The sequence below is a fragment of the Brassica napus genome, chromosome C3 (assembly GCF_020379485.1).
Source record: "Brassica napus cultivar Da-Ae chromosome C3, Da-Ae, whole genome shotgun sequence".
In the NCBI taxonomy this organism is placed as follows: Eukaryota; Viridiplantae; Streptophyta; class Magnoliopsida; order Brassicales; family Brassicaceae; genus Brassica; species Brassica napus.
In genome coordinates, this window is record NC_063446.1 from 10,451,834 (window position 1) to 10,573,017 (window position 121,184).

The 121,184-nt window shown below is 35.4% G+C and overlaps 21 protein-coding genes, 1 long non-coding RNA gene, 1 other non-coding gene and 2 pseudogenes across 30 annotated transcripts in view; 15 read left to right on the forward strand and 10 right to left on the reverse strand.

Moving 5' to 3' along the window:
- The window catches only part of LOC106388015, a 5,814-nt gene extending 4,998 nt beyond the window's left edge, over positions 1 to 816 (reverse strand). Inside the window, exon 1 of the mRNA XM_048752461.1 lies at positions 1 to 816. This exon is cut by the window's left edge and continues 3,541 nt beyond it. The gene's annotated coding sequence lies outside the window, so the exon portion shown is untranslated.
- A 3,149-nt stretch (positions 817 to 3,965) lies between these two features.
- On the forward strand, positions 3,966 to 4,708 carry LOC106386479 (protein RALF-like 17). Its single transcript, XM_013826320.3, has one exon. It carries the CDS (start codon positions 4,273 to 4,275, stop codon positions 4,501 to 4,503), a length of 231 nt encoding a protein of 76 aa, XP_013681774.1. The 5' UTR covers positions 3,966 to 4,272; the 3' UTR covers positions 4,504 to 4,708.
- Positions 4,709 to 9,469: 4,761 nt separating this feature from the next.
- On the forward strand, positions 9,470 to 11,993 carry BNAC03G18390D. Its single transcript, XM_048752462.1, has 6 exons — positions 9,470 to 9,703; positions 9,794 to 9,923; positions 10,001 to 10,149; positions 10,235 to 10,529; positions 11,184 to 11,344; positions 11,520 to 11,993. The coding sequence occupies exons 1-6, from the start codon at positions 9,679 to 9,681 to the stop codon at positions 11,675 to 11,677; spliced, it is 918 nt and encodes a 305-aa protein (XP_048608419.1). The 5' UTR covers positions 9,470 to 9,678; the 3' UTR covers positions 11,678 to 11,993.
- Positions 11,994 to 13,419: 1,426 nt separating this feature from the next.
- On the forward strand, positions 13,420 to 16,715 carry LOC106388021 (probable serine/threonine-protein kinase DDB_G0280111). The gene is made up of 6 exons (XM_013827988.3): positions 13,420 to 13,673; positions 14,070 to 14,565; positions 14,968 to 15,133; positions 15,215 to 15,265; positions 15,344 to 16,123; positions 16,197 to 16,715. Exons 2-6 carry the CDS (start codon positions 14,099 to 14,101, stop codon positions 16,554 to 16,556), a joined length of 1,824 nt encoding a protein of 607 aa, XP_013683442.1. The 5' UTR covers positions 13,420 to 13,673; positions 14,070 to 14,098; the 3' UTR covers positions 16,557 to 16,715.
- A 2,668-nt stretch (positions 16,716 to 19,383) lies between these two features.
- Positions 19,384 to 22,898, forward strand: LOC106388022 (probable inorganic phosphate transporter 1-5). The gene is made up of 3 exons (XM_013827989.3): positions 19,384 to 19,788; positions 20,020 to 20,492; positions 21,950 to 22,898. The coding sequence occupies exons 1-3, from the start codon at positions 19,485 to 19,487 to the stop codon at positions 22,811 to 22,813; spliced, it is 1,641 nt and encodes a 546-aa protein (XP_013683443.1). The 5' UTR covers positions 19,384 to 19,484; the 3' UTR covers positions 22,814 to 22,898.
- A 3,969-nt stretch (positions 22,899 to 26,867) lies between these two features.
- Positions 26,868 to 29,967, reverse strand: LOC106383877 (transcription elongation factor TFIIS-like). Its single transcript, XM_048752464.1, has one exon. The coding sequence runs from the start codon at positions 28,214 to 28,216 to the stop codon at positions 27,698 to 27,700; it is 519 nt and encodes a 172-aa protein (XP_048608421.1). The 5' UTR covers positions 28,217 to 29,967; the 3' UTR covers positions 26,868 to 27,697.
- Positions 29,968 to 33,702: 3,735 nt separating this feature from the next.
- LOC106385375 (receptor like protein 27-like) lies at positions 33,703 to 37,483 on the forward strand. The gene has a single exon (XM_013825302.3). The coding sequence runs from the start codon at positions 33,909 to 33,911 to the stop codon at positions 36,261 to 36,263; it is 2,355 nt and encodes a 784-aa protein (XP_013680756.1). The 5' UTR covers positions 33,703 to 33,908; the 3' UTR covers positions 36,264 to 37,483.
- LOC106388023 (vesicle-associated membrane protein 722) lies at positions 37,322 to 39,244 on the reverse strand. The gene is made up of 5 exons (XM_013827990.3): positions 38,895 to 39,244; positions 38,218 to 38,359; positions 37,998 to 38,118; positions 37,796 to 37,858; positions 37,322 to 37,704 (listed from the first exon to the last, which is right to left on the reverse strand). The coding sequence occupies exons 1-5, from the start codon at positions 39,085 to 39,087 to the stop codon at positions 37,555 to 37,557; spliced, it is 669 nt and encodes a 222-aa protein (XP_013683444.1). The 5' UTR covers positions 39,088 to 39,244; the 3' UTR covers positions 37,322 to 37,554.
- A 3,334-nt stretch (positions 39,245 to 42,578) lies between these two features.
- Positions 42,579 to 42,663, reverse strand: TRNAM-CAU. Its single transcript is given in 2 exon segments — positions 42,579 to 42,614; positions 42,626 to 42,663. It is a non-coding gene; the product is annotated as a tRNA-Met (tRNA).
- A 223-nt stretch (positions 42,664 to 42,886) lies between these two features.
- Positions 42,887 to 46,292, reverse strand: LOC106388024 (3-ketoacyl-CoA thiolase 2, peroxisomal). Its single transcript, XM_013827992.3, has 14 exons — positions 46,031 to 46,292; positions 45,620 to 45,696; positions 45,429 to 45,513; positions 45,224 to 45,350; positions 45,045 to 45,143; positions 44,900 to 44,967; positions 44,704 to 44,811; positions 44,551 to 44,628; positions 44,326 to 44,458; positions 44,134 to 44,230; positions 43,891 to 44,014; positions 43,687 to 43,795; positions 43,350 to 43,433; positions 42,887 to 43,269 (listed from the first exon to the last, which is right to left on the reverse strand). Exons 1-14 carry the CDS (start codon positions 46,118 to 46,120, stop codon positions 43,160 to 43,162), a joined length of 1,389 nt encoding a protein of 462 aa, XP_013683446.1. The 5' UTR covers positions 46,121 to 46,292; the 3' UTR covers positions 42,887 to 43,159.
- Positions 46,293 to 48,835: 2,543 nt separating this feature from the next.
- On the forward strand, positions 48,836 to 52,260 carry LOC106386695 (exopolygalacturonase). The gene is made up of 2 exons (XM_013826505.3): positions 48,836 to 51,380; positions 51,768 to 52,260. The coding sequence occupies exons 1-2, from the start codon at positions 50,647 to 50,649 to the stop codon at positions 52,255 to 52,257; spliced, it is 1,224 nt and encodes a 407-aa protein (XP_013681959.1). The 5' UTR covers positions 48,836 to 50,646; the 3' UTR covers positions 52,258 to 52,260.
- Positions 52,261 to 52,858: 598 nt separating this feature from the next.
- Positions 52,859 to 54,085, forward strand: LOC106388146 (putative F-box protein At4g22180). The gene has a single exon (XM_013828151.3). The coding sequence runs from the start codon at positions 52,874 to 52,876 to the stop codon at positions 53,954 to 53,956; it is 1,083 nt and encodes a 360-aa protein (XP_013683605.1). The 5' UTR covers positions 52,859 to 52,873; the 3' UTR covers positions 53,957 to 54,085.
- A 2,670-nt stretch (positions 54,086 to 56,755) lies between these two features.
- On the forward strand, positions 56,756 to 58,195 carry LOC106388025 (putative F-box protein At2g33200). The gene has a single exon (XM_022699001.2). It carries the CDS (start codon positions 56,797 to 56,799, stop codon positions 57,883 to 57,885), a length of 1,089 nt encoding a protein of 362 aa, XP_022554722.1. The 5' UTR covers positions 56,756 to 56,796; the 3' UTR covers positions 57,886 to 58,195.
- Positions 58,196 to 58,428: 233 nt separating this feature from the next.
- LOC106385376 lies at positions 58,429 to 62,453 on the forward strand (annotated as a pseudogene).
- Positions 62,454 to 64,342: 1,889 nt separating this feature from the next.
- LOC106388026 (chaperonin CPN60, mitochondrial-like) lies at positions 64,343 to 67,865 on the reverse strand. The gene is made up of 16 exons (XM_013827995.3): positions 67,691 to 67,865; positions 67,570 to 67,594; positions 67,357 to 67,488; positions 66,972 to 67,131; positions 66,606 to 66,877; positions 66,424 to 66,528; positions 66,249 to 66,335; positions 66,058 to 66,147; positions 65,899 to 65,979; positions 65,747 to 65,815; positions 65,585 to 65,662; positions 65,407 to 65,502; positions 65,135 to 65,338; positions 64,956 to 65,061; positions 64,802 to 64,880; positions 64,343 to 64,718 (listed from the first exon to the last, which is right to left on the reverse strand). The coding sequence occupies exons 1-16, from the start codon at positions 67,726 to 67,728 to the stop codon at positions 64,586 to 64,588; spliced, it is 1,755 nt and encodes a 584-aa protein (XP_013683449.1). The 5' UTR covers positions 67,729 to 67,865; the 3' UTR covers positions 64,343 to 64,585.
- Positions 67,866 to 71,751: 3,886 nt separating this feature from the next.
- LOC106385377 lies at positions 71,752 to 72,926 on the forward strand (annotated as a pseudogene).
- Positions 72,927 to 73,194: 268 nt separating this feature from the next.
- Positions 73,195 to 83,554, reverse strand: LOC106388027 (myosin-10-like). Of its 2 annotated transcripts, XM_048752465.1 has the most exons (41): positions 82,896 to 83,554; positions 82,707 to 82,817; positions 82,458 to 82,601; positions 82,219 to 82,364; positions 81,972 to 82,128; positions 81,839 to 81,897; positions 81,585 to 81,744; positions 81,197 to 81,346; positions 80,991 to 81,127; positions 80,771 to 80,917; positions 80,579 to 80,680; positions 80,243 to 80,300; positions 80,048 to 80,149; positions 79,896 to 79,933; positions 79,683 to 79,809; positions 79,421 to 79,591; positions 79,213 to 79,344; positions 79,015 to 79,124; positions 78,838 to 78,898; positions 78,526 to 78,703; positions 78,033 to 78,445; positions 77,828 to 77,926; positions 77,530 to 77,742; positions 77,297 to 77,440; positions 77,070 to 77,219; positions 76,854 to 76,976; positions 76,565 to 76,767; positions 76,308 to 76,422; positions 76,193 to 76,213; positions 76,040 to 76,117; positions 75,780 to 75,950; positions 75,541 to 75,693; positions 75,251 to 75,427; positions 74,647 to 74,922; positions 74,497 to 74,567; positions 74,319 to 74,415; positions 74,195 to 74,251; positions 74,034 to 74,090; positions 73,852 to 73,932; positions 73,676 to 73,752; positions 73,195 to 73,580 (listed from the first exon to the last, which is right to left on the reverse strand). In XM_048752465.1, exons 1-41 carry the CDS (start codon positions 82,896 to 82,898, stop codon positions 73,466 to 73,468), a joined length of 5,184 nt encoding a protein of 1,727 aa, XP_048608422.1. In that variant the 5' UTR covers positions 82,899 to 83,554; the 3' UTR covers positions 73,195 to 73,465. The 2 variants fall into 2 exon arrangements, with proteins under 2 accessions (XP_048608422.1, XP_048608423.1); XM_048752466.1 differs by lacking the exons at positions 80,991 to 81,127; positions 81,197 to 81,346; positions 81,585 to 81,744; ... (4 more) ...; positions 82,707 to 82,817; positions 82,896 to 83,554 and having other exon boundaries at positions 80,568 to 80,680; positions 80,771 to 80,785.
- A 22-nt stretch (positions 83,555 to 83,576) lies between these two features.
- LOC106388028 (haloacid dehalogenase-like hydrolase domain-containing protein At2g33255) lies at positions 83,577 to 85,340 on the forward strand. Its single transcript, XM_013827997.3, has 5 exons — positions 83,577 to 83,966; positions 84,281 to 84,323; positions 84,452 to 84,512; positions 84,672 to 84,806; positions 84,994 to 85,340. The coding sequence occupies exons 1-5, from the start codon at positions 83,627 to 83,629 to the stop codon at positions 85,156 to 85,158; spliced, it is 744 nt and encodes a 247-aa protein (XP_013683451.1). The 5' UTR covers positions 83,577 to 83,626; the 3' UTR covers positions 85,159 to 85,340.
- Positions 85,341 to 85,402: 62 nt separating this feature from the next.
- Positions 85,403 to 87,164, reverse strand: LOC106388029 (auxin-responsive protein IAA13). The gene is made up of 4 exons (XM_013827998.3): positions 86,765 to 87,164; positions 86,013 to 86,420; positions 85,867 to 85,928; positions 85,403 to 85,790 (listed from the first exon to the last, which is right to left on the reverse strand). The coding sequence occupies exons 1-4, from the start codon at positions 86,983 to 86,985 to the stop codon at positions 85,741 to 85,743; spliced, it is 741 nt and encodes a 246-aa protein (XP_013683452.1). The 5' UTR covers positions 86,986 to 87,164; the 3' UTR covers positions 85,403 to 85,740.
- A 6,708-nt stretch (positions 87,165 to 93,872) lies between these two features.
- LOC106388033 lies at positions 93,873 to 97,452 on the reverse strand. 3 transcript variants are annotated; one of them, XR_007321227.1, is made up of 8 exons: positions 95,768 to 97,452; positions 95,572 to 95,661; positions 95,419 to 95,491; positions 95,282 to 95,336; positions 94,934 to 95,020; positions 94,670 to 94,807; positions 94,461 to 94,531; positions 93,873 to 94,378 (listed from the first exon to the last, which is right to left on the reverse strand). It is a non-coding gene; the product is annotated as an uncharacterized LOC106388033 (long non-coding RNA). The 3 variants fall into 3 exon arrangements; XR_001277776.3 differs by having other exon boundaries at positions 93,873 to 94,531; positions 94,934 to 95,074; XR_007321226.1 differs by having other exon boundaries at positions 93,875 to 94,531.
- A 236-nt stretch (positions 97,453 to 97,688) lies between these two features.
- LOC106388031 lies at positions 97,689 to 100,537 on the forward strand. Its single transcript, XM_013827999.3, has 3 exons — positions 97,689 to 98,032; positions 98,535 to 99,995; positions 100,069 to 100,537. The coding sequence occupies exons 2-3, from the start codon at positions 98,604 to 98,606 to the stop codon at positions 100,240 to 100,242; spliced, it is 1,566 nt and encodes a 521-aa protein (XP_013683453.2). The 5' UTR covers positions 97,689 to 98,032; positions 98,535 to 98,603; the 3' UTR covers positions 100,243 to 100,537.
- A 139-nt stretch (positions 100,538 to 100,676) lies between these two features.
- On the reverse strand, positions 100,677 to 102,607 carry LOC106388032 (probable peroxygenase 3). Its single transcript, XM_013828000.3, has 6 exons — positions 102,346 to 102,607; positions 102,103 to 102,252; positions 101,903 to 101,988; positions 101,405 to 101,499; positions 101,177 to 101,302; positions 100,677 to 101,059 (listed from the first exon to the last, which is right to left on the reverse strand). Exons 1-6 carry the CDS (start codon positions 102,446 to 102,448, stop codon positions 100,900 to 100,902), a joined length of 720 nt encoding a protein of 239 aa, XP_013683454.1. The 5' UTR covers positions 102,449 to 102,607; the 3' UTR covers positions 100,677 to 100,899.
- Positions 102,608 to 105,496: 2,889 nt separating this feature from the next.
- LOC106388034 lies at positions 105,497 to 107,073 on the forward strand. Of its 4 annotated transcripts, none has more exons than XM_022699003.2 (4): positions 105,497 to 105,655; positions 105,812 to 106,163; positions 106,698 to 106,751; positions 106,835 to 107,073. In XM_022699003.2, the coding sequence occupies exons 2-4, from the start codon at positions 105,925 to 105,927 to the stop codon at positions 106,848 to 106,850; spliced, it is 309 nt and encodes a 102-aa protein (XP_022554724.2). In that variant the 5' UTR covers positions 105,497 to 105,655; positions 105,812 to 105,924; the 3' UTR covers positions 106,851 to 107,073. The 4 variants fall into 4 exon arrangements, with proteins under 4 accessions (XP_022554724.2, XP_013683458.2, XP_013683456.2 ...); XM_013828002.3 differs by having other exon boundaries at positions 105,527 to 105,655; positions 105,735 to 106,163; XM_013828004.3 differs by having other exon boundaries at positions 106,698 to 107,073.
- A 4,531-nt stretch (positions 107,074 to 111,604) lies between these two features.
- LOC106388035 (heterogeneous nuclear ribonucleoprotein 1) lies at positions 111,605 to 113,617 on the forward strand. 2 transcript variants are annotated; one of them, XM_013828006.3, is made up of 3 exons: positions 111,605 to 111,771; positions 111,810 to 112,033; positions 112,341 to 113,617. In XM_013828006.3, the coding sequence occupies exons 2-3, from the start codon at positions 111,812 to 111,814 to the stop codon at positions 113,337 to 113,339; spliced, it is 1,221 nt and encodes a 406-aa protein (XP_013683460.2). In that variant the 5' UTR covers positions 111,605 to 111,771; positions 111,810 to 111,811; the 3' UTR covers positions 113,340 to 113,617. The 2 variants fall into 2 exon arrangements, with proteins under 2 accessions (XP_013683460.2, XP_013683459.2); XM_013828005.3 differs by having other exon boundaries at positions 111,629 to 112,033.
- An 851-nt stretch (positions 113,618 to 114,468) lies between these two features.
- LOC106387084 (protein unc-13 homolog) lies at positions 114,469 to 119,616 on the forward strand. The gene is made up of 6 exons (XM_013826893.3): positions 114,469 to 115,665; positions 115,748 to 116,418; positions 116,504 to 116,705; positions 117,080 to 117,535; positions 117,618 to 117,804; positions 118,440 to 119,616. The coding sequence occupies exons 1-6, from the start codon at positions 115,045 to 115,047 to the stop codon at positions 119,408 to 119,410; spliced, it is 3,108 nt and encodes a 1,035-aa protein (XP_013682347.2). The 5' UTR covers positions 114,469 to 115,044; the 3' UTR covers positions 119,411 to 119,616.
- The last annotated feature ends 1,568 nt before the right edge of the window (positions 119,617 to 121,184 follow it).

Sequence of the window (121,184 nt, forward strand, 5' to 3'; positions counted from 1 at the left end):
TTCAAAGGCATAGTTCATGTGAACAAAATAATAATTTAAATCAAAATAATGAAAAAATATTACATTTATTGTCACTTAATGTTTCACTTCATACAACTATTTTACTAAATAAAAAATTCTTTCTATTTTTCTTATTTTTGCCAAATATATAGAAAGAGTTTTCTTTTTAATTTATTTGCAGAATTAGTTAAGTATGGATATTCAGATACTGATTGAGGTACAAGTTGTTTCTTTCGGGATTAATTTTTTTGGATTTTGAAATTAGGCGTCACTTGGATATTATAAATTTATGTATGAGGTTTGAGTTGGGTCCTTTCGGGTCTGGATGATTTTGATTCTGATGTGTAGAAATATAAAAATATCTAAATAACCAATGTATCTGAAAGAGGTTCGTATATTTGTACCAAAAATAATCTTATTACCCGATTCAGTCCAAATCTTTTGAATACAATTAGTTATACGACGACACATCTTAAATATATAGCACTAATTATAAAATAACGAATAAAAATTTATAAAACCGTAAAAATTAACACCCGCACGGGCGTGCAGATCAATCTCTAGTGCATCCTTATAATTCGAGTTTGTCAACGTAAATCCCTTATATATTAATCGAGAAACATTACAATATTTTTTTGTAGCCACGGGTCACCATGAAAATGAAATTCAGAATTTTTAGAAAAAATAGGTTGATCCATCTTAACATATATTATAATTTTTATTAAACAAACTATCAAATTTATAAATAGCGTACAAAAGAATATTCTCGCACTTTCCTTAAATAAAAGCTACAGAATTACCTAATATGATTAACGTATATATGACAATTAATGATTCTGAATAATAAATATTTGATAACAATTTTTGTATCTTACCTCTTTTTTAAGTTTATACTATTAAAAAATATTAAACAATCACATTAACCATATAATAAAAAAATAGATTTTTTATTATATGTTATATTTTGAATTTTTAAAACGACTATAAATTACTAAAAATGCTGTCTCACTTTAAAATTTTGTGATCAAAGGTTTAATTGTTTTTGTAATAACAAGATACAAATTGTTTTGTAATAACATGATACGGAATTACCTAATATGATTAACGTATATATGAAAATTAATGATTATGAGTAATAAATATTTGATAACAATTTTTGTATCTTTCCTCTTTTTTAAAAAAAGTTTATATTATTAAAATATATTGAACAATCACATTAATCATATAATAAAAAATTAGATTTTTTCTTATATGTTATATTTTGAAATTTTAAAACGACTATAAATTACTAAAAATGTTAAATGTCTCACACTAAAATTTTGTGATCAATGGTTTAAATTTTTTAATAGACATTCATATTATATATTAATATATTTTAAAATTAAACTATATAACATATAAATATACATAAACATGTTAAATTTTAAATTTGTATTCAAAAAGTATTGAAATCTTAATATTTTAATTTTGAAATTCGCATTGAAAAACCCGCACATTAGAAATTTTATGTTTATCAAATGAGTACGAATTTGCAATAATAAATATTTATACTAAAATATACTATATATATATTCATGTCTTTGAAATTTAGTATATATATTATAAAATAAATAAAATGACTGTTTTGATTTATTTACCAAAATGTATTGTAAATAACGAAATGTATTATTTTGATTTATGTGTTTATTTTAATTTAATTGTATACATGCACAAATAAATTATAATATATAAAAATTATTTTTTTATATAACATTCATTCCGCGCAATTGCGCGGATCTTAACCTAGTACTTAAGTTATTTAGATAGTTTAACTAGTTTTGTCAGATTTTTGGATTAATTTATATATTTCAAAACTTTTTGATTAATTATTAATAGTTTTCAGATATTTAAATTGATATAATCTGAACCGACCTGATTTATCTAAAAAAAAGTAAAATAAATAGATTTATGAGCATAGTACTAAAAATATGATCTAAGCGAGCTTATGAGAGCATGATTATCTCTAGAAACTCATAAAGTTTCTTAAGTATACTTTAATGACTATTTAACTATTAAATTTTAGCTAAGGACCTTAGTTAAGAATCAACTAATTTTCTTGCTCCAATGGGAGTTTCTTAATTTAGGTTTCTTAAAAAAAAAAAGGTTGGCACATACAAAAACATTGGCACATACAACTGATCCAACAGAAAGACTTTGCATCAATAAATAAGTACTTTCAATTCCAAAAGCATAGAAACAAATGATACAATTGACAATGAACTTTGAAGGAAAGCTATGTCAAATGCCTGCAATACACGGATAAAAACTTACTTAAGCTGAGAGTACAAATAGAAAATAATAAGGAAAGAGCATCAAATCCCCTCTCAGAACAGCCTACGATAAAATACTGAATACTATTATTGGTTTAAAGATTTATATATCAAGCAGTCATCAGGCAAACTAAAGACTTGTATCTCAAATCCAGTCAATTCATGGAAAGGATTAAAGCATATGGTCTGAAGTATCTATCCTTACCCCAACTAAATGCAAAAGAGAAAGAGAAGGATCAAAGGCAATGTTTGACTTATCCTTCTGGTTTTGAAAAAAATTCCTAGGAAAACATACAAAGTATCTTGTTGAAGCCACAAAGCAGAATGTATCATACATTCATTCCTTAGAAACCCGGTACCCCGACTAACGGAATCCATGAGACCAGGCAAGGAATGAGAAATTAGACAAACTAAACAAAAAAAAGCAAGGTTCTGAGAAGGCCTACAAGAAGCGCTAATCAGACCAAATATCCTAAAGAGGTGCCAATAATTTGAAAGAAATATCTTCAATTACACATCAAGCTTCCCACAAAATCAATTCAAAACCATTGCACGGCTCTCATCTACATCTATAACAATCGGATCAAATCCATCTCCCAATTCCCAAAATCAGAAATCGAAATTGCAATTCCTATCCAATCTCTAACAAAGACCTCGGGGAAGCTAAAATCTGACTACCATCCCAGTCACATCAAAAAGTAGAAACTCAAGAGTCAAAGCCGTATAAACAATCTTAAAAACGAAATCGAAATCGATTCACACTGTTTTGGAGATCAACACGAACCTGAGGCGAAGCGTGATGAAACGAGGCGAATCGTGACGAAATGAGGCGGCGCCGCTCTTCCTCCAAGACGGAGCTCCAACACCATCAACGTTTCTCCTCGACGGAGAACACGAGAGAAGATGAGAGAAGAGGAGAGGAAGAAAAGAAAAGAAAGAAGAAAAAAACAAAAACCCTAGAAGCTGACACTTGTTATAAGAAACTCTTCTATGATCGGTAACAAAAACTATTAACTAAGGATCGATTATAAGCTTTTAATTTTGTTTCCATTTAATTAATTGCCTTATTTTCTTTAAAAACTTATCTAAGAAACTGCGATGATGATGGTCTGAGGGCGTACAACGTCTGGCATTTGGGTCATCCGGTGAGTATTTAATTGGTTCTTATCGAATTCAATTTTTTGGATAAAGTTTTGGGTCCATAGATATTTATGGGACTGATTCGGGTCCATATATAAACACATGTAAATACCCAAGAAATATTCTAGTTGCATTTGGTTTGTTTTTTCATATTATACCTGAAATGTGCTAAATTTGTCATGTAAAACAACTGAAATAAATTAAGAATAACTGACGTGAAACTCCAAATTTGAAATTTTAAAGTTCTATATTATTTAAAAATGTCACTAAAGTAAAGTAAACAGATTAAAATTGATTACAACTAAATTATAAACAAAAAGATAAATAAAAGCATATTCATGTCTTGGCCACTCAGAATTTTGAGTTTTTATCAGAACTCAGTTTTCTTGGTAGAAGAACTTTGAAAACACATATATATATATGATATGGTTTATCAGTTTGGTTATGGTTTGGATTTTCGGGTCATGGTAAAATGCGTAAGACTAATTTAACGACTTAACTTTACATTATGATACTTTTTATATTAAATAATGTAAGTTTGAATATTCACATCCAAACTGAAGAAATTCATTTTCTAGGGAAATGACTTTATGGACGAAAAAATAAGTTTCAAAAACTGCAATTCTGCAACAGTTAGTTAGCCTTAAGACCAGCGCAAAGGAAATGCTTTATCCCATTAATAGTAAATTCCATTTCTTATATAAGCATACTTGTAAGTGAAAAACATAACAAAGCAACACAATAAAGGAAGAACCAAAGCTTTTAAAGCAGCTCGGTTAATCTATATTGTAATTTGTTTTAGACAAGAGAAAGTGTCTGATCCATGGCTGCATCCAAAGAGTTTATCATATGTTTCATCTTAACACTTCTGTTGTGCACTTTCTTCATGAGAGTCGAGTCTAGTGCTGCAGACATCAGAGGAGGATGTGGCAGCGGTGACGGTAGTTTTCGGGAAGATAATGAGCGGTGTGTAGAGAAGGTCAAAGATGACGACGACGATGACGACGTGGATGATGTTTTCAAAGTGATTAAAAAGCTGAGGATATATGCTTGATCATGGTTCATCTTTTAATTAATTATATATAGGGCTATATATATTCATACATTTTGTTCGTTTTATTTTTATTTTCTGAAGTTTGTTTCTCGTTTCTTTGTTCTTGTGATTGACTCTTTTTTATTTGTGTTAATTAGTTTAACTTATGTTTCATTTTCCCAATTAAGAGAAAAATTGTGATATGAAAAACGTACTTTGTTTTTAACACTAGTCAAATCTTCAATACATTATCATATAGTCTATAATATCTACTACATATAATGATTCACTATTTGCAAATATGAGATATGATTAACAATTTTACGGATAACTATTCCATGATGGAGTTCTCCCTTTAACACTCAAATCGAGGGACGGTTATGCATATATAACATCTTCAGTGAACTATGGTTGTTATGGGATTAACTTTGGAAACTCGCACGAGTGTCTTGGAGAATACTTACAAGAAAATAAGCAAGACGCATATGAATTTTTGCAGTATTAAGAAAAATGATTGGATGATTATAAAATAAAGGATCTCACTTATATTTATACTAATAAAGTTGAACTTTCATCTCTTCTCGTGAAACCATTTCTATCACATAAGTTTATAATTTTTTGACACTTAAGCATAATTTATTTATGAATAGTCATTAAAATACAAGATAATGAATGGAATTAATACAAAAAATGATTTATTATTTTAGATAATTTCGATACATACAATACTAATCAAAACGTGAGACTATAATATGAATATTATCATGACCATATACAGTAGACTGCTGAAGTAACTTCAGAACCTAATTGATCGTACAGCCTTCTCACTTTTAGTGTTAAACACATCCACTTTTTTTAATTAATCTATACTAGACTTTAGCCCACACGTCCGCACAGATTTTTTCTTTCAAATTGCTACATCGACATTTAATATTATTTAACATGTTTTTTATATTTAAAGTGTTGTCTTGTTGATATAGTATTGCATTTTGATAAACAAATAAAAGTGATATATTACATAAATTATTTTATATTTGATCCATATAGTTTGCATGAATAATATATATTGTATTTGCTTGTATATATAACCATTTAGAGTGATATTAATATTTTTCTGAAACCAAACACTTTTTGAAAAAAGGTTAAGATGATATTTTTACAAATGAATAAGTCAAATATTTTAATGCAAAATTACTAACTTTCATTTTTTGTATTTTAATTTTTTAAATTTTTAAAACTAAAGCCATGTTATATATTAATATTATTCAATAGTCTATAGTCTAAGCATTGAAAAAATAAAAATTATTTTTAAAAAATGAATATGCCTAATGTTTTAACTTGAAATTACTAACTTTCATTTTTTTCTGTATTCTCATATTTCAAATATAGTTGGGTAACTCCACAGTAATAATTTTAAAACTAAGGTTATGTTATATATAAATATTATTGGATACTTTATAGTCTAAGCATTATAATATTTTTTTTAAAAAAATCAGTTTGGTTCAATATATATAATATATTTAAAGAGGGCCAATATATTTTAATGATGGACAATTCTCTCAAATAGACATATTTTAAGTTTGTCACAAAAATAACTCTCAAAGAAGAAAATAACCAAAATATGTTTTAGTAAAGAGGCAAAAGACTCTTATACTTTAGATCTAAAATATAATTAAAAAAATTATAGATTCGAATTATATTTTTTCAAATTCAAACTTTTTATTAAAAAAAAATTCAAAATCATATTCACAATTAATATATACTAAAACGGATGTTTTTAAATTGTATATATTTCATGTTACACATTTAATCCAGTCTAATGATGTTCTTGTCAATTACATTGGTATAGTTATTTGGTAGTGAATTTTTAATGTTAATTATTGTAAAGTGGTTGTGTAATTATTATAAAATAGATAGTAAAAATTTTGGCACGTGATGTTAGACTTTTGATTTACTAATATATAAAAATCAACTTATGAAGAGTTTGAGAATGTGATGCACGAAAGATGAAATACATTTTTATTGGTTTGAAAGATACAAATGGAATTATTGGGTAAGCAAATCTTATTGAGCTTGTTCTTCACTCTTGTAACATGACGCGAAAGCTTAATTATAATTAGTGAAAGTGTAGATTAAATGTCAGTGGCATTTGATGGTAATTATTTAAGAAAAATCAGGATTAATTACCAAATGTACTTCAGTTTTAATAGTTTAGATAATTGATAAAAATGCATTCTTTATAATTCAAAATTTAGTATTCATAATATAAAACCTTAATGAATTATTAATCAAATCAACTGACCAAGATTTTTTCTTTATTTACGGTTTGATTGATTGACGCGGTTGCAGTTGTGGAAGTTTACAGATGTGGGTGACTGTGGTTTCTACCGTTATTAAGTGATTTGTACGACTGGTACAACGGTTAGAAATTGGTAGATTTACGGAATATTTATGACTGGTTGATTATGAAATGTTGTATCGGTTTAATAATAAATTGCCAATATTAACACAGCATGACATTATAAAATATCAAAAACATAATATTATGATAAAATATAATTATTAATAAATTATTTTATTTATTTATTTAGTTTAGACGAAAGTTATAATTTCAATAAAATTTATTTTGAAGATTTATATTATAACTTTTCAAAGAATATTTTGTTTCATTTATATATGTATATTTATATATATATATATATATATATTAATCTTTAAAAAATATAGTGAATATTCTTGGTTCAAAGTTTTGATAAAATAAATTATGATAATGTTAGTGAATTTAAATTAAATATATAAAAAATTATATGTTTTATTTAATTTAGAATTTAATTTTAAATTTTTAAATATTTTTTAAAATATTTTTTATTTATTTATTCACCCGTAATTTTCCGCAACTGCAAACACTAGATAGAATCAGTTTTTAGTTTAAAAAAATTCAGAGCAATTTGAATCAGTTTATAGCGTTTTTGTGATTGTTAACGTCAACAATAGCTATTATCCGTAAAAGTTGTGTTTACGGGGTGGGAAAGGAAAACAAATCAAATCGTTAGTGTATTAGAAAATACCAAAAAACAATTGTAGGTATATAATTTGGTCATTTCTTTTCTCACGTGAGACATTTCTTTAGGTTAACTACCACAAGAAAAATGTCGGGATTTTCTCCAGAGCCGGCTTAGGGCATGGGGCATGGGGGCATGAGCCCCAAGGCCCAAACATTTTTTTTTAACAAAAATAGTATAAAAGAGGGACCTAACTTTTAAAAAAATAATTAGGGATTGAGGTCCAAAATTTTTAAATTATCCATATACACATGTAACAAAAAAACCTAAATTTTTTTTTTCCCCAAAAAAACCCACTAATATCTTGACCAGGCCCTGATTCTCTCTACGCATATATCTCACCAACTGGAAAATTGACCGCCACAAGATGTTCGATTCTCGATGATAGCGTTGGAATAAATAGTGTTTGTGGAATTAAACATCAAAAATGTAGGGTAGTTGTGAGCGGAGGATAATAATTCAATTCTTGATATAATTGATTTTAGATATGATCGAATCTACTTCTTCGAATCCTTTTTGTTGATTTTGAAAAATAGCAATGGAAAAGTATCCTATACATAATAATTCTTCGAATCCTTTTTGTTGATTTTGAAAAATAGCAATGGAAAAGTATCCTATACATAATATTTTTTTTTTGTCATCAACCCATTTAATCTAAGATCAAGTGGTGGTTAGACTAGCCGATTCTCTGAAGAGCACTTCCGTTTGGACGAATCTGATTTATATGGCAAAAAAATAACCTTTAATCCTTGTTTTTTTTGCTAGCGCGTCTGTCTGACTATTTCTACTCTGAGGAATATAAAACAGATTCATATCTCTGAAATCTTCGTGTAATCTCTAGAACACTTCGGCCATTCTTCTGGATTTGTAGTCATGTCCACTAAGTCTTCGCAGTCCGTTTCGAACTCTCATACATGAGGTTATCCAGAGTAAATTTTCATGCAGTGATCTCTCATGTTGCTTTAAAAAAGGTGCGATGTCTCTTAATTAGAAAGAAAGGAATAAATAATGTTCTTAATGTTATCAAATTCCTGGGACTGCAAATTCGTGTCACGTCCAAAACAGGCCGGTGCTATTCTGGCCTTGACACGACCCTAGACATGTTAAGTTGATCTGTATCCAGCCAAAAATTTGTGATATAAAGCATTGGGCTAATAGTAATGTTTGTGGCATATTAAAATTACATTTATTATTAACGTCAACAGCCTATCAGATGTGGTGAGTCAATCAAAATTTTCAAATAGTCTTGTTTATATCAAGCATATAAATCCAAACAGACATGAAAATATAAAATGCACATTTTTCTAGTAGAGTTGATTATTCTAAACTTTTTATTATATATTACCTCATACATGTTATTTCTTAATTGTATTATAGAAATTAAGTACAAAAATAAAATATATTTTACATAAATTTATTCTGTTAAGGCGCATATCTCAATTTAGTTAACATATTGAAATGTCGATCTATCACTTTTTGATAAAGCGAAAATATCAATGCAAACAATTCTATACTCTGATGTGATGTCTCGTTGAACTCACATATATGCCAAATGAATATATTCAAAAGTCACCAAATTATTGCACATATTAATTCGACCAAAAATTTTAACTGAAAATCATAAAATGAAATTAGTAAAAACATGTATAAAACTAGATTTTTTTCATTTTTTTAAGGAAATAAACAAAACATAGAGTCAAGATTTGAATTTCTTTATTAATATAAAACAATAATATCACTTAAAGTTCTTTTAAAAATATCATCTCATTTTTTCCTTGTTGCCAAAATTATTGAACATTCGATAAAGGAGTGTTAATTTATTTATAAACTAGAGAATGTTTTCTATTTTTTCCAATGTAAATTTTTAACCTTTTCCCAAAAGTTTAATATGTGGACACAAAATATAAGATGCTTGCGGAGCGAATGTTAATCGGAAAGTTGATATCCAGATGAAGCATGACGGATCACAATTATCCGCTCTGAGCCCACCTCTTTTGAAGCCCCGTTCGTCTAGAAATTTGCCTATATATGCAGGTATACATAGACCTCCTTCTCACTGCAATAAGAACTACCTATCAACGAGTTTTTTTTTGAGAACGAGAGCTGCAGTGTTTCAGACGACCACTATCTTGAAATGGGTCAAACTTTGTCACTTGAAGGTTCGTTTTACTTGTAGGCATGCCCATAGATATAAGTTTAACTTATTTATGTCGACCACATGTTTGCTTATCTGCATATATTCTATCTAGACACCATTAGAGCAGAGGCAAAGAGCCACAACAACGTTCACTTAATGTTGGTTGATGGAATGTCTAAGCTAATGACTCGACAAGTTGAGAATTGTGTGTCATCGGATTTCTATGTTGGTGGTCTAAAATGGTGAGTCATACAATATCTCTTGACCAGCACGGTTATAGCAAATTAGTTTAACCTAATTAGTATGCGTGTTAACACAGGAACATCGTTATCTTGCAACAGCAGGACTGCCTGTACTTTGTTCTGGCTATCACGGACAGCAAGTGTATCGGTTCTAATTGGAAAGTCAATTGCAACGTCACACTTACCATATACTCTGCCACTTCTTCATTCCTTAACCACAACCGCTGTATATCTATCTTAACTTTTCACAAGTAATAGTTATTGATGATTTCTATTTTATTTTCATATATGTTACGATGTTATATTATCAGGGACTTGGTTTTGTTTCGACGCAAACAATACTACATTATTGGTAAGCATCCCAGTCAAGAACATGCAGGACTTTACTGTGAACGACAAATCGGTTTTCTCAGCCGAGATCACAAACGTCATCCCGCAATCCCTCGACGTTGGGTGGACCCCTCGAACCATGGGGACAGCAGAAAGCATTAAACTAATGGAGGTGGAGAGGAACAAGTCTAAATTCACTTGGAAGATTACTCACTTTTCCACCTTCGTTGGTGAACATCATTCCTCGTACCAGTTCACGGTTGGACCACGCAAATGGTATTTGCTCCATCTGCTTCAATTTATAATAGGTTTTTGGTTGCATAACACAGGGAAGTAAAATTTAACCGACTCATTTTTCTATACTTTACAACTAGTGTTTCATACATACAAACAATACAATATTGTAGTCTGTAGGGATAATATATGTCTAGAAAATGAAAGAACGTTTTATCTTCTGTCATTATATTTGTCGTTCCCGAAAGCCTAGGCAAAAAATAACTTAAAATGACTTGGTTTGCCCTTGTATTCTAAGGTATCGTAATAAAATGAGTTATAGTTAATTAATTCATAGAAAAGGGTAGAATGGATATTGTGTTAGCTTCCTAAATATGTGTGAAAAGTTATAAAACGTCATTTAAAACAGAACAGATGGAGTATAGTTTTTTGATGATTTCACACATTAAGAAAATGTGTAAGACTTTATTATTTGCGATTATTATTTTTTTAAAGCTTTAAACCAATAAGAGCCGATAAACTTAATTATAATTTTTTGAAATTTTGAATTTTAAATATTAATTAATAAATTTTTATAAAGATCTAAAAGTTCATAGAAAACATGAAAGAAAAACTATATGTGTGAAATATTTTTTTCTAAAACTTATATATTTACAAAAGAAAGGGAATGTATGTTTTGTTTTCCGTTTTAATCAGGTACCTACGGATGTATCCAAAAGGAACCTCAGAGGGGAAAGGAAATTCATTGTCTTTGTATTTGCATGCGTCCGATTACGTGACTGGTCCAAATACAAAAACATTGGCCGTCTTTAAACTGCGAGTGTTGGACCAACTCAAACGCAATCACCATGAAATAGGTATTAAAGCATGATTAGTGGGGTTTCTGTGCTATTAATAATGCTCTAATAGGCCTTTCGTCGGGAAAAAAATCTCTAATATATCCTTAATTTCAAATTTTGTTCGCTTTAATAATTTTTTTCATTATATATATAAGCCGTTTGCTAACGTTTAATCTCTACTTGTTTGATAAAGGCCAGCAGTTCTGGTTTGGCACTGATGGACAAAAGGGAGAACCCAAGTTTTTGGCGCTGGAGGAACTGCACAAGGCTTCAAACGGATATTTGGTGAACGATCAGATATATATCGGTGTTGAGTTTTTCTATATCTCCGCTACTCAGAATATGATCTGATTGTTATCAATGGATTCAACCCGGATTCAATTAAGGCCACAACAATAAATATCTCCTGGAGAGAAACTTATCTACCTATTATTCGTGACAAAAAAAAAATCTACCACTATTATACTAATTTGCATATCATGGTGTGTTTAGATTTGCAAAAATAAAAAGATCAAATCGGTTGCTTGCACTGTCTGGCATGATAACATTCAACCGAATCTGATGCTATGTATTATATATGTATTATTCTCATGAGGAGAAAGCTGCTTAGTGTGTGCGCGCTTATGTACCTTTCTTCTGTAATATTTATGTATGTGTGTGTATCTAATGTGTGCCTGCTCACAAACCTAGCATTTAAATCATGATTAATCTGGGGTTCTTAAACTGAGATTCTTATAATTTTTAACCAAAAGAATTAAGAATCGGTTATTAAAATCATTATTTAAGAACCGGTTCTTAGTTTTTTAGTTAAAAGTTAAGAAACAATTTCTTAACTTCTGCTAAAAATTCTATCCTAAGAACTCCGGGTTAATTATGCTGTTAAATCTTGGATGATTTTTTTCTGTCTGAAAGTTTAAATTTTATCGGTTCTCAAAAAAAAGAGTTCAATTTTAATCTTTTTTTTTTTGAAAGATGCTTTCTAATTTTTTATCTTGTTCCACTAAAAAACAGTGACCTCATCACATTGTATACTCGTTTTCAGTAACATTTTTTTCTATTATATGATCTTATTCAACATTTTCGGAGAGACAGCCAAATAAGTTTGTGATAGCCACAAAATTTCAGTGGCTTTAGCAAATATTCTTACCAGTGTACAACGGTTATTTCCATATGCCATCAGTCGACTTTAGGATTTATGTTATTTCACCTTATCTGAAGCTTAGCTTATTACTCATTACCCAAAGTTGCAACACGTTTTCCACATCAAGGCGGCCTTTAGATTCATAAGCATTCTATTAAAGGTCTTTGAAACAAACTTTCCCATGGTGTTGTCTATTGATGATCCCAATCAAAAATCATCTTCTTGTCCAAGACTCGGACATTGCTTAACTTGGATATTGTTTCAACAACTGTTAAAAAACTATTCGAAATTTTCCATTTTTTGTCAGGATGATTTAACGTTACAAGGAAGTTTTTACAGGTCCAATGTATACTTGTATAAATAGAACTATAGAAGGTGGTTGGCATGGTGAATATAAACAACAAAAAATCTATACGTTCTACATTTTTCTGAAATAAAATACAAAAAGTAGAATTTTCTTTTTGTATTTGGAAATAATTAAAGATCTTTTTGACCTTTGATCCACAACTTTTTAAGGTCAAGTCAAGAAATTTTTTTTTTACTAAACAAAGAGTGAAGAAGAAATTTTGATAGTAGCCTAGTAGGTATAACATACATATCCACAAAGCACATTCATCTTTCTCCAACTATAGTACCTAGAATTCGAATTAGAAAACCGATAGCAATGAAACAACATCGTTTCAACATGTTGACCTAACCAAACTTTGAGTACTTTTTATATGTAATGATAAGAACGTGGCTAGAATTGGAACAAAACAACAAGTGCATATCATCCCAGCATCTATCAGCAATAATCATCTAAATATAACTCATATCAAGCAGATAACATTAAGAAAATACTAACTTTTACACGTATACACGTATACATACATTAAAAATTAAAATACAAATAAAGTGCTTAAAATATGAGTACAATCAATCAAGAAATATATATATATATATATATATGAAAATATATAAAAAAATGGGTAATGGGATGGTCACGTCCACGTTCGGGTTTCCCTGATTTACCGCTTTCATCTCTCTCTCTCTCTCTCTCTCTCTCTCTCTCTCTCTCTCTCTCTAAATTGCCTTTGTAAAGTTTCCTCCTTTCTACGCAAAAACGAACGCAGATCTTAATGCAGCTACAGTGATTTCGATCTTTTGAGTAAAATATAAGCTCTTGGTGATTGGATTGTTTCGATCAGCATCTGGGTTTCCTCAAAGGTACAAACTTTATCCTCTGTCCGGATTGGATTCTCTGTTTACGGGGCGAGATCTCGGATTCTCGATCACCCGGAAAGCTTCAGATTCTGTTTCATCGGACCGGTTAATCGTGTTCTTCTGATTCAGTATAGTTTCAGTCAGAATCTGATTCAAAGGGTTACACTTGTGAAGTAGGTTTTGAGCTTTACATAGGATTCGTTGTTTGATGATTCCTCATAGTTTTGAAAGCTCATGAGGTTTTGTATTGATCTGGTTAGGGATTCACCTTATAGCTCTGTAACATTGAGCAAATAGTACTACTTTCTACTTTGATTGGTTTCTTATCTGAGAAACTGTTTTTTAGCATATTGGGTTTCTTGATCTATGCCTCATGTATATTTTTTTATGTTTGTGCAGCCATTTTTATTACTTCCACTGATCCAACCATGTGGAAGTTCAAACCATTTGCTCAGAAAGAACCTTCGGGTCTCGAAGGCCGGTATCTCGAGATAGGAAGCCTCAAAGTCCACGTAAGGAACCTCATCGCGGAAGGAGGCTTCTCCAGCGTTTACTTAGCTCAAGACACGAACCACGCGTCGAAGCAGTACGCTTTGAAGCACATCATATGCCACGACGAGGAGTCGCTCGAGCTCGTGATGAAAGAGATCTCTGTCCTGAAATCTCTCAAGGGGCATCCGAACGTGGTCGCGCTGTACGCGCACGGTATCTTAGATATGGGGAGGAACAAGAAGGAAGCTCTTTTGGCTATGGAGTATTGTGGGAAGTCTCTTGTGGAAGTGATTGAGAACAGAGGCGCTGGTTACTTTGAAGAGAAACAGGCTCTTTCGATTTTCAGAGATGTGTGTAATGCTGTCTTTGCGATGCATTGTCAGTCCCCACGCATTGCTCACAGGTAACACACTCGCAGATTTTCACTAGTTATCTTTTGTTCTTTCCATCAGCTAGAGATATTATTATATCCAATATTCAAGAAATTGATAAGCTGGTAACTAGGTCCTCAACTAGAGGACTAGCTACTTGGCTGATTATTTTACATTTATGTAAAGCATTTTAGTTTTGTAAATTTAATTATAAAATTAATTTGATGAATTATGAAGATTAGATATATATAAAACAAAAGAAATTAGACTAATTTGTGGATTTGTACTAACATTATTACTTTATTTAACAAATTTAGATCGTTTTAAATCGATTTAGAATGGTTTAAACCGGTTGGAGTAGAATAAATCGGGTTTTAAGAAAATCGTTTTGGTTAAGAACCATATTTATATCAGTGTTACTATTGTTGTCTCAGAGACTTGAAGGCTGAGAATCTTCTGTTAAGCTCAGATGGACTGTGGAAACTATGCGATTTCGGAAGCGTTTCAACAAATCACAAAGTATTCGAAAGAGCAGAAGAGATGGGCATTGAAGAAGATAACATTAGGAAACACACAACACCAGCATATAGAGCTCCTGAGGTTTGAGACTAGATAATACTTTTTAAACAGATGATAAGGAGCAATGTTTTGATTCTCATGTGGTCTTTATTTGGCAAATAGATGTGGGATCTCTTTAGAAGGGAGATTATAAGTGAGAAGGTCGATATATGGGTATGATCATTTTGAAAACGCTTCTCCTGATATAGATTAACCAATGAGGTCGAGACACTAAAGTTTGCAATGTTTCAGGCTCTTGGATGTCTTTTGTTTCGGATATGCTATTTCAAGAGTGCGTTTGATGGAGAATCAAAGCTGCAGGTTCTAAACGGGAACTATCGTATACCTGAATCTCCCAAGTACAGCTCCCCTGTTACGGATCTCATCAGAGACATGCTTCAAGGCTCACCTGATGAACGACCAGATGTTACACAGATTTGGTTTCGTGTCAACGAGCAGCTTCCTGCTAATCTACAGAAGTCATTACCTGATCAACCACCTGAAATGCAATCTACTGACGTTTCACCAAAACCAGCAAGCAAATCTTCTCCGGCACCTCGTAGAAGTCCACCACCGCCACCATCATCGTCTGGAGAACCAGCTAGTGGAGGCCCTCTCGGTGCCTTTTGGGCCACTCAGCATGCTCAAACCTCTGTTGTATCAGAAGACAACAAGCCTAGTCCTGCTGCTGCTGCCACTAACAGGACAAGAGTGTCGAAGGACGATGCGTTTAACTCGTTTGTTGCTGACTTTGATACGGCGAAGCTCGATAACGGTAATAAACCTGCAAAAGAAGAGGCGTTGGAGGCTGAGATAGAGAGGTTAAAGGATGAATTGAAGCAAACAAAGTCAGAGAAGGCTGAGATCACTGCTAAGTTTGAAAAGCTTTCTGCTATCTGCAGATCGCAGAGGCAAGAGTTGCAGGATCTCAAGCAAACACTTGCCTCTAAATCTGCGTCAGCCTCACCAAGCAGAGACTTGTCACATAACCAAACATCTCCAGGGATGCGTTCCGTGTCTTCAACTCCATCGGTAATTACCTAATCTAAGCGTATTGCATCAGTTTTTTTCACATGTTATGATTGTATTGTTCTTGTTGAAACAGAGAGACAGGGTTGAAGGAAGTGTTTGGGATCTTCAGCAAACAGACAGATCTGATTGGTCAACAGGAAGCTCGGATCCAAACTCATGGCAACCTTTTAGTGATGAACCAAAACCTGTGTTGGAAACTCCATCAAAGTCTGTGAGAACCAAAAGCAAACCAGCTTCGTCAGCTCCTGCTCCAGCAAGCCAAGGTTTTGAGCCATGGGGGTTCGAGACAGAGTCCTTCAGAGCTGCTGCAACGTCTTCAGCGTCTGCAACACCAAAATCTGTAAGTTCTGGCAACAGTTCACAGAGATTTGGGAACACAAAGATGAGAGATAACCAGAAAGCTGCTCAACCTGCTGGATGGGCTGGCTTCTAAAAAGCTTTCACTCTATCTCAATGCTTATTGCTATTCCTCGTATTACAGAATCTTGAATCTTTTTGTAGATGAATGACCATCCTCTGTTTTTGTGTTGCTCTCTATATATATCCACTGTTTCTGTAGATTGTTTAAAATTTACAGATTTGTTTTTTTTTTTTGGCGGAATGTATAACGTATTTCTGAAAATGATCAAACGATTGATCATATTACCTTACTGGAAAAAAAAATATATTTAAGATCGACACAGCGTTTGTAATGTTTAATGGTGTGTATTAAATTACGAGGGAATTCTAGTCTGCATCATAATGCTGTGTTTTGATTTGTAATTTGATATGCAAAATAGACGTTGTATTATGTAAATGATTGACACAAGGACTAAGCAACAAAGAGACACAGTGACATGTTTGCCAAAGCCTTTGCCTGCGGATATGCGTTCCAAGGATTTAAAGGTTGGGACTTTTATGTTTGCAGTTGATTAAGAAATATCATAAGGTCCCTTAGAGGTAAGAACGATTTTAAATTTGGACTCATATTTGATATATAATAATCATTGCAAGAACGATTTTATCTTTGAGTTTTCTTGAAACACTACTCCTTGACGATTCATGATTCATTTATTCTATTAATGATTTTCTCGAGACTTTCTGATATTCTATATGGGTTAATTTAGCTTCATATGAATTCGTGTTCATAGTTTTTGTTTTTATAACTTTGAGCATGTTTATATAAAATGGGGGTAGTATCAAAGTAATTTTCTTATTTTTTTTATATTTAGAACAATATATACAATTGATTACCGTTATAGTTATGATTTAAAAATGTTCTTAAAATTAAAGCATATCTCAGGTGGGTTTAATTAAATAAGTATATATATTAACTTCTTCAGTTAATATATATATACCATCTTTATATTTACTAATACATAAACAGATGGACACTGATATGGGAGTTGTTAATTTGATGAATGAACAAACCATTCGAATAAACAATATATACATAATACACTAACACTACATAGTTAAGTTTATATTACAAAAAAGGAAGAAGGTGTTTTGACATGATCTTTATTTTGTTGTATTAAAAAATCTTCAATTATGTTGGTTCAACTATACAATTGAATTGTTTTTAAAAGATCAAATAGAAAAAAATATATATATATATGGAATAGAAACAATTGTAGGTTAAACTTCGTTTTTATATAAAACAAAAAAATTAATTTCGTGGGCCAATAGCACAAGTTGCGTAGTCAACGCAACAAAAGTACTCTACGCATTCCAACAAAACTACTAGTATCTTCCAAACTCAGTTCTGTCTTGTTTTGATCATCTGCTTCCAAGATTAATGGTTCTTTACGCATTCACAAGTCGATAAATGATGTTGGTATTCTTTTCGTATTTGTTACTCAAAAAATTCATTTGGTAATTCGGATTCTAAAGGAGTTTTCATTTGGTAATTCGGATTCTAAAGGAGTGTAGAGAATAAAAGAGTCTAAACACCTTGGTAAACGTGTCTAAACACCTGTGTAACGCTGCTTATATTTTTAGCGTCTTTGCTATGTGAATAAGATGTAGCATGGTAGGGGTAAAAGAGAATCTTTGTGGTATGAACGGAGACGTCTGAGTTTCTTCCTACCACACGGCAATGAGAAGAAAATAAAACTTCCCCTAGTAAACATTTTACTTGTGACACAAAATTGTCGGAAAGTTTGACTTCAAGCTACATACGTGTGCTCGACTAAATCCAACTTTTTAAAATAAATTTTTCAAGTCTTGAAAATTTTCACAATATTTAAATAGAAAGATGTTAAGACAGCTTAAAGAACACTAGCTTGAAGAGCATACCCCTTTTATTATAATCCATTCTTTTGGATGGGATCAAAACTGGATTTGATTTTATGACTGATCTGCATCAATCATCATCATATAATATCAATAATAATGATAAATAAACACATCCAAGTTAAGAAAACAGCAATTCAACCTTTGAATTATAGCAAATTTGATGGAAACTTGGTAATTATATCATCTTCGATAGTATACAAAAATTATCTCTATATTTCACTCTAAAATGGGATAATTCTATTATAGAGTTGAATTTGTTCTAATATTTCACTCCATAATAGAGTTATTCTATTATAAAGCAGAATATAGAGATAATTTTTGTGTGCCATTGGAGTTTGCATGATGTTTGAAATTTAGTCACTTATCTTGTTCCAAATCCATAGAGGCCGAGACTGATCATACATAATTAATTAAAGAAAAAAATAATTCTCTCGTTTTCCCAGACCTATAAAATAATAAATTCAAATGTAGAAGGAAAGTTAGTGAAGCAATTGACCTCATAAAGTGAAATCGTATTTATGGAGTTTCACGTTAATGTAATGACTACAAAAGCAAAATCAATTTATAGTTTTGTCAGGTATATTCTTGTAAATTCTTCAAAATGTTTCTTGTAAATTCTTCAAAATGTTCCTTCGTTCCTTGTATTTTTAGACTTATAAATACCAAACGCCTCCCAGATTTCTCGCTATTTCCATTTCAGCGTGTTTCTTGTAAGGTTTCATCCTCTCTCCATATGCATGCATGTGTGCAGTATATTTTATTTATATACTTTGGTATTCTTCTTAACTATGAAACAATCAACTATTGCTTAACTTGGAGTGAAACGATTAGATTAAGAATAAAAACAGAAACAAGCTTAATTAAGTAGATTGATTCCTCACGTTTGAAATGGGTAGCTTAATTTCTTGACCTCACACGTACTTATCCTGACTTTTTCAACCTTTGACAAATCGCTTATAAACTGCATTTATGTTTGCATAGATAACTGCACTTATTACACATGCCTATGTTTCAGAATATATAGACTATATAGTAGTGTGTGTTACATTTATCTCTCAGGTCAGTAAACAACAGAGAAAAAAAAATGGCGAGGAAAGGGAAAGAAGTCTTGAACGCTTTAGATGCGGCCAAAACGCAGATGTACCATTTCACAGCGATTGTAATCGCAGGTATGGGCTTTTTTACTGATGCTTACGATCTCTTTAGCATCTCTCTCGTCACAAAGCTCCTTGGCCGTATATACTACCATGTTGATGGCTCCAAAAAGCCTGGAACACTCCCTCCAAACGTTGCTTCCGCTGTTAATGGCGTTGCCTTTTGTGGTACCCTCGCTGGCCAGCTCTTCTTTGGCTGGCTTGGAGACAAGCTTGGCCGCAAGAAAGTTTACGGTAAGCTTTGTTAATTATTTATTAGCTTCTTGGCGTTGGAAAATAGTTAATAGCTTCATATCAAATCGATAAAGCATACATATGAATTTACTTATTCGAAAAGACGAAAGTTTCATGTCCTAATGAAAATCTTTTAATTATGACTTCTTTTTTTTATCAATTCTTGAAATACATAAGGTATTACTCTTTTATGACTTCTTTTGTATCAATTATATATTGAAATATTCTTAGGTATTACTTTGATGGTCATGGTACTATGTTCACTTGGGTCCGGTCTATCATTTGGTCACTCATCTAACGGAGTGATGGCCACACTCTGTTTCTTCCGGTTCTGGCTCGGTTTCGGCATAGGCGGCGACTACCCTCTCTCGGCCACCATCATGTCCGAATACGCCAACAAGAAGACACGTGGCGCATTCATAGCCGCCGTTTTTGCCATGCAAGGCTTCGGAATCTTGGCCGGAGGGATCGTGTCTCTCATCGTCTCGAGTGCGTTTGACCACGCGTTCGATGCGCCGACCTATGAGGTTGATCCGGTGGGGTCAACTGTACCGCAGGCAGATTACGTGTGGCGTATTGTGCTCATGTTTGGAGCTATCCCGGCGTTGCTAACTTATTATTGGCGGATGAAGATGCCGGAAACCGCGAGGTTTACAGCTCTTGTTGCTCGGAATACTAAACAAGCTGCCGCCGATATGTGTAAGGTATTTTCTAAACTAATCATACTAGTAAAAATGTAGAGGGGGGGGGTTATTGGTTTAAGAATTTTTAAAGAATTATAAAATTTTAAAAATCTATGGTTATTGATTTATGGATTTTCAAAGTCTTTCCAAGGTCAATTGTTATTGGTTTAAAGATTTTTAAATTCTTATTCAAAAAATTTAGTTTTTATTGATTTTGCTATTCTATTAAATTCTATGGTTATTGGGAACTAAGTTCTTTATATTTTTACTCATAAGCTAGACTTTGAAAATAGCATGTTTACTCATAAGATTTCTGAAATATGTCTACTAATAAAAACATTCTCACATTTTATGATATATTTTTCTTGTTTGACATGTGATTTTCAGAAGATCTCTTTGTCCGTAAGTTTCGTAGTTGCTGTGTTCTAACATAATTTTTCGTTTGTATGAGTGGTGTATCAAAAAAAAAATGTCAATGAAAACAAGACTGTTAAAAATATGTCATGTAGTATGAAGATAAAAAAATGATTATTTTCACAACATAACTAAGAACAAACCATGCATAACACAAATAACCAATACCATAAAATGCATTTGTCTATGTAAACACACCAAACGATAATATAATAGTGTCTCATCGAAATTTATTGTTGAAAATTTTTACAACTTTTTTTGTACCTTAGAAGAAAAAACTTTTTGAAAAACTATATTGTGCAAATTCTTAATAATCAATAATAATCTATAGAAATCAATACAAAATATTTGATAGAAATTAGGAAACATTTGTGAAATCTACTAAACTTTTAAAAATCTGTCAATTTCTAAAATCACTCAACTCTTTCCAAATTCTGGTTCCAATAACCCCCCTAAACGTTTATCAGATTTTCTATTTATGTATTTGAACCTTAAGAATCTTATCTAAGGAAAGGTTATAACTTAACTATTGATTAACAAAAGAAAATGTAAAAATAGAGAGAGTTCAAATTAGGTGTCTTACTAGTGACTATCAAAAGAGAAAAAAAAAATGAATGAATTGAATAAAGAAAATTCTAGAAATATATGTGAACTTTTTTTTTGTCAACAAATATGTGAACTTTTTTATGATCAACCTTTTTATAGTAACCAATGACCTATAAAAAATGAATGAGTTTTAAATTTCAGAAAAATAAATAAAGATAACTATAAAAAGTATTAAATATTATTGAATTAATAATTTTGAATTATTTAATAAAAATGACTTTCATATTTTTTCGGTTTATGAAGAAAAAACTTGTTCTATATTTTTTTGTATAATAGTTAATTTAGAAAAATGAAAAAAAATGAGGAAAAGAATTATTTGTTTTCTAAATGATGTATATTGACAACATCATATTTCTGATTTTTTTCATCATATATATTAATATTACCCATTGAGTGATGTCTTTTTGTAATAAATGTAAAATAGGAAAATTAAGAACTTCATGTTATTTACAAAACAGGTACTTCGAGTTGATCTAATAGCAGAAGAAGACCCACAGTCAAACCTGTCATCATCAAACCCAAACTCCTTCGGCTTATTCTCCAAAGAATTCGCTCGCCGTCACGGCCTCCACCTCGTCGGCACAGCCACCACCTGGTTCCTCCTCGACATCGCCTATTACAGCAGCAACCTCTTCCAAAAAGACATCTACAGCGCCATCGGATGGATCCCCGCCGCCGAGACAATGAACGCGATCCACGAAGTCTACACCGTCTCCAGAGCTCAAACACTCATCGCTCTCTGCGGCACCGTACCTGGCTACTGGTTCACCGTCGCGCTCATTGACTACCTCGGCCGCTTCTTCATACAGCTGATGGGTTTCATCTTCATGACCGTCTTCATGTTCGCGCTCGCTATACCGTATGATCATTGGAAACATAGAGACAACCGGATTGGTTTCTTGATTATGTACTCGTTGACGATGTTCTTTGCCAACTTTGGTCCTAACGCGACGACGTTTGTTGTTCCGGCGGAGATTTTTCCGGCGAGGCTTAGGTCGACTTGTCATGGGATATCGGCGGCGAGTGGGAAAGCAGGAGCTATAGTTGGAGCTTTTGGGTTTCTTTACGCGGCGCAGAGTACTGATCCGAAGAAGACTGACGCTGGTTATCCGCCGGGGATCGGAGTTAGGAACTCGTTGTTGATGCTCGGTGGTGTTAATTTCTTGGGGATTGTTTTCACTTTGTTGGTTCCGGAGTCGAAAGGGAAGTCTTTGGAAGAGCTTTCAAGAGAGGATGAGGAGCAGATTGGTGGCGGAGGCAGAGGAGGTGATGCGACAGAGATGATGGATGTAGCGAATTCCGGTAGAACAGTCCCAGTTTGATTTTGGGTTTTTCCGATTTTGTCCTAACCGTTGGTTGTAATTACTCGATATATAAGAATGAATAAAGGTGTCTTCTCTCCGTCTCCATCAATGTATCTCATATAACAGGTTTTACTTTTGTCTGGAAAAATAATTGAAAACAGATTCTTGAACCCATAGGTCTGTTGAGTGTTTATGATACTGATTGCAAGAACATCAACTACTTGTTGTCTTTTGGCCAAATTTAGGAGCTGGAATCACTAGAACTTTCAAATTGAACCTAGAACACATACTAACTCTTGAGGTTCTTGATCGTTCCTTGGCCATTAGCTACCCATCCAACACAACTACATAGCCATAGGAAGAAGCAGAAATGTCGAACTGGAAATGAGTGGTCCTTGAGTGTTTCTTGGAGGATTAGCAATATGTCAAAGGCACTGATTCAAACAAGCCATAGTGTCTTGTCAGTTGTCAAGATGATTGGTTCATATAAATTAAGAAACCGTTTGTATCTTTGTGGTTTTATGTTTGATCTTTTATTGTATCTTTATCCCATATTTTGTTATGTTTCTCTATCATGCATAAGATTTAATGTTCATACACATCTCTGTTTTATTCTCCCCAACTTCTGGAGGAATCAAATCTAAATATATACGAACATGAATATCCATTCAATAATCTCAAAAGATATCCTCTCAGATAAAAATGAAAACTTTCTCACATTGATTTACAACTAAAAAAATCCAATTTCATTAATACGCATAAACAGATAACAACACAACACAAACATTGATTGTGAAATCAAATTCTTTACGGTTAGCTTTTGAGTAATTGAATTTTTTTTTTTTTTAACAAACAAGCATTTCATTTCAAACTAGAGTCGTGTTAGAGATGAGGAGAGGCAGTAGTGGTTTGAGCCGTCTGGTTAGGATCTTCGCAATGATCTTATAGTGTGTGTTACACAAGGCAATCAGACGATAGTCAGCCACTGTTTTCGGTCCCGTAATCTTCGGTATAAGCCTGATATGAGTCTCGTTCTATTGAGGGTGCAAACGGTTCAAGGTAAAGAACTCCCGAACGTCCGTAATTACATCAGTCCCAACTATATGCCAGTAGGCCTGATAGAAAGTGGCTGAGAATCCATCCGGTCCCGGGGCCTTGCCTCCATTGATCGATTTCACCGCGTCCCTAATCTCCGAATCACTCGGTATAGAGATCAACATCTCATTCATTTCTGGCGTGACTTTCTTTACCAGAAGACCCTGTATCTGGGCAAATGAGTCATTACCATTCGTCGTAAATATCTGAGTGAAGTACTCAGCTATTACTCGGGCAATTTGTTGTTCCTCATACACTACCCCCCCCCCCCCTTGCAAGTCTTCAATAACCGGGATTGCAATGATAGTTCTTCTAGTTCTGGTTGCAGCGTGGAAAAACCCCGTGTTGCGATCACCCTTTTTAAGCCATTGTATTCTACTCCTTTGTTGCCAGAATTGTTCCTCAGCTAAGTAGGCTTGGCGGAGCTCAGCATTGAGGTTTTCAATCAGCAAGGTATCAGGAACTGGGTTAGATAAAGCTCTCTCAAGCTCATCCTGATTTCGCTTGATGACCAAGTTACTTTGCTTCTGCTTTTCTTTAGCCCAAAGAATGATGCCTCTTCTACACTTGTTGAGTTTCATAATGATTGAATCCAGCGGAGAGGAGTTCCAAGCCTTGTCTACGACGTCTGTCACTTCTTCTTGTTCCGTTAGAGCTCTATTGAACCGGAACATACTCTTCCTCTTCGGTTTATCAGCATTGAAGTATGTCATTAAGGGCCTGTGATCTGAGCCCTCGAATCTCAAATATCGGCTTCTACCCATAGGGAAAGCCTCAGCCCAAACACAGTTGGTCATAGATCGGTCCAATCGAGATCGGATAAAGTGTGTGCGACGACTTCCTCTCCACGATAATTGCTCCCCTGAGTGTTTAAGATCCCATAGTCCGTTATAGGCAACGAATGATCGAAAAGCCGCAAAGGATCCCTCAGGTCTAACCGGGCCTCCCATCTTTTCAGCATTACTGAGAATGTCGTTGAAGTCCCCCGTCAACAGCCATGGTTCGTCTCGCCCCTGTCCCACGGTGCTTAATTTTTGCCAGTAAGAGGCCCTGTTTTCCGCTGCCGGCGCTCCGTACACAAAGGAGACATATGAGACAGATCCTTGATAAACAATTCTCGCATCAATAAGATTGGGAGAGGATTCGAGAATTGTTATATCGGTATCATCATTCCAAAAGAGAGATAGGCCGCCACTTAATCCTATCGGTGGTACCGAGAAATAATGTGAAAAACGCAGAGCTTGCAGCTTCTTATTGATAAACACATCGTCATTTTTTGTTTCCATAAGAAACATTACATTAGGAGCCATATGCTTATGGATCTCCTTGATTCGCCGGATTGTCTGGACACTCCCAAGTCCTTGACAATTCCAGCTAAGAATGGCTAAGGAAGAGGATTTTGATGGGGCCGAAAATCCACCCCACCTCTAGTACTTCCCGGTATGAACACCGTAATCGGCTGGCCACTCTTTTTCCGTTGCTTGCTCGATCCCACCTTATTGCAAAGTAACTCATTATCCTTATCAACATTCAGCTTTCTCCTTGTTGTGGTGGAAGGATGATCAGCCGTTGACTTCTTTTTAGTAATTCCCAGTCGAGGGCTTCTCAGTACGCGTTTTCTGGTGGAGCTAATAACTCTGCGCTTGCTTGCTACTTTGCTCTGTGTAGCTACCGGTATAACACCTCTTCTACTTCTAGTTTCCGCACCCGAAGTCCCTAAGCGGAGGGATGCAGGGACTCTTTCGGCTCCTGTGATTGGCTCAACTGCCTGTTCCTCCTCCATATTGACTTCTTCCTCACCCATGTATTCTCCTATCTGGAGTCTTCCAGATTCAAAGCTAGGGGCTCTTCGTCCAGATAGCTCTTTTGCCGGTTCTGATGCCGAGAGGCGTTCTAGAGCTGACTTATGATCCTTCGAACCTGAGTTCGAGTTTGCCTTGGTTTTGGATGAGTCTCCTAACCGGTCTTTAATAGTTCTAGTAGGGGTGATTTCGACTTCCGCAATTTGTGGAACTGTTTTAGTAGTATGAGGTGGTAAGGTGGTCCTAAGATCAGCTCCCTCTGCTTGCTGGTGAGGGGTCGAGGACGCAGAACTAGGTCTATTCCTTTCTACCACCCTGTACTGGAGAGTTGAGGCCTTACTTCTACTATATTCAGAGATTGGTCGTGCTGTTCGTGATAGAATAGATTGATCCCTCCCATGATCATCACGTCGAAAGTGGCTACTTCTTTCATCACCTCCGACTCTTCCCGCTTGAGCATAGCTGTCTTCAGTGTATCTAGAGAAAGAACGAGCTTCATCGGGTCTTCTGTACCCTCGTCTGTCATCGTGACATTTCTTTTCTGCTTCAATCCTTTGGAGCGCAATACGCTGCGTAATTCCAAGAGCTCTCTCCTTCGGTGGCAGAGCATTATAGGGTCTATAAGGGCAAGTACCCTCTTCATGGAGTAGAGAGAAACAAGTAAAGCAATGTTTCTCAATCTTGATGTATTCCAGCTCCACTTCAGTAATCTCAGATGTTGGTAATTCAATTTTCAGTTTCATAATCAAAGGCTCGAGGCCATTCACCTCCACCCAGATCTTTGCTTCTTTGACGTCCTTTATGGTATAATCACCTAGTTCCTTTCCAATGGGATGAATGGTAACTTCAGACCAAAAGTGCAAGGGGATTCGATGGATCCTGACATTGAAGGAATTTTTTGATGGAAAGTTATCAGCCACAGTTGGCTCCCACCGTTGGAGCAGTAGCATCCATCGCTTGTAGTGATAGGGACCTTTCTCAAGGACTTGTAGTAAATCATATTCCGATTCAAATTTGAATTGAAACTTGTCAAGGCCCAGAACTCTCCCGACAATTCTACCTTCCAGGTTCCAAACTTGAGCCATAAAATCGATTACAGCTCTGATAGGCTTTTGCATCTGGGGATTTGTCAGCCTTCCAATGACCGTCAGTCGGTTGGCCTCAATGAGGTCTTCGTTGTCATTTATCGGTATGCGCACCGGAGGACGTTTAGCTGGGAGCTCAGGGGGAGCCTGCCCTTTTCCTTTCTCAGCTCGACTGTATCTTCAATCCATACTCAGAGGGGTATGGTTTGTTGCTTGAAAACAGGGGTTTCTTTCCAGTGTTTCCAAAATAGGGTTTGTACGAGGTTATGGCAACCTACCAACCGTATTGTAGCTTATTTAAGTATCTCACCGCTTAGAATCGTTGGTAATCAATGCTCGGATAGTAAATGTTGTTGAGCGTTATGAGTAGTGGGGTAAGAGAGAGGTTATTACAACCAAAGTAACGATGTTCTTCTAGCAGAATAACTCCATAGAACCGAGATCTACTTTCAGAAGTAGACAGAGAAACGACTTGCAAGGCGAGTGAGAGATCGACGACGGCTCAGGGGTGTTGCACCTGGCTGACCCTCCGACGGCGTTGGGGGCTGAACCCGGTGGAGTTCCGGTCAGAAACTCTGTTTGCGTAGAGAAGCTGGCTTTGGACCGATGGGTATTACTACAATCAGAAACTTTTTTGAAAAATACAGGGAATTACAGAGGATAAAAGGCTGAGATATGAGGAAACACGTGGGGTAAAGGGGGGGAAACAACTAAAGTCAACCGGTTAAACTTTTCTAAAAACTCGTGCTTGGGAGAGATTTTTGTGTTGTGTTTTTCATCTTTTCGTGACCAGGGTTTGAGTAATTGAAATATAAAGTGGTAAATTTGCCAAGAAGAATAAAACAACCGACGTTGCTGTCAAAATCACAAAGCCTACTAGCTTCCTTGGTGTTTTTTGTCCTTGAGTTATAGAGGGCATCTTAGTGTTGTTGATCTCTGATGCTCTGACTCCAATGTTGTAAAAGAGCCGATGCGGAATTGCAGATTTTGCGATCTTTGTGCCTTGTGAGATGCCCAAGCCTCTCCATGATCCTCCTCGTCTCAGGAGCTGTTGCGCTTATGGGCGAACCGATGAGCAAAGAGAGAGTATCCACACAGATTGACGTCTCTGCTTTGGCGGCGAGAAGTCCTTTCGTGTCGGCCACGTCAGCGGATTTCTTGGCTATTTCGAACAGCTCCAAAGTATCCTTATCGTTCTTCTTCACGGCTGGAACAGCTTTAGGGTTTCCAGAAACTTCCGGAATCGACTGCTTCTTCTTCGTCACCTCTATTGGCTTTGTTGAAACAGACTTGCAAGGCTTCTTCAGTTTTTTCTTAATCACAGATTTAGGGTTTTGAGAAAGTTTCATTGGTGGAGCCGATTGCTTCTTCGCCTGGACAGGCCTCGCTTCAGCCCCAGCCTTCTGTGTTGCAGTCGCAATTTTCTTCATCGTCATCATGGTGTTGTTTCTTTACTTTGTTGATTTGTGGAAGAGATTGAATTTGGAAAAAAGAGAGAGACAAGTGTATCTAGGGTTTCACTCCCGAAATCAAGTATGGAAATAGAGAGAGATGGAATAATGAATCATATTATATAGAGCGTCGAAAAACAAAAAATAAAAGGAAAACATGAGATAACTTGGACCCCAAGTGTCCAGTATCATACATAATTTCCTTTTTTTCTTCGATGGAGGGTGAATGCGTCAGGTCAATATTTCAACGTTAACAATTTACATTAGTTAGTTATTGACTGTATATTCTGTCTCTGTCAAAATATATATCATGAGGTAATGTTTTAATTTTGTGATGCTGTTTTCATGTAACTTGAAGGACTGTAAAAAATAAATTCGTCTAACCATTAGAGCATGATTATCAATAGGACTTAATTGGTGGTCCATAGAGTTTTTTATTGTTATTTATAGATTAGGACATTGTTAAGGACTTTTAATGAAAATGGTGATTATTGGTGGGATTTTTTGTTGGTCCTTAGGTTAATTTTTGTTTTAAAATAACTAGTAACATATATAAGATTAAACATATTACCATTTTAAGTTGAATAACTAATAAGAAAAACAAATTCATTCATTTAATAGAAAATTACAAATATTTTATTACATTACATTAAAAAAAAAGACGACTGCATGTAGCTATAATCCAATCTCATGTCCTGAAAATAATAAAAAGCTTAGAACACAAACAAAAATATATTTTTTCACAAGCTTAGAACACAAGACAAAAATATATTTTTTCACAAGCTTAGAACACAAGACAGAAACTGATACGAGTCTTACGAAATGGAAATTATCATTATATCAAACATAGAACATATCACACAAGAGACAAACCTTTTTTTTTAAACACAAACTTACTTTCATTAAAAACTCAATCTTTTTCCATACAACAAAAAGAGGGAATCATCCATCTTCTTTGTCCATAAGCATAAAATGCAACAAATAAATAAGCTAAACGAGATAAGTCTTCAACCGAAGAGGACAGCGAATTCGAGACGATGCTTGAATGCGCCGGGGAAGCTTTCACGACAAAGTCGGACAGCTTAGAGATAGTCACAAGTGACGTTGAGAGACAGTTCTCACCAACAAGAAAAACCGAAGTAGTCTCGATTCCACCTTCAGGTCCCGTACAGACCGCTCCACAAGGTAACAAACCGGTGAGTAAACTGAAACTAAAGCTCGAAAAAGAATCCGATAAATTTGTTCCATTCATAGAAAAGAGATATGGTAGTGAAATACTCTTCGCAATAGAGGGAGAGATGGAAGTTGTGCGCAGATAACATGACCTTACTAGTTTTTGATGGCTCAGAGCTGGACGCCGGAGTGGATTCCCACCTACATTGGACACCAGATTCACAAACAAATGGCTCAAAGCTAGACGCCGGAGTGGATTCCCACCTACATCGGACATCAGATTCACAAACAGATGAAGACATGGTTGTAAGGTTGTCAAGGACGGTATAAGTTTGCCAAAAAAACTCGGATCTGGTCGGAGGATGCTACGGATCTGGTGCTGGAACTGGGGGGAAGCAAAACCCGAGAAGATTTTGGACTCAGATTTTCCTTGTTGAAGAAAGGGAGAGCACAAGTGATGAACATGATGCTCCATGGCAGATTGAAGAGCTTGGACAAAGCCTTCCGTGTGACTTGTTCGTCGGCGGTAACACATGGGTTCAACGGAGATTACCCCCCATAAACAAAGCACAACAGCGGTGGGAGAGTCCTCCCGACTCATTGCTGGTGAACAGAACAAACTATACGGAAGAGACACCAAGAGGACGAGAACGGAGAACCAGATCGATGGTCCTCGTCGCGTGCTTCGTCGGGATCTCCTTCTTTCACAGAACATGAAGAGAAACAAAGCAGAGCAAAAACAAAGCAGTAGCGTGAAGAGCAGAGAGCAGAGAAGAGATGGTGGCCAGCGCCGGCGATAAAGAGCCTCACCGGCGCCGGAGATCGTGAATCGCAAGGTCTCCTCGATGTTCGTGTCTGAGAGAGCGGCTGGAGATGGTTTTCTTACAAGAGACAAACCTAGAACTTGTAAAACTAGAACCTAGACGATGACAAAAGCAACATTTTGAAACATATTGCAGAAGATAGAGAATTAGAACTTGTAAAACTAGAACAGACCAACAGCTTGTTCTTAACAGTTTCTTCACTCAAACTTAGTGGATCCTAATGGATCATTAAATTTAGTCAAAAGTTATTACTAAACTACAACTACAAAGATATCAGCTCTAGTTTAATGGATCATTTTTTTTTTTTGACATCTGTTTAATGGATCATTAAATTTTAGTATGAAAGCTATCACCTCTAGTAATAAACTACAACTACAAAACCTATAAGCTACAAATGGAACTACAATCCAAGCAGACAACACAATTTCGTTAAACTAACTTCAAAACCGAAATACAAACAAGGCAATCTCGTTCCAAAACAGTTACGTTCAAATCCTTATCAATATTAAATTTTTTTTAACTTCAATTAATTTTTTAGAAGCTCTCAGGTCTCTTTCAAAACGTTTACAGTGTGATCAAAAGCTAGAAGAGTAACAAATAAGTTTTGTTACTTCAATACACATTTAAAAGCTATCAACTTTCCTTCAAAAAAACCAAAAACAACTACTACAAAGCTTTCACCTCTACTTCAATACAAATCTTAAACATATCAAGTTTCCTAACAAGGAAACAATATCAAAGAAACCATCAACGATCATCATCATCATTCAATAAAGAAACAAAATTTAATCTACCTAACATTTCATCACAACAAAGATTCACACGAAACTAACATGCGAGGAAACAATCGAGAAACTGAACTTAATCAACCGAACATATCATCACAAAAGCGAATCTACGAAACCCGACACAGAGAAACTACATCGAGAAAATGAATCTAATCTACCGAACAAATCATCACAACAAAGAATCATCGAACCCAACATCCGGAGGAACTAGATAGACAACGACAGAGGAACACATACCTTTTTGATTGAAAGCGGCGGAGAATGAGGTTGGAGACAGACTCGGGTTTGACTCATGCGGGATTCGTGAGGGATTCAGGAGAGATGAGAGGAGAGATTCGGGAGAGATGAGAGGAGAGATTCAGGAGAGATTCGGGAGAGATGAGAGGAGATATTCGGGAGAGATGAATGATGAAATCGCCACATGCGTCGCCGTCGAGAGAGAATGGGAAGACGGTGAGTTCGATTTGGGAAACGAAAGTTGGGTTTCCCCGAAACCGACGTCTCCGCTTCATCTCCACTCGACAGGTGGCAAGGAAGGACGACATAAGATCGACCTTAGTTAAGACCCGTCCCGGAAAATTAAACCCATTTTCGATTTATTTTTCGGCCCAAAATCCATAAGGACCCAAGTAACGGACCCCGATAATCATGGCCTTACTATTGTGGTTGTGAGTGCTCTTACCACATGTCATCGTAGTCCTGATTTTTTAAATGTATCTTCGTACGTATTTCTAAATTCCAGCACCCTTTTATGTATATATGAATGAATTAATTATATTGTTTTACTAATTTGTCTTTCTTATTTTGAAATGAGAAATGTAAACATATTTTTGGAATCTTTCAAATATAAAAAGGATTCATTTAAAAGTTTCATAGGCTATTCATATAAGCAAACTAAATAACTAATTCAACCAGTCAATTTGCTAGAAAGTAATATATGAAGTCCTTATAAATACCTATGTTACATGGAATCGGAAGCGGATACGTGGAAGCGAAAGCGTTACGAAGCACGGAAGCGAGTTTTTAAAAATATTTAGGAAGCGGGTACGTGTTAGAAGCATATTTCATATATATATATGCTATTAAAAACCATAATAAAATTATATTAAATATAAACATTTTTCATAGTGAAAATTTAGTTAATTATGCATATATGATAACTCGAAAATAAAAATAAGTATGTATAATTACAAAGTAACATATAACAATATATATCTAAGTTATATGACATATATATGGCTTTTAGACTGAAAAAGAAAACAGAGCACATCAATTAATCGATTAAACTCAGCACCAGAGACCACTTAAGACAACACACAACCACTATAAGCTGATTTTTACAAAAAAAAAAATCAAACGATTGACCCACAGCAATTAAATAGTTGAATAATACAAACAAAACAAACAAGTGAACAAAAAGAAAAGCATAGTTAGATTACTATAAAGAAAACCGAGGAATATGAATTATCTTTTCTTGGAAGTTTACTGTAACGAGACTTTTTAGTTATCCGCTATTACATTTCTTTGTTTCAAAAAATGAATTTGGGTTTTATGTTTATAGAATGGACTAAGTTGGGCAACAAAACAAATTTGTGCTTTGTAAGCTGTGTTAATGATACGAACACAGTAAGCTATTGATGTTACAATAACATCATCTTCCCCGAACATCATCTTCTCTAACGCTTCCAATTTACACCACCGATGCTTCCACTTTAGAATCATATGCTTCCATTACGCTTCCAAACTCTTCAATTCTGGAATCGCGATTCCAAGACGATTCCGTGCGATTCCGAGCGGTTCCGCTCCCGACTCCGCTTCCGCTCCCGACTCCGCTTCCGGAGCGAGAAACGCACAACCATGTACGCTTCCATGCAACACAGATAAATACTCCAAATATTCAAATGAGCACCCTAAATAAATATCTAAAATCCAAATGAATACTTAAAATATTCAATTTCATGTATATTTTTGGTATTTCATTTCATATTAATCAAATTTTATATGTTATATAATATTATTTTTGTAGATTTTTAGATATATTTTACGTACTTAACAAGTACTTTAAGTAAAAATACTTGAACAAATCTGAAAAATCTGAGAAAATTAAGATCGGATACAAATACCCTAACCAAACCTAATAAACCTAATAAGAGTGGATTCAAAATTGAATCCGATCTAAAATTTAGAAATATTCTATCTGAAAATCTGAATCGAATTTGACCCAAAATTTAAAAATATAGCTACTTGGAAATCTGAACCGAACCTTAACTTGTAATCCTAACACTAAGGCTACAGAAATTTGACCTAGTGTTCTTCAATCAATAAACAACAAATTTATACCCTTGAATTTTTTAAAACCATCCACTATTAAACGTAATAGTAGAGGGGAATTCAGTGAGAAGACGTAATTTTATGAGATATTACACAAAATTTAATTGCTTTTCTTATCCTATGTTGATTTTTCCAAGCAAATGTTTGTTTTCCTCTTGACATGGATGACGAGGATGGGACTATATGAAGACTACAACAATGCTCATTGCGTCACCAACTTTGACATTTGAAAAATGTCTTTTCTCGAATCTAATCAAAATTATTGCCTTGAATTTATTTATTTTTTCCAAGAAAAGACCAAGTCTTTCTCTAAAACAGATTAATGCCATTTCCCTCGCTATTACGCTACTGAGTGTGAACGTGTTTGTGAATCGAACACAAATTATACAGTTAGGTATTAATTTCACTTCTTTGATCTGGTTGGATCTTAGACATACTTTTCTCCAATCCATTCCCCACTAAATAGACTTTAGTAGGCTCCAAGTCTTTGCTGATCAATGATATATAGACTCATCTTCTTTCTCTCTTTTTTTAACAAATCAGTATATCTTCTTGAAAGTTTTCATGATAACAATGTCATATTTGTGTTTACACTTTCTCTTGGTACTCTTACTTTCAAGCGTCTTAATGATAAATGGTGGACTTGCTGGTTGTCATCACCACCAGATTCAATCACTTCTTCTGTTCAAGAACGAGTTTGATTCTCGCAGTTGCAACCGCAGAGACTACTTTAACGGAGTCCAGTGCGATAACACGACAGGCGCAGTCACAAAGTTACATATCCCAAGCGGTTGTCTCACTGGTATACTCAAGCCAAATAGTAGTCTCTTTGGATTTAACCATCTTCGTTATCTTAATCTCTCTCACAACAACTTCACGTCTTCATCACTCCCTTCAGAATTCAGTAATCTCAACAGATTAGAGGTTTTGTCTCTTTCCTCTAATGGCTTCACTGGTAAAGTTCCTTCCTCTATTAGTAACCTAAGCCTGCTTTCCTCTTTAGATATTTCCCAAAACGAGCTCACCGGTAGTTTTCCACTTGTACATAATCTCACCAAGCTTTCTATTTTAAACATTTCCCATAATCACATCTCTGGAAACATCCCTTCTTCTCTACTCATGATGCCTTTCTTGTCAATAGTTGATTTGACTGGGAACCATCTCACCGGTTCTATTGACATTCCAAACTCCTCCTTTTCATCTAAGCTAGAGAGCCTACGCCTTGGAGATAACGAATTTGATGCACAAATCCTAGAGCCTATCTCAAAGTATACCACCCTCAAAGATCTTGATCTTTTTTACCTAAACACAAGCTACCCAATTGACCTAAGGATCTTCTCCTCTCTCAAGTTATTGACAAATCTTCGTTTATCCGGAAACCAATTATTACCAGCCAGTTTAAGCTCACGTTCAAACATCCCACTGAACTTGGAGAACCTGGCCTTGTCGGGCTGTGGCATCAGTCAGTTCCCAAACGCCTTGAAGCGCCTTCAATCCTTGGAGCTTTTAGACATTTCCAACAATCAGATCAAAGGGAAAGTCCCTGAGTGGTTATGGAACCTTCCTCGTCTGCGAACAGTCAGTCTTGCCAGTAACTATTTGACAAGTTTTGAAGGTAGGGGAGATGTTTTAGAGAATTCGTCAGTGAAGATTTTAGATTTGGCTTTAAACCATTTCACTGGACCATTACCTAACCCACCACTCTCTATCAACCTTTTATCTGCATGGAACAATACTTTCACAGGAAACATACCTCTTGAAATATGCAACCGAAACTCTCTTACTGTTCTTGATCTATCCTACAACAACTTAACCGGTGCAATTCCTCAATGTTTGAGTAACTTCCGAGACTCTCTCACTGTAGTGAATCTTCGGAAGAATAACTTGGAAGGAAGTATTCCGGATATGTTCCATGATGGTGCCTCGCTGCGGACACTTGATGTTGGCTATAATCAACTAACCGGGAAGCTTCCAAGATCTCTTATGAATTGCTCCTCGCTCAAGTTTGTAAGTTTGGACCACAACAAGATTAAAGACACATTTCCTTTCTGGCTCAAGGCTTTGCCTGATTTGCAAGCCCTTACCCTCCGTTCAAACAAGTTCTATGGTCCTATATCTACTCCCGTTAAAGGTCCTCTCGCGTTTCCCAAGCTGCGCATACTTGAAATCTCAGATAACAACTTTACCGGAAGTTTGCCACCAAATTTCTTTGTGAATTGGAAGGCATCATCGCTCCAAATGGATGAAGGTGGGAGAATCTATATGGGAGACTACAACAATCCTTACTATAGCTATGAAGATACATTAGATTTGCAATACAAAGGTTTATTCATGGAGCAAGGGAAGGTCCTTACTTCCTATGCGACCATCGATTTTTCTGGGAACAAACTCGAAGGACAGATTCCTGAATCTGTTGGACTCTTGAAGGCATTGATTGCACTCAACCTCTCAAACAACCTATTCACAGGTCATATTCCACTGTCTTTGGAAAATGTTTCAGAGCTTGAGTCACTTGATCTTTCAAACAACCGACTCTCAGGGACAATTCCTGAAGGACTTGGGAGCCTCTCGTTTTTGGCGTACATAAGCGTGGCTCATAACCAACTCAAGGGTGAAATACCACAAGGAACACAGATTATTGGGCAACCTAAATCTTCTTTTGAAGACAATGCAGGGCTTTGTGGTCTTCCTCTCGAAAAAACCTGCTTTGGCACTAGTGCACCTCCAATACAAACTCATAAGCAAGAAGATGAAGATGAAGAAGAAGGAGAACAAGTTTTGAACTGGAAAGGAGTGGCGGCTGGATATGGGCTTGGAGTATTGCTTGGATTGGCAATAGCACAAGTCATTGTTAACATACAAGCGTTAGGATCATTTCGATTTTTGCTTTTAATCTCTCAATGCCTATCAAATTGTTGATATGGTAATGAAGATGTCCCTCTATGGTTTTTCTTGTATCTTTTTCCAATAATGTAAGAAAAGGGTGATTACTAGGTTAATTATGTTATATTAGCTTTGAGTGTTGTTTTGAATGGCAATTCACACAAGTCAGAGTGGTTCATCATTTGTTCATAAATCCATTAGGAAAGATTTTTATTTTGCATTCAAAGTCAATATATGTTTTTGTCATCAAGTTTCATATATCAAAAGTCAAAACAGACATAAAACGCCAAAATATCAACCCCGAGCTGATAAACTCAGTAGATTTGATTTGTTTTCATGCCCCTTAGGATATTTTTGTATCGGGTTGGATTCGGATATTTTTAGTTCGGGTTAGGTTATTTCGGTGTCGAATATCAGTTAAAGCTAATATACTACCAAACCTAAGAACTTGCCTCAAGAGAAACTAGACTTAAACCAAAACGAAACCAAAGCTATAACGAAGCAATATCGTGACGTACTGAAACCATTTTCAACGAGGTAACTGAAGTTATGACCATCACCATAGTTATAGGTGAGCTTGTTGTTTGAGGAAGGAAGCTTTTGAAGATACTGCGCAGCGATGGATGTGAAGTTGCCTTTCAAATCGGATTACTGTGCCTCGAGCCACGAAGCTGTAGATCAATGACTATTGTTTTGCGCCATTCTTTTGTAAGAAAAAAAAGAGGCAATTTATTAACGCTGAAAGCCTGAAACGCGTAGAGAATCGAGGACTAAGTTGCATTTGATTTAGTCCTTGAAATTTCTCGTCTGACTTATTCCTCAACAACATTGATTTGTTAGTCGATTTTCATGACATATAATTTCTTCTCCAGCTTTTTCCCCATCTTAGACTCTGGAGGTGAAGCCAGAAGGAGAATTTTGAATTTAAGGTCTTTTTGGGTGGACACATGAATCCATTACAATAACGAAAAGTTCTGTTTTTTTTTTGGTGGGGGGGGGTCGTTTGGTTTCTTCAGCAAGAAATTGAACCATATTCTCTGATAACCCTGATTTTTGGAAAATAGATTTTTTAGAAAATAATAAGGTCGGCGTAATGGTTCGCAAGAATCAGTGTTGATACCACCAATAATAGCAAATGCTGGCAAAATGTCGAACATTCATACATATATATGGCCTATACAAAACCAATTTCAAAGAAGTACAATCTAAGCAGAGAGAGAAACATAGCATGAGAATTTAGAAACCACAAAAAAGAGCGAAAGCAGCACAACGAAGTGAATGAGGGATGTTCCCCGAAAGTCACGAGGAGGAAGAAATGTTCCCAGACTTATTTGCCACAGTTGAATCCACCGCAGACTGAGAGAACGATGATGAGGATCAAGGCAATGACGATTGCAAGAACAATGAGTTTTATCTTCATGTTCTGAAACCACATCTTTCTTCTCATCTGTGTTCCTTGTGTTCTGAAATCTTGCGCCTGTTAACACAGTTTTAAGTTACAATTAAAAACTTCGTAAACCCAAGACAAAAGAGAGAGAAACTCAAAAGCATATATATTTTGAGCTAACCTGTGAGCGAAGGTTTTCAGTTTTGTCCACCAAAAGTTCAATTTTCTCACCACGGTCAAGAACCTGCGAATAAATGTGAAATGATTTAAACGCAGTTCTGAGTCTTTACAACCGATAAATTATACAGTCTCCTCTATTAGAAGCAGGTGTTTTTTTTTTTTTTTTAAATTTAAAAAGAGAGGGTCACAACTCAGAATAGAACCTTTTCAATGTTTTCCATCATGACACCTTTAACTTCAGACACCTGAGCTTTCACCTTAGCAAGCTTGCTAATCTCATCAGGATGATCCATGCAGTACTGCATGTGCTCTTTCAGTTTCGACCTTCAGAGAGTAGCCAAAAAGGGAATCAGTCGACAATATATCAACGATAACTAAAAATTTTCAGCAGCAATCAAAGAGATGTATTATTATTATAAGTACCCAAACTCTTTATTCAAGCTGTTAGCTTGAGCAGTAGCAGCCTTTCCACCACCGTATCTCTTGTTGAAATCCTCCTTAACTCGTTCCAAAAAAGCCATGGGAATCTGCCTCCCAGCAGAATCAACTGCAACAACGCAATAAGCTGCACAACGAGAACAAAAAAAAAAAGGTTTAAACTTTAAGACCATATCGATAGTTAAAGCAGAAGATAAACAAGAGTAGCGTTTGCAATTAGTCGCAACAATAAATCACCAAATTTTTAAGCGTTTGAATTTAATATTTTATATGATAAACATGACCAGATTTTGGAACCAAAAACAATTTAGAACAAAAATTATTTCTTAACAATAAGGGATTAATGACAATGTTTCATTTCCCTATTCTATCGACCGGCTCGTATAAACATAACAATGACAAATTTGCATTTATTTATTTCTTAATCGCTATTATTAAAAATGAACAGTAGCAGCGATTAAGGGCTGTTCCAAACAAACAGGGACTAAGCAAATCAGAGAAACCAGTAAAGAAAGCAGAATCAGAGATCGGGAACAAGCCTTGTTCTTTCATTAAAAGATTCATCAAACCTATCACACTGATCAGATCTAAACACCAACCAAACCTAACACATAAAAAAAACAAAGATCATCATCAATACATCAAGCGATCTCGTGACGTACTGAATCCGTTTTCGACGAGGTAATTGAAGGTATGCCCATCGCAGTTGTAGGTAAACTTGTTGTTCGAGGAAGGAAGCTTTTGGAGGCACTGTGCGGCGATTGATGTGAAGTTGCCTTTGAAATCGGTGAACTCCACGAGGATTACTGTGCCCCGAGCCACGAAACTGTAGATCAACGACGATTGCTGCGACATTTTCTTCTATGAAAAACGACGCGGAGCGAGATGGTTTTACCGATCGAATCGGAGATTTAAAACGGCGCAGAGGAAGGCAGAGATCTAGAGAAGACTAAACTCTGAAACGCGTACAGAATCGAAGAGGCGAGCGTAAGTAACATCTGACGTTTAATTGAAAAGAAGGAAAATAAATTAGAACACCTGAGGTTGAGGGACTAAACAAGCAAATTCAGAAACTTATGGTTAACTTTGTGTAAATCAAAACCTTGAAAAGAAGGACTAAAATAACAAATTTTTGGAAATTGTTTTTATGATATTCAACTTGTGCGTCCTCATTAAAGTTGGTGTTGTTCGTATTTGATGCTTTCAACTTTTCAACTTAGTTGAAATTTAAATATGTTTGAAAAATATCTTAAATTACTTTCAAACATATTTGCAGCTGTTTATCCTTTTTGTTTGGTTCAAAACTCTTCTTTTTTTTTTTTAAGGCTGGTTCAAAACTTTCAAACATATTTGGGTAAACTTCAACGTAGTTAAAATACAAGTGTTTATCCTCCTTTTTGTTTGGTTCAAAAAACAAGCACCAAACTCTTTTTTTTGGTAATCCAAGCACCGAACTTTTTACCAGTGGGTACGTTAGTAATTTTGAAAGTTTTGGTATCTATCTATATATATATATATATATATATATATATATATATATATATATAAATATGTTTGATTCTCTTCTATGCTGTCATCTAGGATGTCACGTCAGAAAATCATGCGTTCTGAAGTTGACACATATTCAGATAAGTAAAACTCTGCGTTTCATTTAATCGAGTTATGTTTCGTTTGTTCACATGTTAATGGGCTTCTAAACATTTAATTGGTCCAACGGAGAGAGGTTGTCTTCCCCGATGGCGTGACCAAAAATTAAGGATCGTGTCCTCTTCGATCTACCCCAGCTATAGAGGAGATATGATGAATTGAGTGAATCAAATCGACGTGAAAAGCCTCTGTGCCAATTGCAATCTTCTGAAACGTTACGTAACAACCTTCATAAATGCTTCCATGATTTCTCATACATTGTATCTCGCTTTATCCTTTTTTTTTCCTAGCAATGAATCTCCACCTATAAAAAGGTAAAGCTTCATCTCTTAAAAATCATCCTCACAAATCCAATAGCATTATCGATATTTTCTCATTATAATAGTTAACTCCTCTGTTCGACTTGCTGATCGGAATTATGGGTTGTTCTTCCACCTCAGAGGTGAGGTTGCTCAGTTTCTGGGAAATTGACATGCTTTTTATTGATTCTAAGATATTTTGTTTTTAAAACATATCTTAGTATTGAAATAATTTGTCTTTACGAAGACGGTTGTATAATCTCAAAAAAAAAATTGAAAAATTGTATCCTAATGAGGGACTCTTTGATAACAACAAAATGTCTTTACGAAGTAAAAAATAGAAGGACATACATATCCCTCAGTTATGTCATCGATATGGTAAATGTGCTGAAGGAACCATGACAGAGGAAGATGTTGTCTTGAGAGAAAGTTCAAACAAAAAATATGGCATGAAAAAGTATAAAAGTTTCTCGTTTCCTAAATCTGAGGAACATGTCCTCATGAACCAAAGTGGGCATCAGAAGAGTTAAAAGTTTTTTTCTGGTTTCTTAATCCGAGATGTGCTATTTGTTTTGGTTTTTGGAACTGTAGAATGCTATATCTTATGTGGAGGGGAAAAAATAAATACTATGGAACTAAAGTAACTATAAATGTGTGGGAGCCAAAGATACAGCAGCAGTACGAGTTCACCTTCTCGCATATATGGCTTCTCAGTGACTTATTCAGAAAGAATCTTAACAGCATAGAAGCTGGTTGGCAGGTACACTCAGTTAACTTTTAGGGAGCGTGAATTTGATTTTCATTATCTTTTATGTATAATGATTTGTGTGTTTTATTACAGATTAGCCGAATTTATATGGTGACAAACTGACAACAATACAAAAGCTCTTTACTTACTGGACCGTAGGTTCTTTAGAAAAAAAAATATGTTAATGTTTTTAAAAATTTGAAGCTTCTTAAAATAAATATAGTATTATTTTTATAAACTTTATATTTCTACTATGTCAAATTGAAATAGAAATAATAAGAATATTTCTATTATTACATTTTCTTAATTATTTTTGTTAATATTGTATTATTTAACGATAGAGAATAATGAAAGTTGTTGTGATTTTAATTCAGATCAAAAATGTTTATTAACAATAACAATATGATCTCAGAATTATTTCCATTATTTTTTGTTTATAATATTATTTTCAATGCATAATAATTTTAAATGTTTCATAAGTTAATATAAATTCATGTAAAATAATTTTTATAATAACTTCTCGCCCGTAGGGCGGACCGATCCTAGTTTATAGAAATTTATGTGCGTATTTGAATTATTTCCAGTAATTTAGATAGAATAATATGGATGTTTAAAGGCTTATGAGGGGAAAATGGGATTTTAAATCCCCAACTATTTGAAATCGGCACTTTTAATACTCAACTATCTCTTGCCCAAATTTAATCCTAGAGTTATTGTTGATTGCGCAAAATTAGACATTAAAAAGTCAAACGTTAATTATTACATGAATTACGATTAGAAATGGGATTGGTTTGGCTTTTTAAAACCCATAAATTCTTAAAATCAACTATGTAAGATAATAGAGAAGATTTTCGAAAAGAAAAAAAAAGTTCCGGTGAGAATATAAAACTTTCGACACTGAAAATGGAGAACACAATTCCTTTCTTTAACAATAATATTCGCTTGTTCTCTTTTAGAATGCATCGATTTATGGGTTTATGAAAGCCAAACCGATTTTTTTTATTGTAATTCATGTTTCTGTTTAATAAATAATGTTTGACTTTTTCAAGTCCGATTTTACGCGCAGTCAACAATAAATTCATGATTAAATCTTAACAAGTGATAGTTGAGTATTAAAAGTACTGATTTCAAATAGTTGGAGATTTAATAGCCCATTTTTCCGGCTTATGAGAGTAAGTTTTTCTTTTGTCAACGATTGTAACTTAAGTTTACGAGAGCAAATTTATATGAATTATTTTTCTAAAATGTTTTAGTCACTCTACATGCACCCATGTCCGCACCTATCTATTCAAGTATTATCCTGAGTTATACTTGCATGTTTATTAAATTGTTTCTGTCAACGTTTTCATGTTTATTAGAATACATGACCTTTTACATCCTGTACCCTAATATTCTTCTTTTTTTTTTGTCAAGCACCCTAAACTTCTAATAAGTGATTTTCGTGTACAATATTAGCGTAAAATGGGTGTTTTTAGTTTTTTTTATTATTTTGGCTGGATTGGATTTAGATGGATGACCCGACATGAAACCAAACAACAAAACGTATAGTTTCAGTAGCTGGTCGAGGACTCGAGGGGAATGGACCAACTCGTTAATAATCAGTACGTAAGGTAATCAAGATTGGATTTTTGGAAAGGAAAAAAAAAAATTAATGGGGTGAGAGAGGCTCGAACTCTCGACCTCCGGATCACTCAGTAGCTATGAGACCGACGCGCTAGCCAACTGCGCCACCACCCCAATTGTTATTCGATATCATTCTTTTACTTGTATTATAGTTCTGAAAGGAGAAGGAAGTAACTAGCTTCTGTAACTATCAGACGACATCGAAGGTCAAAACAGACTTTAGCTGAACATTTTTTTTCAAAAAAAGCTGAACATTTCACACATATCCATTGAAATCTAAAGAAGTTGCTGGCAGCTGAAATTTCAATAATATCCTTATATCCAGATGCAACTGAAATTCGAGAAGAACAATATTATCCATTCATATAAGATTCCATCGACTAGAAGATTCCCCGTCAAATAAAAAAAAAGGATATACTAAAAACACCACCCGGTCAAGAAGAATACAAGACTCGAGCAAACATTGATTGTAATGCTTTATTCAAATAACTATAATAAACTGAAGAAAAAAGAAAAGGATCAGTATCTCTCCAAGACGAGAATAGAGTGCTGAGATGTAATATTTGAAGAATTGAAATGTGTGTTTGATGCTTGTACACATCAGTTATCTTTAACGAGCGTCCTTCGACAAAAAGCCTTGCGCTTCAACTTTCCTTGCATTGCGAAGTTCATCAACTCCATCTCCTCTCTCAAACACAGCCGCTGCACCCATCCCCGTCCCTGCCACATTTTTCCCAATCAACAATAACATTTTCAGACACCAATTTAGAGATCGTATGAGTAATGAGAGAGATGCATACCAATGCACATCGACACTACCCCAAAACGGCAGTCTTTTCCACGGCGTTTCATCTCGTGCAACAAAGTAGCAACGCAACGTGCTCCTATGAGACATTTAAACATGCATTAGTTGATCTTGGTCACTTAGCTATAGTTCTACTGAACCTTGCGTAGGACTAAATGTAGCAAACTTGAGGAAATGTGAGTTGGTTAGAGAGGAGACTGTGAAGGCAAACTTATAAGGATGCATCAGTAGATTGTTCTGGTTGAGAGCTTAGATGAGCTCATTAACCAAGTCTCTTTGGCTTGTTGAATTGAAATGAGAATACTAAATTTCATAGCTTTGTCCTTATATACCTGTAGCGCCCAAAGGATGTCCTATGGCCATTGCGCCACCGTTGACATTGATTTTCTCTGCGTCAAGTCCCAATTTGTTACGGCAATAAACAAACTGAGATGCAAATGCCTGAAACACACAAGGATTTACACAGACGATTATCATCAGAAGGTTTTTGGAAAAAGTATGTGGTAAGAAGATCCTGAGAGTGCTTGCTTATTTACCTCGTTGATCTCAAACAAGTCGATGTCATCTAGCTCTAAACCAGCTGCCTTAACTGCAGCTGGAATGGCAACTGCTGGACCGACACCCATGATTGCTGGATCAACACCAACTGCAGCAAATGTCCTGCAATTTTCCAACAATAGAAGAAAAAATTATGATCTCTTATCTGTGTAAATAGACAGACATCACCAATATGTGCCGACTTGTACGATTATAGGTTTTTTTTAGAAATTATCACCCACCTGAATACACCAAGAACGGGAAGTCCTTTTCGCGTAGCAACACTTCTCCTCATGAGGAGAACCGCCCCTGCACCATCACTTACTTGGCTGGAGTTTCCTGTTTGAGATAAGAGCAAACGAAGCAATGGATTCAAAAGTGCGATTAAAAAAAACTGTTTTCTCTACAATGAGATTCGTTTTGGGGAAAAGTACCAGCGGTTGTTGTGCCATCCTTCTTAAACACTGGCTTCAGCTTCCCGAGAGTAGCAAGGGTGGTGCTTGCTCGGATCCCATCATCAACAGAAACTGTAATGGGTGTCTCATCCCCTGTCTTTGGGTCAACAAGCTGAAACACAAAACACAATGAAGTTCAGTAAGTAAGGCACCAGTAGAAGTCTTAAATGTTAACAGTTGTTGAATAAAGGATCTGGAAAATACCTTGGTTTTAACTGGAATGATCTCATCCTTGAACTTACCAGCAGCAGTAGCAGCAGCTGCCTTCCTGTGCGAGTCAACCTAGCAATATGACTCGATAGCTTAGCATTCGGAGATCAAAATTAATGGGTTTATCTAAAAGTTCAGTGGCCTTACAGCAGCCTGATCTTGCTCCTGCCTTGAGACACCAAAGCGGTGTGCTACATTTTCGGAAGTAACACCCATAGGGAGAAGACAATTCTGTGCTTGCTCAAACTTCTTCACCTGCAATACCACAATACGTTTTATAGTGACCTATAAACTAAACAGAGCCAGTTGAGAATCCATAGAAGAGAGGACAAAGAGACAGTACCGCTGGGTTGACTGACCCTTCCCATGCCATTGGGTTGGTAGTCATGGACTCCAATCCAGCCCCAATACCTGAATCCAACACCATCGTCAGCTATACGAGAAGAAAGACATCAGTTAATGTAATCAAAGAGAGGTTAGTCTCTAACCAATATCATAAAATCCAGCTTTGATGGCAGCGGCAACGTCAGCAACAGCCTGAAGCCCAGAGGAGCACTGTCTATTCACGGTCCTCACCGCCACGGTTTCTGCACCAAAGGACATAACAACATGAGCACACAGCAAACAGACACAAAGATTCGCATCGCTGTATATATTAAAAACATACCAGGGAAACCAGCATAGAAAGCAGACATCCTGCATTCGCTGGCTCTCTGAGAACCAGGTGCCAAAACAGTACCAACAACAATGTCACCAACTTCACTTGGGTCTAGATTTGTCTTCTCTATCAAAGCCTGCACCAAGAAGATAATACCATAAACAAAAAGAAGTGGGAAGTAAATGAATAAATAAAAAAGAGATAGCAGACAGACCCTCAAAACAGGTGCAAGAAGATCATCAGGGTAAGTATCCTTGAAGTTGCCACGTTTGGACTTGCAAAGTGCAGTCCTATGTGCCCTGCAATGGATCAAAATGGGGTGAGTTTCATCACAATAAGCATACAGAGTGATTCTTGACAAAACAAAGACCAAAAAGAGCAAAAGCATAAAGGAATGGACTTTACGCGACAATGACAACATCATCTCCATAGAGAGAGGTCCTTTGATAAGCAGCACTGTCCCCAGCCAAGCAAGCAGAAGCCTGATACGTTGGAAAGATACACGTTAAAGCAATGATTCGAGGATAAGTACTAGTCGAGATAAGCTTTGACTTTTTCGTAAAAGAGATGAATGAAAATGGTGAAAATAAAGCACATCATCACAACACTGATGATTCAACCCAATCGAACAAAGAACCAAACAAAGAAAACGAAGATATCTCTATCTATCTATCTCAATCAAATAAACCAAAACACAACCCAAGTCTTCAACGAAATTAAAATCCAAAATTCAGTAAAAGTAATCAAGATCGAGAACAATCCGGAAAACGAGAAGCCTAGAGATCGAGATGATCCAGAGAGAGGGAGAAAGCTTACAGAGAGAGAGCCCTCGAAACTGTGGGAGGAAGAAGAAGAAGGACGGAGATGTTCAAGAAGAACTCTTTGTCTCTCGATAGCTTTCTCCATTTTTATCCCGATTCAAACTCGGATCTGTTTTTCAGGGAAAGGATTATTTGTTTGTAAACTACACGAAACTACACAGTCGTCGGGTTTGATCCATTTATAAGCAACGATAGATAGCTCACCGCTTTGGCCGTTATTAAATCTAAATTAAGAAAATCAAATAATCATTTAATATATATTTATTTTCTTAATGTGGCGCATAATCAGATTTGTGCTCAAGTTCTTATAGTATAGTTTATTTCAAAATCAAACAGTTTAGTCTTTGTCCTTAAGGTTTAATCTAAATCTACCAGTGACCTAACGATATGTCTGGTTGGTTGGTTGGTTTAGTATGTCGAATAAGAAAAAAAGATTTGATGATCAAGTGAGAAAAAGACAATAAGATGAAGAAGATTGCGCTGTGACGTGTGCCCCCCGCCCGTTTGGGGCCTTGAATTGCGTGCCGTGTATTCATTTTTCATCTTCTGGATATCACTCGTTTTAAATTTTATACGATGACCCCCAACCTTTTCGGCATACTTTATCTACGCCTCGAACTTCTTATGGAGTAGTATGCTCCCTTTTTCCTTATTAGTGTTATCACCGATGAAAACAAAACACCTCAGATTTCGATAACTAGTAGTATTAGACAAGTATCTGAATGTTGAATTTTTTACTCTATGAGACACTTTTCGTCTTATTATGTATTACACTTTTAGACACTTTTAGACACCGATGAAAACAAAACACCTCCACTGGCTAGACACATTATGCCTATCGAATGTCTTTCATACCCCCAATTTTGACCAGACCAAACTAACCTAACCAGAGACGACTAACCATGATTATATTCTCTCTTCTCTACTCTCTACTCTCTCCTCTCTCATCTCTCTTCTCTCCTTCAAAACGCAGATCCACTTTCTATTTCACAAATTCTCAACCCTAATTTCATATCTCTCTCCAATTCTGATTTCAAATCTCAAATCTACTTTTACTTTTCCAAATCCCCTAATTCTAATTTCAAACTCTCTCCTTCTTCCTAACTCAACATTTTTCTGGAAAATTTTGTTTTTCTCTCTGTTTTTTTTACTTTCTCAATAATAATATCACAAACCTCAGAAATTCATAGGTCTTTCTCTCGGTAATTTTTAAGAGCTTGTTTCTTTGACCAAACCAACTCTACCTCCCAATCTATCTCTGAGCTCGATCCCTTGCGCTCACTACGACATAGAAACGTCAAGTTAGCACCAGGTTTGTCTTTAATCCTCAATGTTTTCCTTTGATTTTGATTTGTAGAAGATGAGTTGATGACGACATCTTTTTGGTACCATAAGACACAAAGTTTTGGTATGAAAACTATTTCATAATTGCTTGTTCTGTGTCAGTGAAAAGGAGATGTGGAGGAGCAAGGGGAAGAATAAGACAAGAAAGTTGTGTTTGAATGTGTGACGACGGCACCTCTCTACTTCAGCGGAGGACGACTGAACCTGTGCGACGACAAACGAAGAGTAGGGCTGGAATCGGAGAAGTTCATGTAGCTGATGATGTCAACGAGTTTGATCTGCTGCTAGTTGGTGATTTGGGTCATGCTAGAGAGTGAGAGCAACAATGGTGAATTTTCAGGTTTTTTAATTGTGGTCCCTCACGTTTTGGTTATTCACGCTTTCACCCAATATTTTTAAAATGTACAAAACATTTTCTTGATTTAGATGAGATAAACACATCCACATCCGCACCTCACATTTTGGTCTGAGTCATTGTCTCCAGACCTTTGGTTTCTCTTTCAAGTAATGAAAACACTTTTGTCTACAAATTTTTATCTACATATGTCGTCCACATCCACATATTTAGTTCATGTCCATGTCGACATATTTTTTTGTAAACGTTGATATATATACATATATGATATATATAAAATGATGTCAAAAACAGAAAATTATATATAAAAATTATTGTAATAGTATATTTATTTTATAACTCTTAAAAAATTGAAATAAAATCAATTGAAAACATTAGGTGGTATAAACAATAATAAAATAAATAACCAATCATTTCTTTTTTTAAAAAGATCTCATCCACTAACACAGACATTAAAATACAATTGAAAACATTAGATGTGTCCATGTCCACATTTTTTTTATATACACGATTATTTTTTGTTGATATGATTTTTTCATATTTAGATTGCAAAAATATACTAAATATAAAATTGAAATGTTGATACTGGAGCTACAAGGTAAAAAAATTTGTTTCGTTTAAAAAAGTAAGCAAAAACCGTAAAAATAAAACAATCTTGCTTTTTTTATAGCTTTTTTTTCTTGAGAATGAAATCTTTTAAAATTGCATCGTTGTTTCAGTGACCAGGAAATATGAACAATCTTGGTGAGATATATTCATGGCTAAAACACTCACATTACAATTACTACTTGGTAAAAATTATAATTTGGTAAAAATTTATACAAATTAACATAAATAAGATTTTGTTTCCAAAAAATTAGATTTATAAGTTTCATATTTATTAATTTCTTTTTACTTAAAAAAATATATTTATAGTTTACAAAAAAAAATTACACTACTATATTAAAAAAAATTATGGGACCCCTCCAGCAATAGGCCCTGTGGGTGGGTGCATTGCTGGCCCCTAGTTTTCAGCCGACCCTGGGGTAAACCCATCTAATTTTAGTCTGCCTCTGGTTTCATTACGGCTTTACGTCATGCTTTTAATTCTTCATGGTGTTGATTTTAAAAAGAAAAAAAAAAGAAGGAAGTCGGAGAAGAAATATGTGGTCTCATACTACAAAGAGGGCTACGTATGATTGATGACACTACGTGAACTATGAGCATGGATCTTTGATGGTCCGTTCATATTCGCATGTGTAGCTTTCGGGAGCGTATTAAGAGATCTCGGTGATTACGACATCGCTTAAAATATATTTCCATGTAACTATTAGCATTAATTTATATGTTAGATTTTCCATTCTTTTATGTAAAAAAAATTGCTAGACAAGTTGTATATTTGTATAAATAAGTCTATTGGCTAAGTTAATAAGATAAAAGAAACTATTATACGTCTTAGATTTCTTTTCTCCGACGCTGTGATCAGCGGCGGTGTCAAAGAAATACAGCTAGGACAGAAACAAATTCTTTGGTGTTCTAATTAAAAGTAGTCGCAACGGACAATCGGAGGCATGAAAACGGGGTTGCCGCTGCCGCTGAAATTTTCAGCGTCGTATTTGCTGGGTTGAAGTTGACGTTGCGGCTGAATAAATAGATCCGTGTTGCTTTGTTTGTACAGCATCTGCCGCCAATCCGGCGTTTATAAAACGAACAGCACTAACATGTCAACAACCCAGACACCTATTGGGCTTTCTTGTACCCATCTACTAAGCTGATTGCTTCACTAACACTGGACTTGGGCCTCCTCATGTTTTTGAAACATTGCTAAATTTCACTATAAGTAGATAATTTCTATTTGTATGCTTTTGCCACATTTAAAAATTGGGGGTGATTGGTAGTTGTTGTAGATGCTGTCCATAGCCCTATTTATTTCTATAGCACCAAATTCAGAGCAATCAAACTTTAGCTTTTTTTTTTGAAACCACAGCTCTTAAAATAACCTACAGCTGTACAAATGCTCTGCAGAGCTAAATATCCAAAGCAATTTTTTAGTGCTTTCCATAAAATTCTACGGTAATAAAATGTAAAGCCACAGCAAAAAGTCTACAGCAAAAATTTTAAAGTTACAGCCATTACCAATCAGACCCATAAACGCACCAAATTAAGTAAAAAACGGTCATATCAATTTAGTTTTCCATTTTATTTTAATCATTTCCTTATTACACCCCGTTATAATGAAAGTTATATCAATAGCTGATCATTTCCTTATTACATCAAATCATATCTACTAAAAAAGGTTTAGCTTAGTGATTATATAGATTTGTATTTCTTTTTGGCAACTCGAATTATGTTAGATAAGAAAATCCTTCAGAAGATAAAGGCATCTCGTATTGGACATATACAACACCCAGTTTAGGGTAAACATATACTTATCTTAATGTGATATTTAAATTGAATAATTCATACATATAAGCTCCATTACTATGTAACATAAAATAGTATACACATATTTTAACACTCCCACACACACAAATCATATATATCCATACATCCATATTCCAGCTCGTGTTTCTTTTCCATCTCTTTGGGTCTTTTTTTTACCGGAGATGTGTAGTATGCTAACCTAAGAAATGTAACAACATTTTTGCTTTTGTTAATAGAATTTAACTTTTATCAATAAAAAGTGAAAAAAGGGTAGAATCGACATTGAGTTACAAATCACACAAAAATATTAATTACATCTTGATAATATTCTAACACTAATTATTTTCCATATGTATGGTAGTAATCGATTGTGTTTCCCTTATATGTTCATTAGACTTTCAATGTCATAAATATTCTTATCTTGTTACCCTATAAATAAAGAAGCTCAAACGCTTGGCTTTGCCTCATCTAAACCAAAAGTTGAAAAAAAAGAAGTGAAATCGATCGAGATGGCGTCTAGGTTTCTGATCTTGTGTGTCTCGTCTCTCTTCTTATTCTCCCTCGCCGTCTCAAGTGCCCCCATTAATGAATATTACAAAGGAGATAAGGTCTTCGACGTCAGAAACTACGGTGCTAGTGGCGACGGCAAAAGAGATAACGCCATAGCGATCACAAAGGCCTGGAACGAGGCTTGTCAATGGAGTGGTGGAAGCTCAACGGTCTATATACCTCTCGGAACATTCTATCTCAGTCAAATAACTCTCTCTGGTCCTTGTAAAAGTTATATCACTTTTATAATCAGCGGAACCTTGTCGGCTCCAAGGGATCCTAACCTCATCAAACAAGAAGAATGGATCGAGTTCCGGTACGTAGACAATCTCACCGTTACGGGAGGAGGGTTACTTGATGGTCAAGGATCTTACTCATGGTCCCTCAATGATTGCGACAAAAACCCTAAGTGTCGTACACTAGCTATCAACATAGGGTTTGCGTTCGTTAGATACTCGAGGATCAACGGTCTGAGATCTATCAACAGCAAAATGGGTCACTTCAACTTATTCTCGGTCGAGGATTTTAACATTACAGGCGTGACCATCACGGCTCCTGGAGATAGCCCTAATACCGACGGTATCAAGATTGGTAAATCCAAGGATATGCATATTTACAACGTCACCATAGCAACCGGTGACGACTGCATCGCAATACTTGACGGAATTACCAACTTGGATATCTCTAATGTCAGGTATATTAATTCGCCTTAATTATAGTTTAGACTCAAATTTGACTAGCGGAAATATAGCAAACTTCTTAACAAAATCTATGTAAAGTTACATATACCATAAGATATATGAGAATATTCTGATTGTTTTTTTGGTTAATCAATAAGTTCTTTTTTAGTTGTTTCGGTCTACAATGTTTCTATGTGAATTCAATATATAGTTTAAGCTAAAATTGATTAGCTTAAATTTAGCAAACCTTTTAACAAAAAAATATTAAAAGTTGTGTTACGTCAACCATAGGATATATTATATTCTTCGATTTTACCTTTCTTTTTGGTTAACCATGAAATTATTTTTATTTTCTTTTGTCTATGTGGATTCAATTTACTGATCTTATGATATATTCCTAGGTGCGGACCAGGGCACGGGATTAGTGTCGGAAGCCTTGGCCGGTATAAAGATGAGAAGAACGTCGAGGGCTTGACCGTGAGAAACTCGGTTTTCAACGGTACAACCGACGGTTTACGGATCAAAACATATGCTAGGTCTGTCTCGGAAATTTCGGTCTCGAACTTCGTGTACGACAATATCCAAATGCTCAATGTCGGAAATCCTATCGTCATCGATCAACAGTATTGTCCTCATGGACAATGCGATAGTCCTGGAAAGTATAATTCTCATGTTCAGATCAGAAACGTGAAGTACAACAAAATCTGGGGAACTTCGACGAGCCAAGCGGCTTTGAACATGCAGTGTAGTAAAACGTTTCCTTGTCAAGACGTTGAGCTGTCAAATATCAACTTGATGTACAATGGGAGGGATGGCTTGGCGACGGCTTTGTGTGAGAACGTTGGTGGTTCGGTTCGTGGCACGATTGTGCCTTCTGGTTGTCGGATTTGATGATTCAAGATTAAGCATCTGTTTGTTTTGGATATTTTTAGTAAGATCATAGGACTAGTGTTTTAGTTGGTTGTCCTCGATGCAATAATGAAGCTAAGATACAACCTAATAAAACATCCAAATATATTTATAAATTTGGGATGTGAAAGGTGTCTGCAGTTTCTTGTATCATTCTAGAATAAGGAAAAAAGAGCTGGTCTAATTTTGATCTTGACCGACCTTTTTTCATATATAGACTTTTTTTTTTTATATTTTCTATATTATTATTATTTTAATATTACAAAAATCTTTTAATTATTTGTCTATTATTAATTTATTATCATCATTCGTCTACTACAAAATTCCAAAACAAACAGATGCATCGTTTTCCTAGACGAATGATTAAGGAATTTTGTGTAGACGAAAGATTATTTGACAACGATGCAACTTTCAAAATTATTTATTACTAGAATAAGTAATACTAATACACACGGATGAGAGGATTACGATACACTTAACATAGTTTGACTAGGAATAAAACTTTTCCTATTCCTAGTTGGAAAAGGAAGTTTAATTAAAATTTAAAACCATTACATAAACCTTTACAACTCGTCTGAGGTAAAAGTCTCAAATCTCAATGTCGAACAATGTCAAGTGGTCGGAGCTTAACGCTGACGTTCTCCAATCAATCCTTGAACGTTTGAGCATCATTAATTATCTAAAAGCTCGATCCGTTTGCAAGAATTGGCACGTAGTTTGCAAACAAATTTCTTCAATACAAGACAAGTTTCCATGGATAATAATCTTCCCTCGTAGAAGACCAAAGAGCTCTACATGTCAAGTGTTCAATCCCCAAGATGGTAAACTTTACACACTGAGAAACCTTGGCAATGACTTCTCCACACACCAGTGTATAGCAACTTCTGGAAGCTGGCTTTTAATGTTAGACCTACGATCAAATCTATACGTTTTGAATGTTTTCACACGTGAGAGAATCGATCTACCACCATTAGAGTCACACCAAGGGAGGCTACAAGTTAATAGATTACAAAACAACACATTCACCTTCATGATCAATCAATCATCAGCACCGGCAAGAAACGTTCTAAACCGGACAAAAGCGGTTTTATGGGTCGACGAGAAAACCAAAGGTTACTTAGTCGTCTGGTCGATAGGTCTATCTTATATAATGTATACTAAGAATGGATTCGATTTCTGGAGAGAGATACCTACAAAAGAAGGTCCTGAGAATCTTCATGGATGTCAAGATATTGTCTACAAAGACAACAATCTTTACATTTTGACAGGTCTAAACCGAATCAGAATCTTGGATTACTCTCAAGAACTCCCTAGAGCGTTACTAGACAACGTTGATGATGATCCGTTTAGGGATGATCAAAGACGGCGAGGTAAGATCGGTGTTACCGTCTCTGGAGAGGTTTTGATGGTTAAGAACCGGTTAAAGCAGGTTTTCAACATTTTAAAGATGAATTCAGATGGGACAAGTTGGGATGAGGTGGAGTCATTAGGGGAAGAGTCTTGGATCACTGATCTTGGTGTGACTGTACCAGGAGTTGATGGGAGTAGACCAAACTCGATTTATTACAGAGATAGGTCTCTTTATTGTGGAGATCTTTCGGTTCAAGTGTTGGAGATGATCCTAGAGGTTGACAAGAATGGTCACGCGAGATGGTTTATTCCTAGTCTTCGTGAGTTGTAATTAGATCAAATTATGTTTTGTGTTGCTTTTTTCGAATTATTTTTGAAACTAAACGCTCTTCGAAACGCTCTAATATTTTAAAAATATTCAGTTTGCAAGTGTTGCAACTTGCAAGCATTCCTAAAGAAAACTGTGCCGAGGAAAGCGGATAGTCCCTGATATACACTTTGAAACGCTCCCCAGTCGTTAAAAATATTCAATTTTACCTTGTCGAAATTTTGAGATCGTATTCCTCAGTTGGTAACACTCATTTTCTTGAGCTCTACGGCACCAAGTTTGTTGTTATTTAGGAAGAGTTCAGGTTCTCAAAGACAACTGTTTTGTGGATAAACGAGAGAAAGGAGATTTCATCGTCGCTTGGGTTGTCAAACAAGTATAAATCTTCAAACTGTAGTGATGGTGATAGAAATGGAGTTTTACATGCAGATAATGTGAAGACATGGCTTTATGTCCATACCTTGTCTTTACCTCTGATCAGTGACGGAGACAAAACTTTTCATCCCGAAAACAGAAAAAATATAAAAAAACATAGTTATAAACGATCAGAATACTACAAAGGACAAAGGTACTCTACAATCATTCATAGCAAAACCTTTTAATCATAATGAACCATTCGTTACATTTTCAAAAAAAAATTCAATAGAAAAATAAGATAGTTATTTCAAAACTGATCACCAATGCTATTTGGTAATATTGTCTAGACAATCTTTATTCATAAAAGATATATCTCAACAGTTAGCAACATGCAAAGTCAAAAATAATGTTTCTTGATTTATATCATCATCCACGATGGATCCCCGAGATGCTTCAAATCAACAAACATTTTATATTATCGTACATTGTCAATATAAAGTCAAGTTACTAGTTAAGTGATATGCTCTCCACCAAACTAAAATCCTCGTGATAGAATTTAGACAGTTTCGATAACTTTTCTGTATCAGAATCACATAATGAATCTAATCTACAGAACTTAAATTTGATGTGCAAACGAGTATAAAAACAAGTTGACTTGTTAATTAATGCAAGTTGGTAATGTTGGTCTCTTTGTGTGGCTTCTTTGGATCGTGCTTTACAAAAAGATGCTACAACCATCTTCTATGAATTTTGTAGTTGTCACTTAGTATATTCTACTAATAAGACAATATTTATAGAATTCTCATGATGATTCTTTTGGTAACATATGTAATGAATCAATTCTTTTGAAGTTTTTTTTTACATGCGTATTATATATCTGAAATCGGGAAGCTATATGACTTAAGTAAAATTCTCCGAGTTGTGAAAACGTATTTATCTGTTCTAAGAACATCATTATCCCAACACCCCTTAAAGGGTCTCTTAATTAATTTTTAATAATTTTTAAAGTGTAAAAGTGGGCAATGGAATGTATGCGGAATTTGCGGCAGAGTTTGAATCATTTTCACCTCTCCATGCAGAGTTTGAATCACTAATCTGGGCAATGGAATGTATGCGGAATTTGCGGCAGTTTCGGGTCACATTTGCAACAGATTGTTCTCAATTGGTGAAGATGGTTTCGGAACCAGAAGAATGGCCAGCGTTTGCAAACTACTTGACAGATATAAAGACCCTTAGTACTGGATTTCAGAGCTCGGAGATCATCTATGTACCAAGAACGCAGAACACACAGGCGGACAAACTAGCACGTAGTGCAAGAATTCAACCGTCGTTCGTCGTTCACATGGATGCAGAGCTACCCTCTTGGTTAACAGAGTCTATATGAATCTGTTTTCTTTATTGATGTCAAAAAAAAAAAAAAAAAAAAGTGTAAAAGTGAGTTAAGAGACTTAGAAAAAAATTTAAACATTTAAGTGGTTTATTGCAAGTCTCTTAATTATGGGCTCTTAAAAAAAAGTATAAAACACTTTCATTACAACAAACTTTACCACAATGCAAAATCAAAAAACTTCAATGATATTGAACTAGCCGGTAGCTCTTGGTTTCTATGTGGAAAAGGAAGCGATGAAAGCGTGTACTGGAGCAGTGTCCAGATGAGTACGGCAAAGGCAACTATTAAACCGATCCGGGGAAATGTCAGTCCCTTCCTCGCGGAGATTGAAAGAACGTAGCAGACAACTGGAAGCCATTCCTGATACTCTTCCCCAAGATGACCAACCTGATCAGAAACAAACAAAAAAAAAATCATTTTCATCAATAAAAGGGTTACTTTTTCCTGTCAATCTAACATGAAGTACACTCGAAACGAAAATGATATCTTAAGGAACAAATCAAATGTCCTTAAATATCTACTGAACTGGAGAATATAGCATAGCAGATTTAGAAGAACAAAGCTTTCAAGAAACTAATTATCAATCACCATAACTTAAAGCGTGACCCGATGGAGGAAATTTGGTTTAACTTGATGTTTCTCCTAAAGGAACATCACCGTGGAAGGATCGTAGAGCTCGTACATGGTGTTGCAGTCTGGAACCTATGGTTTGAAAGTGGTGGTGATTGGTTCAGTAATAACCAACCACATCCACAAGATCTCCAGATGCAGCAGCTGGAAGGGTTTGGGAGTCCGTAAGGATGAGACTGGGGTTGAGGTTTCAGGGCTCAACTATCGGTGATGTCCAGCAGATATATCACTGCAAAGTTCTTGATTGTCTCAGCAACAGATGCAAGCACCGGCCAATTCGAAATTGACGTACCACAGATCGAATCAAACAGAATCAAAATTCAAGATCTAATAAAGTTAAAAAAAAGAGGAAGAAACGATTCGGCCCATTAATATATTTCGGCCCATTAATATATTTCGGAACCAAACCCTAAATTCCCATTTCATCTCACTACGAAATAAGCATCAAACTGAAGAGACGACGACAATGTCTAGAGCTCGGTATGATTGGTCCAAACTTTGCACCGATCTTCTGCGATCGATCCTCGAAAGCTTACACCCTAAAGATTTTCATAGGGCAAGAACTGTCTGCTCAAGCTGGTACTCTGTCTCCACAACATGTATACGACCTCTCTATCCATGGCGAATCCTATTCCGTAAGTCTTCTACTCTGTTATTCGATCCCGAACAAGACAAAACTATCGAAACCGAACACCCGGGAACCGACTTCTCGAAACACTGTCTCATCGCTAGTTGCAGCAACTGGCTCTTGATCATTGATCCTCGTCTAGATTTGTATCTTTTGAATGTGTTCACTTGCGAAAGGATCAATCTTCCATCGATGGAGTCATTGCTTCTACGTAACGCTAGCTTTTATGGTAACACAACCTCTTCGAATATATCTGCTTGTCTTTCGATGAACGAGAGAACAAGGGATTATGTTGTAGCCTGGAGTTACAAAGAACACTACTTGTTCTCGTACAAGAAAGGAGATGATTCCTGGTGTGAGCATAAAGGCACACGGTGTAAGTCCTTGGCGTATAAGAACAACAAGCTTTACGTGTATACATCTGATGATTACGTCAAGATTCTTGGTTTATCTGGAGATTCCCCTAATGAGATCGTGGAAGGGAACCCTTATCGTAATCATAGGTTTCGCTTTGTTTTGCAACCTGGGGAACATGTGTGGAAGAAGAAAGTAGCGATTACCAACTCCGGAGAGGTTTTGATTGTTCTGAGCTTAAGAGGGTTACATGAGCAACGTTTGTTTTGCATCTTTAAGATGAATGTCGAAAGTGGTAACTGGGAAAGAGTTGATTCTCTTGGTGGTGAGATGTTGATGTTTGGTTATGGAGTCACAATAAGATCTCCGATCAAAGAGATTGACGGTCAGGGAATCAAGAGTGACTCAATCTGTTTCATTGATTATGATCTTTGGCCTGCTGCAGGTTATTTTCGTCCCAACAGACAAATTTATTGCGGTATTTTCGATCTTGCGTCGAGTACAATCACATGGCCTAAAATATCAGATGCTTCAGTCTTGAAGAGCTTCTGGTTTGTTCCGGGATATGCTTAAGTCTTGGTCTGAAGAATGGTTTCAACTTACGGTCTAGTCTTTAAAAAGACTCAGCAGCTAAACAATGGGCTTCTCTTTTGTCTCGCTACTTTGTGGGTTTGATTCTAGGTACGAGTTTGTTCAAGCACTTTGATGCTTGTAGACTTTTATTGAATCGTTTTTATATTTGATGCAAGTTTCATCAACAATGTGTTGTTTAACCTTTTTCAAACAATGTGTCGTTTTTATATTTGCGGGTTTATCATTTGTTTATGTAAGAAAAACATGCGGCTTAGTCATTGGTTGCAAGAAAACTTTTCATTTTATTGTTTTTCAAAACCTTGAACTTTTGAAAAAGGTCAAACAACACATTGTTGATGAAACTTGAAATTATATGCTCACTTGTGCAGTTTTGGTTTACAACGGTTAAATATAAACATCTCATCACAAACTAAGATGAAATGAAGAAGACGATTCAACAAAACTTTGCAAGATTTTCAAAGTTGACTATGAGTCTATGACTATAGTGGAATCTAAAGATCAACCGCGATATCTATTGTAGAAAACAAAAAGAGAGAGAGACATCTCCACCGAGAAATTGATCACCGAAGATACAGCGGTCAAACATAAACATCTCATCACAACATATGATGTAATGAAGAACTCAAGAACAACAATTTAGATTTAAGTTTTTTTTTTTTTTGGTAAGAATTTAGATTTTGACCGAGAGCTCTTGGCCTATTGGTAATGGAACTCCAGCTGGAGTGTCCGCTGGAGTGTCCGCCCTAGGTTCGATTCGCCTTGGTCACCTTCCGCCTATAACCGTGCGTGTCCGGATAGAAGACATCGTGGGGATTAGTCTAGGCTTACCGCCTGGGATCCCCACGGATATCAAAAAAAAAAAAAAATTAGATTTTAATTAATTTAGATTTGAAGGATGGGAGTGGAGTTTAAGATTTTTTGAACATTTTCTTTCTTTTAGTTTAAATGCATTTCTTTTAGATCTTTTTGAGAAAATTGTTTTCTCGTATCTCTAGCATACCCTCTAGGAAAAAGTTGGTAAATAATCAATTTCTCAACAAATATTAAAAATATGGCATTATTTTTTGGGTAATTAAGTTCATAACAATTTTACGCAAATTCTTCTAGTATTATTTTATATGTTTATAAGTTGTCGGTCAAAGAACCATGGTGGATAATGGAGAAATGATCTATAAGAACATTATCCAAGAAATGTTCTATTTAATGTATGTAAAATTCCTATATTATGTAATATATAATATAGAAATATCCAAAAAAAGATGAGCAATTGCACCCTATAGACATGTTGTAAAGTTTATTTGGGTAGTTGGTTACGTTATCGATTGGTACTGTTAGGCGTTTAATATATGCCATTATTACCCCTATCACGTTGCACCCGGTTTTCTGACAATCCTATATGATAGGCTATAGCTCATAGGTAGTTAGGTTTAGGTTCAGCTTTAATTATTACGCCACGCGATCGTATTTGTTGAAACTAGCAAAGAATCGTTTTGCTACATTATTAAAACCCCACTATTCAACTAAATTGTCATCTCTCTTCGCTCTTTTCTTTTTCGATAATACGGAGAAATCTCCGTTGAGGAAAGTCGGAGTTTTGTACAACTAGAGATGGTGTCGGCGCGTCTCGTTGATTGTCCGGATTCACCGGAAGTGCAACAATCGAAGCCTATTCCAAAGATGATGTTTGCCACCGGTGAAGAACCAGTTGGTGTTCGCGTCCTTACCAATCAATCATCTGGCGCTATTAAACGGATTTTAAATAAGTTAAGGACTCTGCTTTTGGCAAAATCGTGGAGATTGCGGAGACACCTGTATTTCTGGTTGTTTTGCCTGTTATCTTCTGTCGAGGCAGCTGAAAACGAAGAAAAAGCACGAAGCGTGGTTCCGTTTTGCTGGTCAGCCGGTTAGGTTTTCCTTACGAGAGTTTGTGGTAGTCACCGGATTACCATGTGAGATGTTTCCGAGGAGATCTAAGCAGAAGCTAAGGGAAACTATTGCTAAGAAACCTTATTGGCTGTCGTTATTTGGGAAAAGTGATGTTGTAACCGTTGATTCTGTCATCAAGATGCTGCGGAGGAGAACAGTTACGGACAGAACCATTCGTATTAAATTTGTCTGCCTGGCTATCCTGGAGTGTGTTCTGCTCCCTACAAGTCTGAAGATGAAGATTTCCAGAGAACATGTAAAAGCTATAAAAGATACTGATGAATTTTTTGCATATCCTTGGGGAAGATTGGCGTTTGACTTGCTTATGCGTAGTATAAAAGAGAGATGAGGTGGCGTTGTCGCAAGACAACGTTGCTGTGAAAGGCTTTGCTCTTGCGTTACAACTGGTATTGGTTGAAGCTGTCCCTGCTCTTACGGAAGTTGTCCAAGAAACGTGTTCCTCATCCAAAAGCGATAGCGAAGATGATGGTCTTGATCCGGGTGCTAAATTTGGGAAAAAACAAACACTTAATCCTTCACATTCGCGCAATGTTGACAAGAAAAGGGATGTAAGTCATCTTTGCATCTTTATGAATTGGTTTTCTCATATTCTAAGAAGTATATCCCAAATGAATTATATAGTATCATTTTCTCTGCTATAATTGTATTTATTTGATACACAGTCGGTCCAACTGATGTGTGGGTCCTTCTATTTTCAGGTTGTGGTTACATGTATTTTGGAAGATTTAGACCGCCGATTGGACGATTCAACTGTTAGTTGGTCTGATGAAGAGGATGATGACACAGTTGATAACATTGTTGATCTCATAAACCACAAACATAGTTTCCAATTGTCTCTATATGTCGGGGGTCTAACTAAAGTTGACGTTGATCGTATGAGAGAAGCTTCCCCTCCAGCAACTAAGTCTAAGAGATCAAGAAAACATTCGAAGAATCCTCTATCCCATGATCCAAGTGGTATTTCCTCTCTTGTTATGGGGAAAGTGCAATGCTCCTAAAATAAAATCCTTTTATTTTTTCTTCCTCTCTTACCAGCTAAGGACCATATGACTTATTTATGTTGTTAGAGCACCCGCAATGGGAGTCCTTAAGTGGGAGTACTTAGGGAAAAAATAATTAAATAATCAGTGGATTAATTCTACCAAAATTTAAGTATTCAATCCTTAAAATTCTTAAATAAAGACTCTTTTTAGTGAATCCTTGCACTATTTGCGGGTTCCCACGACATGTGGCGATCCGCGATTAGTTGATATATATTTTTTTTAATCTGAAAAAGAAAAAAATAATAATACTTAAAAAATCAAAATACACTTTTTCTAAGTACTCCTCTTTGGATAACACCATTGCGGGTTATAGCTGTTCCTCGAGCATTGTTGATTGTCGGAATCTATTAAACTAAGATGGAGTTAGACCCAAAAAAGGTTGTTGAAGTATACGAGAAGCTGTTGGTGATCAGTTTCTACTTGTTCGAAATCAGGTACTAACACAGTTTGATATATTCATTGCTTTTGATGGTTGAAAACTTAGAAGTACAGTAACACTCATGAGAGTATTGTAATAACAGATGGTGGAGAATGACAGGGAGAGGAATGCAAACCGAGAGGCTCTTACAGCACTTAGGAAGAAAGCTAAGACAACAAAGACTAGAATCCCTTCTCCTTTCAATTCTATGATGAAGGATGCGCACGGGAGCTCAACCAAAGCTTTGGTTCAGGAAGTTTGCTCGACGTGTGGATCCCATGACTCTACTGAACCCACCTGGATGATGCTCCCAGGAACTGACATTTTCGCTGCAGTCCCTTTTCATGTTGTGCATACAATGCTAGAGAAACGTTCGTCTTCTCTACTACGGTTTTTCTACTTTCTTACAGATTGATGATGAACTACTGGTAGTCTAAGGGTGTAGTCTTTTGACGGTGTAGATGAAAAGAGAATGGAGTTTGAATCAAAGAAACTGCAGAGCTTACTCAAGGAGAAGACTCTTTTACTATCCGAACTTGGAGCTCTTGCTGATAGTGTTCCTCCAAGCGTCATCAGGTCGCTGATTACGTTAAAGGACAAACCTTCAGTTCAGTAGTACTTTGGATTGACACAAACGGCGTTATCCATTTGTGATGTGGAAGGATTATTAGTCTTGTTTTGTATGCTGAAAAAGTCATGATCGTTGATTATTATTAAAATCATAAAATTGCCTCGTTTCTTCTAATAAATAATATTTTAATTTTCTGCTGATTAATAATTTTAAAAGTTTATAAGAATGTCATGCCTAATGGATAACGTTTTTCGTAAACTTACACATAACATTATTGACCTAATATATATTTTTTTGTCTTCTGACATAATATTATTGACATAAAAAGTCTTCTTTAGCTTTTTCTTTTCCTTTTGAGAAATGTTGTATCAATACCTGTGTTTCTATAAATTAATTAGAAAGTGAAATACTTTTTTTTTTGTTAGTTTCCTGGGTTTGATTTGCTTGATTGCTCGGTGATTTCATTTGTTACCAAATTGGTTTATTATTTTGGTGTTTTTGTTATCTTTTAGATGTGAGCATTGGTGGTTTTGAGGTTCAGGGGTTTTAAGTGTTTCTTAGGAAGCTAGCAACGCAAACGGTGGTCTTTCATCTCTGGAAACAGCGGAATAACTTGATCCATAATCAAACTTCTCTCCCGGTAGCAGCGGTCTTCAGGAGTATTGACAAGGAATTGAGAAATGTTATCTCCTCAAGGAGGAAAAACAAGATATTCAGAGATCTTATGGCTATGTGGCTACGATGAGTCCCTAGTCTCTAGTTAAAAATGTTGAACCATCTTGTTTTTATTTCTTTTTGTCAAGATGGCTCAGACCAAAGATGATACTTTTGTAAAATCTTTTCTTTGATATTTACAGTTTAGCAAAAAAAAAAAAAGTATTTCTTAGGGTTTATCAGATTACGCATAAACTGGTTGATATCATTAGGTTTCGGCTCTTCCTTGACACTTTCGTACTTATGCATAATGAGACTACCCACTGTTTTTGATGAAACTGTCCGAACAGAGTGGTTCCTTGATGATGGAGCACATGAATGATCATGTCCATATTTTTTGATGATAAAATATGAAGAACATGTTAATCTCTGTGTGGGAACACGCCAGCGGCAATCATCATCCGCGCAACGAACGTACCAAACTCTTTTATCCGATTTGCCAACTTTGTAATTGAAATTATGTTTCATTGAACATATTTCCATTGTTGCCTGCAAAACTATTTTGCTAGTAAAATGTTGACCATTCTTCACAAAACCAGAGAAAAAGGACAGACTTTCCATTGACCATATCTTTCTCACACTTGTTTTCATCATCACTTTCATCTATCTTCGCATCTTCTTCTTCAAGCTCGGTTTCACCATCGATATCATCTGAAACTTCACACAACATACACACTTCCTCTCTGTTAGGCGACATACCCACTTCCTCTCTGTTAGGCAACTCAGCATGCTCTTCATTCAAGTTAAATCCGACCTCAGATCGAATACACACATAACCGCGTTGAAGCTTTGGTCTTCACAAATGTAAGAAATTTTTTGAGTTGCCGATCATTGGTGATGAAAACAGGTGGTGAGTCGAGGCCAATCACCAAATCGGAAGGTAAGTAACTTAGTTCGATATTGACCAAATTTACATTGATTTCAAAGTCTTCACAAACCATAACTCTTACGTTGTCAAAAGTTTTGCTTGTGTCCAAAGTAAGTAATTTACCTTATGTTTCTTCATCAACAAGAAACTTCCATCTTTTTTCTTTTGGACGATCTCCAAAAACCAGAATAGGCATAGATGTGCATATTCTGACGTTAGATTGATAAAAGTTTGGAGAAACTATGAAAAAGGGAAGAAGCTCCACGATGTTTTGGTCCAAATCGTGGTTGGCAACGAAGAAACTAAAATTTAAGGAAGAAGATTTAAAAAAAGGAAATAATTTTTTTTTAATAGATTTAGAGAATATTTTCTAACCGTTTTTTTCTAAATTTTTGGATTTTGTTTAAAATCTAGTAGAAATTACATTCTACGAAAATTAGAATAAAGATGAGGTGGTAGATATAGAATACCGATATTGTGGATAGAAGAGAAGTGAGAAGAATATATATTATATAAAAACATTTATTATTTCTTATGATCTACCAAAAATGCAGAACATAGAAGAAAATGTTGATTTTGTATTCTGTCATTGTAGATCTAAATGTTTTCGATGTAATGTGCATTCTTCCTTGTGTATATCATTGTGTTTCATTTAGACTGCATATTCCGAATCGCCGTAGATGGTAGATCTTATATACTAACACTTTTAGCCTATTTTTCAATTTACCATTCTAAATATTTTTTGAATCCAAAAATATTTTTCATATATACACATGTTTGACTACTTGACGTTTTATATTTTTCTTATTTTTTTTAAATTGTAAATTAATTGGTATAAATTTTTATAAACTTGAAGGATAATAAAAATCTAAAAATGACAAAATTTGATTTTGTACTAAAGAGACAATAACGTAATTTAGTTTAGTTGTTTTCTTTTCCCAAATTTCCTTTTAATAAATCGATTGTGAAGGACATCCAGAAATCATGGAAAAATCTTAAGGTCTCTCCCTTTCAATCATGACAGAAAAAAGAATCCGTTAGTTCCTTGAGCATGAAACAACTTTATCATCTCAAAACAATCTCCAAAGTAACCTTAAGCTAGCATGGCATGGTTCTCATCAGAAACCCATTCCTCCCATACCGCCCATACCACCCATTCCGCCGCCACCACCGCCCATAGCTGGAGACGCATCCTCTTTAGTTGGAATCTCAGTCACAACTGCTTCCGTTGTTGTCAACAAAGACGAGACACTAACCATATAACAACAAATATTACCAAAAAGGCATTGCAGTAAAACTACAAAATAATGATAAAATTTTCAAACTCTGTCTACCTTGCAGCATCAACCAATGCGGTTCTGATCACTTTCACAGGGTCGATAATACCAGACTTCACCATATCAACGTATTCTCCTGAAAAAAAAAAATCGAAAAGATAGTTTATATAACGAAACAACAAGGTGGACCAAGAGCAAGTCTGTAATGTACCTTTAGCAGCATCATAACCGAGGTCAGGATTATCTGATTCCAAAAGCTTGCCTACAATGACTGCACCCTCGACTCCAGCGTTGGAAGCAATTGTGTAAACAGGTGTCTGCATCAAAGAAAGATTGTGTTTATGATTCAAGAAGCTGTTTAAGTTGGAGATGTGATGAGAGAAGAAAAACCTTGAGAGCGTTCTGGATGATTTGGACACCGATTTTCTGATCAAAGTTAGCTGTTGAAAGCTTCTCAAGTTCTTTTGAGGCGTACAAAAGAGCAACACCACCACCTGGAACAATACCCTCTTCAACAGCTGCTTTGGTGGCATTTAGAGCATCGGTCACTCGATCTTTCTTTTCTCCAACTTCTGACTCGCTCGCACCTCCAATCTAAAATCTCGTAAGAATATATCTCTTCATTGATTCGTTAAAGTGCTCCAAGAGAGTAGTTTCATTACCTTTAGTACAGCAACACCACCAGAAAGCTTAGCCAACCTTTCTTGTAGCTTCTCCTTGTCATAGTCAGACTCGCTCGCTTCAACCATGGATCGTATCTGTGTGATTCATTTAGAGTGTTAAGTATATATATCTCTGAATCTGCTACATGATAATATATGTGACCAAGTACAAACCGACCTGTTCACATCGCTCCCCAATTGCTTTCTTGTCACCAGCCCCATCAAGGAAAACAGTGTCGTCTTTGGATACAGTTATCTGTTCACAAATTAAAATCATGTTATATTAACTGTATATGCAAAGGTAAATGGGAAAATAAAAAACGAGAACATACAAACGAACCTTTTTGCAGTTTCCAAGCATACTGAGGTCAATTTTCTCAAGATTCATACCCAACTCTTCTGTTATTACCTGTAAATTGAAATCATCAAAGGAATATTATAGCTCATGCAGTTGGTGTTTTGACAGATAGTAATATAAGAATATGGCCTTGCCTGGGCTCCGGTGAGGGTAGCTAGATCGTGCATGTTTGCCTTACGGTTTTCTCCAAAACCAGGAGCCTTCACAGCACAGACCTATAATGCGACGCGTTTAGATCAGTCCAACCACACTAAACTTCTAATAAGGAGTAAGTTAAAACAACAAGCAAAAACCTTAATTCCAGCACGGAGCTTGTTTAGAATTAGCACGGCAAGAGCATCACTCTCCAAATCCTCCGCAACGATCAACAGCGACCTTTGACTCTGGAAAAGGGCAGAGTAAAACAAATACTCAGATACAAAGCAAGTTGATGAATAGCAGAAGAGATTACTGACACTCGAGAAATCATCAAATTGTTTTATACCTTGAGGGCAAGTTCTAAGACTTTCACCATAGAATTTAAATTGGAGATTTTCTTCTCGTGGATTAAAATGAGAGGATCTTCTAGTTCCTGCAAATCATATCCATACACAATAATTCAAATGCAAAAGTGTTCCCTAAAATTGATAAAGCAACAAAAGTGAGATCCGGATCCTTACACATTTTTGGTTCTTCTGGTTTGTAATGAAGTATGGGGAGATGTATCCCCTGTCAATCTTCATACCCTCAACAACTTCAAGCTCGTTAAACAAGGTCTTGCCATCCTATATCAAGAGATGATGGCACAAGTTAGTCGCCAGAAGAGACAAGCAGATACAACTAGGGATCAAATTAAACTCACTTGGATTGTGATCACTCCCTCTTTGCCAACACTCTCCATAGCCTTTGCAATCAGTTCGCCAATTTCTCTATCTCCATTAGCTGATATGGTTCCAACTTGAGCAATTTCCTCAGAAGTGCTAATCATGCGTGCTCGGCTCTTCAAGTTGGTCACAACGGTGTCAACAGCCAGTTTGATACCACGTCTTAAGTCCATTGCATTCATTCCAGCAGCGACTGATTTACAGCCTTCCGTGAAGATAGCTCTAGTAAGAACCGTAGCACACGTTGTTCCTGTTTTTTTATATCGGATACAAAAAAAAAAACAATTTAATACTAAAGACCAACATAAAAACGTTGTAAATACAATATGAAAGGGAGGCCTTACCATCACCAGCAACGTCATTGGTGGCGTTAGCAACCTGTTTGACAAGACTGGCACCAACGTTCTTGACTCCGTCCTTGAACTCAATGCTCTTGGCAACAGTTACACCATCCTTTGTCACCTTAGGTGCACCCCAGCTTTGTTCGATGATGACATTACGACCCTTAAAATTACAAAGAAAATTCAGAAAAACGGTTTCAGACACTAATAAAACAGACAATTTATGATGATTAGTGTCACAAGGGCGTTACACAAACTAGATTCCCTTACAGTATTAACCTACTGAGCATAAACTATGCAAGTGTTGTAAAAACATGACAACTGTAACTACTAAACGATATTAATCTACTGAACAGAAACTAACGGAAGCAAAAGTTATTATATATACCTTTGGTCCCATAGTGACTTTAACAGCATCAGCAAGCTCCTCGACACCTCTAAGCATCAAAGCACGACCCTCAACACCGAACCTTATGTCTTTCGCTGCATAATTCCTAGTGGAACTGAGTCTGCTTCCAATCTAAACAATACACAGACAGAACACACACACACAATTGGATAAAACAGAACAAGGTAGATACGAAATGAAGAACAGACGAACCTGGGATGTACAGTTTCTGGCAACTCTGTGAAAAAGCAAAGAAAGATTATAATTAAATTCAATAAAAGGGAGAAACTACAGTCACCATCTATGAAGTAAAGCAAAGAAGAATAGATCTAACCTAGCTTTTGAAGCAATGCTGGAGATAAGGCGATACATGGTGGTAAAATTCTAAGTCAACCCGAGACGATGATTACAGTTTGTTTCAGAAACAGATCCGAACTAAAGAGAAGCGAAGCAGCCTAGGGTTTAGGGTTTTGGCGTTTTCTCCAAGTTCATTGAATTGTTCCGATCTGGGTCCAGCTCAGGTTAATGGGCCTTATGAAGCCCATTTATTAATTTACAGAAAAATATACTCAAAAGGAAATAATAAGGCCCTGTTCGTTTCGTAAACTGGACGCGGCATCCAGACGCAGACGCGGATCGATGTTCATTTGGCGCAAAATAGGAGGTTAAGTTGGACGCGGCATCCAGATTAATTTTGAAAACTCATCCGGATTTTTCGGGATTTCTGGATGAGATGTTTGAACGCTTCCAACTACAGCAAACTCATCCAAAAGTGCTAAAAGTCGGTAATACCCTTATTGTATTTTAAAAATTACAAAAGTTTTGCCATTAATTTTTTTTAACCTAGATCGCCGTATCTCTTCATCCTCCTCTCTTCAACCTCAGATCTCTGCAACCATGAACCTCTGATCTCTCTCAGCCCTCTCTCTCTCTCTCTCTCGAACCCATCTCTCTCTCTCACAGAGTCTCTCTCTCGAACCCATCTCTCTCTCACGCAGTCTCTCCCTCTCTCAAGCTCTATTGGTAAGTCTCTCTCCCCCTCTCTCTCTCTCTCTCTCTCTCTCTCTCTCTCTCTCTCTCTCTCTCTCTCTCTCTCTCTCTCTCTCTCTCTCTCTCTCCGTTTCTGTATCCAAGAGTTTTATCAGTGTCCATTTCGATGAGGAAACCGACGGCAGTTACGCAAGACGAGTGGGTGACGGCGGCTCTGACGGAAGACGCGGTGGTGGTGGAGCTTCTTCTACGCCTCAAGCACGCCAGAACGGTAGAGTCCGCCGCGAATACACCTCTGCTACGGTGGGGTTCTCGTAAACCGAGGTCAAGATTATGCGTCGGCGCAGCCTCTCTCTCTCTCTCTCTCCCTCTCCCTCTCCCTCTCTCTATTGGTAACCTTTTGGAAATCTCATTTGTTTTGTTTTTCTTAGCAGAAAGAATGGAGCTTTGATGGTATCTCTCACACAGTCTCTGTTCTAAAGCATCTCGGCTTCCTTCTGGTAAGCTTCATCTTCTTTGATGTTTGCAGGATACTAGAGAGTCTGTTCTAAAGCTTGAAATGTTATGTGAGATTTTTAATGTTATGGGAGATCTCTAATGTCTCTTGTGTGTTGGTTTGTTGAGAAATGTATTCATTTCTAATGGCGAAATAATTTCTAATGAATTCTCACTGCTCTGTTTTATTGTGTTGAGCTCTGTTCTCTTTTCTCTTGCTGTGTATTTGTGTTGTTTTGTTGTGCTTCATGCTTTTGTTTTTATTGTGTTGAGCTCTGTTCTCTTATCTCTTAATCATAATCCCAAAAGAAAAGAACAATCTCGTAGATAGCATTATCACTTTATTGTGTTGAGCTTTTGTTTTATTGTGTTGAGTATGGTGTTTGTTTTGTTGTGCTTCATGCTTTTGTTTTTATTTTTGTTTCAGTGACTATCTGTTCAAGCTTCAATGGCATCTGTCCCTGGAAGTGATGTAAGTCATTCTCAACACTCTATTTTGGTGTTTCTGTGTTGCATTTAGTCTTGACTTAGATGGTCTTTACGCACTGAATTTAGTTTAGTCTTGACTTGGATATGGTCTTAATGCATTGAATTTAGTTTAGTCTTGACTTAGATGGTCCTCTTGTGTTGTTCATAGACTGTATTGTGGAGTGATGAACAAACACGGTTTGTGCTTCAACTAAGAATTGAAGAAGAACTGAAAGGCAATGTGAAAAATAAAGTTCTCCATGAAACTGCGAGAAAGACAATTGCAGACAAGTTTTATGATACATATGGGGTGAGGCATCCATGGATAAAGTTTAGGAACAAGTTCAACTCTTGCAAGAAGCAATATGGAGCTATGAAGAGATTGACTCACAATAGAACTGGACTGGGATATCATCCAGATGGCTCAATAGACATGAGTGATGATTGGTGGGAGCAGCGTTGTAAGGTATATACCAAACCCATTAGAATCTGTTAGATTTTTTTTTTATCAAAGTATCATGAGTGATGGTTGTTATTTGATTATAGGAATGGCCTGGAGCTAGAAAATACAAAGATAAACCAGTGGCAAATGCAGATCTAATGGAACAGATTTTCAGTGGGGTTCATGTAAGTGGAGCAGAAGGGTGGAGTGCTCAGCAAGGTGAAAATGAGTTAGACAATACGGAGGTAGAGAATGATGATGCCGCATCTGAAGCAAGGCAAACCGATCCTCCAGCAAGGCAAACCAATCCTGAACCAGATGCTCCCTCATCCTCTAATGGTCCACAAGTCTCCAATGCTCCACAAGCCTCTACTGTCCCAAAGCCTTCTCGGAAAAGGCGTGCAGAATAAGCAGCATATGTTATGAGAAGTAGTCTTCAATCACGTGATGAGATACTCTCTCACAAAAACCACCTAATAGAAAGCCATCCAGATTTGAGTTGCAGCCAGCTTAAGGCTATGAGTGTCTTGCATTCACTGTCTAGTATCAGAATGTGGCCTCCATTGTACAAAGCTGCTTATAAACATCTCAGGGAAGCTGCTACAAATCGACAGACGTTCCTAAGTTATGAAGATGACGAGAACAAGATTATCTATTTGGAGGAAGAGACCGGTGAAAGCAGATATGCATGAGTTTTATGTTCTCCTATCTATTGTCTAAGTATTGTGTTTCTCTCTATTTGTTTGAGTCTTGTGTTTCTCTTTATCTTTATGCATGACATTTATTTATGACATTTTCCTTCTATGAAAAAATATTAGTATTTGTTAACTCTTTTTACCTTCATGCTTGTGGTAGGTATCATCTTGACCAGTTTGCTAGGGGAGGACCACCAACAAACTCTAGAGAACTGTTTAACCGGAGGCATGCTAGTTTACGTTCTGTGATTGAAAGAACATTTGGTGTTTGGAAAGCGAAGTGGAGGATTTTAGATAGAAAACATCTGAAGTATGATGTTATAAAGTGGGTGAAGATTGTGACAGCAACTATGGCACTTCACAATTTTATTCGAGATTCATCTGATGAAGACCGTGATTTCACTTATTTGGAAACAGTAAATGAGTATGAACATCATGGTGACCAAGCAGTAGAAGAGCTTGAGCATACTCCATACCTTCCATCTGGTGATAGAGCAATGGAGATTCGACGTGATGCAATCACTGAAAGGATAGCAAGAGGAAGTCGACTTCCATATTAGCTTCACATATGATCATCAAGCAGTCACTTCCTCCAGGTTTTTATTCTTATCTCTCTCTCTCTCTCTTCTCTCTCTCTTTTTCTCTCTCGCATCTCACGTTTGTAAATTGAATGAGAGTATTTCGTATATCTTAAAAGTCTAAACATTTGTGTCTGTCAGTTGTTTATTTGCTTGTAGGAAGCATGTGTGATGTATTGTTTATATGTTTCAGGTTTGAGTGTTCAAGACATTTGAAGATCATCTTCTTGAAGTTAAGAGATTATGTTTACTATTGTTCAGACTTGAGTTTTTATGTCAAGAGTTTATATTCAGATTTGAGTGTTTCATTTTTTGAATGTTTTAAGTCAAGACTTTGAGTTTTTATTTTGTTATTTTAAGACTTTGAATTTTGAGTTTAATGTTTATTATTGTTATTTTATAATGTTATAAACCATGAAAAATTAAATTTGATATTTATTTTTATTTATGTCTATTTTATTTGTAATTAAACATAATTTTTTACAAGTTAAAACATGAAAATTGAATTTTAGATATAGTTTTATACATGTTTAGACTAAAAGAGAAGATAAGGAGCTTTTGGTCATTTGACATAAAACTCATCCAGATACAAAATATAGAAATGTAAAAACATAACTACAGCCAGATACAATTTCAAGAAAGCGAACGAACATCTGATTGCTGCATCTAATTACTGCGCGCAGATGCCGCGTCTGTAATTCTCATCCAAACTAACAGGGCCTAATTCCCCTACACATTTCTGATTGTCTTGGCCATGATAAGGAAGAAGCCAAGGATGGCGAGTGTGAAGGATATGCCTTTGCTTCAGGATGGTCCACCACCGGGTGGGTTTCTTCCGGTTCGGTATGCTCGTCGGATCTCCAACACGGGTCCGAGCGCTATGGCTATTTTCCGGTGCTTTTGTTTGGGGGGATGTACCAAGTCGGCCAAGGCAACAAAATACGCAGGTAAATTATATAGATTCTAGCTCAAAATTTTACTTTTTTTTCTGGGAACAAGTAACCTTAAAAGCTTCAAATTTTGTGTGTTTGTAGTGTTAAATTGGTTATGAATAACACACTGTAGGTTAATTAACGATCCCTTGAGCTTTGGTGAAGATGATACTAGTTACTTGTGTTTGCTTGATACAGTATCATTACACAACACCAAAGCTTCAGTTTTTAGTCTTTATTTAGTTTACTAATAACCCATTTTATGGCTAATTAGTTGAACCCTTGAGATTTAGTGAAGAAAGCATTGTAATTGGAAAAGGATGATGATACCAGTTACTTGGGTTTTGGTTTTTAGGTGGTCGGATTGTGATTTATCAGCTTGACAACAACACATGTTATCCTCTGTTGGTCAGCAATTCAGTTTCTTAATGATGACGAAAATGTTATAATGAGAATAATGTGTCACCACAAAGGTTCTAATTAAGATTTGCTGTGGTGATGATAGAGCGTTGAAGGAAGAGAAATACGCTGCGCGTAGAGCTATTCTTCCCATTCTTCAAGCAGAAGAAGATGAAAGGTTTACAAAACAAAACCAAAAAAAGTTATGTTTCTTGTGGTATACTAGTCAGAGTTCAACTGAATCACATGTGTTTATTTGTAAATAGGTTTGTGTCTGAGTGGAACAAGTATCTAGATTACGAGGCTGATGTGATGAAAGATGTTCCTGGTTGGAAAGTTGTATAACTCTGGTCGTTGGATGCCTCCAGCTACTGGAGAGCTTCGTCCTGATGTCTGGTCATATATTATCAATGCCTCCTTTTCATGATGATGATGAATATTGTGTAAGCATTTTAGAACCTTGCTGTGTCTCTTCTTCTTATTCATCATATAATAAGAGAAATGATACATACACACTTCATGTATTGAGGAACATATTCTTGTTTTATTTCATTCACACCTTTCTTGTCTCTTTGTCAATAGGAAACTTGGGTTTCTACATAGATAGATTTTGTTCACATTTTCTAATCAAGTTTTGAAACTTCAGTATGTTTTCACATAAAAGTAGCTTATATATAATATGGTAACAAACACATTACCAACAAAATAAATTGATGTCTAAGAGTGGGAAGCCACATCTTCCTTACAACCAAAAAATGCAAAATCATATAAATTTAAAAATATGGTAATGCCAATATTGTGTGTGAACCCAGTAAGGGTCTCTATCAATATTTCTCCAATAACAAAAGGTTAAAAAACCGATTACAAAAAATTAGTTGTACATAGAGATGTTTCTTGCCACACAAGTAAAATATTGTCTGCTTTAACCTAACCTCCCTGAAGAGAATGAACACGTAAGAATCAAATCAGGAGAGACGTAAGAATCAAATCAGCCCTCTGAAACCCCTATTGACGAAACCTGTAGGATTCTACGTAGCGTAAATCTGTGCGAGGGAGTAAAGGAATACTGTACAATTTCAGTTGTCAGATGAAGAACGGACCAAATAGGTCTCAGTCCTTTAGAAAGTGGAAGTTAGGGTTATCAGCGAGTTCGACCGCTGCCTTTACATTGGTAAATTCCTTTTCTTGCATACAGTTGGAGATCTCATCGGCTGCAAAGGGGATGCTGAGTTTCACAAAGACAGTTTCATGAGGTGTTATGGTGGTGAATAATGTCTGAATAACTGCGAGAAATTTACAAGTCCTTAATATTTTTAGTACCTGGAATCATTGTCTAACGAGAACGAACGGCTGTCTTCGTCTTCATCTGTAATTAGAAGTTTCAAATTGGAAATCACCTGCATCGACAGAAAACATAAAGCAGATAATGAAATGATACAAGAAGATTTGGTAACATGTATTATCGTTTATTTGAGAGATGTAAAGAGGAAACATACGTCCGGAGATACATTCTGATCCTTGTCGTCATCAATTTTGCAGAGGGTACATATTCTATACAATTGCTGAGTACTAAGAGCCTGAGAGATTAAAGAAAGAGATAAGAGAGAGATCAGAAGAGGGTGTATTCTCCAAGCACCTTTCCTTTTCTTTTTTATCTTGGAAAGGAGAGAGTAGTTACCGGGCAGAGGTTAGTGGTAAGATCATCATATGTAATTGTCGACTTTTGTTCTGTAACCTGGAAGAGGAATCAGTTGATATGTTCAGGACAAAGGAAGAAGAGAGAGTGTTTTACTGTTAATTCAAGTTTCTGTAAATTTGCTTTTAAAAGAAAAGACAGACCAGGAGCACCACTGCTTGTCTTGTGTGTTTGAGTTCATCCCATGAAGACCCTACAAACTGCATTCAAGATTGCAATCAAGAGACTGAGCTGTTTGGTTACTAAGATAGGCAAATGAACTTTTACCTCTTCAGTTGCTAGGCTACACCATGCCTCTAGTTCATTTAAGAAAGCATCCACCCTTTTGCCCATGTTGAATGTACAGCATTCTTGTTGCATGAGGCTGCATTAGTTTATGTTACATCTTTCAGATCAATATTTGATGGGTGGTTTATACAAGGTTGATGAGGGGAGTGTAGTTTACCTGTTAAAGACTTGAACGTTGATGCCTTGGAATGTTTGGCTGAATATCTTCTGAGCAAGAAACAGAGGAACCTGTAACAAGAAATTTTCTCAGAGAGGACATTTAAGTAGATACAGTTAAAATTACCCTCGAATGAAGAAGAGTTCTTACGTAGTTTTTCTGCAATGTGCCGAGAAGCCGGTTCAATAGATCTATGATGCCTTGCCAAGTTTCCTCTGGTGCATTGTCTGCTGATGGTTTTGCCGGTGTATTCTCTTCAGATATCTTTGCATGTGGGTCCTCTTCAGACGGCTTTTCTGGTGAACTACCTTCAGGCAGCTTTTCTGGTGGAATCTTATCTTCAGATGGCTTTGCTGGTGAGTTCTGTTCAGATGACTGAGCTGGTAAGTCATCTGAAGAGGGCTCATTTGATGAATCTTTCAGTCCCTGAGCCATGAGTTGAGAACTAACAAGTGAGATGACCATATCTTGCAATGATTCATGATCTTAAGAGTTACTCTCTCTCTCTTTCGTAATAGATGAAGTTTTGGTTCTTTGTACACATGTTAAAATTTTTACTTTTTTCTTAAAATTCCATTGAAAATATAATTTCAAACAAATTTTTCAATTATAAACAAAATAGTAAAAACAAAATTGGCTCCATAGTTTTTGATAAAATGAAAGTTACCTAGATACATGAAAAACATCATCTATATTGAAACGAAAGGAGTATGATTTTTTTTCTTCAGGAAACCATATATATAGATGGGTTTACCTGAATGCATGACAAGAGCACGGGCTCTAATTCTCTCTTCACATTCTCTTGCACTATTCCATATATCGTTTCAACGTAAGCTGTGAGCTGCTGCTTGAAAAGCAAAGCCGGAACTTTAGCATCTACTTGTTGCACTACGTCTCCTGAAAGGCTTCCCGAAGAGGGTGAACGGAAACCCTGAGACATAGCCAGTCATGCCCCAACAAGATACGTTAAAACTTTTTAAGTTAGAGATTTTATGACCATTTTCAACATGCTATTCTTGGAGACAATGAATAATATGTTGTTACCTGTGTCATCCTACCAAAAAATGAAGTCGGCTGAGGAGGTAACCTCGGACTTGCACTGCTTGTGCTATGGTTTTTCAAGCTTCTTTGAAGCAAGAACAGTAGCGTAGATGTGTTTGTTAGCCAATAGGTCAAATGATCATTGTCTTCCGGATTCTAGCAAAGGGACATAAAAGAAGAAACATGATGTGCGAACCATGAATGCTACAAAGCGATATACTAATATGTAAACTTTAGGTTACCTCAATAGCAGAACCAAAAACAGGAACCATACGATCAAAGATACTGGTCTTCTCTGCTTCGAATACTTTCCAGTGTATGAGACATTTGTATATTGTGAACGCCGCAACAGGCTTCCCATGGCTGAATCCGACCTTTTGTGAAACAAACTTGATAAGGACGTCAACGTATTCCTGCATCATCAAAAACATAACATAACTACTTAACCAATGCTTAAGAGGTATCTCACATTGTTAGTTTTTGTTTCCGTTAGGCACATTACATGGGGTTGTCGTTCAATCCGAGATCGCCTGAAAGAAATTGTCCCAAACCTTCTTGATGGTATAGGAGCCAATGATGCCTGTAAGAAATAGCAAAGATGATTAAAAGTGTATGTAATAACAGTTCATCCAACTTGTAAGTTTGGACCACTTACATGATGTCCGTTCTCCATTGGCTTTCAAGAGGTACATGAATAGGAAGAGGTCAAGACTTTTCTTGAAGAAAATTTATATAAAGAATATATGAGACATTGCATAGAGGGAGTTTACCGGAGGTCCTGTAAATGACATCTGAGAAGACATTTTCCGGGAAGCTGAATGAGCTAGTGCTTGCTGCCGGAGAATCTTGTCTTCTGTCTCCATGTCAGAGACCTTTTCCTCAAGCCTAAAGATAAGAAGTAAATAAGTAATGCATATATGTAGTAACTTGATTAAGAATGGTAACTCAATGGAGCGTCACCTCGAAGTTGAATTAATCTAATACGAGTTATGTTGAATAAATTATGAGAGGATGTAGATAGACAAACCTTTGCATGGATGTTTTTAACTCGATTAGTTTTGTCTCTGCCTCTACAACCTGCTGAAGCCTCTCTTCGCAAAGTTTACTTGCTTCCTCATACTTATTCTCTGTGTCTACAACCTTCTGAAGCCTCTCTTCACAAAGTCTACTTGCTTCCTCATACTTATTCTCTGTTTCAATTATTTTCTTTTCCAACAAATCTACCAGATCCTGTGGAATTTTCAATAAGTTTTAAGGGAGACATAACCCACACAAACTTGTAATGGTGAAAGGATACATTGTCTGAAAAAACTTACAAATAGTTCTTTGTTTTCAGCAGCAAGTTTTTTGGTCATTTCATTATCAATATCCTCAGTTGAACTCTCTTCTTTAATCATGTGTGCACCCTCCTTTTCCTTCTCTAACGAACTCACCAGTGCCTGAAAAGTGTCATACATCAGATCAACGACAAAAAAAAAACAATCATGAAAATATTAAAATGAGCATGATTAGAGCATATACTACAAGCTTACCTTGAGACGTTCATTCTCAGCTGCAAGATCACTCACAATCTCATAATCAGATGAAGCGCTCTCCTTCAACTGCTCTGTGATGTGTGAGCTTGTTTCGTCATGTTTTCGGTCTAAGGCATCTATTTTCTCCTCCAATGAACTGACCAACGCCTAATAAATGGTGTGTGCTTGATGAGATATATAGATTATAAAGATTGTGTTTCAGAATCAATATCAAGAAAGCCTACCTTTAGTTGTTGATTTTCAGCTTCAAGTTTTATGATGACATCATTGTCAATGACGGGAACCTCTTGTTTTTCACTTTGCTTACCTGTTTCTTCATAGTTGGTCTCGGATTCATCAGTTTTCCTTTGTAATGAGCTCACCAACTCCTATGAAGTTATAAGGACACAAAATCATACTACTAAAATTTTAATGTTATGTAACTTTCAACCACAATATAAAACCTTTATGGCCTTACCTTGAGATTTTCATTTTCTGCGGCAAGATCATGCGTCATCTCTAGATCCTTAGCAAGTTCTTCAAATTCTAATTGCATGTCCTGTAAAGCGGACTGCAACTTCAAGATCTCTTCGCTTTTGGTTTCTTGAGTTTCCCCCAGCTGAAGTTTCATATCATTTAAAGCTGCTTTTAATTCTTCCACTTCTTGATTTTTGGCTCCCTCAAGCTCCATCTGCATAAGTAGCCAGATCAGATGCCTCATATCATGGTTTAAGAAAATAAAACATTCCGTGTGAAAAGCCATGTGTGACATGTACCCTCATCTGTTTCTCAAGCTCTAAGATTGAAGTGAGTTCTTTTAATTCCTTCTCTAACTTAGTATTAGTTTCTTGGAGGGCTCCTGTTTCCTTAGCAGCCTGGAATACAAAGAATATTATGACGTAGGCACATAGCTGCATGCATATGATCCAGTGAAGTTGTTGAAAAACATAAGTTTCATGGAAGGTGAAGAAAGAATGTCACCATTTTAAGCTTCCGCAATTCTCGGCGTGCAACTTTTACTCTCCAGCCACACTGAGTGGTAATAGCTGCTTTCTTCATTCTTAAATACCGACGACGACACAGACATCTTCTGATTTGACTCTGTGGAATAAGTAACTTTTGCATGTTATTGATACTCAAAAAGAATGAAAAATTATTTGTCATAAAAAATGAGGTTTTAAAACTTGCTTGAATAATAATTGCCGCATGTCTCTTCTTCCTGTACTGAAGTTCAACTAGAGCAACCATTGCACGCAACTCAGTCTGAATATAAACAGCTGAAATACACAAATTTTTATAGGCTGTTTGACATATATACGTCCGCGCCTGCTTCTGAATTCTCAGAGAAGCTGCTTCTCTTCTCATGGACTCAAACTGAAGCCGCGCCATGCGCCCTGTAGTCATATGGGAGAAAGAAGCCTAATGAGACATGAAAAACTATGAAGCTAAAAATTCTTAGCACAAAATGTATTACCTCTACAAAAGGCTTGGATATCTCTTGAAGCAGACTGCAACATCATATATTTTTTACGAGATTGATAAGTTAGGACTTTTCTCTGTATGATCCTAGCTGAGTGGCCAAGAGCTTCAGAACGGTGAGCATCCAGTTCTGCCATCTGACCTGCCCTAAGAAACACCTTTGTCTTCCCTATCTGTGATTTGAAAGATAAATGTAGTGACATAAGAGTCTTGTGAAGTGTGACCGAAAGTGTAAATGGCAGTATCCTTTATTTGTTTTTTGGCCATAAAAAATAACGAACTGTAAGATAAGAATATGAAAACGCACCTGAAAACCTTTTAGCTCCACTTTTGCTAATAGCTTTTTGCAAGCATCAACTTCGTCAAAGCTTTAAACATAAACATAGGCAGAAAACGGTTTTATATGAGTCAAATCATTAACTATTATTTGCATTGGACTAATAATTTAGATATTAATTGCGAAAGTTAATAATGGTGAATCTACCTTTTGTTTGCAGCCTCCGGGAATAAAATTCGGAACCTAGTTAAAAATTCACTGAAAGGCTTTCTAGTAGGATATCCAGCACAACTAATCCTAATGGCTTCCAAGACCCCCTGAGCTCAGAAAATGATGTAGAGGTCAAAATTTTGTTGCAGTTGCAAAAAATAAAAGCATGAGGTTCTCTGAAAATATTAAGCTTACCCCACACCTAAGTTGATGCAGAACGTTAATGTTCTCAAAAATCTCTGGCTTAAGAACGTTATTTGGTTTAACACAGCGTATGTAGTGAGGCTCTGTGGTGTTCAACGTCTCGAGTAAAGATTGTAGTTGTTGCTGTATATCATTAGTACATGGTCAGAATCACGGTATAATGTATAAGGAGAATTTGTTGAACTTAGCATCATCAGACCTTGAATTGAGAGCCTATTGATGAGAACTTTGATGAGTTGGAGGATTCCAATCGCAATTTTGGAAACAAAGATGAGACAAAGGAGCAGTCTGAAGAGTTCATGAGAGCTTGATGTTCTCTAACAACGTAATCTTTGTTCTTGTCCAAAAACAGTTCAGTCTGATAAGTGACCTGAAATTAAACAAGAATATGGTCATCACACCAAGTTTCAAAATTTTGCCACTAACAAACATTTATAAGAACAAGCTTCTGAGGCACTAACATCACCAGCATAATGGCATATGGTAAAGTCTGTACGAGCCAATTTTGGTTTGGTGAAACGCTTGTGGCCATTAAATGTCTGGTATAGCTTTTGCGCAAGTGTATCATGTGTTGATTTTGGAAACATACTGTAGAGGCAAACACAAACTCAGCCACGCATATTGAAGAAAACAAACAAGAAATAAATAAAGTACATGATGTTTTGATACATTACCAAGCCTCATCGATAAGGGCAATAATCCCACCAGGTTTCTGATCATGAAACAATTTGGTGTTAGAAACTAAAAATCAACATATGTCTGAAACTGGATCTCTACTAGGAAATGGATCATAGGTTCCAACACTACTCATTGTGATACTACTTACCTTTTCTATAAGATCGAGAACATCTTGATTATCAATGAACTCTATGTAACTCCAGTCAATCTCTTCTTTAGTATACTCTTCTTGCTCCATTTTGAACACATGCTGTAAAAGATAGGAACACATGCATGAATATGGATCAACGTAAAATAAGATCAATCAAGAATCAAGAATCTGAGAAGAGCACTAGTCTCCAACCTGGTTGAAATGCTGTTGCAGCTTCTCGTTTGTCAGGTTTATACAAAACTGTTCAAAGCTACAAAAATTTTGTGAAAAGAGAAAACGTTGGAATTGTAACAAAAGGATGATTACTGCTATCAGTTGAACCGCAGAAGGAACGATCAATAGTGTGAAGATTACTATTGTCAGAAACTACAAGAAAATCTTAAGTAACTTGAAAGCTAAGTTTTTTTTTTTTTTTTTTTTTTTTTAATCAACTCTAAGGTATTCATTCAGAAAGCGTATCTAGTTAAGAATCAAATCACAAAAGGATATTTAACATTTGATGAATATAAGAGCATACCGGTTAAGCACCTGTTTGTCTTAAAACTCTCGAATCCATATATATCCAGGACTCCAATAATGTATTCTGAACTTGGGTCTTGTCCAATGGAGTTATTGATCTTAGTCACAAGCCTGAGAGCATTAAATTTATAACCTTTTAGCAATTTAAATCTAAAGAATGACGTTAAGCCCTTCGATAAGAGTCCATTATTGTAAACCTACCAATCAAACAGTTTAGAATAGACAATCTTGGCAAGAGCATCTCTGCTTAGAGCTGCACTACCAGGATCAAGCGACTTTGTAATGCTTTCACCACGAGTCACCATCACTCTTTTGCACAAGGAGTCTTCTAGAGCTTTCTCATCACACCTATACCAACAAAGATCAATCATGGTTCTAACTTCTGTAGAAAATAAATATGTTATTCAGATGAAGAATGTACATGAAAAGTTCAGCAGCCACTTTCAGATGGAACCGGGATTTATCGTCCTTAGGCTCTGCAGCATCTGATTCTTCTCCCTTTTCAAACTCAATGTTTCCTAAATGAAGGATAGCAGCAACTGTCCGGAAGATTGCATCCTACAAAAGTAGAATGTAAGAAGAGGTTTCCTCATTACTGATCATGTAAAATGACCAACCAGAAAGTACCTGCTCTTCAGAACTAATCCCAACAACATCCATAGCTTTCCTCGTAGCTAGATACTCCTTGGCATCATCAAGTGCACTCAACGAATAGCAATTCGATTGATTTAGGTAGTGAAATGTGCTTGGTTCCCCCAACTTGTACTGCTCAATTTCCTGAAAGCTAAAAGCATTAGACATGCAGAACTTTCACATGTACTAGCTAATGTACGCATGGCCGGTTCTGGGCAAAACTGAAACATTTGCATATGACTCACAGAATTTTTGAAGAAAATTACATAAAAATAGGCTCCCAAATTTGTATATAAAAAAATTAATAAAATATTTACTAAATCGCCTACAACCAAATCTCATGGCCGGATCTGAATGTACGCATGGAAGGGACCATAGTTACCTGTTCTGGCGCAGCGCAAAGCATGTAAAAGCAATGATAGTTTCTTTCAGGATCAGAAACTTGGCAAACTCTTGACCTCTCAAGCAAATATGTTCTAATAGCAGCTCCTGAGATTCTTCCCATATGATTGAATTGAATCTCCACAAATTTACCAAAACGACTGCAATATGAGATTTACCAATATATGTCAAGTTGTGGCTTCAACAAAATAACAAGAACAGAGAAAAATCAAGAAATGTTAAAGACAGTCCCACCTTGAATTATTGTTTTTGACGGTTTTGGCATTACCAAAAGCTTCTAAAACTGGATTTGACTGCAAATAAGTTGAGAAGAGTAAGAATACATCTATGTTTAATAAGAGAATGTAGATAGATAGTGTTTATCTACCTCCAAAACTTGCTGTTCTACGGAGCGTCCTTCACTCTGAGCTTTTCCGCCCATGAATGCAAGATACTGCATGAGCATCTTTGTGCTCTCTGTCTTCCCAGCACCGCTTTCTCCACTCACCAAGATCGCCTGGCTTACTCCCTCGTTGATCATTTTTCTAAATTTTAATGATTGTGAGTCCCCAAAAAAAAAACAGGTAGTGCTAGTTAAAAATGGTTCATCTACAAAACAAAAACAAGAAGATAACCTGTATGCAGAATCAGCAACAGCAAAAGGATGTGGGCTTAACTCTCCAAAATCCGAGCCTTTATATTGTTCCATTATATCATTTCCGTATAGGTGTGGTAATCTTTTAAAGGGATTTACAGCTATCAGTATATTCCCTGTGTATGTCTGAAACAATTTCAAGAACAAACTAGCATTAGTTTTGCATCAATCGTGACATCAAATTATTGAAAGAAACAATGTTAAACGTTACATGCTTACATATATTTCATTTGCATTGTACCGGGCCTTTAGATTGAGAAGAACCCCTGGTTCATGCAGATAGGCAAGCTTGGTCATGTCATCGACACCAAGTTCAGGAAACTCAGGGTCCTTGGGGTAGACAGCATTTGCCTTTGCCACAACCTATATGAAAAAAAAATATGAACATTTTATGTTCACTAGCCATCGTCAATGTAGCTTAAGAGCCAAGCAAATCTCATTGATGAAGCATAAAGGGGATAAACTAACCGTCTTGGTTTGGCAGATGACTTTGACATCATCATCGTTAGCTTCGACAACTTCTCCATCTATCCAGGCATCATCTGTGTCTTCTACCCAGACGAGCGACCCCAAAGCAGCCTGATCAAAAAGGTAAGAACATGAGCAACACGAAGAAATCGCAATGCAGATTAAAGAAGAGAGTCTCTTAATTATTACCATTGTTACGTCCAAATCTGGTTAGATTATCCTTGAAACATTAGAGATAATCCCTGAGAACCCAATCAGAAGGTGTTTCCCGGGAAGTTTCTCCACCATGAATCCAATGTTGAATCAGACACAAATATATCTATCACGAACGTTTCTCTCTCTCTCCCGACGTAAAAAACAAAAGATTATGGCTACATTCAGGTTTGCAGACGAAATATCACCAACAATTAGCATAGACGTTAGTTTCCTTCAGCTTAAACCAAAAAAAAATAATTGCCCTGGAAAGCTGCAGATTCTCGCAGAAACTAATAAACTTTCTCGCGTTTTCCCTCGGATTTTCTCTCCAGTTTTTTTTTTTTTTTTATTTTGTTTTTCCCTTATTTGATGCTTCGTTTCGTCTCTCTCCCTGGAAAGAGAGGGCAGCGAATCCACGTAAGTCATTTAGCCTTTTTGATTCCTAAAATTACCCTTATTAACCAAACCGGATTTCAATTTCGAAATTCGCCAAAACCAATCCGGTTCGATTTCAATGGAGGAGACGATGACAACGTAGCGCATTTCTGCCGTGTCTACGGCCCCTCCTTAAACCGAACTTATGCATGATTTCAATTAAACCGAACTTATTCATGATTTCAGTTAAACCGAACCGGATTTGTTAAAAATAGCTTTAAAACTTAAAAGAAGAACAGATTAATTATGAACCGTATAAAAAACCGTATGTGCCTCGATTACAGTTAACCATGACTTTCCTCTTATCAAGAACATTTGTTTCTCTCACACTCAGACCTTCTTCTTCTTCTTCGATCTCCATGGCGAATCTCACCACCAACGCCAAATCTCGCCTCAGAGGCGTCGTATTCGACATGGACGGAACTCTAACGGTTCCGGTCATCGATTTCGCCGCAATGTACAGGTCCGTCTTAGGTGAAGACGAGTACAAGCGCATCAAGGCGGAGAGCCCTACCGGAATCGACATTCTTCACCACATAGAGTCGTGGAGCGTCGATAAACAGCAGAAGGCGTATGAAACTATCGCCGATTATGAGAAACAGGGAATCGATAAGCTCCAAATCATGCCCGGTGCGGATTCATCCTCCCCTCCCCTTGGATTCTTGAGATTGGTTAAGAATAGGGTTAAAGATTGAGACTTGGTAGTGTTGCAATTGATAAAGATTGAAACTTCAAAGAAAATAACATTTTTTTGAATCTTGTGATGTAAGAGAGAAGTATGTGGAGTAGTTTTGAGCTGTCATTGTCTTACTAAATCATATGTTATGCCGTTTTGAGAAGTAGTTTGAAAACTTTCATTGTCTTTCACATATGTTATGAATGTAGTTTTCCTTTGGTGGTTAGAGGTTTGATTCTCTTCTAATGTGGCGAAAACTGTGTTCCAGGGGCTGCTGAACTATGTGGCTTTCTTGATTCCAAAAAGATAAAGTATGTTTTCAGATTCTTCTCTCTATAGCTCTCTGTTTTCTGTGGCCTGTTAACCTTTAGCTTAATGTTAAGAATGCAATAAAACTCAGTGGTATGAAGATAATCAACTCGTTGTTTCAATTTTGTAGGAGGGGGCTGATTACACGCAATGTTAAGAAGGCTATTGACATCTTCCACCAACGTTTTGAGGTATAGCATTCTTAAGCTCTTAGCTTGATCTCAGAACTAAAGACATTTTTTGTCAAATCTGTTTTACAAGCTGCCTGCCTGATTGGTTTTGCTGAGTCACTTTGTTTATCAGAAAGAAAGAGATCAGAGGCCTTCTCTAATTACTTTTCATTGTATTAGGTTATCTTTACTCCGGCACTGGGCAGAGAGTTTCGTCCGTATAAGCCAAACCCTGACCCTTTGCTGCACATATGTTCTACATGGGATATCCCACCTAACGAAGTCATGATGGTTGGTGACAGCTTGAAAGATGATGTGAGTGGTGGCACATGATGATAAAATCTTTATGTATAGCAAAATCTTTTAAGCAATGCATGAGAGAAGCTTATAGATGGACCCGTCTTATGCAATTGTTTAAAGATTTGATATGCGGAAGGGATTGCATACCAACTCTCAGACTATTTCTTCCGTGTAAGTGATCTTTCTTTACTCGATTCTGCAGATAGCATGTGGGAAAGGAGCTGGAGCCTTCACATGCTTGCTAGATGAAACCGGAAGGTATGGACCAGATGATTTTTCTGTCACCGGACTGCATCCTGATTTTAAGGTTGATTCCCTGTCCAAAATTCACAACTTATTGGAGACAAACTTCGACTTGAGCCCATAGTTTCTCTTATTTTCCAAGGTTATGTCTTGTAGTCTCAATGACCAAAGTATTCTTCTACTTAGCACAAAGGCTGTAGTTTGCAGCAGAATCACTATTGTAAGAGAGATAATGGCATTGCACAGTTTTCTATCTGTTCAGGATAGCCATAAATATTAAATGACAAGAGCTCTATTCACTGGCCAGCTTATGTTTTTTGTTGCATATGTTAAGTTTTTAACCATTTGATGATATAGAGACTTGTTTCTTGGATCAATCAGTGCAAACTCATAAAACAGAAGTTTTTGTTACAAAACCCATAGAAACATCTTAGATAAGCTTCAAATATATACAGTGTGGTAAAAGAAATAAAGAGCATTCTCTTCCATAGTATATGATGAAATCGCAACAGTAAAAAAAAAAGACAGCAAGCAAAAAGAAAACCCTAAAGAAAAAAAAAAACTTTAGAAGAACCAAGAAGCATACACAAACTGGATAAGATCAATCTAGCTTCTGTTTCTTCCTTGTACTTGCTCCACAAGTAACTCAGACTTGCAAAACTCCCACACAAAAAAAAACTGTAATAACGTAATGTGGAAAAAAGAGCTAAACAGGTTTGTTTCTTTGCCTCTCCTTCGGATCTTGATGTCTTGCAGCTGCATTTATCAAGATGTTTTAGTCCAAGATTGTTATCAAACAATAAGAGAAATCAAGACGAGATAGTCTACATACCAAGTCCATTAGCTTCAGAGGTTTTCATCACCCGAAGCCTTTTCACCGACGTGATGAACATTCTAATATGTATACAATAAAGATCAGTATAAAACATTCATCAGAGTATAAGAGATGATAAACACATGGGTTTTAGATCTTTTTACCTCCATGGGACATCACCAACAAGCATCCAATCACCTTCCTTATCTTCATAAGTAAGTACAAACTCAGAAGATCCATCCAAAAGCCTCAACGGTTTGGTGAACTGACCGGTTAGCCCTATAGTACCTGGACTAGTGCGAAAGAACATATCTTCCAGTGTATGCGCCAAGTTCTCGTAAGAAGAATGAGCATTCAAATCAACTTTTCTTCCTATAGCAACTCCATCCATGTTCACCTTGATAAACCCAACTTGCACTTTTCCATTCACTTTCTTTGTAACATCTTTAGTCTCATCATCTTTGGCTTTCTTCTTACCATCTTCTTCTTCTTCCTTGGGTGACTTTGTGGCTTGGTTATTAACCAAACTGTTCATCCTGTGAGATCCAATAGGTGGCCATCCCACAACTTGACTGCTAACACACAAAGCAAACATCATGAATAAAGATTCAACTTTTTCAAGACTCTTCATATCAAAACAGAGCCTTTCTTACTACGCAAGTTAATTGGGTCTGTCTGAATAGCCAAATAATAACTCCTAGACAAGTTATGTAAAGGAATCAACACTGAGCTAAAACCCTTAACTTTTCCTTGAGAAACTCTGTTCTCAGAACAGAGTTTCACATCACGCATAGAGAATAAACAGTTTTCAAAGATTATTTTCTATCAAAGTTTCTCAATTTCTGTTTCCTCTGAAACCAAAAAGCTAGGAAAGGATTAATCTTTCTTTTTTTTTTGCTTGACTTAAAAGACGAACCTTGAACGAGGAGGAGATGCACCAGCGTAAGAAGCAGAGTCAGCAGCTCGTTTAGAGCCAACTGAAGGAAAATCTTTTGCAGTCAAAAGCCTCCCACGCTCTCCCCACGCGCCTCCACCACCTGGTTTAACAATCTTGGACGCCGTTCCACCGCCAAGACTGAGGCCTAGACCCAGTTCTAGCTCACTCTCAGCTTTCCCCATCTCAAGCTCAGTAATCATTTTAGAAAACCCACTAAATAAGAGTTCTAAGAATCCAAAACTAAATACTACAAAAGAGAGAGAGAGTGTTTTGGAAGTTAAGGACTTGGAAACACCTGGGAGTGCAAATTCAGGAGGAGATAAGGAAACAGACAAACAGAAAGAGACAGAGAGAGGATTTTAAGGGTTTCTTGAAATCTAAAGAATTGAGGGAGAAGAAAAGGATTAGGTGGTGGAGAGACTGATGAGAAACGGGACCCATATGTCTGGTAGTGACCATACCAACAACAATACCATTCTTTCTTCAATGTCCTTTTCTACTTTATTATCTTATTTTATTTTATTATTACATTTTTTTAAATTTTTCCTTCCGACATCATCAAACTTGTCGTGCTCTCTTTTGTTTACAAATGAAAAAAACAGAATATTTTTTTTTAATTATATATCAAAAAACAGTTGTTTGTGTGTTATTTAATTTGTGGAAAGCTTTTGTTTAAACATTACTCTTTCTTTTTCTATCTTTGTAAGAATTGTATTCGTTATAATGATTGCCATATAGATTTTATTTGTATTCACATAGACAAAACTGCTAAATATATATATGAAAGTATCTGACTAGCCAGTTCTGAAAAAGTTGAATTATGATCAATATTGCCATATATAAAGAAAGATAGTGGAGACACAACTGTTGAAATGTTATTGGAATGACTAATCATTTTTTCAAATATTGAGATTTATCTTGTAGAATATGTTTCCATCACTTAATGTTATCAACTTATCATCGATCGTTTGAGCTTAGATTTTTATGCTATGCATATCGATATATGTATTTAATGATGTTTTTGGTTTCAATATTCAGTATAGACAAAACATTGTGGTAAAATCTCAGTTGATATGATATGTTTACTTCACTAATCAAATTAGTTTCAGATTAATATACTTGTACTTTAACAAAAAGACTAGATATATAATGTTTTTTTTTTTTTGTCAGCGACTAGATATATAATGTATATGCCCCCTTTCTTTAATTTTTCTTTTTTTCGCGGAGGGCTATGATTGATGTCAAATAAAGTGGAAAAATAGGTTGCAAAATATATAGGAATTATTAAATAAATAGTGATGAGATTAGTCATCATCATGTTTCTTGGTATGCTATGATGATCCGTCGAAAAACAAATTCCAATCGCAATTGATGTGTGGAAGTTTCTCATTCGATCGAAATCATGACTAAGAACATTATGAGAACATATATTTCATACTCTATTGATGGATTTGTTAGAAACACAAACTTAGTTTTCCTTAATAATTTTACATGTTGAAAACAGAACCAAAAATGTGACCGTCAATTTACTTTTGTTATTTATCTTTATAGAAGATAAATAATAATACAAAGTTATATAATTTTATAATATTATATCAACATTATCATAATCTAAGTTAATAATAGCATACCTTATATTAACACCTAATTAATTATAATTACTTACGTATTATATTCATGTTGAATAATTATATTCATGTTGAATATTTAATGTTTTATATAACAAAACTACATAAACTTTTATCAAAACCTAAATAATTATGTTACATTCTCTTATGAGCGACACTATCCTTATAAACCAACTTTTATCATCATTCATGTAACATTTTAATCAGTAATCGGAAGCTAACTCTGTCAGATATATCTCTTGTAAATGAAAAATTAGAATGATAAAATGTTAGAATTTAAAAGGTTGATATAATATTTTAGCAAAAAAAAGTAACACATGTTGTTTTTGTTCTTAATTAGGAAATAAGTAGACATGGACCTCTTCAACGAGACGTTTACTCCTTTTTTTTTTGTCAACAGACGTTTACTCCTTCAGTTCCAAGAACCATCAGTTAGTCAATATCAGATATTTGATTCTATGTTTTTTCAAGATATATCATCGTAATACATACGTTTGTTCTAGAATTTCGTGTAATTTTAATATTTTTCTTTCTTTCTATTCTCGCAATTTTATTCACTTCTTCTTTTGCTAGATATATCTGTGTCGTTCCTTTATAGGACAAAAGGCACGAACGTTGCTTTAACTATAAAGTCGCAAACCAAGTGGGCAGTGGGGTTGGCCAAAATGGCAAATTAAGATTATAGACTGAAATAAAAATTTCTTCGTAACCAGCATGATCAGTATTTTTATATTATTTGAAAAATTAAAGAGATCTCTTGCTATAGAATTAAAAAACTACCATTAGCGCTAAGTAATATTGATTTTATCATTTATTGGTCAAGTCCACAACAATAGGATGAAGCACAGTAGAATTAGAAAATATGAGAGAATAGAATAAGACGAAACTGAAGCCTTTAATAGCCGATGAGTTGTGAACGATATCTTTTCTGCAGCTTTTCTCAATATCTAGTGCTCGTGTATATTTCGACTAATCAAATTCTATCCCAAGAACTTATAATATCGATCTAATGTGCCATGAACTGTGTTTGCCTCTTGAAAGCATGCATGCATTAACTTGAGAGTCAGTATCATTTGGAATCATAAGGAAAAGACAAAAGGAGATTCATGATATATAGTTTGTAATCAAATATTCAGGATAAATGATGGAGATAATTCACGCTTGTAAATATATACTGTTAACATTCGAATTGTAACATAAATGACGTTGTTCCAAATAGGAACAAAAAAATCCGAATATCTGTTATTCTGCTGAGCAAAACAAATAATAATATGCAACTAGATTTTGACCCGCGTTTTAAAAGCGCGGGATAATTTTTGTTGTTGATAGTTTATTAACCCGTCGTTTGTTCAATAATTTGTTTAGGCATATGTATGTCTGGTGACCGGTTTAATTTTTTTGTTCACTAATTTGTTTAGGCGTGCACGTTTGTTGATTCTGAAAATGTTCTTCTAAAGCGTGAGATTTGTTTGTTAATTTTTTTCTTATTAAAATTTAATTAGAATAAGATATAAATATCAGTACATTGTAGAATTGTGTGTTTCAAAATATTTGTAATCTAATTACGTGTATAAATTTTATGTTAATTATATATGTTTGTAAAATAGAAATATGTATTATACAAAATCTACTTATGTGTATAAAACTACTATAATGTTTTTAAAGATAATGAATTTAATATTATATATTAGATATGAACTATAATAGTTCATTTCAGGGTTTTTTATTTTGGTTATAGAATAGCTCATTTCTGGTTTTGTTAAAAGATGTTTGTGGAATTAGGGGCTGATGATGAAAAAAATCATGCTTTTGATTTTGAATTATTTGTATAAAATTCCATTTGCTTATTCATAAATCTATATATATATATAAAAATGTTTCTTCTCATAGATGGGTCGTAGGTAATGTTATTAATATATATCCATTGAACATATATATTAATATATATGTTTATTTCTTCCTTTAACTAAAAAAAATCCGAACTGTTTCAAAAAATAATGTTATTAATATATCTTACAAATAAAGAAGAGCAAAATCAGGAGTTATTGTTTATTAACAAATTTGTTTGTATTGATTCTGTTTATATTTTTTTCAAATATATGGTTATTATTGGATTAATTACAATTACAAATTTAAGACCAGTGGCATTCAGTTGTAAATATTTAGAAAAATTTAGGGTTATTTTTAATGTGTACTTCAGTTTTAATAGATTAGATATCCAAAAATTCGGATATTTGATATGTGTCCATCCCTAATTCAAAGATGACTCCAGCGTGAAGATATCAACATATTTTTGGTAAAATACATGCATGTGTGTATGTATTTGTATCAACATATGTTTGATTTGATTGAACTTATAAACATTGGGATGTTATTACATTTTACCAAAAATAAGCAAAAATTGGGATGTTACAATTGTAAGTTTATTGTAACTTGCACTCGCCTCAGAAAAATATATCATAATTAGTTACAAAAAAAATTTGACACCGTTGTATTACTGTAAAGTAGGATTAAGCACTAATCATGGTTTTAGAAAGTGATCAACTGTTAATATGTAGAAAAGCTAGCGTTTTGCTTAGTATCGTATAGCAGCCGCGCGAGCGAATATCATAATGATGTCGAATAAAGTTTTCAGTCACGATTTAAAGATTAAAGCATATGGTCGATATTGACCCAAAAAAAAAGCATATGGTCGATACTAAAAGAAAAGGAATTGTGTCTGTAATATATATGCCCACGTAATGATAATTCGAAATTTCGAAGACATGTATCTGATTTTTAATTTTAAAAAAGTTTGGTAGCTGAAGTCTTAACCCATAGTTATCTACTTATCTAAGCTGATTCGGCCGTGCATGTAGCAAAGAGCGAAGTTTATCGCTATCTATTTTTTTTTTTTGATAATCCAGTATCCGACCACTTTGCGTGATCGACTAGCCCACCGGGCCTAAGCCCAAGCCATTACAGGATTTTTAAGCGTCCACTTAAGGGCCCCTGGTTACGCGAAGTGGTCTGGAGGGCGAGAGGCAGCCCATGTAAATACCCCTCGTGGCCGGGGCTCGAACTCGGGTGGCGGGCACCTCAGCCGAGGTTCCTTTACCACCAGACTACGAGGCCCGGTTAGTTTATCGCTATCTAGCAAATAGCCAAACTATTTAAGTGTTCAAAACATATTTTCTACTCTTACCAGTATCCCAACAACACACAAATGTTCTTTTTACGGGTTTTTTTTTGTAAACTTCTTTTTACGGTTTTACCACCAAAAAATAAAATCATCGATTGATCCAATCACCGGGTTTGTGCACACACATCGTATTTGTATATTTAACAACTTGGAAAAAAGATTTTAAGCTATAGATATATGAATTTGTTCGTGTTTGACTAATATGATTACATGACATGTGAATATATAGTCAAGTGTTTGTAAGATATATAGATTGTCAAATTTTGGTATGGAATGCCCTGCTTTTTCATTCTACCAAAAAAATTACCATTTGTATGAAATGAAATGGAATAATCATTTTATCAATTCTAAAAAGATAAATAAATGTGAAAAAATCATTTCATTCTAATTTTGATCATGAATGAACAGAGTATATGATATTCATTTCCTTAATATTCCATTTCTTTTTATTACATTTATTTTTGTTTCACTAATTTTCTTTTATATATACCAGTAGCAACCTTATAATTTGAGAAGTAACATGGGAAAATTGTTTTTTAGGCCAAAAATGATAAATATGTTCTATTAGGCTAATATTTCTTTTGTATCATTTTTTTTCTTTAATACCCTTTATTATTTTCCAAAATAAATCAAATAAATAGTTTTACAAACAAAATAAAATTCAAAAAATAGTAACAACTGATGAAATACATATATCAATTTATTAGTATTTTTTTCAGTTCTAAAAATTTTTAAGTCATAATTTCATATTTTGTTCTACAAAAAATATAATTGACATTCTACAAAGTGAAAAATGTAATCCACATTTTTCATTGGATCTAATATATTTAGAATCCGTGATCTACGTAAATAACATAAATCTAAAAATATTTAGAAAATACATTCCGCGCTTAACCTGTCATTCTAAAATCTATAGAAACCGGAATCTACACATTACTATAAATCTAAAACCTGTAGAAATCAAAATCTACACATTACTATAAATCTAAAACTAGTATAAATCAATTTCAAACATGTTTACTGTGTTTTAAATATAGTAGAATGCTGATTCTACGGATAAAGACAATCGGTTCCAAAAATATGGAAATAAAATATTTGGAAATATTTTAATATTTAACAATTGTGTTATTAATTGTAATTTTGAATTTTTAATTGATATTAAGAGCAGTATTGCTATTTTCAAAATATTTAGACTAATAGGACGTAAAGTATATGAGATTAGCCTAATAAGACATATTTATTATTTTTTGGTGTAAAAACAATTTTCCCAAGTAACATTAAGAAATGGAGGGTTGTAGAAAATAAAATACATTAGTAGGAATGGAAATAGTAGAGTATTCTAAAAATAATGTAATGACAAAACATTGAATGTAAAATTTTTTTCTAAAATTTACAATTGAGCGCTGAACAAAAAAAATAAAAAATGTACAATTGAGCTGTAAAAATTTATAAAAATCAAAATTTTAACTGCAAAACAATAGAGTAACAATTTATTATTAACGAAAGCCAGTTCAAAAAAAAATTTATTATTAAAATGATGAAATGACAAAACATTGAATGTAAAAAGTATTTTCTAAAATTTACAATTGAGCATTGGACAAAAAATATATAATTGAGCTGTAGAACTATTTAGTAAAATTTATCGGGTATCAATAGAATCGGTACGTGAGAGAGATATGATGTGACTAAAATTAAGGGGAAGTAAAATGAATAAAATATTGGCCGTGAAAGACGAAAAAGGGTGTCATTTTAGGGAAGACAAAACGACAAAGGCGCGTGGATAAAACCAAAAGCTTTTATAAGTAAACAACACGTTGTACAAAGGTCTTCGCGGGCCACCCAGATGGTTTTACCAGTTTAGTGCGTGCAAGACATATATTCCCTTTTTTACGCTCCCTATATCTTTTGTTCTCACGCGCCTTTTTTCTAACGTTCCCCTACGCGTTATTTTATACTCAGTCCGTTTCATAATAGATAAAGTTTTGGTTATTTACACATATATTAAAAAAATTATATAACAAAAATCATTAAAATATAATTTAAAACTAATTTATTTAATTATAAACAAAAATAATAAAAACGCAATTGGATACACATGTTTTGATAAAGTTAAAATTACCTAAATATGTAAAAACATCATTGTAAAAAAAAATAATCATCTAAAACTTATTTATATTGAAACATCTATATTGAAGAAACATCTCTATTGAAACGGAGAGAGTAGTTTTTTTTTGACAATCTTGATGTATTGATTGAAAATACAAAATAACAAGTCTGGTACAGGCTTTAATCCGGTCGTTTTTTTTTTTGTCACGATAACCCGGTCGTTTTACGTATAATAAAAAGTCCTAATTTCATTTAGCTCCAATCGTACCCAACAGAAATAACATGTTTTTTTTTGTGATCAACGAAAGAAGATGTTTTAAAGGTACAAAAACCTATAAGATATAAGAGGAGCTGTTCAAAAAAAAAAAAAAAAAAGATATAAGAGGAAATAGATCAAGAAAACTCTCAAGTGTGTGCGAGTGTGAACGTTTGGGCTCCAGGAAGCACCACAGAAACCACCATCACACTTGCACAAATTCTTCCTATAGCTCTGAACATTATGTTTAAGATACAACAGAAGTTGAGACTCAAGAGGGATAGGTATAACACGAGATGACCGAGTTTTCTAACGTATTCTTCACGAACAGAGTTATCATTCGTTGTTGGCTCTTTCGTCACTAGGAATACCAAATATCCGTAGGTTACTGTCCATTGAACCAACTGCAATGTACCGTGCACCTGAACCAAACTTCACGCATGTAGCTTTACCTGCAAGTTACAAAGGTTCTTGGGCTTGAGAGTTTTAGGCAAGGAGTTTTACCAGGGCCGGAGAGATCTGGGAGTGTCTTGATAAGGTTCCATTCAGCTTTCACACACGCCGTCTGGTATAGTCTGCAGCCGTAACAACACATTTTAGTTAAAGGTATATAAACCCATACTGAATTGCGCAAGTCTCTTTTAGCTGAGCTTGGTCTCTTTGCCTAATTAAATTTCAAATGCGCACTCATATGATGTCTGAGGAAGCAATACCAAGATAAAATCCGCTAGGGTCAAACTCTACTGCTTCTGGGGCAGAAGGTATATATGTCTTTCAGTTTCTGAAAGCAATTGGTGTGCTTCATCTCTTTCTTTTTTAAGCCGAGCAATCACGCGACAAGCAGAATCATGCTGCAAACAGAAGATAACGATGGGAAAATGGTTGAGGAAGATAAAACAAGGGTACATAATAAAAATCTATTGATCATGCATGCTACCTCGTCTAAGTGGTGCAACAAACACAAAAACCAATATTACCTGATACAAGGCATGACTTAGCTCTTGTCGTGCAGTGTTCAGTTGTTGCTCCAATGCAAAATTTGATAGCATCAAACCGTCCCATTCCTAAAAGTGCAAAACAGATAAAAAATTTCCACTAACTACCTTGTTTAATTCAACCTAAGTAATGAACAATTTCTCTTGATTAGCAGTCATAAATGATCATTGATCAGTGTAATCACTGTTCAGTCAACTGAATCTTGCATAATTCTAATAACCAACTCTGAAAAGTCTATTCCGAGTCGATCAACAAACTCTACATAACCAATAACAGAAACACCATAAAGAAAAAGTAGGAACAAAGTTGGAAGACAACAAAAAGCTTACATTCTGGAACGTTCCAAGCAATCCAGGGATGCTAGCTGTATGCAATGTTCAAGACCTGCATAATGGTCAAAGAAACTTAAAAACAGGCTTCTTCAACAGTTCTCCGCACCAAACAAGCTCAAAGAAAGTGTACTTACCTTGCCAGTTTTGATGGGAACAGTATCATCAATGGTAAAGAGGTTCGCCAGTAACAGGACACTTCCCATAATCCTACAGGTCGAAATATTCTTCATGAAATCATTACTATGTAAATTGATTAACCGAAAGAAAAGAAAAAAAAGCTAGCTTACAGATATATATATGCCTCTCGACTAATCGCTTCTTGAAGAGCAAACCTGACTTGGTCGAAACCACTGGCTCCTCTGGAACTTCTCCGGAGACTGTATGGAATAAAAGATCACAGTGCAGACCACCCATCAACCAAAAGAAAACAATAAATCGGAATACTGAGGAAAAATGAGTGAGGAGAATTAAATAAAACTTTACTTGCACAGTTCATCCTAGAGAGAAGGGCTAGTAGAAGCTGTTCGGTTGAAGTTTAACTTCCCCTGAGCGGAGGAGGAGCTAGAGTTTTATCTTCTCAGGTAAACTGGTGAACCGTGAAGTTGAGAGACCAAGGGATTCAATTTTGTGAACAATGGGCCTCAAACGATCACAAAGGTTGTTTGGGTTTTATCTTTCATAAAAAACTATTACAGTTTGCTGCCTTTGAAAACAAACATTCGATCTCGATCTTTTTTTTTTTTTAATATAGAATTAGAACCAACTTTACAAAACAAAGAAGATAATCAGAGATATAGAGCACAGACGCTCAAATTGACTAAGTCAAGAACTTACTAAACCAGAGATGAATAGCTCTTTACCACTGAACCATCCGATCTCGATCTAATATAAAATAGACTTTTAATGGCACAATCTTATCAACTTCGAATCTATTTTCCAACTTACTTTCCAGAACATTTACACGTACGTGTATTAAAAGATAATAATAGTTTTAGACCAGGTGAACTAACTAACTAACTAACTAATTTTAAAACAAATAAACAAGACTAAATCACATATTCACATGCATGAAAATACATGAACTATGATTAATAATGCTTCACGAATTATGGTTACTGCTTCACTTACACAACAAGGTTAATGCGATTAGTGCAAACATATGGACCGGATTTGGTGGAAAACAATCTTTGAATATAGAAACCAAAGCATCAAATGTTATAATACGGTAGGTCGATTCAGTTAACACTAATATTCAATGACATATAGATCTTCTAGATGAATAATTTAGCTGACATTTGCCACATCCAAGAAGAAGAAAGAAAACAAAACTATATTTTTCTATCGAGGTCTAAGTGTTTGAGTTTTGGATTTTAAAGAAAATGCGTAAAATGCAATCGAAATAAGAATAAACTATTTCGAGATATCATGTGCCGCAAGCTCACGGTCAGGAATAAGACAAACTAGTTTTTGTCAATTTGTTGGCTGGTCCATGGATTCTCAAATTCATGTGAAAAATATTCATAAAGACTCCAAATCTCCAATAATCCAATCATGTGTATTTTAAAAGGCAAAATATGTATTCTATGGGTTTGGTTTATTTTATTTTTAAACAATATATGATAATTTATTTATTCCCATGATTGTTGTATAAAGAACTAGCTTTCTTATAAATCCGTTTTCTCATAGATCACTAATCGAAAATTTATAACAAATGTATAACTTTTAGAAACTCCTTATTTTCTGGATGATTAAAAAGATGTTAACGAATAGGCCTGATTAGCACCTATTTGTTAAAAGTGTAAGCAAAAGCAAACTTACAAACTAACTAGAGGATTTGGAAACGTTCTTGAAATATTTACTTACATATTTAGAGCATTTCTGGTGGGGAATTCTCAAACTAAATTTCTCACATAAATATATTAATAACGATTTATTTCTATGCAAAAATATTTATACGTTAAAAATATCACAAAAATCATGAGAATTCCATCTTAAAATATATTAATAATGATTTCTTTCTTTGTGACAAAAAAAAAAGATTTCTTTCTATGCATAGCCAAATGTGAAGATACTTACCATTTGTATAATTTTCACCTCGTGGATCTATAAAAAAAAACTAAAATAAATAAACAATGGATTAACTCAAAATAAAAATGAAATAAAAGGTGGATAGAAGAAAATAGGAATTAATGTGAGCACTAAAGCTTTTAATAACTTCTCTACTCCTCCCTCCTCTTTGGCAAACAGAGTCGCCACCACCACCCACCACCTTCGATCTCTTTTTTTTTTTTTGTCTCTGTGGATCGTGCGGACCAGCTCATCACTCACTTTGCTTCTCTAATCCCACAATCTCCACTTTTAATCAACCCCCCTCTAATTTCGAGCTTGAACACGCTAAAGGTGGGCCCCTCTGCATTGCAAAAAAAAACTCTCTTCGCTTGGTCATATAGTCAGAGCGCCCCGTACACGGCATACACACACACACACACACAAAAATTACGTTCCTTTTTTTTCTTTCCCATCGTCTCCATTGGGTGCTAGTCAGACTCAGACCTTAACGTGACTCTTCTTTCTCTCTAGAAACCCAGAAATCATTTTTGCTTCTAAGCTTTATTTTTTATTTCATTAACTTTGAAGACACCGAAGAAAAAAACATCGCAACAATCCAGAGAATTGGCCAAGAGGGTTGCTTCTGTTTCTCTTCCTGTAGGAGAATTTCTACGATCCAATCCCTTTTCTTTTACTCAGGTAAAAAAAGTCAAATTGAATGAACCATGACGAAAGTTTTATCCTTTTTTCACTGTACCACTTCTTGTTTTGTTCGTTCCCAATTGAGGGCATAATCATCAGTCAATCATGGACTCTGAATTGGCTTTGGTAGATAAAGTACTGATTGCAGTGAATGTTAGCTTCTAGGGTCAATCCTGAGTAAAATTAAAAATTAAAATTAAGCAAAATCCTCAAATGTTTCTCTTGATCTTGAACACTCAATCAAAGTCTTAGCCTTTTGTTTTCTCTCTCTCATTCAATTAATGGGTCTATCTAAAGTTTCAACCTTTTTCTCTGCTTGTCAATTCATGTAGGGTTCTTCTTCTTTAGCTTTTAGGTATGAGGTTAGGTAAAATATTTTAAAAACCTTGACTTTTCCAGCAAAATTAGCTTCGTAGCTTGATGTCCACTTTGTAGTAGTAGAGTGTCTAGCTTAAAGCTTAGATCTTTTCTAATTCTCTTCATTTTTTGTCTCTTTCAGATACTTCAGATTCATGTAAGACTTGAAGTTTGGTGTGCTCCTTTGATTTATAAAGTAAGAGAGCTAACAATGGGGAGTGTTACTCCTCCTGGTGTTCACAAGGATGATCTTGAGCTTGAAGATGAGAATCTGCCTGGGGGAAATGGTTTATTAAGGTCAGGGAGCTTGCTGAGTCACAAAAGAGAGCAATGTAGTTTAGTTTCAAACAGTGGAAAGTGGCTACAGATCGTTAAAAACGGTCCCAGAGGGTCGATATCTCGCGCTACTAGCTTCTTACTCGATAACAAGATCCCAAGGCATTTGGTGTCATTGGACGAGAAGTATCTCCGTCGCTGCCTCGACCTGATTAACATCACTGCCTTTAACTCAGCTAGTCACAGCCTTTCCATGAATCTTGTTGGACCAAATATGAGTTTTGATTCAGCTGTGATGATGATCCCCAAAGAAGATGTGGCTCGTCTTGTGTTTGATCTTCCTTTGGTGGATGATTCAGGCAATGTGGTGATTAGTCCTGCGATCACAGGTTGCAAGAGGGTTACGCATATGGTTGTTGATAAACCTTTGTTATGTGATGATGGTGATGTTGTCTCTTTATCAAGCACAAACTCAAGGAGTTCTTCTTCTTCTTCATGTTGGTCTCCGTCTTCAACGGTTTCTCAAGGAACACTTCAGTTCACCATGAAAGACAACAAGACTCCTCATTTTGTTTTCTCTTTGGATGGTCAGAAAGAGATCTATGTAGCTAGCTTAACCACTAGTAGTCCTGGACCGGGTTTTGACCGGAGTTCGAAAGACTATTCTTATCTAATCCATTTGAAGAAAGGCCACAGGTCTGAATTGGTTGGTAAACTAAAGGTATCAACATTGTTCTCTGTCTCATCCACTAATGAAAAGGTCGTTGAGAGACAGTTTGTTCTATTCAGTACTGGTGTGAACCCACAGTTACCAAGCCTTATCAAGAAAAGCAGAGGATTGTCTAAGAAAGTCGTTGATGCGGTTAAAAGCACCACACGAGCAGCTTCTTTAAGGCAAAGAAGGAGTATCTCAAGATTCAGTAGAACAAGCTCAGTAGCGGATTCTTGTTCTTGGGAGCCGTTTCATGAACCAGCCGTGAGTTTACTAGATGACAACCTTCCACCAAATCTTGAAACCTCAGCTGTTGTTGTGAGGGAACAGTATGATGAGGAAGAGAAAGGTGGAGTTGGAGGGGGATGGGGCATGAAGTTTCTCAAGAAAGCTCCATTGGCTCGAACCAAGCATTCAACGAGCATAGATGTTGTGATTCCTTCAGGGATTCACGGAGGGCCGAGAAGCAGAAACGGTGGTGGTCCTTCGAGCTTGGTTGAGAGATGGAAGTCTGGAGGAAGCTGTGATTGCGCTGGATGGGACCTTGGTTGTCCCTTGACCGTCTTTAAAGGCCAAAGTGAAGGTCAATGCAATCTATTTGAGCTCTTCTCAGAGGTAACATTCAAGCCATTACAAGATTCACTCTTTTGGCCATGTTGGTTTGTTTGATTCTTGTGTGTTGTTTCAGGGATCAAAGCAGGGGATTCCTCCTGGAGTGAGGATCATGAGTGTAAGAGACGGCCTTTACTACGTCCAGTTTCAAGCAAAGCTATCTGTTTTGCAATCTTTTTCAATAGCTTTGGCATACATTCATAGCCAGAGCCAGAGACTCAGGCCATGGTTGTCAGGGAAGCGTGTATAGAGAAGCTTAACTAGCTAAAGAGAGAGGATTGCACAGAGTAAAGATAGGCAAAAACTCAGCCTTGGTAATTTTGGCAGGTTCTTGAGTTGCATAATATGTTTTATACTTTTATTCATATGTTTTTAGTTTATTCGTTTTCTATATTTGATATTTTTTTTAAATAGAAAATACTTCTTTACTTGAAATCACATGCATGTTTGGTATTGTTTGATGTGTTTTTGTTTTGCACAAGGGTGGTGTGAAATGTAAATGCTGACTTTCGATTTTGATATTTATGGTATTCTGGTTTTATATACTTTGTTTTGTCAATTATCTTCAGTTTTATACAATGAGGTCAACTATCAAAACTTATAATCCATTGTAATCCACAGCTTTCTCTGAAAATATGGCAAACAAATAGCTTGCTACCAACCAAAATGTACATTTTCGTCTGCTTTATTGTACGAAAATCTTATTTTATTTGTTCAACAAATTTTACACAACAATATTGTAAAGAACACAAAGTTTTCTTCCACTTACACTTTTGTTTATTTGTTTTTTTTTTTCTAACCAAGATCGAGGGCATAATTATAGTAGGCTTCTTTTTTGACAAAGAAATTATAGTAGGCTACAAATACATTTATACATTGCTTATTAAAACAGAAGATAAACAAACTCTTAGTCTTGCTTGCGAGAATTGGCCTTTTCTTTGTTCTGTTTAGCACAATAATCAAATAAACTTCCATCAAAGCAACCTCTCACAGCTTCTTTAGACACAAAACCTTCTTCATCCTTTGCAAGAAGATATAGTAGCAGCCATTCAACTTTGTTCGAAACCCTGCCATAACCAATACACAAAACCGGCCAATTTAAATTGATTATACCGGATAATAACCAAATAAGAGACGTCTGCAGATATATTCAACTAAGAACCAATAAGTTTTTTGGTACTAACCATCCAAAAGGATCGATTGCCATTCGGTTTCCCTCGGTTAAGTTCCAAAGCTCTTTGAATGATAATTTATCCGAAACTGTTAACGCGTATTTGCTAAATATGTTCTCGAGATTAGCCGGGACAAACCTACAATCACCATTTTACAAACTGAGTATCACGAAAACTATATATACAGTATGTTTGAAATGATTTTTGAGTATATTTTATATGTGTTTGAATGAATGTTACCTTCCTTCGGTATCATAGGTGCTTGAATCACTCCCATGCTTGGCTTTGTGTATGTTGTCGATATAAACAGGCAATAATGGTGATGGCAACCAACTCTGTTTACATTTTTACCATTCACAACATTGTAAATGGGCATATCAAACAAAAATAACAAACAAAGAGACAAATCTTTAAAATAGCATTAACTGAAAAAGTAAAATGACTAAATTACTTCAAATTCTAAACCATTACTTTAACCTCATCCCTTAAATATTAAACCATAAACTGATAAACACTAAACCCAATCCCAAATATATAATGAAAAAGTTTTTCTTGTAATTAATAATATTTTGGTAAAAAATTCCTCTGTGCTACTATTTTGAAACAAAAATATATTTTACTGCTATATGAATCTTTTTTGCCTTTTTGTTGTTGTTTTTGTATTTCTATATCAATCATAGAAATAAATAGTAATTAAAACTAAGTTTGAAGGGTTTAATTAGGATTTGTTTTCCATACCGGAAGTGTAACATAGCTAAACGCTAAGTTTACGATTAAGCTCCAAAAGATACAGGAGATTGGGTTGAAACCAAGGTCACGGAGTCCTGCAATTTTTTTTTTTATAAATGGATATGTTACGAAAAAGACACATTGGAAAGAAATAATTAATTATTTTCTGACCTTTTAAGAACATATTTATATAATGAAAAATTAATTACCTGCATAAGTCTCCCAAGGATAAACGATTCCATCGCCGTTTTGGTCGAAGAAAGCAACGTGTTGTTGCATAACACTCATGCCTTTGCTGTCGTGACCTTCTGTTCCATTCGGATGCTCTGTATCTGGAGCTGCTAATGCTCTAGCCAAATCTGATTTTCATTTTTTTACCGTTGGAATTATAGATACAATGTCTATAATTTTTATTCTTTAACATGGATGGATAGTGACAAACGGTTACTTACATGGTTTAGGTAATGTTTCCTCCAAGTTGTTCCGTACTTTTCGCTGACCGGTCACCGGAGCTAACGGCGCTGTCGTGGCAAAAACCTCTGACTCTTCTCCCATACTCTCTCTCTCTTCAGTAAGTGTTAATAATTGAAGATGCGCTCTCAGTTTCTTCTTTTGCAAAAGCTGTAACAGTGTGATGATTTGGTTTCCGTCGTGGTCCTTTTATAAGTAAAACGATATAACGAGGATGATGTGATAAGGAAAAACAAAATAATGGACATGTGTCGTGACATTTGTGGTTTAAGTTAACTATATATTTCAGTATACAAAAGATAATAAGTTAGCATGACGACATCTAATACGATCCATGCATTCACGTGGCGATTCTCAGTTTGCTGAAATAAATCCACGTTTTAGTCACGAGAGGTCTGAAAAAAACAAAAAAAAAAAAATCACGGAGAGGTCGGTAGATTACATATAAAAGGGATTCCATTCTATCATAGCAATCTTACTAACAATAATTCACCAAAAAAATTCTCGAGTAATTATCATCCTATTCTTCTTAGCAATACAATATACAAAATGGGCTTCCTTTCCATCATAGCAATCTCTTATAAGTTGTCTGGACAAAAATAATCCTCGTCTCATTCACAAGAGATCTTCAGTAATTAACCAATCAACTATTATCTACTTACTGTCCGGTTTAGTTTACCCTCCTTTTATCGGTTAAAATTACTGTAGAAAAAATAAATGGTACAATGAACTAAGAACCGGGAGTATATCGATAGTCGATACTAGCCATCCAAGTGGATCAAATATATATTCAAATGACATTGGGTGAATGGTACAAAACAGTTGGACTATATGCAAATTCTTAGTGGCTTGTTTTCCTTCGATTCTTAATCTAACCTAAAGCATCAGCTTCCTCTGCTTTAGGTGAGGGCCGGCACTTACAAGAGCATACAAAGAATATATGATCATAATTTACAGGACAAGTTTTAGTAATCAAAATCATGCGTTGAATAACTAAGTACTTGTGTATAAAAAGGTCAAAAGGATCCTGTATTTATAACTTTTTGTTTTTTTTTTCGGGTAGGAATATGGGAGAATGACTCCCAATTTATTTTAAAAAAAAAACCCAAACTTCAGCTTACAAGACGAGTTTTTCGTGGCCACAACGGTCCAGCAACATCTTCATGAACTAAAACAGCGACCTCAATCGGTGCCACACCAAAACTATGAAAACCAAACGGAAGAGAAAATGCAAGGTTAGCCAAACCATCAGCTAAACGAATCGGACCAGCCAGTTCCTTGTCAAGAAGCCATGGCACAAGCGTACCAGGAAAGACAGCATATGAGTATCCCCAATCCCTATCGTAAGAAACTCCATCACCATCATAGAATCGACTTCTACCTCCAGCCTTCTCACCCCTTTCTCCCAAGCAACTACTAAACCATAGTACACCCCCCCCCATAACTCCGCTAATGGTGTCGTACAGCTACCTATATTAATCGCAAAACCACCACACCACTCGCCTTCTCCGTTTCGCAGTGCTCCCCCTGCAGCCGCCGGTCCCGGGTTCCCATGCGATGCCCCGTCCGTGTTCAGTTTCATCCACCCCACACAAGGTGGCTTTCATCCCACCATTATCTTAACCATATGTATCTCCTTTATGTGAGCATTCTCTGCTCTATTCGCTGCTATAAGATCATGATTAACCCGAGGTTCTTAGAGTTGGGTTCTTAACGGAAGTTAAGAAACTGTTTCTTAACTTCCGCTAAGAACCTCGTCCTAAGAACCCCGGGTTAATCATGCTCTAACTCCCTTAGCCAAGTCACGTAAGAACTTGACTCTATCTCTCCACAGTCGGGTATCACCAAATACATTTCCACATCTCCACTTCCATCCCCACCACAGAGTCAAAGCGAATATAGTAGCCCACAGAATACCACCACCTGCATTGTTGTCACATAGGTTCTTATATAACCATTCCAGTAACTGCATTCTGAAGAAAGCCTCCCTTCTTGTTCTCGGAACAAATCTCTCTCGTATACCTTTTATAACTTTTTGTTTGTTGTCTTTTATCTTTTGTTATTATGTGAGTCTGATCTTAGGCATAAGTGGGGTTTGTTTGTATGTATGTGTAGGTGAATCACTCGAGGTGGAGTAAAAGGTAAGTTCTAAATTTGCAATCAAAGCAATCATATAACGTGTGATATGAAGACATACCTGTCATTCTGTCGGCTCATTAAAGCTGTGGTATCCGATACACTCTGATTCGCACCGTCACATAAATGACAGAGAAGGAATCTAGTAGTACTAAACTCATGTTTTTATCGGGATCATAAATCTGAATCTTAGGAAGCAGTTCTAATCCATTCATATGAAAGCTTAGAATCCGATCATCTTCTTTTTAGATTATACTTCTAGCTCATTTTTCTTGTTTCACAAAGAGTGTCATTCTACAATACCAATGCAATTTATACATTTTTTCAGCTGAAAATTAATTGCAAAATGCATTGATTTTATAAATAAATCGATTTATCTAAAAGATATGTGATATTAATGAAAACATAAATACATTTTAATGAGTTTTTTAATGTGTGTAAAAAATGTTTAAGTGACACTCTTCGTGAAACTTGGTAAATAGATTCTATCTTACATAATCAAACCGTTAAATTGATATGGTAACGAGCTTCATATCCACAGGTCTTGATTAATTGAACTAAAAAGTGCTTACTAACATATTCATTATCGTTCTTTTTTTTGGGGTAAAAATTAATTATCATTCATTATCATGCTTAGAGTAAAAGAGTGGTCATTCTAGGGTCATATATATATATAAGATTTTCTTATTATTAATTTATATATATAAGATTTTCTTATTATTGAGTAATTTTTATGCACAAAATAAAAACAAAATAAAATTAAACTTTTGGATGTTTATAAAAACAACAACCCGTTGAACTATTACCACAGACTTTCTTTAATAATTACACAAAGTGCTAGTCACAATAAAATCATTATTTTGTTTTATACATTTCTATAAGTTATAATTTAAATTTTGTCAACTGTTAATGAAAAAATCAAACCATATTAAATGATAGGCGGAGCTTGTAACTGTAATTAAAATAAACATAAGTTTGCTAATAAGTCAACGGCCGCATTAAATACCATGTCCCCAAACAAAACTTTTAATCTAATCAGCAAAAAAAACTCAGCCGTTGATTCTATTTAACGAGCTTCTCTTTCTCCTTCTCTCAGATCTCATTCCCCGAGAAAAAAGCTACCGGAGAGAAAACACCGCCGCCGCCACTGACTACGTAAGTAATGGCAATCTCGATCTCAATTTCGATCTGGGTTTACTATTGATCGTTGACTTCTGCCTTTTTGTATAATTAGGGTTTATTAGGATCAAGCTCAAACCTTGAAATCAAACCATTAAGATCCAAATCGTGTTGCTTGATTGTGGGTTTCAGGTGGATTGTATTTGACATGGATTAGGAAAGAAAAAGGAGGAATCTTTATCTTCTCCAGATTGTTTTGGATTTTGGGTATACTTTCCATATCTCTGTTGTGGTGGATCTGTGTTATGGATACGAGTCGTGGAGAGGCTAAAGAGGCCAACGGATTTGAGAATCATAAGGCTATTGTTGAGGTTCAAGTCTGTGAGGAGGAGGAGGAGGAAGAAGAAGAAAGTGAGTCACAGTGTTTGTTGCCTCCTCCTAGGAAAGGAGGGATGTCTACAAGTAGTGACAAGATTAAGAGGACTGTGCAGTGGACTGATAACAAAGGAGACAATCTTGCTGAGGTTTTAGTTTATGAACCAAGGTAAAGATATTATCACAAGGAACACAACAAGTCTCTGTTGATTGTTTTGTTTCCTTCAGCTTGTGAACTTGTTTGTTTAGACCGCCTCCAACAAGTTGCGTTTTTGTTTAGTAATGGTTTCGATAGATAAGTTCTTGCGGTTGCTTCTCATGTTTAATAAGCATTGACCTGGAACTCCTTTAGCTTAGTGTTTTCGTTTGATGAGACTTAGGCTTGCTGCTTCCTAATATAGCTCATTGGTTTAATGTTATCGCATTCAAAACAAATAGCTGGTTGCAAATTTCTTTAGTGTTCCAAAACAATTTGGGCACTGTGGAATCTGAATTTTGCAAAGATTAGTGAAAAGTGAAAACCATTGGATAATTCAGATTACTGATGACTTCTTTTTGATAGTCCATATTGTTAGTTCCTCTGTTATAAGTCCAGTTGAGTAGTTATCTCTGTTCAGGAACTTACTCTCTTGCATTGTTGTTTGTTCTGTTTGGAAACTGGAAATAATTTATTTAACTTTTGCTTCCATTTTATGCTTTTCAGTGAAGTAAGCGATTCAGATGACGATGATTCAGATGCTTGCATCTGCACCATTATGTAATCCTCAAAACCTGCATTCAATCACCATTAACATGGAGTTTTTAACAATGAGCTCGTCCTTGTATCTGGCTTCTTTTCAGCAACCAGTATTTGTGAGAGGATAAGAGAGTGGACATCACCAATCACGAAGTTTCAGATTTTTTTGCTCAGGACTTCTGACAAGAAGCCAGTCCAAAAGAGGGATTGTCACATATCAGTTACAGGAGTGAGAGAGTATATAGATTATAGATTACTGCTGTATTTTTTTCAGGTTTTGATAGTAAACGTGTTTCCGCAACATACATCTTATATATTAAAGAGAAGTCACAACCTTGATTCATGTGTGATTTTTTTTTTAAAAATAGACCTATTTCTACAAATTCATGTTACATTTAATCTCTAATCTTATCATTTAAATTTTGGTTCAACCAGAAATTTTTATTGGGCTATCAATAATTGGATTTAAACAATAGATGATCCATTGGATTTATAGATAATATAAATTAAATATATATAATTTAATGTTTTAATATTATACCTCCATATGTTAAATATTTAAATATTTGTCGATGTTAACTTTTAAAATTACAATTTTTTTTTAAATAACAAAAACCATATTATCTAACAGTGATTAATCTTTACTACCTTAAACCAATGAAAACAAATTTTAAACTATATAGTTTATTTTAAAAATTAAACAAAACCTAAATGTTTAATTATTTACTCGATAATATAAATTTATGAAACAAAAAATTTAATTTTTTAAAAACTTTCTAAATTTGTGAAATGTTACAATATCTTTGAATATGACAATAAAACAATATTTTACTAATCTTTATATATATAGTTACGATTTTAATAATGAAATAATAATCCAAAAATATATATATAGAAGAAAATACAAATACATGTGAAAGTTTGAAACAATCTATTCAATGAAAAAATATACGTAAATTTATTATGTTTTAAAAATTGATAGACACATCTTATATATTAAAATAGAAGTCACAACTTTGATTCATGTGTGATTTTTTAAAAAATGGACTTAATGGACATATTCCTAGAAAATCATGTTACATTTAATATAATCATTTAAATTTTGGGCATACCAGAAATTTTATTGGGCTATCAATAATTGGATTTAAACAATAGATGATCTATTGGATTTATAGATAGTATAAATTGAATAAATATAATTTAATATTGTAATACTATACCTCTATATTCTAAATATTTAAATATTTGTCGATGTTAACTTTTAAAATTATAAAGATTTTTTTAAATAACAAAAATCATATTATCTAACAATGATTAATCTTTACTACCTTAAACCAATGAAAACAAATTTTAAACTACATAGTTTATTTTAAAAATTAAACAAAAACTTAATGTTTAATTATTTACTCGATAATATAAATCTGTGAAGTGAAAAGTTTAAATTCTTAAAAAAATTATAAATTTGTGAAATGTTACAATATCTTTGAATATGACAATAAAACAATATTTTACTAATCTTTACATATATAGTTACGATTTTAATAATGAAATAATAATCCTAAAATATATATATAGAAGAAGATACAAATACATGTGAAAGTTTGAAACAATCTATTCAATCAAAAAATACCAATTTAGAATTGAAAACAAAATATTTATATAAAAATAAATGAAAACAAAAACCCGCGCGGTTGCGCGGATCGAGATCTAGTATATATTATAATATATACCAATTTAGAATTGAAAACAAAATATATATATAAAAATAAATGAAAACAAAAATCCGCGCGGTTGCGCGGACCGAGATCTAGTGCTAATTAAAGTGTAAGCAAATACATCAATTTTAGTTGTTTTCATCATCTGTGTAACAGTCTTCATCCTCCAAATCACTCTCTTCATAGCTCAGTTCATCTTCATCTCCAAAAGTATCCACACAATTATGTTACCTATAGTTCGGATGATACACAGATCTATCCACCTGCTCATATCCTGTGGTTTCTTACCAATAACCGAAGATACATTGGTTACTTCTCCTTGTCCCTCTTCTTCATCACTGCAGTACGTCTCACATCTTGATGGTATAGTTGGTACAAAGGTTTGTACTTTCATATCAAATCTGACTCTCTTCCTCGTCTTATTTGTCCCTTTCTTCTTCTCCTCATCTGCATCCACCTCACACCTGAGGCATTACCAGAAAAACAGCCATTGACCATTGTTCAATGATCAGATCTCTTTCACATGTTTCTACAAGAAATTCACAGACATGAGCTGCTAAACCTGGTTTTGGTTTGGCTTTATAATCTGGAGTAAACTCTTTCATTTCATAAAAAGGAAGATTTACTCTACTTCCACTGTTTTTTCTCATCTTTTATAGTAAGACGAACTAAAATAATTTTTCACCTGATTGATGAAATGAAATAATTTTCACCTATTTTATTTTACTCTAACTATACCATACAGTCATACCCATCTATATTATTAAAAAAGAAGTACCCATTTGAAAATGTTCTTACTTCATTAATTAAACTCCCTATTTTTAACTTGTCTTTTTCAGTTGCATTTATGAAATATCCTAAAACAAATAAAATTGCCTAATTTATTACTTGTCTTTTCAGTTACATTAATGAAATATGCTTAAATGAATTTAAACTTCTTATTTTATTGTTTGTCTTTTTCAGTTACCTTAATGAAATATCATTAAACAAATTTGGACATAATGTCATTTAATCAACCAAAAAAAACTCATGAGTTATCTTTATGTGCATAATTTTAATAATGGAGATTTTAAAAAACGTGCATCATTAAAATGTTACCTAAAACATGCAACACTAATATATAACATGCATCAATAAAACTAGAATTTGACTCACACAATTGTACGGATATTATTTTCAGTTGATTAAATTTAAAAATAATTATTTATTCAAAAAATATTTAAGAATGACAATGTTTTTAAAAATTATATGGTATTATTTGCTCATAACTCATTTGTCATTTGCTAAATTGTAAGAAAGAAAATTTTAGCATAATATAACTCAGTTGTCATTTGCTAAATTTATGGTTTTTATTTATATTTTTTATTATTTAATTATAATATTTTCATTTTATATTTGAAAGATAAATGAATTTTCTTTCAAACAATATTTTTGTAAATGTATTTTTTTAAAAATAATCAATTTAAATTGTTATTATCATTGAATATACTTATTTTTGACATAATTTGAGTTTTCGTTTACATCAAAACTTTTCATATTTTAGCATAATTTTAGTTTAAAATGTAATTTTCATATTTTTCAAACAAATTCTAAAAATATTTTTTAAATTTTTTGTTATAATTTTTAAAAAAAATATTGAGTTGCATTTCAAATAAAAAGGTAAAGATATTAAAAATATTCTAATTAAAATATGTAAAATTTAATATAGTTTTAAGGAAATAGTCAAAATAAAAAAAATTACACATAGAAAAAAAAATCATGATTTTTGTTAACTGGACGGATCATTATTTATATGATATCGCACACAAAAGAAAAATTTCTGTTTTTAAAATTATCCATTTTTTATATATTTTTATATGATATCACAAATTCGTAAAAAAATAGATAGTTTAAGATGCAAAAAAAAAAAATTTAATTAATGAATATAATATGAACGAATATTAGAAATACATCATTTAATAAAATAAATAATTAAAAACTGAAAATTTATATCCGCACTAGCGCGCGGATCAGTGTCTAGTCTCTTTATTGAAAGACTACCACTAATGATGCTCTCATCAACATTCAATTTTTTTTTACTATGTGCAAATGCCCACTTTGCAATAGTCTTTTTTCTTTTCTTCTTTTGTTTCATAATTTGGATCGACTACATACAAAAGCAAAATCAAGTAAATTTTTTTTTTTTTAATTTGATTGACATCCATATATGACTGATATCCTCGATCGAGGATAAACGTTCTAGTATAATAGGCCTCAAGTGAAACCTAAATCAGTTAAAGAAACTATTGGCCCTTAATTTTAACTATAAGGGACAGCTGAAATTAATATCCCTAAGAATCTATAAATTTTGATAGCTACATTTTTTTGCTTCATGAGCTTCAGCCTAAGATCGTGTCCTTCGTATGCATCATACTTGACAGCCAATGGAAAGTAGTAAAAATTAACAAGATCATGTCTTGCGTATTTTGACACCACCCTCCATACTTATTCGTTTCTGGTTTGAATCTTTTTCTACTCGCCTAGATATTATTAGCATTAACAAAACTATAACAATGATTTGCTTTTAAGTTTATGCTTCATTCAAGTGTCTTTTGGACATGTTTATATATATTTTTTTCGTTCAAATTGAACATGTTTATATAAAACATCTATATGATATAAAAAAACAATAAAAAAAAAAACAATTTCCCTATTCTATCATATCAAAATGATTGAAAATTTTTCTTCTCAAACTACGAGGCGTACTGATCGATGTTCTTTTCATTCATGCTTTAGACATATCACGTGCGATTCCACATTCTCGATCAAATCGTTTGTGCAGTCTGTCTAATGTACTGTTCAGTTCGAAGTTAGAACCATCTCTTGAATGAGAGTGATATTGATCCTCCGATTCTGACCACACCGTCCGATATTACAGCTCAATTTTATTGCATCACCCAATTAAAATATAATAGTGTAAAATATCTTCTTTACACTTGAAGCTTTTATAAAAATAAAAATATACCGTTAACGGAATTAAAATAAAAATATTAATAATAATACAAAATTAAGTGGGTGTTTAATTTTAAAGTATCTTATATTATTTTTTTCAGTGATTATTTCGATTTTGAGAATAAAATAAAAGAAGCTAATATTGAAAAGTCTTCTTATTTTATTTTTCCTTAAGCTGATCTCTTTCACTCTCTTTAACCCAATTGGCCACTTACCACTTTCCAAATCTGTTTTTTTTTCTTCTCCTTTCTCTCTATTTCACAAACTCAAACCCTAATTTTCTCTCGACACTCAAATTTTCACAGCTCCTCTCCTCTTTCTTCACCGGGGGAGGGATTTGTAGGTGTCGAATCTAGGGTTCCGTATAACGGAGAGATGGAATCAGATCAGGGGAAGCTGTTTATCGGCGGGATTTCATGGGACACCGACGAGAATCTCCTGAAAGAGTACTTCGCCAATTACGGCGAGGTTTTGCAAGTGACGGTGATGCGAGAGAAAGCTACAGGTCGTCCTCGAGGATTCGGATTCGTCGCGTTCTCCGATCCCGCCGTCATTGATAGGGTTCTTCAGGAGAAGCACCACATCGATAACAGAGATGTAAGGTTTCAAAACTTTCTTTGATTAAACTCGAATTCGCACTTGTTTCTGAATTGGGTTTCTCTAGTTTTTGAATATTGATGCCATTAAGATTGCAATTTTTTAAGTTTTGACTGTAAAGTTTCATGCTTTGATCTTGTTGTCGTGTTCGATTAGCGAAGGTCTCGAATTTGCATTTCTGAATTGGGTTTCTCTATTTTTTGAATTTGCCACTCTGCCCCTGTTTCAGTTGGCTGTAAAGTTTCATGCTTTGATCTTGTTGTTGTGTTTGATGTGGTTTTATACTTTTTGTGACATCATGTTTTAGGTTGATGTGAAGAGAGCAATGTCTAGAGAAGAGCAGAGTCCTGGTGGAAGACCAGGGGGTTTTAATGCTTCTAGGAGTTTTGATAGCGGCGCTAACGTTCGTACCAAGAAGATATTCGTCGGAGGTTTGCCTCCCGCTTTGACATCAGACGAGTTTCGGGCCTACTTCGAGACGTACGGCCCTGTTAGCGATGCAGTCATTATGATTGACCAGGCAACACAGCGTCCTAGAGGGTTTGGGTTTGTTTCGTTTGACTCTGAGGATTCTGTTGACCTTGTTTTGCACAAGACTTTCCACGATATGAATGGTAAACAAGTAGAAGTCAAAAGAGCTCTTCCTAAAGATGCTAATCCTGGAATAGCTGGGGGAGGGGGTGGTCGTGGTGGCTCTGGAGGTTTCCCGGGGTATGGTGGAAGTGGCTATGAGGGTGGTCGTGTTGATTCGAGTAATAGATACATGCAGCCTCAAAACGCTGGAAGTGGTTATCCTCCTTATGGTGCTTCTGGGTATGGTACTGGTTATGGTTATGGCAGCAACGGTGTAGGTTACGGCGGTTTTGGAGGGTATGGGAATCCAGCTGGTGCGCCTTACGGGAATCCAGCTGGTGTCCCTGGAGCTGGGTTTGGAAGTGGTCCAAGAAGTTCATGGGGAGGCCAAGCTCCATCGGGTTACGGTAATGTGGGATATGGAAATGCTGCTGCTCCGTGGGTTGGTGGTTCGGGTCCCGGTTCAGCAGTGATGGGTCAAGGAGGAGGTGCTTCTGCAGGTTATGGCAGTAGTCAAGGTTATGGCTATGGTGGAAATGATTCGTCTCATGGGGCTCCATCTGGTTATGGTGCAGTTGGTGGACGGCCTGGAAGTATGCCTAATAGCCATAGCGGTGGCTATGCTGATGGTTCAGATGGCTCTGGAGGCTATGGGAATCTGAATCACCAAGGGAATGGGCAAGTTGGTTATGGTGGAGGTTATGGAAATGGTAGGCAAGCTCAACAACAGTGATTGGAGGAATGAAAACTACTGCGGTGTGGTTTATCTCTGACCTCTGAAACCTCCACTTCTGGGGCGGTTTGGCCAGGAGGTCTACGCTGGATTATCTGTTTTGTTAGTTTTTAATAAGTTGTGTTCAGGCACACTTGATGCTGAGTCGTACTTAGTATTTCCTATGAAGCTGTAGTTTTTTTGTATGTTTGCGTGCTTATTTTATGTTTCTCTATCCTAGTGTTTTGTGTTTAACAGTAACTCCTCCAGATTATCATTATTCATATTTCTTCCTTGCATTCAATTTTTTTTAAAAATACTCCTTTGAGGATTCTTACTTTGCTTTCTCTTCTGTTTTGGTGAACATTTCTGCTTCGTACGCAACGGTATCTGAGAAAGGTGTTTGTTAGAACAAGAGCTGCAATAAAGCACTTGTGTTGTTACAGGAGGAGATACAATAATGTATGTCAAGAAGTTTGCAAAGGGGAGATAAGAGAAGGGAAACTTCCTAGTCACAAGATCCATGGGAAGTCTACAACTTGGATCAACGTTGTTCCCTTAAGAGCTATGGTCTTCCTCCTATAAGCTGTAAACGATTTAAATAAAAGGAGATCTTTAGGATAACACACCTCTTTCCTTCTTGTGGGCAGACCGAGTAACAAAAAATGGCGCTGATCTATGCAGAAGGTATAGAAAGCAATTATGTAACTAAGTTTCTCAAGACATTGTCAATGGTTTTGCTGGAATCTAGGATCTAAGAACAGCTACAATTAAAGTCTAGTATACAAATTTATGGGTGCAATTTGCAAAATTGGATAACACAACAGTCAACAAACCTTTGTTCTGTACTTTTGGATTTGCCACTAAACTCGCTTCCTACTTCTCTAAAAAGGCCACTTCCACTCTGTTTCACACTACTATCAAGTATGTGAATGCTTGAAAACTGTCATGAAAATCCAATTCTTTATAAAAAATGGTTGATCAATGTTGACAAGAGATGAAATCTTCTTCTTTTTTATTTTATTATAATGAGATCCCTATCTTTTTTTCTTGTCACCTCTTTATATCTAATCTCTTTGTATTGAAAAAGAGATTAGATATCAAGATCATATCTCAAATGATAACGATGAAAACACATTAATAAAATGAAAAAAAAAACGGGGTCAGTAAAAAAACTGAAATTTGCCTGGAAAAAAACCACAAATTCACTAGCTAACTAAAATTCCCGTTCTCTCATATTTTCTTTTTGAATATTTGGCAAATAAGCCCTAAAAATATTACCAAGTTATATGCATCATGGTTTTTGTGAGAAAAAAATGAAGAAATACAAAAAGTTATATGCATCATGCTACCAATATCTACTGCAAATGATTTTTGTAAACTCTATACCATCAACTTGGTTAGCCAAATCGTTTTAACAGGATGAGATTTGGATGGACAAAAAATTACTAGAAATAAGAGATTTGCTAATTCTGGTATTATTTTGTAAAATTCCCTGATTTAACTCACATCCTCTCTCATTCATCAGCACATGAAAAATTTGCTGTAGATTACCTTTATCCAACTTGTCTCATTCCTCTTCCTCTTGTTTTGTTTGTTTGTTAATTGTTTGCCTTATTTTAAAACAAGAAATGCCATCTTTCTCCCTCTTTCCTCTCTTATTGGACAATCTAATTTTATAAAATCACGTCCAAAGTTTTTTTCCTCCACCCTCTCCTCCTCCGCCATGAACCATCATCAACGGCGTGAGTCTTTCTCGGTAACTATCTCTAACATGGGAGGTGGTTCGACTGTCGTTTGTCCTAACACCGACCTTCTCTGGCCATTTGGGAAGCTAAGCGGTCTTGATGGTAATGATATACGTGAGACGGCTTACGAGATCTTCTTCACGGCTTGTAGGTCATCACCAGGGTTTGGAGGTAAGACTGCTCTCACATTCTACTCTACGCACAACAACAATGACAATCATGGAGAAGGAGGAGGAGCAGCAACATCAGGAGGTTCACCTGGTGTTGGTTCTGGTTCTGGGTTTGGGTTTTCTGGGAGGAAAGAGGTGGTTACAACCCCGACAAGCCGGGTGAAACGTTCTCTAGGGTTGAAGATGCTTAAAAGGTCTCCGTCTAGGCGAATGTCTACGATAGGAGCCACTGGAGGAGCCGGGACGACTTCATTGTCACCCGGTAGTGGCTCAGGACATGTAAGCCCTGGAGCTGGATTCTTGACGGTCCAGCCTTCTCGGCCTAGAAGACCGTTAACATCGGCGGAGATCATGAGACAACAAATGAGGGTGACAGAACAAAGTGATAGTCGGCTTCGTAAAACCTTATTGAGAACGCTTGTTGGTCAAGTAAGTTTGATCGTTCTCTTGCTTGTTATACAAGTTAATAAAAAAACTAACAATAATATAACATGTTTTGTTTTATCTACAGACGGGTAGACGAGCAGAGACGATTATTTTGCCGTTAGAGCTTCTCCGACACTTGAAAACATCAGAGTTCGGCGATTCAAACGAGTACCATGTCTGGCAACGAAGACAACTCAAAGTCCTTGAAGCTGGTCTTCTCCTTCACCCGTCGATTCCTCTAGACAAAACCAACAACAACGCAATGCGCTTAAGAGAAATCGTTAGAAAAAGCGAGAACAAAACCATCGACACAAGCAAAACCTCTGACACAATGAGAAAACTATGCAACGTAGTCGTGTCTTTATCTTGGCGCAGCACTAATGGGAACCCTAGCGATGTTTGTCACTGGGCTGATGGTTATCCTCTCAACATTCATCTTTACGTTGCATTGTTGCAGTCGATATTCGATGTTAGGGATGAGACATTGGTGCTTGATGAGATCGATGAGCTTCTAGAGCTAATGAAGAAAACTTGGTCAACATTAGGGATCACAAGACCGGTGCATAATCTATGTTTCACTTGGGTTTTGTTTCATCAATATGTAGTAACTTCACAAATGGAGCCAGATTTGCTCGGTGCATCCCACGCTATGCTAGCTGAAGTTGCTAATGATGCTAAGAAACTTGACCGTGAAGCTCTCTATGTGAAATTATTGACGTCGACATTGGCCTCTATGCAAGGATGGACCGAGAAAAGGTATTTGATGACTTGATATACAAGCAAAGGAAAATTAATATACTTAAGAACGCTTGAAATCTAAATGTGATTGCTATTATTTTAGGTTATTGAGCTACCATGATTATTTCCAAAGAGGAAATGTTGGATTGATAGAGAATCTTCTCCCACTGGCGTTATCATCATCAAGAATCTTAGGAGATGATGTGACAATCTCTCAAGGGAAAGGCGATGTGAAACTAATTGATTATTCAGGAGATCGTGTTGACGTTTACATAAGAGCCTCTATTAAAACTGCATTTTCAAAGGTATATTAATGGTAAATATTTTAGATGACACCAACAAAAATTATGATAAAAATATTACATAAGGTGTTTATTTTAAGAAAATATTAATCAAACGGTAAAAGGATTTTAAGAAAATATTACTTCAAACCCTACAACGTTATCTTAATCTATCTATTAAATATTAAAATTTAAACATTAATCACTTAAAACAAATCTAAAATATTTGAAAAATATTTTTTAACTGATGATAAATTTGAGAATTTTTTTCTTGTGTATTATTTTTGGAATAAGAATATGTCTTAGTGATATCCTAATATATTTCTCTATATTAAACGTTGAAAACAAAATGTTGTTTTATTTGTGTTCTTTAAGGTTATGAAATCTTTTGTTTCTAGGTGATAGAGAACACGAAAGCTAAGATCGCAGCTACAGAGGAAGGAGAAGAAGCAGCTGCAACGCTATTGCAACTAGCCAAGGAAACAGAGGAGTTAGCATTAAGAGAACGTGAATGTTTTAGTCCAATACTCAAGAGATGGCACTCAGTGGCTGCTGGTGTTGCCTCGGTGTCGCTTCACCAATGCTATGGTTCGATCTTGATGCAGTATTTGGCAGGAAGATCGTTTATCTCGAGAGATACTGTTGATGTGTTGCAAACGGCAGGGAAGTTAGAGAAGGTTTTAGTACAGATGGTGGCTGAAGATACGGAAGAATGCGATGACGGTGGAAAAGGGTTGGTTCGAGAGATGGTTCCTTATGAAGTTGATTCGATAATATTGAGGCTTATAAGACAATGGATTGAAGAGAAGCTAAAGGGAGTTCAAGAGTGTTTGTTTAGAGCAAAAGAAACTGAAGTAAGTGTTAAGAGATTTTAACGTTACTTTCATGACGTTTTGAACTTTATATATATTGAGTGTTTGCATTCTTTCTTAATAGACATGGAACCCGAAATCCAAATCAGAACCATACGCTCAATCTGCAGGAGAAATGATGAAGCTAGCAAAGGATATAATCGATGAGTTTTTTGAAATCCCTATCGGGATTACAGAGGATTTGGTTTATGATCTTGCTGAAGGATTGGAACAACTTTTTCAAGAATACACTACCTTTGTTGCATCTTGCGGTGAGCTTAATATCAAAACCATTCTTTTAACTTTAATGAAATGGCATTGCAATTAATCTTTAGTATTCGGGCTTACGGTTCGGGTTATTCGAGAGCTCGGCTGTTTTGGATCCATTTAGGAACCAATATTTTTCGGATTGGATCGGTTTGGGTTTAGTTAGGTTCGGGTTGGTTTTTAATTTTAATTTTATATATATCCAAAACAGAACTAATTTACATATCAAATTTGGTTTGGGTTTCAACACAAGACCCCGCAAAAATCTAAAAACCCTAGTTAAACCCAAAATAACCGAATATTTTTTTGGATTTTTTTCAATATTTTTTGGTTTAGAAATTATGTTTTTGATATAGTTGTTTTAAAACTAAATATAACTAATATTATTAGGTAAATGAATTGTAATATTGTATTTCAGGTATCTGTTTGGTTTTCGGCTTAGTTCTTTTTTTTAGGATTTAGAAAAATAGTTCTTCTTGTATGTAAGTTCCAATCCGGTTTGGTTTCAGTTCGTTTTCGGTTTGTTTTGGATAAAATGCCATGTCTAGCTGCAAAAATATAATTTTAACTCTCACTCTTATTAGTGTTTCAAAAAAAAAAAAAAAAAAAAAACTCTCACTCTTATTCTTGGTTTTGTCAGGGTCAAGACAAAGTTACATACCTACATTACCTCCTCTTACAAGATGCAACCGAGATTCAAGATTCCTTAAACTATGGAAGAGAGCTACACCATGTACCGCCTCCGGAAAGGATTTCAGCCACACCGCACCACCCTCAGACGGCCACCATCCACGGCCTTCCACAAGCCGCGGAACGCAGCGTCTTTACATTCGTCTCAACACATTACATTTCCTAAGCTCACATATCCATTCACTCAACAAAGCACTCTCATTAAACCCTACGGTACTTCCCGCAACCCGAAAACGTTACCGCCACCGAAACAACAACACCTCTTCTTACTTCGACTTCACCTACGCGGGCATCGAATCCGCTTGCCAGCACGTGTCAGAAGTCGCGGCTTACCGTTTGATCTTCCTCGACTCAAACTCGGTTTTCTACGAGAGTCTTTACATAGGAGACGTCACGAACTCGAGGATCAGACCGGCTTTGCGAGTCACGAAACAGAACTTAACGTTAATGTCAGCGATCCTCGCGGACCGGGCTCAAGCGCTAGCGATGAGGGAGGTTATGAAGTCGTCTTTCGAAGCGTTCTTGATGGTCTTGCTCGCTGGGGGCTATTCACGAGTGTTTTACAGGTCGGATCATGGTTTGATCGAGGAAGATTTCGAGAACTTGAAAAGGGTTTTCTGCACTTGTGGTGAAGGGTTGATACCTGAGGAGGTTGTGGATAGAGATGCGGAGATTGTGGAAGGTGTGATTCAGCTGATGAGTCAACCTACTGAACAGCTTATGGAAGATTTTAGTATTGTGACGTGCGAAACAAGTGGAATGGGGATGGTTGGGCCAGGACATAAGCTACCGATGCCTCCGACCACTGGAAGGTGGAACCGGTCGGATGCGAACACTATCTTGAGGGTTCTTTGTCATAGAAACGACCGTGTTGCTAATCGGTTTTTAAAGAAATCATTCCAATTGCCTAAAAGGAGGTGAGAACTGCAAAAAGGAGAAAACAAAAAGAATTCAACTGAATAAAAAAAAAATGTTTGCGTTGATAATGTAAGCCGTGAACCTAAAAAATATGACCTTTTCGGCTGATTTGTAATGTTTTTTCGTTGTTACAGAGGTTGAAGAAAATTCAACAGAGTTGTCTCATTATTAATTCTGATAAATAGTTTACATTCTTTACATTTTTTTTTGTGAAATCTTTATAAATGACTCATCCCACATAATTTTATTCTAAAAATGTACATTCAGTTGCAGCCTCCTTCAAAGTATTATTATATCTTCAACTCTACTTTTATTTCCAATACAGAATAAAATTTGGAGTAAAATCAAATTCGTTCTATTTTATATTTTGTCTATAATGAAATAAAAATTTGTTTTCTGCACCACTCTCTTTTGCATCTCAAAATGGAATAGGATTTGAGTAAAGATTCAACTTGTAATGAATTTACTCCATTAAAAAACGAATAATAAACTGACAATGTTTTAACTAAGACACACATAGATCGATACTTCAAATCATCCATGAATCTTCTTTACACTTTTATACATCATGTATCTCTGTCAAAATTTGTTTTTATTATCATTTCAAATATGCAAAAATAACTAGAATCATATAGTCTTACTTGCGATGAATTTGTGTCTTGGCCACGTTAACGATTAAGAAAGCATGATAAAAAATTTGATTATAAAAATTTGATTGATGATTTTGCGAGAAAAAAAGTACTGAAAATTTAATTTGTTAGAAATGATAGCTTATTTAGGGCTCTAATTTTAAATTTTGTAATTGACCTCCAAATGTCAGAGGACTGTCAGTGGATCTCATAACCGCAGTTAAATAACAGGCTTGTGGGTCATAACAAGGAATAGTATCCTTCACTTCATCTTCCTCGACAAAGGACAACGAGGGTTTAAGCTTACAGAAGTCTGTGACACCTTTGCTCGACCAAAAGGTCGACCCCAAAACTCCCCTATTGTTAGCTTCCATGTCGTACACATGAAACACACCTTCAAGATTCCTCTTCTTCTCCTTCACCACAAGTCGCTTGCCGTCGTACATAACCAGGCTCCAGAACTCAAGCTCACATTGCTCCATAAACACGTTCTTGATCTGCCTTGCGAGGGCCCACTTTGCGTTCTCGGCTAGTGTGTAAACTGTAACGTGAGCTGAAAATTACTATTTTAGAGTAAAGAAAAACTTACAGATTTTTCTAATTTTCTTTTTAAAAAATATTATTTTTATTAGTCATTAACTTATTACTGTCCAAGAAAATCAAATGATAATATAACTATATAACTATATATACAAATTTATAAATCTATTAACAAAACAAAAGTAAGGTGAAGTTTTGGCAATTTTCTTAAGGTTAGCGTATGTTATTATGTGTTCTCACTTTATGGAATTCTGAAAAATGGAAACATCAACTGTAAAAGAAAATCAGAGGCCATACAAATCAAGAAATATATTAAGGATTCTACAATCAAAATAAACTTAGGAATAAATTTCTTTTGCAAGGAGAAAAATTAGTGCAAAATTTACATTAAAAAACATAAAATAATATTTATTTTGCAATGATTATTTATTATACAACAATGAAAAAGATGGAACATTTTTATCTTTTTTTGCTTAAGATGATTGGCTTTTTTTTAAACCCTGAAAGAAAGATTTTATTCAACCATGCCAAACTACAACATGACGGGACTGATACAAAGCTGGCGAGTTATACAAACTCCCGAAGACAAAGCCAACGGATAAAGAAAC

Coding starts and splice junctions, on each gene's coding strand:
- LOC106386479 (XM_013826320.3), top strand. CDS start 4,273: ATGGCTGCATCCAAAGAGTTTATCATATGTTTCATCTTAACACTTCTG.
- BNAC03G18390D (XM_048752462.1), top strand. CDS start 9,679: ATGGGTCAAACTTTGTCACTTGAAG. Junction 9,924..10,000: donor TATGTTGGTGGTCTAAAATG/GTGAGTCATACA, acceptor GTGTTAACACAG/GAACATCGTTATCTTGCAAC. Junction 10,150..10,234: donor ATTCCTTAACCACAACCGCT/GTATATCTATCT, acceptor TTATATTATCAG/GGACTTGGTTTTGTTTCGAC.
- LOC106388021 (XM_013827988.3), top strand. CDS start 14,099: ATGTGGAAGTTCAAACCATTTGCTCAGAAAGAACCTTCGGGTCTCGAA. Junction 14,566..14,967: donor TCCCCACGCATTGCTCACAG/GTAACACACTCG, acceptor TTGTTGTCTCAG/AGACTTGAAGGCTGAGAATC. Junction 15,266..15,343: donor GTGAGAAGGTCGATATATGG/GTATGATCATTT, acceptor GCAATGTTTCAG/GCTCTTGGATGTCTTTTGTT.
- LOC106388022 (XM_013827989.3), top strand. CDS start 19,485: ATGGCGAGGAAAGGGAAAGAAGTCTTGAACGCTTTAGATGCGGCCAAA. Junction 19,789..20,019: donor TGGCCGCAAGAAAGTTTACG/GTAAGCTTTGTT, acceptor AAATATTCTTAG/GTATTACTTTGATGGTCATG. Junction 20,493..21,949: donor CTGCCGCCGATATGTGTAAG/GTATTTTCTAAA, acceptor TTTACAAAACAG/GTACTTCGAGTTGATCTAAT.
- LOC106383877 (XM_048752464.1), bottom strand. CDS start 28,216: ATGATGACGATGAAGAAAATTGCGACTGCAACACAGAAGGCTGGGGCT.
- LOC106385375 (XM_013825302.3), top strand. CDS start 33,909: ATGATAACAATGTCATATTTGTGTTTACACTTTCTCTTGGTACTCTTA.
- LOC106388023 (XM_013827990.3), bottom strand. CDS start 39,087: ATGTCGCAGCAATCGTCGTTGATCTACAGTTTCGTGGCTCGGGGCACA. Junction 38,360..38,894: donor CCTCGTCGAAAACGGATTCA/GTACGTCACGAG, acceptor CTCGTTGTGCAG/CTTATTGCGTTGTTGCAGTT. Junction 37,705..37,795: donor CTGAAAACCTTCGCTCACAG/GTTAGCTCAAAA, acceptor CTGTGTTAACAG/GCGCAAGATTTCAGAACACA.
- LOC106388024 (XM_013827992.3), bottom strand. CDS start 46,120: ATGGAGAAAGCTATCGAGAGACAAAGAGTTCTTCTTGAACATCTCCGT. Junction 45,697..46,030: donor GTTTCGAGGGCTCTCTCTCT/GTAAGCTTTCTC, acceptor CCAACGTATCAG/GCTTCTGCTTGCTTGGCTGG. Junction 45,514..45,619: donor GATGATGTTGTCATTGTCGC/GTAAAGTCCATT, acceptor GATCCATTGCAG/GGCACATAGGACTGCACTTT.
- LOC106386695 (XM_013826505.3), top strand. CDS start 50,647: ATGGCGTCTAGGTTTCTGATCTTGTGTGTCTCGTCTCTCTTCTTATTC. Junction 51,381..51,767: donor TTGGATATCTCTAATGTCAG/GTATATTAATTC, acceptor ATATATTCCTAG/GTGCGGACCAGGGCACGGGA.
- LOC106388146 (XM_013828151.3), top strand. CDS start 52,874: ATGTCGAACAATGTCAAGTGGTCGGAGCTTAACGCTGACGTTCTCCAA.
- LOC106388025 (XM_022699001.2), top strand. CDS start 56,797: ATGTCTAGAGCTCGGTATGATTGGTCCAAACTTTGCACCGATCTTCTG.
- LOC106388026 (XM_013827995.3), bottom strand. CDS start 67,728: ATGTATCGCCTTATCTCCAGCATTGCTTCAAAAGCTAG. Junction 65,663..65,746: donor TGCTTGGAAACTGCAAAAAG/GTTCGTTTGTAT, acceptor ATTTGTGAACAG/ATAACTGTATCCAAAGACGA. Junction 64,719..64,801: donor GCATTGGTTGATGCTGCAAG/GTAGACAGAGTT, acceptor TTATATGGTTAG/TGTCTCGTCTTTGTTGACAA.
- LOC106388027 (XM_048752465.1), bottom strand. Junction 79,125..79,212: donor TGCATCAACTTAGGTGTGGG/GTAAGCTTAATA, acceptor TTCTGAGCTCAG/GGGGTCTTGGAAGCCATTAG. Junction 75,428..75,540: donor TTTTTGGTAGGATGACACAG/GTAACAACATAT, acceptor GCTATGTCTCAG/GGTTTCCGTTCACCCTCTTC.
- LOC106388028 (XM_013827997.3), top strand. CDS start 83,627: ATGACTTTCCTCTTATCAAGAACATTTGTTTCTCTCACACTCAGACCT. Junction 84,324..84,451: donor CTTGATTCCAAAAAGATAAA/GTATGTTTTCAG, acceptor TCAATTTTGTAG/GAGGGGGCTGATTACACGCA. Junction 84,513..84,671: donor TCTTCCACCAACGTTTTGAG/GTATAGCATTCT, acceptor TCATTGTATTAG/GTTATCTTTACTCCGGCACT.
- LOC106388029 (XM_013827998.3), bottom strand. CDS start 86,985: ATGATTACTGAGCTTGAGATGGGGAAAGCTGAGAGTGAGCTAGAACTG. Junction 86,421..86,764: donor GCATCTCCTCCTCGTTCAAG/GTTCGTCTTTTA, acceptor GTGTGTTAGCAG/TCAAGTTGTGGGATGGCCAC. Junction 85,929..86,012: donor GTTGGTGATGTCCCATGGAG/GTAAAAAGATCT, acceptor TATACATATTAG/AATGTTCATCACGTCGGTGA.
- LOC106388031 (XM_013827999.3), top strand. CDS start 98,604: ATGGGGAGTGTTACTCCTCCTGGTGTTCACAAGGATGATCTTGAGCTT. Junction 99,996..100,068: donor TATTTGAGCTCTTCTCAGAG/GTAACATTCAAG, acceptor GTGTTGTTTCAG/GGATCAAAGCAGGGGATTCC.
- LOC106388032 (XM_013828000.3), bottom strand. CDS start 102,448: ATGGGAGAAGAGTCAGAGGTTTTTGCCACGACAGCGCCGTTAGCTCCG. Junction 101,989..102,102: donor TCCTTGGGAGACTTATGCAG/GTAATTAATTTT, acceptor AAAAAATTGCAG/GACTCCGTGACCTTGGTTTC. Junction 101,500..101,902: donor TTAGCTATGTTACACTTCCG/GTATGGAAAACA, acceptor AAATGTAAACAG/AGTTGGTTGCCATCACCATT.
- LOC106388034 (XM_022699003.2), top strand. CDS start 105,925: ATGGATACGAGTCGTGGAGAGGCTAAAGAGGCCAACGGATTTGAGAAT. Junction 106,164..106,697: donor GTTTTAGTTTATGAACCAAG/GTAAAGATATTA, acceptor TATGCTTTTCAG/TGAAGTAAGCGATTCAGATG.
- LOC106388035 (XM_013828006.3), top strand. CDS start 111,812: ATGGAATCAGATCAGGGGAAGCTGTTTATCGGCGGGATTTCATGGGAC. Junction 112,034..112,340: donor ACCACATCGATAACAGAGAT/GTAAGGTTTCAA, acceptor ATCATGTTTTAG/GTTGATGTGAAGAGAGCAAT.
- LOC106387084 (XM_013826893.3), top strand. CDS start 115,045: ATGAACCATCATCAACGGCGTGAGTCTTTCTCGGTAACTATCTCTAAC. Junction 115,666..115,747: donor TGAGAACGCTTGTTGGTCAA/GTAAGTTTGATC, acceptor TTTTATCTACAG/ACGGGTAGACGAGCAGAGAC. Junction 116,706..117,079: donor TTAAAACTGCATTTTCAAAG/GTATATTAATGG, acceptor TTTTGTTTCTAG/GTGATAGAGAACACGAAAGC.